The sequence below is a fragment of the Diospyros lotus genome, chromosome 4, assembly GCF_014633365.1.
Source record: "Diospyros lotus cultivar Yz01 chromosome 4, ASM1463336v1, whole genome shotgun sequence".
Classification (NCBI taxonomy): Eukaryota; Viridiplantae; Streptophyta; class Magnoliopsida; order Ericales; family Ebenaceae; genus Diospyros; species Diospyros lotus.
Genome location: NC_068341.1, coordinates 10038074 through 10159969, shown reverse-complemented (window position 1 = coordinate 10159969; position 121896 = coordinate 10038074). Strand labels below are relative to the sequence as shown.

Genomic DNA, 121896 nt, shown 5'->3' with positions numbered 1-121896 from the left:
ACAATGCTCTATGGTCATGTTTTGTAATTTTAAATGATAATTTTATTATATAAAATGTCCAAAATATCATTTCATTATGCCTTTTTTATATATTTTATTAAATTTAGTATATAAATATTTTAGATATTTGGGACTTAAGATATAAAAGTATAAAATGTGACTAAATAATGTTATTAATTAGTTATATGAAACAATTAAACACACGGTTTTATGAAACAAAAAGGAAAGCTCACGTCCCTCGCTCGTGGTTCTACGAAACAATACGACTCCGTTGAGCAACGCCCCGCCCGCCTTTCACCTGCTACAAATTTGCTTCACCGAATAATTTCGGGCACCGTGATTTGTCTCTCCATTCCTCTCCCTCTCCCTCTCTCCACAGAAACTCCATGGAACCCAATGCTTCAAGCCTCCTCCCTTCCCCGTCGTGTAATCCCACCCAAAACCCTAATCCAGTTGCCAAAGAGAGAGACTTCTTGAACCACCTCGAAGCCTACTTAGCAAAGCGAGACGGCGTTGACAAGCTTCTCAAGATCTCAAGGTACGCCACCAAGATCATCCTCGCTTCATCCCTCCTGCCCGAAGCCCTACCCCTCTCTCGCCGGTTCAAGGCCTTCGAATCGAGCGTCGGCGTCAGTCGCAAAGCCTTCAGGCTCGGTAAGTTCGTCCAGGACTTGAACGCTCTACGGTGCTCATCTTTCGACTCGACACATGAATTGGTACTCTCGATGATTGCCTACGGAGGCGAGGGTTTGTATTACTTTATCGAACAATTCGTGTGGTTGGCGAAATCGGGGTTGATTGACAGCAAACACGCGCGCAATTTGCAGAAGATCGGTGCCTGGGCTGAGTTCATCGGGTATGTGGGGAGTATTAGTTTGAAAATTAGGGATTTGAAGAGGATTGCTGCTGACGAAGAGCGATTGAGGTCGATCATTGAAATTGCGGCCACGAGAGGGGATAAATTTGGAGAGGAAGAGATGAAGATGCGGAAATTGAGGGAGAAGAAGTTGATGAAGAGACTGTCGGTTGTGCAAGATCTGGCCGATGGAGTGATGGTCTTCGCTGATATTCGGGATGGAGAAGGGCGGCTTTCAGGGCCTCTTTTGATATCATCAGCAGGACTTCTATCGGCATTAATTAGTGCTCACAAGAATTGGTTGTCTTGCTGATTTCGGTTACCACTCACTCCGAGATGGAAAGGTATGGATGTGATTGTTAGAGTCCTGGGAAAAGTATAGAAACTGGGCATTTACATTACTTCGTGATTTCCTATCGCATACTCTGAGATTCTTGTAGTTTCGTACTAGGTGAGACGACGTGCACCTGTGAAGTTTTTGTGTTCTCTTCTTGTTGCATTTGTCACTAATAATATGTCGAAACTGCATCTTTGGATCCCAATGATATAATTAAAACAATAGAATTCCTTTGTTAGTTTCGTGTGCTTTTTTGGTTGGAGATTATGCAACTCTTTGAATTTTTTTTTTTTAATCAAAGTAGGTTCTGTTCAAAGTAATTTGAACTAAACTATGTTCATCTGATGGTTTTCTCGAGCCAAACTGGGCTTGAATGAATCAGGTTTGGCGTTTGACACTAAAAGATTGATTAAATTCTCTGGATGATAAGTATTATGCATCCATGATTCATTTTGTTTATTTAGTATTTTGGCAAGGCAGAAAAATGAATGTTAGTGAAAAAGAATGGACACTTCACTAGTTACAGCTAAAGCCATTTTCAACCTGAAGTAATCAAGTTTGTTATTTATCTCAACTCATTGGTCCATTGGTCCTTTAGGATGAAAGAATAAGTTTGGTCCTTGTTGACTTTGGATGACTTCTAGTCTGCTACTTTTGATGATTTGGTTGGGTCATACAGTGGGTACCTGGCTTTGTGGTACAGCACACTCCTGTTGGTCGTTCTCTGGCTTTGAAGAATTAAATTGTGCAGGTAGTTCAGTTGGCTGTCCTCTTATCATCGATATCCCAATCAAACTAGACATGTTGGCATCGTAAGTGGGTTCCTTGTGTGATCATCATGGTGATATCACACAAATGAGTAGTTACACCATACTTGGAGCAATTTTGCTCAAAATTAAATCCGTTGAGAGTAATGTTAGCCCCCAAGTCACTTTTTGTTGGTAAACCAGATAACAATTATCACACACACCAGGTAAGTATATAGCAAATTGTGTGTGGGCTTTCTCCAAGGGAGGATTTGAAGCCCTAGTAAGAGAGGAGGTGATTGTAGCCGAGTCAGCCCCTGTGGGTTATATTTGAATCTGAAAGCACAAGTATAACCCCTGTGGCTTATATGATGATGCCTTTTCTTTATTCTTTAACTCTGAGACTGGCAGTTCTTCTCTGAACCAATAATTTTGAATGGAAATGCACCTCTATCCAAATTCTAAATGGCATGGTGCTGTCCATGCTGATCCACGTGATTATTTGCCCTTATGATTTTCAAGTTTGGCAAGCTAATACCCTTCTTTGAGCCTATTGATTATTGAAAGGACAAGGAACCTGTCTTCAAAACTTTGGCAGCGTTGGCAGATTGGGATGTTGATACTTGATGTGCCCTCTGCATGTGGACATCAAGCACCACACCTGACGTTTTACGCAACAGTTGGCAGAGACTTCATGGTAGGTGGATTCATATTCAATTCCCTCCTAGGCCATTATTTAATGACTCTTAGAGTTCCTATAATCTAGTTTTATGACTTCATGGTAGGTGGATTCATATTCAATTCCCTCCTAGGCCATTACTTAATGACTCTTAGAGTTCCTATAATCTAGTTTTAGCTTGAGATTTACCCACTCTCTTGTGTTATCTCTTCAGATTATTCACTCATATAAGTAGTAATGATGTGGCCATGCTTCCAGCCGGTGGCCTTTGAGTGCATGCTTTGAAAGATCTAATCTCTAGTTGCAGAATTATGCTTTCTTGACATGATTCCTGTGCATGGAGATGCAAATCTTACTTTCTACACTGACAAGAAAGAAAGTTTATTTACTTGCAGGTAGGGGTGTGCAAAAAAATCGTCAAACCGCGGAAACCACCCGCACCAAACCGTGCGATTTTTTGGGGGTGCAGTTCAGCACGGTTTGAGAAATTCTCAAACCGTGCGGTTTGCGGTTTGTGATTTTTTTGGTTCGGTCAAAACCAAACCGGCCAAGTAGTATATTAATAAAAAAATTAAAAATATCTAATAATTTAAAAATTAAAAAAATAAATTAAAAATATATACTTTCTTGACTATGAATTATATTGTGGATTTTTGTGTTATTTTTATATTATGAGCATGTGGTTATGTTGTAGATTTAAAATTTTTAAATTTGTATTTTTTATTAGATAGTAACTTATTTTAGTTTTAAATTTCAAGATACTATACAAATTTAAAAATTATGATTTTATGCATTGATTTTTATGTTTTAATTAAAAATTTATAAGTTAGTAAAGGAAACATCAAATGAAATAATAAAGAAGCACTAAACCGCAGAAACCGTACCAGACCGCACCACATTTTGCGGTGCAGTCTGGTGCGGTTTGTGCACACCAAACCAGACCGCGTGGTCTGGTTTAATGCCAAATCGCACATGTGGTTTGGCTTATTAAATCCTTTTCAAATTGTCCAAATCGCATCGTACACACCCCTAGTTGTAAGGAGCCGGAAGCAAAGCGGCCACAATCAAGGTCAATCTGATCTTAGCTCCTCCATGGTAATTAACTGGAATAAGTCTTCTAATTTGTATCTTCTTGCTATTTAAACTACTGTATTACGGCGTGGCAGATGCTATGGATGCTCTAAGCTAGTTTAGCATGAAGGATTGTACAAGCAGTCTACCAGTGGCACTGCCAGCTGGAAAATAGAAATGTCCCAAATGGGCCAGGCCAGAAACGTTAATAGGAGTGGCCGGCTATGGACCAAATGGGCAGAATTTCACGGGCTGAAGCCCAACCTCTTTTGAAGTATTTTGGGCCCCTTTCTTTGGTGACAATTGCAAATCCTTACATTTAGTAGATTTATTTATATTACCAGGAGTTATATTCAAGTTTTGAAGTGCTGAGGTAGGAAACGTTGTTTTCTGGATTAAAAGAAAGAAACAGTGTTTTCCATTTAAAGCATATAGGAGTAAAAGGTAATCATTATTATTTATTTATTTTTTGTTTTGCTGGGATACACTTTTGTTAATGTAACAGAATAATTCTTTATTATTTAAATGAGTATGCAAATATGGTGAATGCCTCCCATGCCAAGCAATGGATCAATTTTTCCAGAGGTGGGGTTCTTTGCGTGGGCCAACAGAATCGCTGTCTTTTTTTTTTATTTTATGATCTAGATGTCCGGACTTTGCTTGCCTAGTTCTGGAGAAGACCGGCATTTTTCTTGATTTGACATCTGAATAAATCATATGCAGTTGCAAATTCATATATTTTCAAGTAAACACGTGATCAATTCTCACTAAATAGGATATTTTTGTCTCTACTAAAAGTTAATTTCCATCACTCTTAAGAAAACTTAAAATTTTTTATCACTTGCGTCATGTTCTTAGGGCAATAAACTCGCTTTTGCTCCTTGGGGCATAGCCGAGTGGGAAAAGAGGGGGATGTAAAGATGCAATTATGTTGAAGGCTGCCGACGTCGGATCAATTTATGTGGGAAACAATTTTTTCTGGAGGTGGTTTTTGACAAGTGTCAGTAAACGCTGCCTCGAACCTTGGTTACTCGGGTATATTTCGCGATTTATTTTTCTTGTGATGACTCAGGGACGGGTTCAACGAGGTCGCGAATGATGGCGTATAATTCAAAAAAAAAAAAAATAAACTCCCTATTTTTCTTCTTGTCAGTAAGTGAATATAATACATTGAGTAGTGGGGCAATGAAAAAGAAAGGGAAATGTTGAGACCTCCTTGGTCTATTTGGCGTAATTTTTTTTTATGATTTAATAATAAAGAAGCTAGATTAAAATAGTTGCAATGGCACCTTTGGTAATTATCTAAAAGATTTTTTAATAAAATAATTTAAAAATATAATAATATATATATTTTTGCATAAGATGAATGTTATATCTTATAGAGCATTGCATCAAAAAGTAAATTTTGTGATTTATAAATAATCTGGGACTTCATTGATTTTAGTGGGTTATTCATATATTTTTACTTGTAAAAAAATTGTGAAATTTTCAAATACGTTGTAACTTAAAAATAAATAAATAAATAAATATATATACAAAATAACTTGTGCCAAAGCCAAAGTTGAAACGTGCGCTTAGCAGTCGCTATTGGTCTAAAAATCCCATACGAGGGACTCCTTATGGACAAAAGTCTCGCGGAGTGGATTACTCGGAAGCGTCTGCAGCCACCCTAACGGCGGCGGCGGCGGCGAGATTTCTTCGACAGGACAGCATTCAATAGAACAACAAACCCGGAAAGGTGTCCTAATACTAGTAATAGGCACTAGCCGAAAGCGATGGAACCCGAATCCGATGACCCAATTCCCATATCCGACTCCCAACAGCGACCTCCCCCTTCCGACCCGATCGACGATGGCTCCAGCTCCGCTAAACATGACCAACCCCTCCTCGGAACCCCAACCCCTCCGCTGCCAGTCGCCGCCGCGGTCATCAAGGAGCTCGAAAAGAAGTCCGCTGCTTATGTCCGCCACGACCTCTACGGCCCGATGGGCCGGGGCCCGCTGCCGTGGATCGAGAAGCTTTTCCTCGCGATCGCCTTCCTTACGATCGTTCCCGTCCGTGTAATTCTCGCCCTTACGTTACTGGTGCTCTATTACTTGATTTGTCGGGTTTGCACGCTGTTCTCGGCGCCGAACCGGGAGGATGGACAGGAGCACTATGGTTACATGGGCGGGTGGAGAAGGGGCGTGATTGTGCGCTCCGGCCGGTTCCTTTCCAGGGCCATGCTATTCGTTCTAGGGTTTTATTGGATTAAAGAGACCAAGCACAGTCCTGATCCTGGCAGGCAGTTGAATTCCGAGGTACACATCGACTTCTGAATTAAGCTCATAATTAGGACATTGGTTTTCGTCTTCTATTGTTGCAGAATGAATACTAGCTTACCTCTGACACCACGTAGTGGGATTAAGCCTTGATGTGGTGTTGTTTAGCTTGCTTGGCGGCCAGGGTGATGGATAGTGCATTGTGTTTGTATTTCCTGTGTCTTTTCCATCTAGAGCAACACCATAAACAAACACTTTTTCTATTTCATATTCTTGTACCTGCCAGGGGATTACTAAGGTGGATGACAATGAGACAGGAAGCATATAAAAAATGGCAGTATCACTGGCTGCTTTAAGGAACAATTTTAAAGAAATTACAGTATTTGCTACCATATTTTCTGCCTCCTATGACCCATGTGATATTAGATTGATCCTTGTGCTCTCAAATTCTATCTTCTTGTAACACAATGATCCGTCACCTACAAGTAGGAGCTAAAGTTGCGTTTTGATCATTTAGATGCAAATATTAAAACCAAGATTCCCTAATATTTTACCAATAATGGATTGGACCGTTCCTCTAACCACCCAAAATAAAATAAGCAGAAAAGGATAGAAAAACAGAAGAAAAATTGCCAAGTCTGTGATTAGGGTAGACTGAAGAAAAGGTAAGAGGATGATTTCATGGAAAATTTTAGATTCATAATTAAATGATAATTTTTCTTTATAGGATTTGGCTCTGTTGTCATTTTATTTCTTCCTCAAAATTCTTTGATTTTTGAATTGGTTCCCTGAGTGCAATTGAAATCTGCTTCAAAACCTGGAGCTTCATTGAACTGAAGAATTTTGGACTTTTAAGGCATATTATGAAGGTAGCTCAATATCAAGATAAAATAAGACAATGAGGGCATATCTCAAAGTATAAAGATAGGCTATATATTGGAAAAAGAAGTTGACTAGCAGGGTGGTTTATTCTATGCTTGCTACATGTCTAATGGATGTTCTCCAAGTTTATTCTGATGTTGCACATCCTGCTATCAAGATGACACCTATCTTCTCTCATAAATAAGCAATATGAATTTGTGTTGTTTGATCCAATAAATTTTATGCTATCGGCTGGCTATCTAATGCAACTCTTCTCTTTTATTCGAGTTTGGAATTGGCTGTTTATAGGAATTCATAGGCAGGGTTTATCTATTATAATAAGTAAATAAAAAAAAGGTCAGACATATAAGGTAAAGTAACTAACAGTTCCAAATTAATAACATGAGTCTTTGGATGTTAATTGGTAACACCTCAAATATTTGAAAGCCCCACAAGTAAATTGGTCCACAGTCATCCTAGTTTTAAACTCTTCTGTGGGCCTTAGTTTACAATTGACTCATTTTACCTTTACATGGCCCAAATAAATCAGATGGACCTACTAAAATAAGATGGACTTGATCAAACAACTAGTTTTCCTTTGGAATTGGTCCTTACTGGGCTGCACTCCCCCCCCCCCCCCCCCCCCCCCCCCAAAGTTTACAGTTGACTCATTTTACCTGTACATGGCCCAAATAAATCAGATGGATGTCACGACCCTAGGGGTATACTTCTCATTAGGCTGCCAATGAATAAGCTAGCTGTACTTTTCAGTTACTGCTATAACCACACCCTTTCGGTTAAACCACTACAACTTAATGTTAACCTTAGGACTCTTAGATTACACCCTTAGGCGAGAAAACCCTCACATAAACCCTCTCAAACACTCTCGGATGCAATGAAAATATAAGAACATACAACATGAATAACAGAAACAGAAAATAATCAAGACACAAACCAAACAATAGGCGCAAGATATATCTTGGTTCGGAATGCCTTTGGCAATCCTACATCCAGCAGTCCAAACACCCTTTCAAGCAGTCTTTATTTCCAGACAGAAGATCAATACATCACAGCCTTCATAGCCCACAAACCCCGAGTACAACACCACACTGTTTCTCCAAGAAGAACCCAAGACTCGCAGACAGTATTCCTTTCTTGAACAATGCTTGGCACTCATAATATAAAGGACTAGAGCACCCACAGAATGATCATCTCTTAGCAGGCGCCTTGCCCTCTTATTTATAGAGGAGGCGGACACACTTAGGCAACTAACTAACTTAGAGAAATTACATATTAACCCCAACAAAATGTACTAATTACACTTAACCCCTAGCTGCCTAATTTCTTCTACCGAGACTACTCCTTCATGCTCCTTCCGGTTATGCTATCTTCTAGGACAAAACTCAAGGCAAACTTCAACAATTCTCCACCATTTGCCTTGAGTTCTTCACCCGATAGCCAACTCCTGCTTTCTCCATGGATGATGGACAAACCTGATCATATCAAACACAAACACATCAAAGAAAACAAATCAATGCTGTAAAACATAACAATGGACCACCCTTTGGATAAAATTCCAGCTGCAATAATTAAACCTACAACTCTCATTAAATATTATCCTCCTCAAGGGATTTCCTAATGAATAACTTTTCCTAACATCAATATGATTGATAAACTCCATGGAGGGACTAAAGACTAAGCCAAATGGACTGCCCATTGGCTGTTTCAACTCCTCCTACCTAGACTATATTTTAGGGTTCCTACTGCATACAAAATGCAACATATACACCCTAAATGCATAATTTCCAACTAGGCACACTCTACCATAAACCAAATCCATATATGATGATACTCATTAATCCCAAAGGCTCCAAACTTTTACACAACATATCAACATCAGCGAACCTCTCCCGGAATTGAACTTAACATTGCTAGACTTCCTCCTAGCTTCCAAAACCGGCCTTTTAGGATTTACCACTGCCTTTTCCTTTATGTTTGCTTTAGAACAAGACTGCTCAACCTCTTTTCTTAACTCTCCTCTATTTCCAGCTTAACAAAGGTATGCTTAAGATTTGGGTACTCCTAGGCTGACATGAGCTGTCCTATTCCTATTCCAACCTCTATGCTTTATCTTTCCAGCTTCTCCTTCTTCCAACAATCTCAAACACTGAACTACAACCTCAGCTACACCTTGAGATTCCCATTGGATAACTATCAATGAAGCTGCCTAGCTCTTCCTAGGCATACCATCGAAATTGACACAGCTACCCCATGCACTCAATTTACCCCTTGGACTATCACAATCTTATAACTTACCTAGGGAATTATAATCACACCAAGAGAGACCTTTTAAGCAACCAATCTTTGCTTACCTTTCCCTCTAGCCTATTATCCCTTTACTACACTATAAGATTACTTTTCACTTAGTTTCCTCATGGATAATTAGCTGTTTGCGATACCTACACAACACTCTACCCATTTAATCTAAGGGGTCTTCCACCTAAGTCCAACATTCTCCCCAAATTTACATGGCTCCATGCCATTCATTTGGACATGAGTGCAGCCCTCTTTTTATACAAGGGGCTCTATATCCCACCCTATCTTTAGCACTCAAACCTTATAAACCCAAATTTCCATACCTCTCTGGAACCTAACTTAAGACCTATCACTACCCATCCTAGGCAACACTCTAAACCTTCTATTTTCTTGCTCATTTCCTACAAGATGATTCTCCTTCCCTTTCCTTGCTTATTCTGGACTTTTGATCAATAATGGCTACACCATACAAGGACACTTGCACACACCATTTCTCCTCGCTGTTCACAAGGACCCTCACTGCAAGAGCCAAAGCTATCTTAAACACTAGCTTTCTCCCTCTCACAATCTAGCCCAAGCTTACACAATGAACATGACCAAAACATTTTCCGGATTTCCCTATTGCTATACCCTGGTTCATAGGTTAGATTTGGACATTCCCAAAGGATTCTCCTTGCTGGCCAGCATTTCAAATTCCGTCCCTTGGTCTTGGAATCAACTAATTCCATGTCCTATTATTAGAGATTTCCCTCATAGGTAAGAACCCTAGCTTTTGAAAAAAACTAGGCATGCCTATTCCACAACTCTACTACACCTAACCTTTCACACCAGAAGCAATTTTCAGCGAGCTTCCTAAATTCCAGCAAGCTCATATACGCCTGGGAATTCCTTAGGGACACACCATCACCACTAGGTTCACCTCACCTAGCTCCATCATGAGACAAGGCCTAGATAGGATCCCAAAATATCCTAGAAACTGATTTCTAATGGCATTTACAGAATTTTTTTTTTTTTTGGAGACTTCTACATCTGGAGACCTAGTCAAAACTATATGGATTCTATTCCTATACACCTGCAAATTTTCCCCTCCCCCAATATCCCTAGCCTTAGATACCTTTCCTAGTTCTTGCTCACCATTGTGAGCCATCCTCAACAAATGATACAGCCTAACCTTATCATAGGCTATCCTTTAGTGGCTGCAGCTTATTCACATATAAATGCAAGCATGCACCACCTAACCTCCATTCTTGAGGGTTGCTACCATCTCTCTAAGAGATCCTTGCAACTTCTTAGGACTCCAATTCTCACTATCTAATTATTCCTAAGGACACTAGGCTTTCTATTAAAACAGTGACATATTTTACAGTTTCTAATATTCTGGAACAGCTCCACCAAGCTTCCTATTCTCACATCTCCAATTATCTTGGCCTTAGTTTGATGCCTAGACAAACCATTTCCCCCTCCTACCATGTCTCTATGGGTAAATACCCATTTCCTATGAGAAGTACACCCTAACCCTAGGACCTATGCTAATTTTACTACATACCTAGAAACAAACTATAGGACATCTGCACTCTCATAGCCAAAACCACACATGGTGCTAGAGCATTCGGGGCTGGTTTTCTCTTGGGATTCCTTTTTCTTGTTTGGGCAATTCTTCTTAATATGGCCCTCTTCATGACACAAGAAACACCTAACAGATCTCCTACTATTTTTAGACTTAGATCTTCCCCTACCCCTATTTCTTTGATCCCCCTTTTCCGGCCTAGACCCAGCTACTAGGGTATCTCCTGGAGAACTATTGACCTTTACCTTTTGTTGTAGTTCCTTGGAGTTTAAAGCTCCAATTACATCATCTAATGAAAGATTTTCCTTGCCATGCTTTAGAATGTCAACAAAAGTCTCATAGGTTTTAGGCAAAGAATGCAAGAGAACGAGGGCCTTGCCCTCATCATCATACTTAATATCTATGTTCTCTAGGTCCAAACACAGCTTTGTAAAATCGTCAATATGATCATGCAATTTCTGACCTTCCATTCTAAATGAGAAGAAGCGGGTTTTCAAGAACAACCGAGTAGAAAGGGTCTTGGTTAGGTATAGGGTCTCTAACCTATTCCATAGGGATAGGGCGGTGGTCATCTTGGATACTTCTCTTAAAACCTTATCACCAAGGCTAAGAATCAACCTATAGGCCTTCTCATCAATTTCCTCTTTCTATTTTAACCTTTCTTGTTTCTATTCTGTAGAGAGGGTTTTAGGTAATTTTTCTTCCTCTTCTAAGGCTGATTTCAGTCGTAAGTTCCCTAGTAAAGCTTTCATTTTAATCCTCCAAAGGCCAAAATCATTATGGCCAGTGAATTTCTCTACATCATATCTTGTTGCAACCATGGCCGAAGATAGTAGGTAGATTAAATCAATAAGAAATATAAAGAAACCTTGCAAGAAAGCAGTTCTTGATCCTAGGGGAGTCTCTGATACCAAATTGTTAACCTTAGGACTCTTAGATTACACCCTTAGGCGAGAAAACCCTCACATAAACCCTCTCAAACACTCTCGGATGCAATGAAAATATAGGAACATAAAACATGAATAACAGAAACAGAAAATAATCAAGATACAAACCAAACAATAGGCGCAAGATATATCATGGTTCAGAATGCCTTTGGCAATCCTACATCCAGCAGTCCAAACACCCCTTCAAACAGTCTTTATTTCCAAACAGAAGATCAATACATCACAGCCTTCATAGCCCACAACCCCGAGTACAACACCACACTGTTTTCCCGAGAAGAACCCAAGACTCGCAGACAGTCTTCCTTTCTTGAACAATGCCTTGCACTCATAATACAAAGGACTAGAGCACCCACAGAATGATAATTTCTCAGCAGGCGCCTTGCCCTCTTATTTATAGAGGAGGCGGACACACTTAGGCAACTAACTAACTTAAGGAAATTACATATTGACTCCAACAAAATGTACTAATTACACTTAACCCCTAGCTGCCTAATTTCTTCTACTGAGACTACTCCTTCATGCTCCTTCCGGTTCTGCTATCTTCTAGGACAAAACTCGAGGCAAACTTCAACACTTAAAGGAAGAGCCTATAAAAAGGCTAATTGTAGAGGATGGGAATTATGTTGCGATTAATACAAATTCTTTCTCTCTAAAGTTCTCTTTCCCTCTCTTTTCTCTCTCTAAATTTTCCCCCCTTTTTTCAAATTCTCCCTCCCTTTCTATTCTTTCTCTTGGACCTTTTATAATTCCAGAAATTGCCCAAGCCTTGGCCCAGAGGCTTGAAATTTTGTTATTAGAGCTGGCGATCCCTGACTATTGAATTGAGATCGAAGCGAGCAGGGAAGTGCAAAGTAGGTGCAGATCAAAGAGATCAGGATCACAGCGATTGCGACCAAGTCGGAAAAGGTCAGTGATCCACAGTAATCGGTTGTAGTAGCTCCATCAATTGGATTGGAGTGGGAATTGCGGAGCCACTTTTGGTGCAACTCTTGTCAATAGTTTGGAGAAGGAAATTCAGTAGCAGATTGAAGGTAAATTTAGTGTAGGTTATTGATGGTCAAAGGCACAAGGATGAAGCAGCTAGAATTGAGGATGGAGGCGTTGGAATTGGGAATGTTACATACGCTGGAGGCGGTGACCCACAATAAGGAGGACATTTTGGCCATAAGAGAGAGCATGCGAGAGGATCTAGCTACATCTCGAGAGAGAGTATGCAGAGAGAATTGGAAAGGCATCGGGAGAAGATGGATCAATATTGCCAAAGGATCAACAACATGTTCAATATGCTGTCATTATTACCTCAATTTTGGTTATCATCGGATTTTCCTCCCTTAGCAATCTTTGATCCGATTCTATCCAACCATGGCATCCTTCCTAGAATCTCTGGAGTGCAGGAAATAGAGGAACTGCCAGTCCTGGAATTGGAAAGCAAGAGGATCATCCTCTCACACCCCCAATGCTAAGGTTGGAATACCCTTGTTTGAAGGATCAAATCCTAAGTGGTGGATCCGTCGATGTGAAAGGTTTTTCTAGTTTTACAACGTGGTTGAGGGACATAAAATTAATTTGCCTGTAGCCTATCTAAAGGATATGGCTGACTCTTGGTACCAAGGGTGAACTAAGACTAGGAGAATTTGACTCTAGGTGGGCTGATTTTGCTAAAGATTTGTGTGACTGTTTTGGAGAGAAGAACATGACTAATGTGATTGAGGAGTTCAACAAATTAAGACAGGAGGGATCAATGACTAAGTATTAAGTTAGATTTGAGGAATTAAGGTCCCTAATGTGGAGCTCCCAGCTAGGCCTAACGGAGCATTACTTTGTGTCAAGTTTTATTAGCGGATTAAAGGATGAATTGAGGCTGGTGGTCAAGATGATGATGTATGTGTCCCAACCCTAGGGGTAACCTAGTCATTATGCTTGTAATACCTAAGCTGTGTTGTTCCTTTCAGTTAGTGCTGGAAACGATAGTACATTTTAGTTAGACATTATAACTGAAAAGAAGCCTATAAAGAGGCTAAGTGGAGAGGATGAATGGCATGTTGAAAGTAATACAAAGTTCCTTTTTCCCTCTAAATTTCTCTTTCCCTTTCTTTTCTCTCTCTCAATTCTTCCTCCTTTCAAATCCTCCCTCCATTTCTATTCTTCCTCTCGGTTCTTCTTTAATTCCGGAAACTATCCAAGTCTCAACCTTGAGGCTTGACATTTTTTGGTATTAGAGCCAACGCTTCTTGGCTGTGAGTCCTGCAATTTTGGTAGAAACTTAGGTGAGTTGGTAGCAACACAGGGCCAGGTGAATTCCGACAATCATCGACGGTGATTCCGACCATCCTTAGTAGTTAGGTACGGGACTTGAAGTAGCAATTCTGGCCATCCAGGCGAACTCAAGGAGTGACATCAGAGCCAGTGGTCCTACGACCATTGGACAGTGATTGGGTGAGAAGAAGGCATTGACTGGGAGGTTATCGTTGAATCACGGTGATTGAAACTAGATTTCGACGAAGTAAGGAAGGCGCAAAGGAGAAGCAGGTTAGGGTGCGACAGTTGAATTTGTAGCGATTGCGAGCAAATCTGGTGGTTATTGGTCTATCACGATTGTTGGCTCTGATTGGCAATTCAATTGCAGATCAAAGGTTCTGAATTTAGGAGAATTGAAGCAGAGCCAACCAATCCTCGACTGTCGCGATTCCAAAAGGTGGAACAAGCCAACGATTCTCGATTGAGAATTTTGGCAATTCCTGTTTGAAGTGTGAAGGCAAAGTAGAGCTAAGTGACTTTCGATTGTGATTGAAGGCGATACCCACATGTAGAATAGAATCGAAACTATGGCAAAAGGAACAAGGTTGAGGCAATTGGAATCGAGGATGGAGGCGTTGGAGTTCAGAATGACTTAGACGCATGAGGCGATTGTCACAGCCTAAGCCTGACAATGATCTTCTTCCTAATTCACAGGCACACTTAGAGAACAGAGAACGAAATGTAGAATGAAAAAGAGAGAAAGAGATAGAGAGAATACGAGAGAATGCCGAGAGGGAGAGAGAGAGAGTAAAATTCTCTTGAATATTCTCGATGCCCAATCCGTGAGGATCGTTGGAAAATTTATACAAGTTGCCAAGAGGGTGGAACCCTGCTAAGGCAGATTCTACACCTCTTCTATGGTAGTAACAACCCTTTGCCATTCTATCACCACTTGCACGTGGATACCCCCTCTGTGTAACAAACTTTATAGCAATAAAAGTTACAGTTGTAAAAATTTAAAAAATTCCATAAACCCCGGTTCTTCTTGTGACAATTCTCCCTACAAATTTCTTGTCCTCAAGAAATGCTGAGGAGGCCGGCAGACCTGGGGAATTGCTTGAGTAAGTTGGGCAGATACTCCCAAGTACTGCTATTTGCAAGGTTGTTTTTCCATTTTACCAGGAGCAAAATAAGTGGTGCCCCTTTCTTGTACACCACTCGCCTATCTATTCTGGCTTTAGGTTCCATCACCTTGTTGATCTTCTTAGGAAGTAAGGAGGGGGGGTAGTGCATGACTCACTTCTTGTGTGCCCACAGATTTCTTCAGAAGAGAAATGTGGAACACAGGGTGAATGTGTGATTCCTCTAGAAGCTATAAACGATAGGCTACTTTCCCAATCTTAGCAATTATGGGAAATGGTCTATAATACTTAGGGCTGAGTTTGGACACCAACCCTTTAGTGATAGACTTCAAATGAAGATATCTCAGCCTTAAATACACCTCTTCGCCTACTGCAAATTCTCTCTTACTTCTCCTCCGGTCAGCAAACTGTTTCATTTTATTTCGAGCTGATGCTAACTCCTTCTTCAGCTGTTGTAATACCTTCTTCCTTTGTTGTAGATATTCTTCAATTGTTGCTATTGTAGTGTATTCTCCTACAACTGGCAAAATGTGGGGCTTGTACCCAAATAAGACCTCAAATGGGGACATTTTGAGGGAGTATGGTGGTTAGAGTTATACCACCATTGGGCCAAGGATAACCACCTATGCCAACCTTTAGGATGCAGGAAACAAACACACCTTAAGTAAGTTTCCAGGCTTTGGTTTACCCTTTCTATTCCCATCAAATTGAGGATGATAGGCTGTGGATATGTTTAACTTAGTTCCCAAAGCCTTCATAATCTCTTGCCACAAAAGACTAGTAAAGATCTCATCACGATATGAAATTATAGACTTAGGAGTCCTATATAGTTTCACCACTTGATCTAGAAAAACCCTAACAACATCTTGGGTTGTATAAGGATGAGTAAGCCTTATAAAATGGGCACATTTTGTTAGCTTATCAACAACCACCAGTACGTTGTCGTTCCGTTTTGACTTAGGCAAACCTTTGATAAAATCCATAGATACACTAGCCCATGCTTGGTCAGGTATGGGTATAGGTTGTAGGAGGCTCGAGTAAGCCATAGTCTCATACTTGCATCTCTTGTAGGTGTCACAAGCTAGCACAAACTCCTTTACCTCTGTTTTAAGCTTGGGCCAATAGAACAATTGCCTCACTTGAAGGTACGTATTTTGAATCTTAGAATCCCCCCCCCCCCCCTCCCTCAATGGAGACTCTTGTAGGGCCTGCAATATTCTCTTCTTGAGATCTTCATTATTCCCCATCACCAACCTACCTTGATACCTCAGCCTGCCTTCCACCAATGTGTATCCATCTTCCTCATTATGATTAAGAACCAGTCTCTCCGACAATTCCCTTACTTTTTCATCTCCTTCATAGCTGGCTATTACTTCTTGGCATCACTCAGGTACTATAGTAGTTATGGCTGCTGAACTTCCTTCCTTGTGGCACCTTGAGAGTGCATTTGCTGCCACATATTCCCTGCCCTTTTTGTACTGTATAGCACAGTCCAATCCAATCAGTTTGGCCATTCCCTTTTTCTATAGTTGAGTATGCAATTTTTGTTGTAACAAAAATTTCAAACTCTTGTGATTTGTCTTGATTATAAACTTGCCCCCCCTCCAAATAATGTCTGCTAGAAACTCATTCTCATATATGTTGAGCCCCATATGCCCCAAGCTCTATACCTGGCTTAGGAATGCCAATGGCCTTCCTTTTTGCATCAATACTGCTCCAATTCCTATCCCACATGCATCTGTCTCCAAAACAAAGGTTTGTTGAAATTAGGCAACCCTAGGACAGATGCTCGCTCGTAGCCCCTTTTAATCTTTCAAAAGCTTCCTCTGCCTCCTGCCTCCAGTTGAAACTTCCATTCTTTAAGAGTTATGTTAAGGGTTTACTGATAACCCTATAATCCTTCACTAATCAGTGGGAGTATTTGGTTAGCCCAAGAAACCCCTTCAAAGCCTTTATCGTAGTGGGTTTGGGCCAAGCCACCATGGCTTCCTCCTTTCTTGAGTTTGTGCTGACCTCATCCCCTGAAATTAAGTGCCCCAAATACTCCACCTGACCTTAACCAAAAGCACACTTAGTCCTCTTGATAAAGAGCTGGTTAGACCTGAGGACCTCAAAGGTGGTTCTTAGGTGAGCTGAGTGTTGGTCAAAGGTGGGGCTATAGACAAGTATATCATCAAAGAATACAAATATAAATTTTCAAAGATAGGGCTCAAAAATTATGTTCATAAGGGATTGAAAAGTGGCCGGTGCATTGGTGAGCCCAAATGACATTACCAAAAATTCAAAGCGTGCATTGGGTATATTCTCGGTCTTCATTCTGATTTGGTGGTAGTCTGAGCGTAGGTTAAGCTTAGAAAATAATTTGTCATGGTGTAATTCATCCAAAAGGTCTTCCACTAGGGGTATATGAAATTTGTCCTTGATGGTCATGACATTAAGTTAACGATAATCCACACAAAAACGCCATGATCCATCTTTTTTCTTGACTAATAAGACTGGAGAAGTAAAAGGACTTTGGCTATGTCTAATGATATTGTTATAGCATCTCCCTAACCATTTTCTCAATCTCTGTCTTTTGGATTGGGCAATAATGGTAGGATCTAATGTTGATAGGTTCAACATTAGATTTGAGGTTAATAACATGGTCAAACATTCGAGTAGGAGGAAGGGTTGTAGGTTCGATAAAAAGATCCTCAAACTCTACCAGCAATTTATCAAGGTCTAAATGATGTACCTGGTTATGCATTCCCGAGGGGTGCTAACTGTTAAATAGAATAGAACTCCCCCTGCACTGCCTTGCTGTCAGGACCCCTCTCCGTTGCCACAATAGAGAATAATTGTGTCAATTGGTTCCATTTTCTCTTGAATACCCTTTGCAGCCTTCTTCCAATGATCATTTTACAAGTTCCAGCTTCTTTCCTTCCTATTAGGGTCATCTTCCTTCATTTTTTTCAAAAGAGATCTCCATCCGATTGAAATCAAAACTTAGGGGGCTCACCCCTTTCATCCAATCCACTCCAAGTACTACATCACAATCTCCCAGCTGTAGGAGTCTTAGATCAACTCCATATTCCTCCCCCTGCATTTCCCAACAGAAGACATTGCATGCTAATTTACTTACCACCCAGTTTCCATTAGCCACTGTCACACTCAAGGGTTGGGTTCTTGTGAGTTGACACGCCAACCTCCTAGTTGTGCCTTTATCTAGAAAACTGTAGATGCTCCCACTGTCTATTAAGATCATAAGGCTGTAGCCTTTTACCTTACCTTCTACCTTGATAATTTTGTTCTTGGCTATTCCGTTCAAGGCATGTATGGAAATCTCTCCATTGTCCTCTTCCCCTAATTCTTCACATTCACTTGCTTCCTCTGGTAAGTCTCCATCCTCTCCTTCCAACAGCAATAGTTGCCTTTTGCATTGGTGTCTGGGATAATATTTATCCCCACACTAGAAGCACAGGTCAACAAGTCTCCTCTGCTCAATTAATTTCCCTTCATGTGGTGTTGTGTTGTGGCTCGAGCTTGGTCCACCCAAACTCTTTACCCCATTGTTTCCCTTCACCAACTCTTGGTTATAGCCTCTTCCTCCTTGATTGGATGTCCCTATAGTCACCCCTTTCTATTGATGCCTTTGCTTCCTCATTAAAGCCTCCACCACCATCTCCTGCAACTTGGCACTCTCAACTGCTTGGTTCGAGGCCTTATCATTCATTTTAACCATTGGTCTAAGCTCATCGATAAGACCACTCATGAAACTGGACACAAAATAGGCCTCTAAAAGATGAGGATTGTGATTGATCATAAGAGATATCATTCCTCAAACCTTCGTTGATGGATCCTCACATCCCCCAATTGTCTCAGCTTGTTGAATTCCTTTTGACGTGCTTCATGCTCCTCTCACCAAAATGTTCACACAATTTTTCAGAGAATCCCTCCCAAGTATAGTTCCCTCTTACTCTAGTTCACCCTTGAAACTAGGCATCCACTACATCATTGAAGTATGCGGTGGCTAAGGATATTGAACAATTGTGAGAAAACTTGGTATATTATTTATCTTCCACTTGATTACAATATATATAGGAGAAAGAAATCAATCAAATCCCTAGACCTAAGGAAAAAAGGAATCCTAATTATATCAATTATTAATTTATATCAATCAATCAATCCCAACAATTAAGATTGATTATAATCAATCCCATAAATTGTGGGATAAGATTGATTATAATCAATTCCATAGATTGTGGGATAATTGATAATCAATCCCATAGATTGAGGGATTGGTTTGGATTGATAATCAATCCTATAGATTGTGGGATTGATTATCCAACAAACTTTATAACAAAGAATTCCAACACTCCCTCTCAAGCTGGATTGTAAATATTTATCATATACAACTTGCAACTCAGATCTTCAAAATGTGCCCTTGGAAATGTTTTAGTAAGGATATCGACAGTCTGTAAATTAGAAGGAATGTAAACTGGCTTGATTACATCCCTTTTTATTTTTTCTCTAATGAAATGCCGATCTATTTCCACATGCTTTGTCCGGTCGTGATGAACTGGATTTTTGACAATATTGATGGCAGATTGACTATCACACAATAGCTGGATTGATCCCTCAGAAGATATCTTCAACTCGGCTAATACTCTTTTCACCCAAATTTCTTCAGAAATATCGTGAGCCATAGCTCGAAATTCTGCTTTTGCACTACTCCTAGCTGCCACAACTTGCTTTTTACTTCTCTATGTTGTCAAATTTCTCCAAACATAGGTACAATATCCAAAAGTGGATTGTTTATATGAGATTGAGCCTACCCAGTCTGCATCAGAATACAATTCCACTTTCCTACTTGAGTTCTTTCTGAATAACAGTCCCTTTCTTGGAGTCATTTTTAAGTATTTCAAAATTTTGTACACCGTTGTCGTGTACTTCAGTGGGTTGTTCATAAACTGGCTAACAACACTTACTGAGAATGCAATGTCAAGCCTAGTATGTGAGAGATAGATCAACTTCCTTACAAGTTTTTGATCTCTTCTGTTAGAGTAGGAACACGACACCCTCTAGGACACTCACTCACTAAATCACGGATAGAGTCTCTCAAAACCTCACGGCAACAAGAATAGCTAAAACACAGCATTAAAGAACATAAAACAAAATCAAGAACACCACAAGACTTATCTTGGTTTAGTCTCAAATCGAGACCTACATCTAGATTGGCTTGGCCTTCACTTTCTAGTATCTTGTATAGGTTTATTATATGTGCCTTGACAGAACTCTCTCATAGCCCAAATAACCTGAAAACTATAGAGTTCCCAACCCAGAGAATACACAGCAAAAACCTGCCTCACTCTTGAGCACACAGCCAAAATAAACCCACTTGCTTACAAGATAGAATTCCCACAGGAAGCACAAAATGAAGTACCGCCTTAAAGCCCCCTTCTTGACCCCTATTTATAAGCCATAGGCGCGAGAGTTACAACAATAGAAAATGCCCCCCAACTGACCGTTTCATAACAACCAGCCAGCTGTCCTTTTAGAAATGTTCCTTCTAGAAGACTTTTCCTAACTAACTAAATAGTACATAAACAACACTAATTTTACATAGACTTTCCTGATATCTATTTTACTAATCTAGTACAAATGTTCTAACATCTCCCCTTCTCTACATGAGCACTATCTTTATTTGAACCGAGTTTGGTAGTGTAGTCCATAAGTGTCTCTGTAGGTTTACCCCCAAGCATACTTGTTTCTTTAAGAAGATCCAGTGCATACTTTCTTTGAGAAATTGTAATGCCCTACTTAGACCTAGCCACTTCCATTCCCAAGAAGTATGTGAATGTCCCTAGATCCTTGATCTCAAACTCTTTAGCTAGAAATTCTCTGACTCTTGGAAACTCCTCAGCATAATCCCCCGTTAGAACTATATCATCAACATAGACAATCAATACGGAAGTCAATCCCTCTGAAGAATGTTTTACAAACATTGTGTGATTAGACTGTCCCTGTATATACCCATTACTCTTCATAACACTAGTAAATCTCTCAAACCAAGCTCGGGGTGATTGTTTTAGTCTGTTGTTAGAAAATTTGGTGAAAGCTTGTTAATAATAGCCAAGCAATTGCAGTGAATGGAGAAGATTGAGGGGTAATTCAAGGATGCAATGAAAGCCTCAAGAGGAGTATGAACTGGGACTATTAGTTGGTAATGATTGTGGAGGCAACTGTGATGTGGGCTGGATGAAGTAAGGCTTCAATACCAAATTTGATGTGGGATAAAAAAGGACATGCAGAAAATTAGGATGAAGAAGAGAGGGGAAAGAAACCAAAGAAAGAACGGAGAGAAAAAGAAGCAGTTGAAGAAGACAAGTAGAAAAGACAAAGACAAACTAGATTAGGAGGAAAAAATAATCAATTTTGTTCAAACTCATCTTATCTTCTGGTTATTTCAACAATACCTATTTATAGACTAAAATTTCTATAACAAAATCTGTCAAATTCAAATTACAAAATTCAAGGCAAAATATACTAAAAATCCTATCACAAAGCTATCAAATCCAAATTACAAAATTTAAACAAAATCAAGATTCTAATATCAAATATGATAAATATTGTAATCCTAGATTCTGCCTCACTTATTCAAACACTCCCCTCAAAAGTAAATAGACAACAAATAGAACAAGAAATGAAAACAACATTGTAAACCATACACACAAAGACACAAAAGATTATCCTGGTTTAGTTCTCTTGACGGAAACCTACATCCAGATTGCCTAAGACCTTTTCTCCATTATCTTGAATCACAAGAATGATTACATGCACTGTAGAACACTCTCTCATAGCCCTATCCTCAGGCAATACAAAGTTAACACAAGATTACAAAGCACTCAATAACTTTTCTCTCACATAGCACATACTCACATAACTCTCTCAAGATAAGATAAAAAAAAAAATGATAAAAGAGACCTCACGACCCCCTATTTATAGAACATAAGGGGTGGACCAAATAAGACATGACTAGCCGTTACAATAGACTGTTGCAACTAATCAATCTTTCTAGAAGAATCAACTAGGTAAATACCGAATACACCCCTAACATAAAATGCATAAAAGAGACCTTTTCTAGCTAATCCAATACAAATGTTTCAACAAAATTCTCCACCCATTTGAGTTAGATTAGGCTTTCTCAGGACTTCACCCTCCCATACTGCCATGCTACTCCTTTTAATTTGCATCTGGAATAATCTGCAGTATCTTCATGCAATGCCTTAGCTTCGCGATAAGTACAACTTTAGTAAACATGTCAGCTGCATTCTCTTCACTTTAAACTTTAGTTAGAAATACATCTTATTTTTCAATTATTTCTCTAATGAAGTGGTGCCTAACATCTGTATGCTTAGTTCTTTCATTATGTGCCTGATTTTTAGACAAATGAATGACACTTTGACTATCACACATCAAAGTTGCCTTGACATCTATCCCTAGGAGCTCACTAACTAAACCCTTAAGCCACATAGCTTCCTTAATAGCTTCCGATACAACTATGTATTCAGCTTCGATGGTAGATAATGCCACCATATGTTGGAGACTAGACTTCCAACTGATTGTAGAGTTCCACAAGTTAAACACATACCCTGATATGGATCTTCTCTTATCGAAATCGACAACATAATTTGCATCCGAGAACCCTAGGATACTAGCTTGATCTCCTATATTAGCTCCACCATAAGACAGGACATTCTTAGATGATCCCTTTAGGTATCTAAATACCCACTTCACTGCATTCCAGTGGGATTTTCCTGGATTTGCCATAAACTGACTTACTACACTCATTGCATGAGCTAAGTCGGGTCAAGTGCATACCATACTATACATTAAACTTCTCACAATGCTCGAGAATGAAATATTTTCCATTTCTTTCCTACTTTCCTCATCCTTTGGGGATTGGTCCGAGGACAACTTAAAGTGAGAGGCTAATGGCATATTCACAACCTTAGCATTTGCCATTCCAAACCTAGATAACATCTTTGCTAGATAGTATTTCTAAGATAGGGAAATTCTCCTTTGCTATTTATCTCTAGAGATTTCTATCCCTAGAATTTTCTTTGCTTCACCTAGTTCCTTCATCTCAAATTTAGATTTAAGTCTTAGCTTTAATAGCTGGATCTGTTGCTCGGATTGACTTGCTATGAGTATGTCATCCACATAGAGAAGCAAATATATAGAGATGCTAGGTGAGACATGGTTAAAGTAAACATAGCAATCATAGGAACTTCTAAGATATTTTTCCTTCAACATAATAGTATCAGATTTCCTATACCATTGTCTTGGAGACTACTTAAGCCCATAAAGGGATTTCTTAAGCAAACACACCTTCTCCACCTTTCCTTTAGCCTCAAAGCCTTTAGGCTGATCCATTAAAATTCTCTCATCTAAGTCTCCATGAAGGGAGGTGTCAAGCCTTGAGAAAGAGGCTTGGGTTTAACTAGTTGAAAAGAGAAAGAGAGGGAGAGATCAGAGAGAGAATTTCGGAGGGAAAGTGAGAAAAGAGATTGGAGAGAAAATTAGAGGGAAAGAATTCAATTCTCATTCCAAGATTGATTCCCGTCCTCCCACTAAACAGCCTTATATAGGCGCTTCCTCGTGGTTTACATGAACCCGAGGATGTTATGATAGCGCTACTAACAGAATCAGTTATTTCCCTCCCATTCTACAACTAAAATTTAAAAAGCAAATGAAAATTACAATGCAGTCCCAGGGGTCGTGACATTCTCCCCCCCTTCTATTACATTCTTGTCCCCAAGAATCCTTCACAGTAGGCCGGACACTCGTGGAAATCTTGTTAGCAATTCGGGTAGGTATTCCCATATAGTATGGTCCAGTTGCAATTCTGACCATTGTCACCTAATGATGTAAGTTGTTGGTCTAAAAATAACTGTGTTCTCACAACTAAAATATATGTATGGAATTACTATTTTCTATTTATGAATTATCATCTACCTAGATGAAATCTCATCATAATTTCTGAATTTGTTTTCGCTACTTCATTACTGGGAGCTTTGATATGATATGCTTGTTCAGAATAAGGATACACCGATCTGTTTTGGTCGGAGCTTCTATAAGTTTTTATTCTGGAGCTAATACAACAGTATGCTGATTTTTGGTTTGTTTCTGTTCATTTTGGTTGCGTCTTCTTTGATCAGTGCAATGATCTATCTGAGGAATCTGGAAGACCCGGGGCTATCATATCTAACCATATATCTTATTTGGACATATTATATCACATGTCTTCCTCCTTTCCAAGCTTTGTGGCTAAGGTGTGCCAACTTGTTGCATAACATAATGTTTTGTCACCATGTGATTTGTGAAACCTTTTAGCATTGGTACTGACATGTTTGTGGCTTATTGTATTGGTTTTGCTCCCCTGGAAAATATTTGCCAAAGAGATCAGTGGGTAAACTTCCTCTGGTTGGTCTCATCAGGTTAGTTCGCATTACCTTGTGTATTTAATTGCATTTTGGCTTGCTATTATGGGATAAATGCATAATTTTACTGCTCCTGACTAGTCTTGCGTTGCTCACTATTAGTTCTTTGTTCCTGTTTGAAATGGAAAACTCTTTCAAGTCATAAATGTTCCACTAGCTCCATAAATTGAAGCTTTCCTTTTTCTTTTTGCATCCGCTTCCTTGCTTTACATGGTGTACTTTGTTGTAATTTTGGGGATGTTTGTCTGCTAATTGGATGAGAATGCATTCAAACTGTTTCTATGTTTAGTCTTAATATTACAGTTACTGAGATGTTGCAGTTATTAAATTCAAGTTTTTGTGGGATCAAAAAGGAAAATATGCTTTTTCTTGGTTTTGTATATGATGGCCATGTGACTGGAGTTGGTACCCTCATTCTCAATAGAACATTTTAAGCCATAATTTTCTGTCATTTTTTGTTTGTCTTGGTTATTATTTGTTTCATTTTGTCAATTGTACATTCTCTTTGTTGCAATTGATGGGCCTAGAGAGCCTTTTGTTGTTTTTTCTGGCATTCTGCAGCAAATGCCTTGGTTGTGTTTATGTTCAACGGGAGTCAAAATCACCTGACTTCAGGGGTGTTTCTGGTATGTAAATCTTTAATATTTAACTTGGATACTGAGCACAAGATTTAATGAGTACAATTATCTTATGGGCATCTTCCTTTATCTTTCCTTCTGCATTACCATTTGCAAGAATGCTTTCAAGCCTGAATGCCTCGGTGAGAGGACTTGGGCTTAATGTGGATTTTTACTCTATCCTCTCTTATGTCTACTTGGGCGTAGAAAGTCGAAAGTTTCAAGATAAAAAAATTCTAATTATTGGCCATGGATTTTTGTGAGCAGAACTTAATGCCCAATGTTTGGCATCTTGGAATTGGGAGAATTACGGCATATTGTAAACCAACCGAATAGTGGCATCTGATGGTGGTTTAGTTGATTCAAACTGAACCAACCAGAATTTCACAAAACTGAATAAGCAGGATTATCCATAGAATTTGATCTGAACCCAACTGAACTTATATAAATCTGAATAAACTCATGAACATAAATTGATAAATATTAAGAACTAAAACATAAAAATAATATAAAAAGTATAGGCAAGAATTACTGAATAGACTCGCACTGGAAATTTGCCTATACTGGTTGCTTCTCCAAACTTGTTGCTAGTGGTATTGTATCTTCAAACCATGGAGGTGCAGATCTGGATTAGAGGGCCTCTGGAAGGTGGACAATTGGAGATGCACGTGAATCTGTGAGCCACCAGCATGAAAAGTTTAGATCCAGTGAAAGAAGCCAACAGAGTGCTGTCAGCCAAGACCTTGACTAGGTGTCCCGGTTCCAAGAATGAAGGTGAGAAATGGTGATGGAGATGATTGGTTACATCTGCGAGTGAAGGTGAGAAAAGTTTAGATCAAGAGTGAAAATGATCTGGATTGGATTATGGAAGATTAGATCAACTAGAGAAGAGACGTCAATCTCAAAGACATGTCTGGATCAGTTGCCACAACTAACTAGGCAGAGAAGGGAGATGCTATATGGGCTCCAACACAATGAATTCGATGATGATCACTGGGATAATAGTGGCATCCGATGGTGATAATTTGGGGTTTAGGGCAATGAGTGGTGATTGTGGAGGAGCGGCTAAAGTTGAAGAGAGACAAGAGACTCTTAGAGTAACCTGATCATGAGACCCTTTATACCCATGGTATATTTGTAAATAAAACAAAAACTGGGGGGCATTTTGCAAAGTGATTTATTAGCGAATATAATTTGGTTTGTTCAGTTAAACTTGAACTGTTCATTTTAAAACCGAAGTGAAAACTGAAAACCAAAATTTGTGCATAGAAAAATCAAACCAAACTCAATTAAAAAAACGAATTGGATTAAGTGAAATATGTCAGTTCGCATTGGAAACAAAGCAGTGGGGGCCATCCAGCCTTGTCAAATTAGAAACAACGCAGCTGCTTTCATCATATATGGTTGAAATTCCATATAGTGCCGCCGCTTATTGTACAATGTTTATCTTTTACTGCTCATATTGGGCAATGTTCCTTCAAGTGTGCACATACTTTTTCATATTATAGTTCTCTTTCCTGCTCAACCTTGACCACCAAAGATAATTCTATGACTTTGTTCAAGTGCCATCAGAATGCAACTTTATTTTGAAGATGTTTTGATCCATCTTGGTACTTTCAGGTGTTGTCAATGAGCGGGTTCGAGAAGCTCATCGGAATAAGTTAGCTCCGATGATGATGCTTTTTCCAGGTAATTATTAATGATTTCTTTGAAGTGTGCTTGTTTTATATCAAATATATAATATTCTGATCTTTTTCACCAACCTGAGAGGGCTCTGATTATTTCCTCCTATTTATTCAGAGGACCTATAGAATATTTCCTGATTCTAGTTACATACATGTGCAGTAATTAGGGAAAAAATAGTTACATAAATTTGCAAGGAACATATTACAAAATTTTAGAATCTAAATTTGATTATGAAGCCTTCTTATTGGGGAAAGGGGTGGTGTTTACAAAATCTGGTTTCTGTGATACATATTGTTTCTCATCATTCAAGGAGCAAAATATCATTACTTTTCTGTATGAAGGAACTTATTGAAACTCCACAAAACATTTCGGAAACAGTGAGTTGTTTTGACTTTTGTGAGGAATATTAATATATAATAATATTTATTCTACTTTACTTTGTGACTGGAAAGCCACGGGTCCAGTTATGGGAACAGCCTCTTTGCATAGGAGTAAGGTTGTATAAAAAAACAACCCTCCCTCAACCTTCGAAAAGGAAGGAACCTCATGAGCCCCTTTTTTAAAATTTTTTTTTTGGAAGAACATAGTAGAGCAAAAATGAAATCATATGTTTATTTTGAAGGAGAGATAAAGAGTATGACATGATTAGGGTCCCTTATTTTCTTACCTTGTTATTACAGTTACTTCTCTTTATAAATACTATCATTGGTGCCTTTTTTCCTATTATTGATTGCATCTAGACTTTGTATAGACTCTTTTACTCAATTAACCATTTAAACCTTTCATTCATGAGAGTCTAATCATCATCTTGATCATCACTATTATACCCTTGATCCTACTGTGGGGTTGGCTGCATGAATTCTAGCTCTTTAATCATCTCTATCTAGGACTATCTAGGACTGTTTCTTTCTATAGACCATTATTTTTTATAGAAATTCTCATTATTTCTATAATAATAATGAGAATTTCTAAGAGTTTGTACAAAGTTCTCATTGGTCTTTCTATACCTTGTGAAACTCTATTATGCATTTATTTTTATTAAACCTTATTCTCATTATTATTATAGAAAGAAAGAGCATATTTGCTGAAAGGATTTCCAAAATTTTAAAAACTTGATCTTTCTTTACAACTAATATTGTAACAGTAATTATTTTTTATAATTTGGTAAATGTTATTTTATTGGAATCTTCATATACACATCTCCTTGATAAGATTGATTTGATTGGTATTTTTTTGTTCTTTGTGTTTTGTATTCATTTACTTTCAATTTGATTTGTGCCCATTAATAAATGGACATTTAGATATGAAGCACGTTCAATTATGTGATGAAGTTTTTGTAACAGCCTATGATGGTTGTAAAGGTGCTGTGACTGGCATTATTATTGTAATTTTCATTAGCATCACAAGAGTGCTGTTCAGCAGGGCAGTAACTGAGCATGACAGTGGCGGCATTATTTCTAGAACCTTGCTACATCTTTTGATTTGGCAGCAATATGAGGGAACCCATTAAATTGTTATTATCATCATCATGACACAGGCAAACCCCTTAGTAGGATTAAAGCTTGATTTGTTGTTGTTGTTGTATTATCCTTAGAGAATGACATTACTTCACTAACACTAAACAAATAGATTTGGCTCTATAAGTTGATTTTTTTTCCCCTTTCTATTTCTTTAGCTTCAAGATAATTCATGCATGGTGAACAGAATTGGGAAACTATCGGTGATCTGATGTCAATCTGGTGGCACTGCTCTGGAAACTTTTAGGGTCCATGGTCCACAAAATTAAACAAGGACTTCACCTATTCTCTGTGGCCATGTTTTTGGGATTTGTTTGTCAAAGCTCCTTCTGTTGGTTAATTGCTTTTCTATTGAATACAGAGGGCACAACTACAAATGGAGACTTCCTCCTTCCATTCAAAACTGGTGCATTCCTTGCAACAGCTCCAGTGCTCCCATTGATCTTAAGGTATCCATACCGGAGATTTAGTCCTGCATGGGACTCCATATCTGGGGTGAGCATTTCTTTACAATTCCAACATGCATGATCCGTACAATATCCATGTTACAATGATTGAGTTTATGTTTGTCAGGCATGGTTGTCAAATGTGCAGCTCAGGCTCAAGGCTTAGCTGAGAGTGCCTCACTCTATGAGGCATGCACCTAGGCTCCGAGGGGTGTGCCTCACCTGAGGAACAAGGCACACTCCTTTTGCGGCTGTGTTATAATTTTTTGATGGACTTGTTAAAATCTAACCATTAATAACTAGGAAAACAACAAAAAATAAAATAAAATTTAGAGAACAATGAAAACGCCCTTTTAGTTATCTCATAAATGTGTGCCTTGTATCCAAAAGGTTCACACCTAGGCCCCAAGCACTCTTGTGCCTCAGTGCACCTTGAACCCTTGACAACTATGTTGTCATGATCATGCTTTACTGGAGTTACATTTAATTACAAAGCATATTTCAAAATAAATCCGATTTTAGATGTCATATGAATTGACATCATATTTGAATGTGATTGAATCTTTATACACGCATGCCTAACTTTTAGTTACATACCTCAAAATTCTAAGGCTAGAAACTTAACTGTGTGTACAGGATCATATTGCACCTGGCAGTCATACCAAAGTCCATGTAACATAACTAGCAAAGACTTCATTATTTTGTTTTTGTTTGCTAGAGAAGAAAATATTTCTATGCTACAATGAAGAGTGCACTTATGATGTTAAAAACATTTCAGTCCCAAAGTGGAGGCTGTGACCAATGTTGTCCCTTAATAGGTTTGTGGGCCCCATTATGGGTTAGCAAGCTTCAAATGATATCAAGTTGTATATATCATGCATCTATGAACCAAATGGCAAAGCAATAAATAAATGAGCCCAAGTGATATAACTGAATACCTCAAAGAATATATGTCCCCTCAATTGCTGTTTTGGACCTTCCGTTTGTGAGTGTCTGATACCCTTTTTGATGGTTAAGCCACATTCTTAATCTTGTTACAGGCTCCTTATTGGCGTCTCCTATGCTTCAGGAAGAACTTGACCTCTCTGCACTATTAATCAGATCTATTAACTATTTTATTAGTTTCACAAATTAACACACATTCAAAAGGATACATGCATGTTTAATTTTTTCTTTTACTTGTGCCCTTATTTAAAGGATGTGCACACCTCAAACATGTTCAATTAATTATTGCTGAGTTTGGTAAACTTTATAGGTTTTAATTCTTGTTTCCTTGAATTTTCATAAATTCCTAATATTTTTCCTTGTTTACCTTTTGTTACCAAAAATTTCTTCAAGGTATTTCAATTTTCAAGCTATGGATTACACTGATTTAGTTGAGTCGGTGATTTTCAATTAATGACACTATCTACCCATTGACAGGTCCGCCATGTAATTTTTCTTCTCTGTCAATTTGTAAATTATCTTGAGGTTAGGCAGTTACCTGTTTACCACCCCTCACAGCAGGAAAAGGACAATCCCAAACTTTATGCAGATAATGTCAGAAGGTTGATGGCTCGGGAGGTACGCATTTATTCTTAGGCTCTATGGAAGTTGGAAATATGAATTGAATTACATGTAAGAGCACATTTTTTATCAATAATGCAAATTCTGCACGTTATAATCCATATTTCTCCCTCACTGCAATTGGTGAGTGGCAACTGTGCTGGACCATGTTTTAGAAAGGGGAGAAAGAAGTTTTCAATTATATGGCTTGAGGTTTTCTGGAAGTATGAGGCCTTGGCAGCAAGACGTTTCAGACCTCACCCCATGTACTTCTATTGCATGATTTGGAATTAGATTAATGTGAGAACCTGAATGTTGATGTGGTCAGATTGTCAGATCGTTATCAGCCTTGTTCACCATCAGCTGCTGCACATTATTTGAATAGAATATGCACATTTTGCAATGCAATGTGATATAGGCTACTCAGTGCAACTCAAATAAGCTTTGTCTAAACTACTTGGGCCTGGTTACCGGGATAATTTTCTGTATTCTGCTTTATGGGCATTGAATATGCTTTTTGCCCCTTGCTATAGATATTGTGATATCTTCTCCTAACTGTAGTCTGGAGCACCTACTGGTCTTCATTGTGCATGGTCACCTCATCTGAACTAATTTTCTAGCATTTTATCTGTAATTGCTACATCTATCATTTCATTGATTCGTTCATTCCTATCCCAATCTTAGCTTTTTCGTGCATACCACCTTGTCCCCATATCAACTATATTCATTTTGCTAGTATGTTACTTTGTAATTGCCCAGCACTTAATTTTGCACATCTTAGTCTAATAGTCGTCCTGTATAATTCTCTCTTTATTCTCGTACTATACTTTGATAACACAAAATTCCTTGAGCTTTCTCCACTAAGTCTTTCCTTAAAAGAGTCACATCATCAGTCCCTCCATTTTAGTGTAGAACTGAACCTGGGTGTTGAAATTGCTCACCACTAAGTATTACTTAGCCTACATTTCTGTTTTTGTTTTATTAAAACTGGATTCCATTTATTTACTTCATTTCAAACTTATCCTAAAACTGCTCAACTGTAAACTACTTCCAACTTGTTTCATTTGCCTTATTTCTTTTGCTTGCAGGGTAATCTGATATTGTCAGATATTGGTTTGGCAGAGAAACGAATATATCATGCTGCTCTCAATGGTAATAATAGCCTGCATAGTGTTTTGCATCAGAAAGACGAATGATAGTTTCTCATGGCCTCGCTCTCGAAAGATATCTAGTCCAAGTTGGGTTTCCAGGACCCCTGGGTACTTCCTTTGGAATACGAGTGAGGGGCTGTTATCTCCGCCTACTGAAACAAATCAAACATTGTTGTGCTGTTAGATTCATGATAATCTATAATCCTTAATCATCTCCAAAAAAACATGTTCCTCTTTAACCTCCTCTTTTGTTGAATGACAAAGAGCTCCCATGATTTTATATTTTATGCATGCTCGACATGCTTGACTTGTTAATGCCATAGAGCCCATCCAGAAGGTAATAGTATGCATCTGATAATCTGAAATCTGTTTCTTGTTCCTGCAGGTCTCTTTTGCCAACAGTAAATCAGTTTTGGCCATCTGTATAGTTGTATGAATCTGTAATTTACAAATAGTATTAGTATGAGTAACCCTGTTCAGACAAGCATTGTTATTAGATATTAATTCTATAAAAAGATGAAATGTTTATGTCCTGAACTTCTTCAAGAGATTGGCGGAATTTGCATATCTGATTCTGGCCTTTTCCAATTACCTGCTTTTACTTTTCAGTCGACTGATGCAGAAAGGTTAAAAAGTTATTCGGCACAGCGCTGTGAAGTTGCTTTCTGTGCATTTTAACGGTAGACATGATGTGATGTGAATGATGTTCCCTAGGATTCAATTCTTTCAGCTAGCTATTGCCACCTTGGATCTCATTCTCATGGTCCTAATCTTCTGTAAGGAGCTGTGAGCCTGTGAGTGTGTTCTGTGTCCACTACTCTTGTGATAAGATGAAGGGTTAGTACGTTATTTTTTGACAATGCTTTTGCCACCTATTAGGACTCGCTGCTACCAGAGCCTAGGGATGACATCTTGTTGAGCCACTCTCTCTCTCTCTCTCTCTCTCTCTCTCATGGTTGCTGCTTCAATAAATGATGAATTTGTGCTGTGAAATGTTGCATTCAAGTTACAACATTGATGGCTCCGAATGTGTAACCTTTTCTACTGAAAGTGAAGTTTGGAAAGTGGTGTTTTTTTAGTTATAAATTAATATGATATATGTTTCATTTTGATTATTAGTGTGCTACAGAGTTCCATAAATTTTCATTGTGTGTTATTTTCAATCAATTACCATTTCCGTCTTAGTATTTATGGTAATAATTGCTCCAATTTGATGATTATTGGTCTCGCAAGAAAATGATATTTATATTCAAAATAATGTGATATTGTATGACATTATGATATATGCAAATCTTTCATAACTCAAAAGAGCATAACATCAAATACAGTAGATTGTTTATACAAGATGGAGCAGTACTATTGTTTCAGCATATACGCTAACACAAAGAAACCAAAAACTATACAACAAAAGTTTATCGCAACCTAAACCTACTCTTTCTTCTCCTCCTCCTCTTGCTGTTTAAACAAAGGGAAAGCTAAGTGACCAGGACAGCAAGCGGCCTTCTATTCCAACGGAAGTCAGATATTGATCATCCAAGAAAGCCGGCCGTAACCTAATAAACCCTACTAGATCACGACTGTAACAAACTTTGCCAGTTTGGAGGATGGGAACCTCCAAACAGAGTTAACTTACAACTCTAGTGAAGAGGATGTGTGCACCATGTTGGGGCTGCAAGGTCAAATAATGAGATGGGGCATGAACATACAAGGGTGAAACAGAGAAGGAATACTGCTGGATTATCATAGCTAGAACAATTTTTGCTTCCACCATGGCTAAGTTTTGGCCAACACAAATTCTGGAACCTAAACCGAAGGGGAAGAACGAGGCCAGATGCCTCCTTCCAGTTTCGATGAATCTGAGAGGGTTGAACTCATCAGCATCAGCTCCCCATATCCCAGTATCGTGGTGAACTGCAGCCATGGCAAGGTAGAGCTGGACTCCAGCAGGAAGGTCGATTCCCCCTAGGTTCACGTTTTTCGTTGCTTGCCTCATCAACATCACTGCTGGAGGGTAAAGTCTCATTGTTTCGTTCAGAATTAAGTTCACCTGCCAAAATCATGTGCATTGGAATGACAAAAAAAAAAAAAAAAAAAAGTGTAAATAGAAGGAAAGCAACACATATGGAATGCATTTGGCATCTAAATCTCGAACCCTAAACCTTTCCCTTGATGGTGTGGCCTTGGCTTTTAAATTGAGTCAGGAGTTTAGAAACATGAAAAACTCCTGAGCAAATAAATGATCATGCATGGGAATGAATTTTTAACTTAAAAGCATAAGGCCTAGTATAGAGGGGCTGCAAATGCTGAACGCTATCCCTACAAATGCTCAACACTTCTTAATCAGACTATAGTTTAATTTAGAAATAGTTTTAATTAGACTTACAATCTTGAAGTCAGTCAAATTCTCTGCAGTTGGGAGCTTATTATCCCAACAAATGCTGAACACTTCTTCACGGGCCTTGCTTTGCCATTCTTGATGGAATGCTAGAAGGATAAGTGCCCAAGTCAAAAGATTAGCAGTAGTTTCCTTTCCAGCAAAGTAGAATGTCATGCATTCATCTATGATTTCATCCAATCCCAATATCTCTTCCTCTCCATCCTGATTCTTATGAGGAGTCAACAACAAAGCAAGTAGATTTTTTGAATTTTCTCTTGTTTTGCCATTTATCCCAATTAGCTTCCTTATTGATTCTCGAGTTTCCTTCTCCAACTCCCACCTGATTCTGTTCTTTTTAGTTGGCAAAAACCTGCATATAATGTGTCCATGAGTATTCAAAGACAAATGAAATCTTGGCCAAACCAAGTTATATGCGACCTCAAATACGGGACCGGGGGGGGGGGGGGGGGGGGGGGGGGGGATTTTTTTTGTTAAAAGTTTTAATTAGGTTCAATTTTTTGTATATTTTAGTCCCATCCAAAAATTTTATCAAACTGTAATAAAAACCACAGCATCTCCTCAAGCATGTCCAACAAAAAGATGCTTTTTGAAGCTACTTGTCCAACCTACGGATACATTTAGAATGTTGCATGTGCTAGATATGTCCAATAAAAAGGAACAAAAATGAAAAACAAAGAGGTCATTTCGCATGTCCAATGTGTACACTACCACTTGACGCAGCATGTAGCGTGTGTGTAAAGAAAACACACAAAGAAACTATTGAAACAATAAGTTTCAAGTACTCTTGAGAGAACAAACTTCAACGACCAAAGCTAGACTCTCAACTAGACGCAAGAACCGAAACTACTTGCTGGAAAAAATCGAACTGGCTTGCTGGAATTTATTGAATAATAAAACTGATTACAACCTCTAGTTTCTAAGTATATTTATAGAGTTTGGCTAATCCATTTAATATTTATAAATAAAATCCAACTAGAATCCTAATAGAAGTAAAACCCTAATAAACATGAAATATAATTAACATCCTAAAACATATGAAGTATTAAAATCCTAAAAACTTATGAAGTTTCGAACCTATGGAATTCCCCCCCCCCCCCCCCAAGACTGTTCTGCTACTGTTCCGCTATTGTTTGGGCTGTTCTGGACTGCCCAGTTTTGCTCGGGTCGGCCTTGGTCTGGATCTTCAAACAGGAACAGTAACTGCATCACATACTCAACGAGAATCTATATTGATATTTATTGAAACCATGCATGTCAGTGAAAATGCAAGTACTTTTACTCCCTAACTTGCAGATAAACTGCAGGATCCATTTGATCCACATGAAATCAGTTAAATGTTGAACTGATAGAGCTAGACCTACTAAAAGATTATCTACTATAAGATCATACACTTTTTATTAATTCTTGGCATCAGCTTTTAGGCTAAAATCTTATAAGTTGAAGCATCAAGAGAATGTTGGATCCAAAAAGTTGATAATAAGCAAAAGTTGACAACAAACAACTAAAGCTAATAGTTACCTGAATCCGGGAATGTAGACAGCCCTGATAGCTTCTAAGGCCAGACTTGCTTGGCGTTCTTGTAATTCAAAAATGCACTTCCCCTCTTCGAAACTGCTACCAAAAGCTGTCCGAGATATGATGTCTGCAGACAGGTTGTGAAATTCTTTGTGCACTTCCAACTCGAATTCATCCCTCCCTCCTCTTTCTTCCTCCCATTTTTGCAGCATCTTTATGGTACTAGCCACTATTTCTGGCACCCATCCCTGTCATATAGATGAAGTATATTAAGAACAGAGCTTTGAGAATTCTGTTGATTTGGATTTAAATAAAAAAAGGTATGGTGGATTTGCACATATCATTTAGCTAAGGTACATCAAAAAGAACACCATGAAGGGTTGGTTAAAGAGTTTTTTATCAATGAAATTAATCACCATCGTGTCATTTTAGTAGAGGAGTTTTCATGTGAGTTTATGATAAAAATGTTCTGCCAAGCTTGCCAATGGAGGGGGAGAGTTTCAATTTTCATCTTTCCTATATGCTCTTAGATCTGTGTTTTTTTTTTCCTTATTTTTTCAAGTAATACTATGCAAACAAAACAGTGATATGTTTGGATTGAAATTGGCTTCAAGATTGAAATTGAAGATCTCTATTCAATCAATCAATGAACTAGGATGTCAAAACAAATATGTATCCAAATAAACTTCTGTCATTAAAATTTATTTTTCAAAGCACATAAGAATATAGTCTTATTCACACTCATGAATATGGGGTTGGCACCATTTTATCTTTTTGGTTTTATTTCAAATAATGTGTCAGATTTTCATTGTATGCATTGAATGGAGATCCAGCATCATAAGCATGGAACAGAGAAGATCCTAATCAGATATTTCATTTACAATCAAAATACTCACTGTGTAAATTAGCCCCACACACAAAAAAAAAAAAAAACTCACTATGTAGACATGTAATTATAAAATGTCAATGTTACATTATTCTAATAATTATTTCCTTGTGGAAAAGTTATTTAAGAATAGGCCATTTCCTTGCTTCTTTTTCTTATCAAGTTCAACTCTAAAAGGCTAAGGGCCCTATGTCTTAGTTATTGCAATAGACACAAATAATCCCCAACTCAAAGAGCCCCTAAAAGCATATTCAGGCCCACCAGAAACTCATATATTACCAACTGCAAGACTGTCACAGTCTCACCTAGATAATCACAATTGAGAAAAGCCGATCCTAATTATCTCCATTAACACTTCATATATATTTGTCAGATCTCTCCTTTCAAGACTCAACCAAACCAAAAAAGAACAAAAACAAACACAGAAAAAGGAGACACTTTTGGGTCTTAAAATCACGACTTTCTGCCAATGAGAATTAGCAGAAAAAGGGTCCAAAATCAAGTAACACAATTCAAACATCAGCTCAGGTCAAGTACTATCTGGTAAGAAAATTACATATCATGAACCTCAAACCAGCTTCTCATATGTCATAAACCAATTTATAGTTGATACATACCCCTCAAACTGTCCATTTAGATGGCATACACGATAAGAACCAAGAACCGTCATCATCCATTACGCTTACCCCACAACCCACACCACAAGTTATCATTAGAAAGGAAAATTATATATAATTTTCACCAAAATAATTACCCCACACCACATTGACCACAATATATTACAAAATTATTATACAAAAATATCACAAACCAATGACATTAGGTTGCATTGGGATAGAGGGATTTCAAATTATATCGTTTGAAATGTGTAATTTTAAATACTTGTCTTTCAAATTTTGTTCATTAGAAATAACACCCCTTTTGCAACGTATTTCAAATTCTTCTATTGTTGGGGTCGAACAGGAAGTTAAGAGTAAAAAAATTGTGAGTTTTTTTTGGGTAAGTGTGTATGTGTAAGATTACCCATCAGAAATGGTATGGCTGTAGAAGCAGAAACTTTAGACATAGTTCCCGAGCAGTATGACTGTCTCGTTAATATTCTCATTGTGTGTGGATTTTTCATACAAGAATTTCATATGAACATAATATTTTCATTAGAAAAAACATTAAGTTAGATATATGTACAGAGAGAGAGAGAGAGGGGGGGGGGGCAACCTTGACTCGCTCCATGTTGAAGGCCTGGTGTATGATCCGTCGGTGGACAGCCCACTTCTCACCGGTCAACGAAACAAGTCCTCGTCCTAAGAGCAGCACGGTCAAAGGGTTGGATTCAATCCTCCCGAAGCAGCCACTCGTGTTCAGCAACACCTCCTTGATCATCTCTGGCTCGGCCACGGCTAGCCGAGGCTTGGGCCCGAACCAGTACAGAAACGTCTTCCCGTAGGCCTTTGACCAGTTGTCGTAGTGCGGAATCACCCGTGCGACTATGTCGTGGGTAAGAGACATGGGAGTTGATTCGGCCACGGCGATCATCCGCCGTCTGATCTCCGCCGAGTTCCCGAGGATCGGACGGTAGCCGGGTCCGTCCACGCCTTGCTTCCTGAAGTGCCGCTGGATCCTCAGGGGGACCCATATGATTGCGTGTATGAACTTTAAGAGGAGAGCAGTGACTGGTAAGAGAAGCAGGAAGATCGTCACAAGTAGAAGATTCATGGTTGAAGATAAGGTGTTGGTGTTTGTGTCTGAAAGAGATAAAGGGGGGGGGGGGCGGTTTGGCGATCAGAATCCACGGGGCGTTGAAAATTGCATCACATGCTGATGCTATGGTCTGCTTCACTAAATTATACACGTAAATGCTTCATAAACACACTAACACACACAAATTATGGGAGTTATTAATTTTTAGTTTTTATTCTTTAATAGACAAAATAAATATTAACATATTGTTCGATAATATTATTAATTTTTCAAATTTAAAAAAAGTAAAATCACCAAACATGGTCTCTGGTAAAATAAAAGATTTGTTTTCCTGGGTTGTTATTGAATTATTATACGTATAATTTATATTATATATTTTTTGAATAAAAAATTTAGACTTGTGTCAAGGGATTATTATGTATATAAAATGAGCCTCGTCTAATTTTTAACTTGTCCATAAAATTAGGTACTAGCTAGGTTTTATATCATTATTATTATTATTATTAATTTGATATTTTAATACTTATACCATAAATAAACAAACATCATTTAAATTATCATAAATAACTTATGACTCATAATTAGTAACATCGTAAGAACTTTGATTTCATGACGCACGTGCATAGCAAATGCACACTCAAGTCTTGTGTGAAGCACGACACACTTGTATTATTGGTGGTTAATTTGTTTTTATGGTTTGGAAACTTCAACCAAGTTACCATCTACTGTACTGAGCGTTGCATCACTATTGAAGTAATGATTTTTTTTATATATATATATATTATTTTTATTTCATAAATTCTAATATCAAAATCAAACTCAAGGCTGGTCATTTTAAGGAAGCACATAAAAGTTTCATAAGAGAAATTCCATCCTCAATGCCAACTCTTGCATTGAAACATTAAACGCGAGGCTTGTCATTTTAGATGAGTCACTAAATTTAATTAAGTATTGAACTTATATTTGTGTGACAGTTGCACTCACTATACTAACCAAAAAAAAATATAATTATATCAATTACTAAATTCACGCGGTCTCTTTGTTACAAGTATATATGTGTGTGTGTGTATATATGTATTAAAACTAAATAACGGAGCCTCAATATTTTCCGTAAGCATGAATTGGAAAGAAATGTTTATCTCTAAAAAAAGATGCGGCAATATATATGAATATGAATTGGTCCATAAAGCACGCACACGACTTTTCACACACACACACACACACACACGCATTTGGTTAATTATTACAGAATCCCACCCTCACGCCTTTTATCTTTTCACACAAACTCCCAATAGTACTAATAATAATAATAATGATGATAATAATCCTTCCGGCCCCTTCCCCTTAACCACCATTTTCAGTTTCAGCCTCAAAATTCATCAAAAACATAAGTTCCCCCACACTGTCGCTGACCTTCCCAATTAAACTAATTATGTCGTGCTAAAAAAGGTGGACGTCGGTCTGCTGCCTCCTCAGACCTGTCCACATCTACTTACTATTAATAATTGCCCAACAGCCCAAGTTTGAAACCTGTTCTCAACGAGAGCACGGGGTTGAACTTCAACCGGGTCCATCTATCATTATTACCATTTCTTACAAAACGACGCCCTCTACGAAATTACCCTCTGCCTATGCCAAAGAAAGGAAATATACATACCCAGGCTTTCCATATACAACTAAAATAGAGTGAGCAAGAATTAAAACTCTCCCCCTCTCTCTCTCTCTCTCTCTCTCTCTACACTTCTGACCTGAAAGAAGCAACATCAAAATCTCTAAAATTATTAAGTAGGATCATCACAGAAATGCTTTAATATCCTAATGATTTTGTACACGCCCCCGTTCTATTTAAGGCCACCACGCTCGGGGGTGTCACGGCGTTTATGCCTTTCCTTTTCTTTTCTTTGTAGTTCTTCCATAATTGGAGATGACATTGATCCGGACTCCCCATCTACTAGCTGGGTCCATGCCAGAAATACCCAATAGGTCTGAATCAGCTTTTACCCCCCCCCCCCCCCCCCCCCCCCCCCCCGGCGGGTGACGTGGAACAGAGATGGATGCCGGATGCCACGCCCCATCCATATATCCCTGCATTTAATCAACCTGACACGCTACCAATCCTTTTAAAAGTCTTCCAGAGGGGTTGAACTTGCATTGCAGCCCCCAGGTCCCACGTTCGAGCTGTGCCCCAATTACGTGAGAGATACTCACATAGCTGGTTCGCATCGCAGTGTGAAAAGGGGACAGGCACATTCATCATTGTTTCTTAAGGGAAAGCCGGGGGTTAGGTATACAATGACTCCTCACTTCTGTGGGAGCAACTGCGCTAACATGCACAATATTGCACTTTATGAAGGGTCATACACGGCCAAACGAAATCGGTATGGAATAGGGACAAATGGACAAGTGTTCCCTCAATTAAAACCACCTATTAGGATAAGAAATTTAAAAAGACATCCTAATTGACAAAAGGATAAACCAATTACCTACATTATGAATTTATATATAGTTATATATATATTTTATATATGAAGGCAAATATATATATATAGTAAATTAATAAAACAAAACAAATCTAATCTCTCCAACTCAAAAACCAAGGGAGAGATGAAGGGCAGTTTTTAATGGGTTTGCTAGAGCTGACAAGACTTCCTCTCAGGTTATCCTTTCCAAGGGTCTTCGGACGAATTTACTCCTCCAAATGAGGCCATGGATGTAAGCAATGCCGAGAAGCCAGCGGTGGAGGCTCCACCAGCAGCGCCTATCCCCAGCCCAAGCAGATCCAGTGTGGCTGGCTTGTTCCCATACAGCGAGGATGGTCCCATCATCATGTCAGGCAAACCAGAGGACCCATTCGGGGCAAGACCAAGTCCCAGATCAGCTGCCACCGAGTTGCTCTCCCGCTGGACATGGCCATGGTTGTTCCTCCATTGTGCAGCAGGAGCAGCCGGGTTGGTGGAGCCACCACCAGTTGGAGTGGTGTTTTGGTTGTCAGCCGAAGAGGGCAGTTCCAAGCCGAGGCATCGAAGGAACGACGAGCTGGATCTGGTTGCACCAATTTGGGCGGCTTTCTGGAGCAATGCGGTGGCAGAGAGAGCAGGCTGTTGAGACTGAGCATAGTGGGGGGAGTTGTCTAGCCTGGCGGCTGCAAACAGGGAGGGGGAGCTATTAGACAGATAGAGCGACGAGGATAGAGAGAGGGACACCGGCTCCGCCATGTGATGTTCTGGACCAGCCATGGTACAGAGCATGTCGGAGAACGAAGATGGCGATTGGGATGATTGCGAGTTCCCGACAGGCGCCGAAGAAGATGCAAATATACTCGCGAACACGCCGCTCTTGGCCTTGGCTCCACTGCCGCTGGAGGAGGAAGAGCCACTGGCAGCTGTAGTGGCCAACCCTGCCGCCGCCGCTGCCGCTGGATTATTGGGAGTTTCCGAGGCCGGTTGTAGCTGTACTAGCGCCGCCGGATTAACAGGTGCCTCTGTCACAAGAAACAAATATCAAGGGGAAATAATGTGATGAGATCTCAAGACAAGCAAAGCCCTTCTTTAAGACAAAGTTCGAACTTTTCTGTCTTCTTTTTAACTCCTTTTCAACTTTTGAGCTTTTCTTATCGTTAATATATTTTTAATAATAGAGTTGTACAAGAGACGACGATCCATCTCTCGGAATCAGTTCTTCCACATATTTAACCTCATCCCCACTTGAAATGAAGCAACAAGCCAAGATCACATGAAATTGATGCGAGCAAAAATTTCTCACAAAATGAAAGAAAGAAATGATCTGGTTTCGTTCCACGCGTTCCTCGTTTTGGTTTCTACAATGTGAACAGCACATTCCAAGATTAGTTTACCTGAGCTTTGAATAGACCGAACCGGAGAGAGAACGCCGGTGGATGGAGTAACCGGAGGCGGCGACGGGCTAGAAGTTGACGACGCAACATTCTGAACCTTCAGAGCCTCCTCTGGATCAGAGACGGGTAGCGTTTGAGATCTGGCACTCTCCTGCGCCAAGGCATCGCAGAAGGCCCTATGAGTGATGAAGCTATCCCTCCTTTAACATCATCAAACACAAGCGAACGTCAGCATAGAAAAATTTACAGGATAGAACTAGTTTATCTTTTCCTTAATTTTCTAAGCAACCAAGCAGCAGGAAAATAGAAGAGATAAATCCCGAACCTGGAAAACAAAGTCCCGCAATCGCATCTGTACTCTCGGGTGCCACAGATCTTCATATGCGCCTTCCAATCGGACTGGACGGCGTACTTCTTCGAGCATCGCTCGCACTTGAACTTCTTCTCGCCGTGTTTTCGGCAGAAATGCTTCTTTATGCCGGTGAGATCACCGAGGGCTCTCCGGGGATCGTTGTGGACGCAGGTTGGCTCAGGACAAACATAGACTCGCTTCCGGACCTCCTTGCTCGTCCGCTGCCGCAGCTTCCACGGCAAGTTATGTCCCCGGCGGTGAAGTTGCAGATTCTGGTCTCGCTGAAAGCCTTTGTTGCAGATCTCGCACACAAATCGATTCGTTGCCAGCAGAGTTTTCGGCGACAGAGCAATCACCTCCGCATCCGGATCTGGAACATCGCATTTGATCAAAAGCACGTAATTGATATATCTGAGTTGGGGAATTTTTACACTTACCAGGCATTCCAGGGAGATTTCGCTTCTTCTTCGGTGCAGGCTCTGGAGGCGGTGTCATTTGATTGCCGGACGAAGATGCACTAGGTTCACCAGAAGCTGTAGAACCCGCCACCGGCGATGATTTCTCGCACTCCTCCATGATGATATCCACTTCAAATCAAACCCTAGCTGTCCTTCAAACTCCAATCCACTCGCAGGGGTAAAAACTTCACCGGCTTTTTAATTCAGCTCCACACGTTTTCCAATCAGCTCTCGCGAAGAATCAAGAACCTCGCCCTTGCTTCCTACGCTGCTAAAAGGGGATGAATCTCACCAGAAACCCCCAAGCACAAACCAGAACTCTACTCCCCTAATCGACCGATACTGTTACGTTTTACACACAGCTGTCCAAATTTTGCAGCCGGAAAATAACAATTTCCTCGATAAAATGACAGAAACCTGGTCCGCAGTCCACACCGCGGCTTCTGTTGATTAAATAGGAATTACCAGAACGCCGTTCGATTCAGCGCGGAGCGAAGCTTCGCGACCGGATCACCGGGGTCTTATACGGCGGCGGTTTCATCTAGAGAGAGAGAGAGAGAGAGGGGGGGGGGGGGTGTTCCAATGCGGCGAAAAACGGTATTAAAAAAATGTTAACCGGCGGCACCTAAGCATCGTTTGACATTTAAGCCATGCAAGTAACCACGGTTAGAGAACCACAAAGGATCGCGATTGACAGACCGCCTAGTACGAGCAAGATCGGGCCGTCCACGTGTCGAGGAGGCTATAGGCGCCACTTGGCGTAGGAAGACGGACGAAGCGGTAGCCAGGAGGAAAGGACGGCGTTGCCCTTCGGCACGAGGGAAGTGAAGTGCAAGTGCGTACATATGTTGCTTTCACACACGCTGTCATAATGGGGCACGTTGTTCCGGAGGAATCACGGAAATGCCACTGAGGGGATAAGGACGATAAAAGGGTGAAATAGACAAAATAGTATTTTGTCGGCAGGCAGACTGTTAGAATGGGGCACGTAGTTCGGGGGAATCACGGAATTGCCACTGAGGGATCAAATGGACAAAATAGTATTTTGTCGGCAAGCAGAGGGGGATTTGTCAGGTCTGGATTGGAGGTGGGATTTTGGAACCAGCTGTTCTACAAATTTGTCAATTTCCGAGTCAAAGAACAGTAATACCTTGGTGTCAAAGAAAGGTTGGTGAACTCTAATTTTGGAAACCAACATTGAATGGCAATTTTATAATTTAGCCCATGGACGTCACTCAAAGTCTTATCTATTATTTTCCTCTCACTCTCAGTTGTCTTGTTAAATCTCCTAATCAGGCAGGCAGGCAGTGCACCATGTTTTCCATATACATCTTAATAAAAATTTGTACTGAAGATATATAATATATAGATTATTTCAAATAAAAGTGTCGTGTGTGCTCCTCAAAAGAGGAAAAAAAATGCAACTAATAATATGTTTGAAGTTTGATAAAACACAAGTATCATTGAGTTTTTATTATTATATTATAATAATATATCTATATCGTTAATTTTTTATAACTAAATATTTTAAAATAATCAAAATACACTTATTCTTTATAAATCTTTTCTTTCTCAATTTTATTCTTGACGAACAATTACCAACAAAAGCTCAAAAACAACGGCAACCATAATATCTCTCTTTCTCCCCCATCTCATTCATTTTCTCTCATTTTTTTTTGGCAAACCCACCTCTTAGAAACCTTGTATTCCAAAAGAGTTTTGACTCCCTAATCATTCACACCTCTATTTCTCTCTCTTTGCATCTTAATTTTATTATTATTATTATAATTTACTCTACTTTTTTTTAAGTACTAAAGGGGTGGGGGGGGGGGGGGGGGGGGACAATGCAAATGCAAGTCAGCAAATGAATTATATATTTAAATTTGAAGCGAAAAGTTATTATTTAAAATCATTTATGCTTTTAGTAAAAGATTATTTATTGAGATTAAGTGGAGGTGGTATGATGTGATGGTTTAATATCTTGAAAAAGACACCAATCTTTCAATCACTTTATAAAACAAAGCTTCATTTTTCCCCCAATCACTACTACCTAAACACAATTAAGATTTTAAAATTATCCAAAATACCTCCCTCTCCCCCACCCCACAGCAACAGTTCTTCTCTCTTTCGTTTGAACCTACCTAGCAATGGATCAGGCAAAAACCTATTTAATGTTTGTTTTAGTGGGGCCAATTGACCCCATGGAATTTGTTTTCTTTTGCTACGCAATACGCATACGTAAATTTTGAAATTAATATTTGTTGGCTGACAACAAATTTAAAACAATTAATTGACCCACCCATTGAAAAAAATAAATGTTTTTAATTAACCCTGCTAAATAAAAAATTATTAACTCCCCTCATTCAAATGTAATTAAAGGGGAAGAAAAATGTCACGATCGAGTTCATTGAATTAATACTTTTTTATGATATTACTAATTAACTAATAATATGCATAAAGAATACATTATACTTTTCGTTGTTACTCCCCCGCCACAAATTTTGATGATTATAAACTTTAAAAAAAAAAAAAATGCAATCTTGTAGATGAAGAGCGATTCAAAGAGCAATGCCACGTCAATGAGTGGGATAGCTAGGGTGCACTTCTATTATATAGAAAATGCTATTTGTATATAAGGTTGGTTACATAATATTTATAGGGATGATATATCGTGAAATATCACAATATTTTGAGTTCATCCCCTCTTCCCTATCTCTCATTCTTTCCCTCGCCGTTGCAACTTGACCTGCGACCATTCTTTGCCTCCTCCTGCTCTTGTCGTCGCCTCGCCTCACCAGCGCCTTGCCTTAGTCGCCTCACCTTGTCGTTGCAACTTCAGCTGTCTCGTCTCGCTGCTGCAATCTCCGTCGCCTCTGCTGCTTTGCCGCCTCGCCTCGCCTCGCCTTGTAGTTGGGGTCGACGGTGTGAGAGAGAGAGAAGGGGAGAGAGATGGTATTGGGCATTTGAATCATTTAATATAAGGGTAAAATAGGTATTTTATTGCTTGTGTAAGTATTTTTGTATAAAATTTTCGGTGCAAATAGTATGACCCTCTATTATATATGTGCAAGGCCAGGACAGCCCAGGTAGACTCCACTTTTTCTATCATTTTCCTATCTGATTCGGACATTGATCCCATAGATTCACCTTTTGGAGAACACAAAAGTTGCAGAGATCCAATTTAATGGCGCAAAAGCCAAAAGGCACCATCTTCTCTTTCGGTATTTATCCCTCTAAAATAGTTGGTTACGTATTATTATTATTATTATTAAGGTGATAGCTCAATTAGTTACAGAGATAGATCTGTCAAAATAGATAGAGCCTAACAAGTCTGACATCTTTTTCTTTTTAAAGACACGTGCTTTGCTTGAAGCCTTTTTAAAGATATATCTGTCTCTTTTGGATTACATTTGATGTGTAAAATAATTCCAAGTGTTTAAATATTACCATTTTTTTATCATTTCCTCTTCACAATTAAATAATTTGAAAAAATAATTTAAAAAAAAAAGATAATTGTGAGTACATTGAAGAATCCTGCTCCAAGCTTTTTGTCTCTTTCTCCAACTCTTGGTTTTTTTAATGTGGTTTGAAAGCTACTGATCACATCAATTACTCAATTAGTATCTCCTATATATATATATATATGTTGTGATCATCTATAGAGTAGACTGACTGGTGTAAAGTGCAACTATTTATTATATAGCTGATGGAATGAATGCATCATGCATGGCGATGGTGCATGTTCGAATCCAGCTCTTTCTAAAGTTGGCAATCATTTCCTGCATTTTTCAATAAAAGCACACAAAATTTTATTTGAATAATGATATTTAATCTCTCTCTCTCTCTCTCTCTCTCTCTCTCTCTCTCTCTCTTTTGTATTCTTAATTTGATGATTTAAAATTTAAGGTTTAATTATCGTTTATAACCCTATTTCGTAGTTTGAATTGGTGATTTAATTGCACAAAATATTCACTATGTTATTGCCTTAATAGAACTTGATAAAAGGGACCAACTGCCATTGATCGAATTTGTAAATTCTGTGTGAGCTTGAGAAAAGTTTGGACTCTTTGTCGCATATAAAACCCAATGCAATCTCTTATTGACAGAGGAATTATTGAGAATTAAATTTGAACCTTTTTAGCTATTACTATTTATGGTTATTTTTATATCATTTAAGAAGAATTTGGAGAGGAAAAGGAAATAAGGCTTAGAATTTTGCAAAGGGTATATATACATATGTGAGAGAGACATAGACACAGACAGAGACAGGGGGAGGGAGGAAAGGGATTATAGAGTAGAAATGTGCTAAAATGGAGGGCAGGGTGGCGCCCCCCCACCCCCACCCCCACCCCCCGGCCCAAAAAACACACACAGAATTAAAAGGCAAGAATTCTAAAAAGTTGGGATTATAAGTTGGAGCTTTAATCAATGGATCCGCCGACCAAAGTACTATTATGGTTAGAGATTGGATGGGATTTGCAGTTCGAGGAAAGAAAGGTTTTTCCATTCTACACTGCACTTGCCCGGGTTACCTCCAAGCCAAGCCCTTTCCTTTTTCCTTTCTAAGAGCTTAAAAGCTAATAACAAATTTGCTTTCAAAATACTAGATAGTGGAGCTTTCTCATCCACGAATCATGGCATGGACCGGTGCTAATGAATCATTTCCACTACTTTGTAGTTGTGCATACTCAAAACTAGAGTGAATTCATGGGGTATTAGGTTTGTTAGTTAGAACGTAAAGGTTGGATAATTAAGGGAGGTTACAACTTTTTTGAATTTATTAAAAAAAAAAAAAAGAGTTTGGCACAACTACTAAAAATATACTGAATATGTTTTTAGTTTAGTTAATGATTTATATTTTTTTACTAGTCGATATAAAATAATAGATTAGATGTTGACTTGACTATTTTATTAGACAATCACGATAAAATTAAAAATATTTTTTTTTTCTTTAATATATTTGGTTAAATCCATATTTTGAGAGGTTCACATTAACTACCTCACTAACAATTAGGAATCAAACCCACAAGCTGGAGAGCATAGTTGTTAAAAGATTATGTAATTTTTTAACAAGTTTTATGTAAAATTAAAATCTTACAAAATAAGGAGAAGATTAAAGATTTGGAGATCAAAGTGATCTACAAAGGCTAGAATCTAGGTCAAGAGAAACAAGAGTCAAAGTCTATTAGATATTTGTAGACTAGAAGACCCTCTCTATCACTCCTACCATGGGAATCTTTGCAACCAAATTATCACTAGGGCTCATGCCCCACAAAAATTTGAGGTGGGTCAAGTGAGATAAAAGAAAATATCTAGTAATAATTAATTATTATTATTATCAATTGGTTTAGTGTTAGGAAGGTATAACAACCTCCTATCTATCTATCTATCTATTAATTACATATCCTTATTTGCTCTTGTTTAGGTTGATGCTACCATCTTTAGTTCTTTATAAATAAATAATTAAATTCAACATATTAAACAGTTATGTTTATTAAGAAAAGTGGTTAATTTAATCAACTTCTTTTTTAATACTTTTAATTTTCTTTATATTTTTCCTAATTTGCAAAAGCCCTTTATCCCAAAGAGCCCAAGATCAGCTCAGCTGGTTGGAGGAAGGAAGGATACAGCTGTAAGGATGGTGAAAGGGGCACAGCAATGGGCAATATTTCAAAAGGAACAATGAGTAGTGATGGGGTAGTGAGTCATCATTACCCCTTTGATTATGAAAAAACCATACACAATCATGTACAAAAATATTATTTCATATAAAATAGCATTTATCTTGTCACTAGTTATACATAGCCCCCCCCCCAAAAAAAATAAAATAATTTATAAAACAAAATATTCTTACAAAATTAAAAATTTCTCCTAGGATAATATTTTTTTATAATTAAAAATCACTCGAATTAATTATTTTTTTTATAAGAATTGTTTTTTTTTTTTTTCACAACATTATCCTCTTACCATATATGTGATGTTTCTCTATCGTTCACTTTCATTTGTGATTCCCAGAGGCAGTAAAGTTGCAAAATAGTTGAATCTCCATCACCCACTCTTTTAGACTTCATTGCTAGGAAAAGGGGATGGGCTTTTGGAGGGCTTACAAAAGAGGCCACATTTGCAATAATTAAGCATTGGATGTCAATGGATTGGGGGCTAGCTGTGGGTCCTACAACCCCATAACAAAGATAAAAAAGAAGATAACTATGGCAAAACTATGGTCAACCAACACTCATTTTGCTGCCTCCTGGTGGAATGTATGGAATCTGACTTGATTTATAAGCAGCTCAATAAAAATCTTTGTTTCTTAATAAACACATAAGTTTAGACTTTATGATATATGAAAGATGGCTTTTAAACTAAAGATTAAGAATGATCATCTAGTTTTAATAAACGGCTAGAACAAGCTCTTCTCCCTAGTGACCTCACATCACGAGAGATAGAGGTAAATCAAGAGTCTTGACACTTTAGGATTTGAACTATAGACCTCTCACCCTTGAAGGTACTCATATTCAAAATCACCCGACCACGTATTGGGGTGAAGTGATCATCTAATTGATAACTCATAAGTTTAGAGTTAGGTTCTTCACATATAAAGTGATATAATTGATAATGTTATATATGATTAATAATATATTTTTTTAATTACTTAGATAATTATTGTGATGTTCCTAACTAACAAAGCTAGAACACATATGTTGTGTCTATAACAATATTGGGAGAGTCAAACGAGAGTAGAAAGTTCAACTAGAAAAAGCAAAGAATTGATTGGTAGAGTCAAGCAACTGTAATGATTTATAATTTAAATATTTGATCTTGAATTTTATTTTTCATTCATAAATTAACTTGTTATTCGTTGAAAATATTCAAGCGGCTAGAGCCTAAGTGAGGCCCAACGGAGAGGGCCTAATGAAAACATAAATTCAGCCCATTAGGAGAGGGACCAAGTCAAGACTAAGATCCATCTTATTTAAATAAGACTGAAATCAAAACCTATAAATCCCCGAACATTATAGTACTCTAAACCCTTATTTAACTTAATTTATTTAATCTTTATTTCCACGTATTCTCTCCACAACTCTGACTAATACATTTTCTTTTACAGCACCTTACACTTGTCTTAATTTTTTTATTTTTTTTACCTAAATCTCAAATTAATAGTACCAAAACCAATTAACTAACAATTTAATTTAAACATAAGAGTAGAAAATATTTTTTTTTAATTTTTAAAGCTTAACTTTTAAATTTAATATGTCATAATATTTTATTATTCAAAAAGTAATTATTTTTTAAAAAAATATAAAAAATATTTTTTAATTTATAGTATAAAGTTAAAAATAGAAAAATGAGTTTTCTGGGTTTTAATTAGAAATTATATAATTTAGTAAAAAATAAAATTACAAAACTAAAAAATATTCCTACAATTGAACGGGCCCTATGGAGATTTTTATTTCTAAAATAAAATGGCAATAAAATAAGTGAGGCCCCCTAATTGGACCAAGTTAGGCAGCCCAATTCAATCTACAATAAGCCCAAGCTAATTTTTGGTTATTTCAGCATCATGTTTTTAGGCCCAATCTTCAGAAACTGAACGACGATTTCATTGAAGTACCGAGCATGCTCCTCATTTTCAATACAAGAATTACAAAACCCTAGTTCCCGCCAAATCAATTGGCGCGAGTTCCATAATCTTATCCTATTTCTTGATCTACGGCAAACTCATCTAGATCCGATCTCGAGAGCTCTCATTTCACACCTCCACTGCTTTATCGTTTTCCCCGTCGGTGCTGGAGCACGGGCTTCAATCTCAGGTGAGTTCAAACCGAGCTTACTTTCAACTGTTTTTACATTCTCGTTGTTTTCTGCGTTTTCTATTGGAAAATCTTGGCAATTAGGGTTTTTGTTGTAATTTTTGATAATGAAAAATCTGGGTAATTCAGGTTTTGTTGTATTTTTTTCAGATAATGAAAAAAATATTGGTGTTTGCGGTTTTTGTTGTATTTGCTCTATGGATTTTGATATTGAAGGAGATTAGGGTTTATCAGCGACGATGAGTACTTTTCGCATTCCTTGCATCTGCGTTTTATGTAGTTCTTGGTTGAATTTGTTTCAAATTATTGACTAGGATTATGGATCTGGAAAACCAACGTTTGGTTAGTTTCTGCCTTCTGATTCCACTCCACTAGTAGTAGTAGCTCTCTTAATTTCATTTTTTTTCTTAATGCTTCTTAGTCGTTTCCCATCTAATACTCAAGCTATAGGGATAATGAAGTGAAAACTTTTATTGGACTATTCTTCTCATTTTCCAGTGAAGCCAACAAGGAAAATCAATTTAACGCCAATTTCCAATCTTTTTTTTTTTTTTTTCTTTTTTCTTGTCTTTGTCCTTTGCTTTGCTTTTCACTTCACATATCTTTCATAACATAAAATAGATAAAGAAAAGTAAGGGGAGACTGGCCCGATTGCTTTATATTTTAATAACATGACTTTCAATATATATTCTCAGATTATAGATGCAAACTTGATTATTATTTTAAGGGGTTTATTCTGTAACTGGTTTCATCCATATACTAACACTTCTAATTGGTGTAGGAATTATATAAACTAGGCTTGAGGAGTATTTTATTCACAATTTCTTCTAACTTGGTACCCTTACCAATCTTAGAAATTTTTTAAGTCCACATATTAATTCTGCTATTCCTCACTGGCTTTCTCAGTCTTCTCCAAACGATAGCATAAATATGTTTTGTATCTGCATGACAGTCATCAAGTTAAAGTTCTAGACATTTGACATGCTTAGGATAGTCCTTTTGCAGTATTGCTCTTGTCTAATTTTACTTTAGAGATCTCAAGTTCCAGTAAATCAGTTATACCCTCCTAAATTGCTGTAGCTCTCAGTTTCTCTCTCTCTCTCTCTCTCTCTACACACACACACATCTTATATATACATATGCAAACAGTAGTAGGGACTTTAAGTAATTTTTTATTCTATTCAGGCTCGTGCTTCTATTCAACATGCATTATCTTTAGAGCTGAAGTTGATTACCCCTTCTGATTGAACATTCTTTTCTTATGCTTTTTACCCAGAGTAGGCAGGGGAAGATAACTTCAAGTTTAGTTAATGCAGCTGAGGAGTAGCAGTCATTTAAACTTTATTCAAGCTATAAGGGCTGGTGTTGTTGAAAAAATATGTAACATGGATTCTGGTGGAAAGCCTGCTCTTGTCTTCAAGAACTTGAAGGATATATATGGAAGTGAAGATTCCAAAAACCTTACTGATCTTTCAAATCTTCAAGAAAAAGACAGGAATGAAGATTCTTTATTTGATTGTCACAGGGTCAAAACTGATAATCTCGTGGAGAGGAAAACTAAGGAAAGAGAGATCTACATGAATGAGTTTGATCACAACTCTGATGATACTGAAGACGCCAGTGATTCTGATGATTTTGTCTTAGAGAAAATGACACTGAAAGAGCTTAAGGAGCATTGCAAAATAAAGAAAAGGAAGGTTTCTCATTCTGTTTGTGTGATTCTGAAACAAGATTATACTGATTTGCAGCAAGAAGAAGATAAATGTGATCTCATGGAACCTATCTGTAACTGGAAATCAAAGCATTCAAAGAATTTGAAGAGGAAAAGTAATTGCAAGACAGAATGTGTTTCTCCACCTTCTAGAAGTACATGTCCAGTCAAATCGGAGCAAATTCTGGATGTTGAAGATTCTGTGTTATCTAGTGCCAAATCAGAGCAGATTCTGGATGTTGAAGACTCCGTGTTATCTATTGTCAAATCAGAGCAGATTCTGGGTGTCGAGGACTCCATGTTATCTAGTACGGTTATACCTGCACCTATTAACATTGAAGTTGAGGTTTCTGGAATGGAGAACTTAGAGTGCAGTAATATGGTTCCTGTTTCTGATGACTCTTCAATTGATTGCAGTGAGAGTGGTTTATGTGGAGATGTAACTAGTGAAACTACTGCAACTGTAAAGACTGAGCCAAAGAGTGGGGAACTAATCTCCTCAACAGAAGATTGCCAAAATTGCGTTCTTTCTGAAATTTCTTATGAATGTTTGGAGCATATTCTTCCTTTGATTGATGCTGAGAATGTGGGGGCAGGTACGCCAATGAACTTTCAACAGTTTCCACTTTTGTCCGCATCAGAAAATGGAGAAGGATATATTGACCATCCATTTTTTGAAGAAACCTCTCCACAAAAAACTTGTCACGGCGTGGGTCAAGAGTCAAATTCGTATATTTACTCCCAGAGCAATTCATCTATTTATGAAACTTCAGTCCAGGCTAGTGATATCTCTGGACTTCAAGTGCCTGATGCCCCCAAATATTACAGTGAGTGTTGCTCAGAACTAAGTTGTGGGGCTGATTCATGCAAGTTGGAGGATGGCATTGATAAAACTTTGCCTCCAAATCTTCGAACTGATTCTCCAACTAGCCCCTTTAGTAATTGTAACTCATCTTCAAATTCTAACACTTATTTTAATCCTGAAGTTGTTTTGGCTTCTGTCGAGGATGAACCACCTGCAACTGAGAAGCCACCTGTAACTTCTGTCAGTGCTGATACTGCCAGAAATAATTTGAGTTTTGATAACAATCCAGTTGCTTTTAGAGATACTTCAGTGAGTGAGGGGAAGCGGCCTCCAACATCTGCCTTCAGTGACACAGAAATCAACTCCCCTGAAAGCAGTCGCAATAGTGTATGCGAGTTCTCAGTGCCAGAGAACAAGAACCATCATCATCTGGAGCAGCACCATCCCCCTGAGAGGCTTCTTTCAACAAGAAAAGTAAGAAATTCTTCTAAGTTTTAACTGATGTTGATTTAGTAATTAATGTTTGTTCTGTGGACATTTTTGCCATTATATGTTTGTTTCTTTCAGGCCATTTCTCCAACTTCTCAGGAAAAGCTATGTCAGGCAATGAAAGGCGTGGAATTAACTGAAGACAAGTACCAGTATAGTAAGTCAGAATATTGAAGTTACTTCTACAGATTCCTCACATACTGCATGTAGTGTGCAAATATAAAATGATTTGGCTTATGACACTTTCTTGTAATTCACGTGCAAAAACCTGAAACCATATCAGATGACTACCGGAGCCAAATGACCAAGAGTTCTAATTTCTATGGTAAACCATGGCCTTTAAGGAGAAATCAACTATTAGGATTAAACCTGAACCATGCCATACGACTGCCAGAGCATGAAAAATCGAGTTCAATTTCTGTGGTAATCCTTTACCTCTGCTAAGGAGGAATCAGTTGTTAGGATTATTTGGAGATGGCTGCTATTTGTATTGACAGTTCTTAGATGCACTCTTGTTACAACAATTTAGAGTTGATATGAATACTGGTCATGTAGCTGTATCAATCAATTCCGATACATCCCCACAACAATCATTTATATATGAATGGAATTCTTTCTGCCTTTAACACAACTCAAAACCATGTTTTCCTTGTCATTCTGTTCAGTTTGTTCATTTATCTGGTCAAAAGCTAGATAAACACGTGTAACTATAGTATGGATACAAACTTTTCAGCTTACATTTCCTGTGTTCCTGGTAATTTTATGTAGTCTCCATCCTTTTTAACTTTTGGAACTCAAACTTTATTCCTTGAATGCCATAAATATTCCTTTTTCTAATTCTGAGTGCTCAAACAGTCTCTCTAATCTTTTTCTTTTGTGTCATAATTATATCAGAATGCCAGGAGGAACTCCAGTTCAGCAAAGAAACTGAAGATAAGGCTTCACCACTGGGACTAGATGCTGATGGTGCTGAAGTGAATGCAAGTCCAAGAGAGCCCGCACAGTTCAGTGGAATCAAAGTTGTTATAACCCCCAAGAAGATAACTAAAAAGCCAAAGAGTGAAAGAAAGGATTCTCCACCTAAAGGCATTGAAAAGGGTGTCCATCTTCTCACTCCCTACCTCATCTTAGCACTGGGGCAATATCAATCCAGAGTTGTTCTGAGAGTGCCATCACATTTTCACAGCGGCAGATGCATGACATTGAATGTCTTGCCAATAAGCTAATGGAGGAGTTGAAATCAATGAAGGACATAGTTGAAGGACAACTGTACTCTAAAGCAATTCCCTCTACATTCTTGAAATATGATGTGGATAAGGTACGCGAACAAACCAAAGCATGCATCTGACTGCATCAATCTTGTTTTAATAAGGTTGTGTTCGGTCCTTATGCAAGATAAACTGAAGGGAAAAGAAGAAATAGATAATTAACTGTAAAACTTGAGAAAAATTAATGTGAAAAAAATGAATATATCAATATTTCAAATAATTAAATTTCTCTTGAGTTTTCAGTGTTGTTTCTGTAAATGTGGTATAAATGTTTTCCCCAAGTATCTCAACTTTTTGGAATGTTTTGCTAAAACTTTTAGAAGATTTTCATACCTGTAACAGTAAAAATGTTTTTGGCTCTTTGAAAGAGTTTCTTGAAAATCTAGCTTTGAAGAGTCTTCACCAAAACAGTATTATTTTAAAATTAAATTACTGGAATAGTATTGGATTGAAACTATTTACTAAAATAGCTTTGAAGAGGTGCTTGCGTGGCAGTGAGCAAGGCAAAAACGCTCTTGGCAAGAGCATTTCTGGCTTCGGGTTAAAAAGGGTCTCGCCAAGAATGTTTCCAAGGTGAAGCCACACTTAGAAAATAATCTGTTCAGGATTATGGGCAATAAATACTCGAGGGAATAGCATTTCTAAGCTAATCACAGAAGCACTCTTGCCTTATAGACACTCTTGCCAAAAGTGTTTTTTGAACACAAAATTCATGGGTGTTGGTGGTTAGCCTCAAAAGGGCCCGACTTGCGATTGATGATCCATTTTGGTCGATCTTTATCTTGGTTTAATGTGTCTTTACAAGATCTAGGTGTGGCAAATGGCTGTAAGCAATTTGGGTTGGTTGTTTTACCAAAAAAATGCTTGTTTGTTCTCTAGATGGATTTTTTCCACCATCATATACATGAACATGGGAAGGCACAGAGTACAAGTGCTACATGGTATAGATGTTGATATGGTCAAGGCACATGAACAACCAAAATGGTTGATAAATGATATTAATATATAATGTTTTTTTCCCTCCCAGTATCCTATAATGTCTCTTGCCCATTCATGAAGACAAGAAAGCTTGACCCCCTTCCTGATTTTGGGTTTTCTTTGTTGGTTGTTTTGTTATGGTTGCTGCTTCTTTTTTCTTTCTTTTCCTGCTGCTTTCCTTCTTGATTTGTATCTTCCCAGCAAATATATATCTATATATATATATGCAATTTTTTTTAGGCGAGAAAATAGTTGTTTTGCAACACTTTTCACAATTGAGTGTTCTTTGTTTAGATGGCTTTCCTATTGGGCTTCGAATTGACAGGTCACTGGTGCCCAATACTAATCTAGTAAATGGTTTCAACCCATTGCTATTTTGGTGAAAAATTTGAGCTTTTTAAGCATTCTTTCATCTCTGAGATGCTCAGGTGGCAACACTTGAATTATTTATGTTACCCCAACTGTCCAAGCATCAGAAGTTCCTTAACACCTATCATGAATAAGATTTGGTTTTCTATGGGTTCGGTATAAACTTCATTGTAGCCATTTGTGTACAGTTGTGCATGATTACATGCATGCAAACATTTATGAAAAGCAGCTGAGTTAGTGTTCTACCTTGATAGGTGAGCAAAGCTGTCAAAAGTGCAACAAAAGTTGAAGAAACAACAAAGAAGTGGCTATCCATGATGGCTAGGGACTGCAACCGATTTTGTACACTCATGGTTTGTTTCTCATGTCCTCAATGAAAACAAGCTTTGATTTGCTTGGACTCATGTTTGTTGGATTGTCATGACATTTGATCACATTTTCATTTACTTCCTGCAGAAACTGACCAAGAAGGATGAGGGTGCAAGTGGGAATGAAATCCACAGGGAGAGGAAGAAAATCAAATTTGCTGATGAAGCTGGTGGTGTGCTTTGCCATGTCAAGTTTATAGAGGATAGCGTAACTTCTCCAGATTCTGAAAGTTCAAAATAGGGTATATACCCTAAATCCTGAGCAATAGTTGTTGTACATTGATATCGTAAGTTACTAAAAGCCTTTTGGTTGGCGAGTTGTTGTGTAACTTGCATAAATTAGTATCATGAGAAATTAAATTATTCAAATAACAAAAATTATCTTGCAAAATATTCAAGCTGCTCAATTTCGTTCCTCCTAATTATTTGGTTTGCCATGAAGTTGAAAGCTGCCATATAGTTTTGTTACCGTTAGATCTTTGCATGTTTTGGTGTGTATCTATATATATCTATATATATCTATAGATATATATAGATATATAATTATTGACTCTGTTTGATTGGGTGTCATCTTCGCAGTTGAGTTTAACTTGGCATCAGATATCTAAGCATGTTTTATTTTGCTAAGAGTATCAAAACATGTTTGTGTGGGACTTTCTTTATATCTATGAGGCAATGCTGAGCGCCTTATTTCTCTTCTAGAATTAGGAAAACTGTAAAGCAGGACAGGAAACAAGGTTCCAATTGCTCTGATGGGGCTCTGAATCTCATTCCCAGTTGATTAGGAAAACCCTATATTACCACGATTGTTTAAGTGTAACAGTTCGCAGTCTTTCACCTTGATGTTTGATCAAACAGGGTTGTACTAATTGTCGGCTTCCTAGCACAATTCTCCTCCTCTGTGTAGGCTTGGAACTGGAAGTTGATGTGTTGGTTCTAAGGGGAGGTCTATATCATCTAGAATGTTTTGAATTAAATTAATATTATTTCGTGATTTTTATTAAATTAACATTAGATGATTAGATGAAGTTTAGAGAGATTCACGCTCTCATAGGTCGGGTGACAAAAGGCCAAGCAATAGGCCGGTATAGTCTAATGGGGTATAGTCTAATGGGTCGTGAGTTCGATTCATTTTCTACAAAAAGGTCATGAGGGTACGAGGAATCGCAAAGAGATAGTCATCCCAAATTTAGAGAGATCCACCAACTCAATACTATACTATTATAGCACATTGAGGACTCCTAGTCCTATTCAGGCTTTTAGAGAGAGAGATGCATTGTTGGTTTGCTGTAAATTGAGTTTGATCTCTAGTTATCCATGGCATAGAGGTGACCAACATTAACGTGGTTTTGATGAGCATATATTATAGTAATAGTTAGCAGCATCGTATATGAGGATGGAAAACGGAGACAGAGGCGATAAGCCAGAGCCGGTTTGTGTAGTATTTTTGCAAAAATCTTCTTTTATAATCCTTAATTTTCTACAGAATACATCGGACAGAGTAAATAATTAATTAAGCAATATATGAAATCCAATATTGTATCTTTATTTTTATTTTTTATTTTTTCTGCACCATCTTCTTCAACCTCCTTGACAAGACCTCCATGGAAAAACTCTCTCGAGGCTAGGGACTAGGGAGTGTCACAGAACAAGGCCTCCCAAATCTCCGTAAAGGCATCGACGATGGCGGCGTGATGGTGCCGCGAGTTCAAGGAGAGAAAGCACAGCAAGAGCTGCTCCAAATCCTTGGTTTCAGACATCTGCTTCTCCAATATCATCTCCAACATTGACCTCTTGAAATCTTCATACGGATCCTCCGACCTCTTCACCACCGCAAAGCTCTCCTTCACCTTTCCTTCCACCGTGCACGGCCCCAGCCACCTCAAAACCGACGTTTTCGCCGGATAACCACTTGCTGCCGCCTTCCCTGTTTCCTCGGTATGGTTCAGTACTGTCCGAACCTTCTGGTTCTTCTTCGTCGTCTTCGTTCTAGCGTCGGTGACGGGACCCTCACTGATGGCCTCCAATGAATTACCGAAGACAAAGTCGTAACAGTAGGATGACTCAAAGCTTCGCGAAGAAGAAACAAGGCTTTCAGTCTCTTCGTTGTCATCGGTACTGAACCAATTATCATTCTCCACCGACGAGGTGCTTCTGAAAGCCCTAACCTTTGCTTTCTTCTTCTCCTTCTTTCTGTCTTTCATCTTCGTCTTTTCAGCTCTAGGAAACCTGACAGGCCACGTATCACTGGCGTCAGAAACATCCGAAACAGGAGAGTTGTATAACATGCGATGATGAAGTTTGCTTTCTTCTTCCAACTTCTCCGGCACTGGCACTGGCACCGTCGATGTCTTCTTGTTGCCGTACTCCGATGAAACATTATTGTTCTGGAAGCATGATGATCTTGATCGGCAGCCACAGTCGACGGATACAACATTATTAGAGAGATGGCGTTTGGACAGAAAAGGGTGGTCGGGCGTGGACGGCGGTGGCTCGAGGACGTTGGGATAAGCAATATCGAATGCTTTGGGGTTGACAGGAGAGAACCGATACGTCGCCGGAGAAGGAGTTTGTGGCAACAGAGAGGGTTGTTTGAGACGACATAACTGAAAGGAGGGAAAAGAAATCGAAGTTTGAAATGCTTAGACATAAGAAAGAAGAAGAAGAAGAAGAAGAAGAAGAGGAAGAAATGGGTCTCTTCTCCCAAATATGTTGAAAAAGAAAAAGAGATGAAGTGTGGGAACTGATGCTGGATTGAAGCTTGAATGGAGCTGGCTGGCTGGCTGGCTGGTTCGAGCGATGTTTATATGCATATATATATATATATATATATAGAGGGATGGCTGCCGGCTTGTAAAACTGTATGCTAATAATAAATAAACAAATCCACGTTCACATACAAATTCTTTGCCGCTTATTTTAGCGCCACGGAAAAATGACATTTTTTGTATTTTTTAAAAATTATGATAAGTAATTTACATTCCACACCTCTTATTATTTAAAAATTATATCCGGGCCTTTTGGTGGGAGAAGATTATGTGTGCTTGTGCGTATAGACCCGACCCGTCTCTCTGTCAATTCAATTCCCTGGAGGTGGGATTTGGTTTTAAGGAAATAGACAAACAATGCCATGCTAAACACATATTACATATATAGTAAGAAGATGAGAAAAAAAAAAAAAACGCGTATTTATAAGCAAATTAAGTCAGCAGTTTTGGGCATTCTTTCTTCTTGTTGTTGGGAAATTTTGAGGAATCATTCATGGTATGGTATGGTACGGTTGGATACACCTAACTCAGTCTCATTCGTCCTACCTACTTGGAAAAATTTGACCAAAAACATTTAAGATTGTTGCACAATTGTTTAATAATTGTTTTTATTTTTTTTTTAACAATTATTACTTTACTATTTGTTATTTTATATTGGGCTGATTTGGGAAACGATGACAATATGTGACAGCTAGTTATAAGTCATTATAAACAGATTAATATTATTTTTATTAGAATGTTGGTATAAATCTTATGGTGCAGTGCAATGCACAAATATATGTTACATTATTTACAACAATTATACGAGGACAAAAACCACAACCACCACCCTTTTTGTACAAAGTCAAACACCTCAAATCATAAGGAGTTTATTTATTTGTGTTACATTTTGCTTTTGATTTTTAATATTTAAAAAATTGTTGACCAAGCAATCAATCAGATGCAAAATTAAATGATGCGATCATACTATTTATTTGTTTATGATTATAAGATGATTGTAATTCATTTTGGTCTATGCCGTGCGTGCGTGCGTGCGTGTGCTATGTACAGATCCTCCAAGACCATGTAGCCTGCTGCCTGCTGGAGCGTCCAAATCTGAATGGAAATCAAATAAGATTCTAAAAAAATAATTAATTTATAAAAAAAATAATTGTAGAATTAATTTGGATGCAGTCAGTTCTGACAGTTAGTTGAAGGATAAATGAAAAAAAGGCAAATTACAGATATTATTATTATTATTATAGAAGATTGAAGCTTCCGAAGGAAGGACGCCTTTTCCTTCTTTCTTTCTGCAAACGCTGAAAAATGGCGGGAATATTTCGCGCCATTGCTTGGCGCAGTTTTTTCCCTTCCAAATCTTCTCTATATAATCAATCCATCCCTCCTTTTTCCCCATCCTTCAAACCCTTCTTCTGCAACTACCCACTCAAGCTTCATCATCCCTCAATGGCTCAGGCAGACCCACAAATCAACGGTTCCGAAGTCCAGGAGCCCTCCCCCAAGATTCCCAAGCTCGATCAGAACGGCGTCCATGGATTCTCCTACAAGGCCGCCGCCCCATTCTTCAAGGTGAAGAAGCTTTCCGAGAAAGCTATTCTGCCTTCGAGAGCCTCTCCTCTCTCCGCCGGTTATGATCTTTCTAGGTAACCATATTTATGAATCCTGCACGTGTCAGTGTATTCGTGTGTTTGGGTATTTTCAAATCTAATCGTGGTTTTCATTTTCGCGAGCAGTGCGGCAGAGGTCCGAGTTCCAGCCAGAGGAAAGGCCTTCGTTCCAACAGACCTAAGCATAGCAATCCCAGAAGGCACATATGCTCGTATTGGTAACCGTTAAAAACGCCATTTTCTATATCTATATTTCTCCTTTGATTTGCTGTGCGTGTTTTTTATTTGGGTTGGGGTTGAATCGCAGCGCCGCGATCTGGGCTGGCATGGAAGAACTCGATCGACGTTGGGGCGGGCGTGATCGACGCCGACTACAGGGGCCCAGTCGGAGTCATATTGTTCAATCACTCCGACTCCGAATTCGAAGTGAAGGAAGGCGATAGAATCGCGCAGCTGATCATTGAGGTTATCGTGACGCCTGACGTGGCGGAGGTCGCCGATTTGGATGAAACTACAAGGGGTGCTGGTGGGTTCGGTTCCACTGGCGTTTAGAGCTGCGCGATATTTTGGAAGGTTGGTAGGATATAATTAGTGGGATATTGGGTCACTATTTTTCTACATTTCTGTTATTGTTGATGTGTATTTAAAGGCTTAATTCATCTAAAAAAAGAATCTCAGTTCAGCAGTCATTATTTTTCTGCCTTCCAAGTGGTTGATGAAATTCCTGATTGAGTTCCTTCGCTATTTTTCTCTACAGCTCCATCAAACTTAACAGATCGATCGTAGCAGCAGTGCCATGTCTTTGGTTCTCACTTCTCAGTGGCTTTGTCGAACATATTTTGTGCGTGGACCAGCGCGAAAATCTTATGTAAAAGAATGCACTGCCAATGATGAACCTACTCTTTAGGCGTTTTTTTCCCTTTGTTGATATGAATGTGACGTGCATTAATGGCCTCTTTAATTGCCTTCGCTGTTGGTGAAAAAACTTTATGATTAAATGATTTTTTTTTATCTTTTCCTTTTTGGGGTTTTGGGATAATAATTATAAAAATGCTTAATAGGAACGTAAAATTTTGGTTTGAAGATAATTAAAAACAAAAATAAAAATAAATACTATAAGGTAATTTTTATGATAATGAAAAATTTTATTGTAGTGTCAGACATGCATTAAACCATTAATAGGGGCTAGTCGATAAGGTTAACCATGACTCATGCCAGATGGGCAAACTCTCCCAACCAACGAGACAGCATTCTTAATCTAACAACCAAACAAAGACAAACCCAAACCGTCCACATAAACTCAAAAGAAAGATTAGATGGCTAAGCAAGCACACAAAATCACTTAGTCATATCACGAAAACAAACACCAATCCTGTAAACTATAATAAATAGTTAGCCTTTCTAACAGAAGAATTAAGAAGGAAATGAGTTCGGGTAAACCGGGATCATGCACGCCGCCTCTTGAAGTTTCTAGTTGTAGCTTGGTAGGTCCGAACGAGCAAGCCCACTCCTATTCCGATTCCCAGGCAAATGCCGAGGCCTATCCCCACGCCAACCCTCACTCCGGCATTGAACCAGGAGAGCTCACCATCGTCGCCTTCCGCGTACTCTTGTCGCCCCCAGTACATGTCGTAGTCATCCTCGCTCTCTGGTTTGCTGTTCTTGTGCTCTGCTACCTACAAATGCGAAGAAGTTACAAATCGTGTTTAGGCTCGCTTGACAAAACTTAAGTGCCATTTTAGGAACCAAACAAGGAATATGGATATGCCATAGTATGAAGGAGGAGATGCCAATCTATAAGAGTTTAAAAAGAAACGATGTATAAAATTGTAAAAAGTATGCTTCTATCTATGTACTATCGACATAGATTTCTACAAAAGGTTTAGGAAAAATGGGGACCCAGCCCATAACCCCATGACTTCATCTTGAGATAAGGTTCTGTTTTCAGTCCAAGAATCAAGACCTCGTGGAGGTGTGCATTTCAGCAAACCATATGTTTCTAAAGATCACAAAAGTATTGTTGTCATTTTGCAACTCCATATGACATTTCCGTTGGAGTGGAAATTTTTTATTTCAAGTTGTCATTTCGACAGTTGCGGGGATGGCACCTCGGATGACAACTCCTGCTGGAGTTGCACTAAAGTGGAAGCAAATAGTGCACCCATACCCAGGGCCAGAGGGATAAGGAATGCACATCAGTGCAGCACCATGGCATCGCATGTCCCTTGCACCATGCATCAATAAATCCACATTTAAGATCTCTATATATCGATGTTATCCACAATATCTGGCACTATCGTGTTAATTTCAATAATTTACCTGTAACCATATCAACATTTTGCAATGTATCCTTTTCCGTTACTATTTCACTCCTTGGTTGGCATTGAAGTAGTAAATATATGCTATCTCGGACCATGAAAACAAAGAGAACAACAGAACTTTTAGGTTTGAAAAGAGAGCATCTGAAATATATTTACCTGCAGATCAGATACAGATGAAACTCTTATCGGGGATTCAGTTGATTCATTCTCTGGGATTGGATTTAATGTCCCCTTCCTATTGTGCTTCTTTCGGGAACTAAGTTGCAAAGTCTTGGTTAGGATAATCGGTGTTCCTGAGAAGCGACCTGTAACATAAACTTCAAGGGTAGGTGACGATGACAACGATCCCACAATGTGTTTCCCTTTCAAGAATCCACTGCCAACAGGTTCACAGTTCATGCTCCATTGTGGTGCAATGCTTTTAAATTCTCCAGTCGAACCATTGGCATTAGACATCTCCAGAACCCCATTTAGCAGCAGATCATTTTTATCAAAAACCTCAAATTTAACACTCCCTGTCAACCTTATGTTATCCGTGCTAACAAATGTAGCTTCCTCTGATTTCTTATCCACTCTGTCCCTCCGAAGAAGGGAAGAGATCCCTTCAGAGTTAATAGAACACCTCACACCATTCACTTCAAGGACGGTGTCAGGGCTCAGAGGGACATGTTTCACAGTGAGACACTCGGGGGTAGAATCATCAACCACAAAATTGCTGATTCTAACGTAGAAAACTCTCAAATCAAACCATGATAAGGATAAGCTAGTGCAAGGTTGGAAAGATGGGTGCCTAATAATCTGAAGTCCCGGATCGGCTGCCTTATCTCCATTCGATGTTTCATAAGAATTCTCCATTTTCTCAGAAGGTCAATCCTCTCTGACATCAGAAGAACCATGTCATTGCAAACCAGAAGAAGCAATACCTTGTTTGGGAACCAACATATCCGTTCGTATCAGAAAATCGTACAGATTCTTGTACTCTTAAAAGTTTCCAGACAGATATAATCAATGGAAGAAGTTAAATACGCTAGCCCAGAAATCATAGCTGATCAAAGGCCCTCGTTTTAGGAACTAAATCCTTGATACGAGGAAAAGAGTAGACCGAGTACAGATTCGTAACTAAAAGGGCATATAAAGCCAACCATGCCACCTGATCTACAGGGATTGGAAAGTAATTTTCAAGTATATTAGGAGAGATTCAACCTTAAAATTAGGAAAGTAATTTCTATGTACACAAGAATTTCTCGTGTATCAGGGGATATTCAGCCGTAAAAATAGTTCAAGGAGATAAACGACCAGCCAGCAAAAAAAGGAAACAGGAAACAAAGAACTCACCAGTACTCAACGGACCCAAAGCTAAGCAGAGGAATACTTCCTTTGTATTTCGTTTTCGCTCAGGAATTTCAGCAAACACACGTTGAGCTTAACACCCTGCAACTCTCTGCTCCTTAGTGAAAAACAGAAATTTGAGCTGACACCAAAAGAAAATTGCCGGCGATCAGAGACAATGCACCCCGTCACATAACTAGCCAAAACTCTTCCTCTCTGTTCTTCTTTCTCTCCCCCCCCCCCCCCCTCTCTGTAGAAGCTAGAAGAACGAGAGCAGTAGAAATGCATTAAATTGATTAAAAAAACCGTAATAATTAAACACTTACTCAAGAAACTAGTTTTGTCCGTTATTTCTTGCTGAATATCTCTATCAATCGAACCCGTCCAAACAATCGATTCCAAGCTCCAAGCCGTGATCTCTCGAAGCTCCACCTAAGGGATGTGGATCTTCTCCTCTGCTCCAGCTCAATCTTCGCGGCCCAAATCCGACACTAAAACCACAGCAACCCCAACATCTCTTTGCAAATAAACAAAACCGCTCTCTACTAGAAAATCCCAGGCACCAGTGAGGAGCCCAACATAGGAGTTCTCGAACAAATCTCTCAGATCCTCGTAATGGGTCTTCGATTGTCTGAACCAATATTTTTATATGAAATTTTAGATTGTGAACAATTGAGAGATGATATCTTATAAATTGTATGAATAAATGTATATGAACTATCGCTCGATCTTATCCGTCACGGGGTCCGGTAAATTTATTTGAAAGCGATGACCCAGTTATGGATGATGGGTGGAGATGAAGGATCGAACGGCTGGCTGTGAATGCAGTGGCCTTCTTGTACTTGATTGCTTTGTGATGATTAGGAAAGATAAAATTCAGTTGTATTTGCACGTGGCATGTTTAGGTTTGTACCTCAGCATATTGTGAAAATTTATAGGTCCATTATGACATACAACATATATATTGCCAATCATACGGATAATGTTTCAAATCAAATATTTTGAGGCAAGAGGGGGTGAAATCTCTATCATTTGTCGGATTGGAGACAAACATAAAGGGTCCTATTTATTTATATGTATTTTGTATGTATCGTGAGATTTGAATTTTAATTTTGTGATATTAAGAAAATGAATTAGAAGAATTAAATGTACAAGACTTGGAAATAAGATTTTATCATTGGGGGGGTAAGTCTTAAAAACCTCGAGGCATGATAAAAGGCATCGACTAGTAACGCTAGTTTCAATGAATTTTGTTAAGTAAAGTCAGAGCATAGAATAATTAAATAAATATAATGTAAAGGAAATATCTTTTTATATCTTTCTATAATATTCCTCCTAACTTTTGAAGGTGAATTAGGTAAATTCGTAAAATAAGAATAAACCAAAATATAATAATTACATGAAAATTATTAAATCATAATATTTTTTTTAAACAAATTTTATTTTATTTGTAAACTCATCTCCAAAATTATTTCACAGAACACAGAATCCCAAACTGGAGCAAATCTAATGAGGAAACTGCTGGTTCCGGGACTGGTCATCTGCTCCGTCTACCTAATCGTCATCAACCATTTCATTAATTGCCCAGGTTCGCCGCTCTCCGCACCCGCCAGTCCTCCCGCAGGCGAGTCTCCGACCAATCTCAGCCACCTTCTCTTCGGAGTAGTAAGCTCCGCAGAATCATGGAGGGCCCGGTGTCCCCTCGTCGAAGCCTGGTGGCTGCCGAACGTCACGCGGGGCTTTGTCTTTCTAGATACGCCGCCGGCGGGGAGGCTCCTCCCGTGGCGCCCGACTTCGCCGCCGTTCCGGGTCTCCGACAACACGTCTCGGCTGGAGCAGGAAACCAACCACGCGGCTCCGATCATGGTCCGGATGGTGCACGCCATTCAGGAGGCGTATAGAGAGGCCGGAAACGGAGTGAGATGGTTCGTGATGGGGTTCGACGATTCCGTCTTCTTCGTGGAGAATTGGGTCGACGTTCTGGGGAAGTACGATCATAGAAAGTATTATTACATTGGTGGGTATTCCGAGACGGTTATGTCGAATTACTTATTCTCGTTCGAGCAGGCGTTCGGCGGCGGCGGGTTTGCGCTGAGCTACCCGCTGGCGGCAGCGATGGCGAAGGATCTGGACGGGTGTATAAGGAGGAGCTCGCAGGTGCCTTCGCACGACACGATTGTGCAGTACTGCGTTAACGAGTTGGGAGTTTCTCTTACTGTGGAGAAAGGAATTCATCAGGTAATTGCATTGCCGCCTCCTTCAATTGAACTGAGGTGAAATTTCAGTTGAATTGCAGAAAATCAGTCTAATTTTTCTTCACCAAAACACATCAATTAAGCCGCTTCTAATACTGGAATAAGCTGGATGCAGATTGATCTACGAGGGGACATATCAGGACTTCTATCAGCCCATCCACAATCTCCGTTGCTGTCCCTCCACCACCTCCCTCACGTTCGCCCCATCTTCCCCTCCATGGACCGGTTCACGTCCGTAAGCCATCTCATCAACGCTGCTACAAACTCTGATCAGTCCCGTTTGCTCCAGCAAACCATCTGCTACCACAGGCCAAAGCACTGGTCTTTTTCAGTCTCGTGGGGCTACGCCGTCCACATTTACGAGCATCTCCACCCTCGCTTCGTCCTCAAGAGGCCGCTCGAGACGTTCGAGCCCTGGAAGGACTTGGCCAAGAATCCAAAGTTCATGTTCAACACAAGGTCGCCATGCGAGACCCCCTCTGTTTTCTTCTTGGAATCCATGGAAAACGCCACCTCCCCAGACCGTATTGTTGGCTCCTACGTCCGGTCGCCGCCCCCTCCTCGCCCCCAGTGTCACTTGAAAGGAGACGGATCGTCCCTTCGCATCGCTAAAGTTCGGGTTTTCTCGTCTGCCACGAAGCTGGCCGGGGTAAGATCCTAATTATCGTGAAAAACAAAAGACCAAATAGCGCAGATTTTATGTATTTCCACTATAAAATTTTTAGTATACCCAAATACTCACTTTCAATAACCAGTAATAATATATATATAAATTGGCATATAGGACAATATATTTTTCAAGAAAAATTATATTTAATTTTTTTAAAAATTATTTAAATCGGGTCAAATTCTAATACCGGACTTAAATCTAAAATGTAAGACATATTTTATTACTAATCACGTTTCAGCATATATGGTTTCTTTTTCAAAAAAAAAAAAAGTTAATTAATTGATAAACTCTAATACTTTATTTTTGTGTTTGTTCATTTTGCATTTTATGTCAAATGATACTGATTCAAATGATATTAGTTTGATACTAATAAATAATACGATAGCCAACTCTTTACGGTAGCACAAATGGTCTACTGCATGTATTTTAGAACTTGAATATCGAAAGATTATGCGTTTGAATTTGATTCCATATGACTCTCGATGATCTGCATATATTTATGGAATTAAGATCTGGGTTTCGACTCGCGATGTGACCCATTCTACTTTCTAATTGAAGTCAAATGGCCCGTGATTTATAAGGAGAGTGTGACATACCGACCAAAGACCATTATTGAGCGGACTTCTCAATTTCTGCATTATATATATATATATATATATATAAGTAATACAACAGCTGACTATATATCTAACAAAAAGATTGAGAAATTTTGTTATTTATGTAAGAGTTAACATTGGCATGCCACAGGTTGAAAGAAGTGAATGTTGTGACATTGTGCACGAGGATGGCTCCACTGTTGCAGAGGTCAAGCTAAGGGCTTGCAGGGATGATGAGATTATTGGATAATGAGCCATGATCAAATCAAGAGTTAGATGGAGAATTTACTCTAATTTTGTGCAACCGATCGATCGAAGCAGGTAAATTATATATTTTGATCCAGCCTAACATTTTTGGGATTTTCATCTATATTTTAACTGATTTACTACATCTTTTATTCGGAAAATGTATTATGGGAAAATGGCTCTAAAAGACTATGCTTCTCTTCAATGTATGGTCAGCAATATGGAAAGGTTACTCTTAACATTTCTTTTTTCTTTTTCTTTTTTTATTTTTCCTCTGGAAACTTTTATTCAAAAATATGTTGTAGCTAGTTTTGTGGTTAAGGCAACTCAAGGATTATGGTTGCCAAATGTGCTTCAATTTTTATGAAAGGGGGAGGAGATTATTGGATAATCAACGAATAATTAACATTTTAAATGTAAAAATTGCACTATAACTTTTAAATAAGTCGAGCAGGTAAATTGTATATTCGGACCCTCTTTAATAGTTATTTCAATTTTTATTTATTTTAATTAAAAAATATTATTTAAATACTTAATTTTAACATTAAAGGTGACATTTTGTATTGATATATTATATTATGTGTTGTATCAATACAAATATACATATAAAATATCACTTTAAATGTTAAACTAATATTTTTGGTTTAATTAATTTCAAAACTTTCATTTGAAAAATGTGTCCAAATTGCCAAATTAGTAAAAGGATGTGCTATATTGACAATCTAACGTCTTTAGGAAAATGTTTTGAGGGGTGGCTGTAGAGGGAAAAAATCCCTATTGAAAGGAATGTGATTTTGTTCACCCCCTTTAAGTGGGGTGAACGTGGTCCTTGGCTAATATAGGGGTAAAATGTTATTTTAGGGTGGATCTTTCTCAAATTTATCATGTTTCTTTATCCATTCTTTCTCCCATTTTCTCTTGTTCTCTAGTAATTGTCTCTTGCTGTCAACTTTCTCACCATCTCTCCGCAACAAGGGAAAATGTAGCGGCGGGCAATAAGGTGGTTGGCGATGGTAGCAAGGGTGGTGAGAGACTTGCTGGAGAAGAAGAAGGAATGGAGAGGAGAAATGAGAGAATGAGAAAAAAACATTCAAAATTGATAGGGACCCACAACATTAATCAATTGAGGGTCATGTTCACCGTAGTTAAAAGGAATAAACAAAATCGCATTCGATTAAAAAGGTTATCGGTCTATCCAACTTGTATGTTATTATTATTTTTATTTTATTTACTTATAATCTCATATTTATGTTTACATAGAATTTTTTGCCCAAAAGATATTTTTCTAATTATTATATTTGCTTGTTCTCTCGTTGCCAAATTTGAGGCTATATTGTTTTATGATTGATGCTCATGCCCTACTGTTAATTTTAATTTTTATTTTTGAATATTCAAATTTACTTTACTTATTAATGTGCAATTCTTATATGGCAAGGAAAAGAATATGCACAGTTTTTTTTAGATAAAATTTTGATTTTATTTAATTTTTTATATAAATCAATCAGATAACAAATATTAGTCGGTACCTGGATACATGAGATATTTAAGTATGCTATCTGATGGAATAAGGCTAGGGGGAAGAGAACGAGGAAATTAAGTTCATTGCCATTGGAGAAACAGATCCCGATCTAAATCTACTTCGTTGCCACTCTTAAAGGAGACTATGATTTGACATCTTAGTCTGCCTCAGTTTGTCACATATTTTTTTATTTTCAAGAAAAAAATAAACTGTATCAGAATTATTATATAATATTATAGACCATACTATTATTAAAATTATACCTTAAACTACATAATGCAATGCATGTAAAATGATAAAAATATCCCTTACACACATTTTTCTAATATTACATTCCCCAAACTATAAATTTAAGTAAATAAGCTTGAAGCAGTCTAATTCAATTCATGATTATGTATATCATTGATCTAAGTTAACTTACGTTCTTCTCCGCCAAAAATGTTTCAAAATTAAAAACAATAACATAAAAAATAAAAACATCTCTAAAAGATTTTGTGATTAAGAATTCAACATGATAATAGACCATCGATCCAATACTTATTTGGATCAGTTATACAATGATGTTTATATATGCAGGGGGAAAAGTTGACTAAAACCTCTCATTGGATAAACGGGAACATCTCTATATATGGATAGACTAGACCCAAACTGTCAAAATATGTCACCCAACAAATGTGGCTTTATATGTGCTTACATTTCCCAGAGCAATCTACAAGCACGTCTCCTATAATCTACAGGCGTATTAGTTCTGTATCTTCTTACTAGACAGCTTCCTAGCTTCTGTTGTCTTGTAATCAACCTAAATTTAGTTATCAACTAAAAGAAAAGAGTATCAGCAGTCTGTTAACTATGGCCTCCTTCAGAAACTTTACATTAAAGGTTGCAAAGGGGGGCGCTATCATTACTATGATGAAGTAGTGCTGGGAACCGAGTAATTGGGCAGCGGAGGAGTTGGAGCTGCCAGTTGAGAAGGAGCATCAGAAGGCTCTGGCCAGCTTCGACCAGGCAACTTTTCGTGGGATGCATTCATGTTGATCTTTATCCTGCATTACAAAGGAAACTCAAAGTCATCGTACTCCTTATATTTGTTTGACATTTATGTTTCTGTACTCTATGTTCGTAGGCTGAATCCAAGGTCTAATTATAACGCATCCCAAAAGGAGGATTTCATAATCTCATCGTCCTCGCTATTCAGAAAAATGTTAAGATAGGAGCAGGACCTCCTGAAATGTAACGTGGAATGAAGTAATGGCCCTTGGTCTTTCAATCTTACATGCACGAAAAATGCGGAAGACTATCCCACAATAGAGGCAGAGACTGGGCGGCCCGTATCAATCCATGATAGTATAGTAAGCAAGAGGTGAACTCAAATGAAGGTGATAATAAATGTTGGATAAATCTTACCTGTTGTGTATATTTACATATTCATCTGTCTCGTCCAATATCTCCTCCTGTCAGAAGAAATACTGAGAAATAGGACTAGCCGGTACACCCAAATAAATAAAGCAAGTCTGTCTTCAATTAATTAATTATTAAATCAAACAGCAGGATAAATAATTGTACGGATTGCTAGTTGCAAATAACATCCGCAATAACACTAGGACTAAAGCACTGGTACCAGAAGAAAGGGGCAGGGGAAAAGAGGTTTAGGATGCATCATACAACATATAACCATACAGGGTTGTACAGACATGATTTAGAAAGTTTTAGGAAAAAAAAAAAAAGTTAAAACCAATTTTGGGAGAGAACGGGTGAAATTTAGGACTGCCCAACCATCAAAATCACAAATAAAAGGATTAGTTCCTTAAATTCAGAAAGTGGTTTAAATTGTTGCTTCACACCCCAAGTTGACAAGTCTTGCACATGCACCATTCTGATGAGTGAATCTGAACAAATGTTGGTGCCGAGCAGCCTGCCCTATTCACAGAACAGGGCAAAAAAAAAAAAAAAAGAACAGGGCAGGCTTGAACCATGATGATTGTCCCCACTATTGCCATAACAATTGTAATTGTGATATCTACTATGCAAAGGTGAAGTAGATAGATCATATGACTGGCTGATATGCAGGTACCAAATAATCCAACTTTTCAGCATACCTGAAGAAGCTCCTCGATAACGTCCTCCATGCTTATCACACCCACAACTTCTTCACTGGGTGGGAATACAGGAACAGATGCATTTTCCACATCTAAAATGCAAAATGAACAACCTCTGTGCCGCTTCTTGAATGCAGGGGTACGTGGAGGACTTTTCTTTTTCTCTTGATTGTTCTCATTCTTAACTACAGCCATGTCAGCATCATGTGAATCAAATTTCATCCCCCGATTCTGAATACCAGGAGGGTCCGTATCATGATGTTCTGGCACCCACAAGGTAATGGCATCATATAGGATACAGGTAAGGCAAAGAAAACCAGGTAGCCAGCTGGCAGTTATGATCATGATAGCTTGACATGATGGCAAGTACAAAATTTTTAATATTTGAAACAATGAGAGAGAGAGAGAGAGAGATTAACTTAAAAGTATAGTTCAAGTTCTCAAGTAATCCAAAAATATAATAAAATAAAACAATTGACATGATTAAAATTAGAAGCAAGTGGAAGCTTTAGAAGTCAGAATTAAACATGGAAACAGCAGTATATTATATTAGAGGTGTGCACCTTCTGTTGTTTTCTTTGGATTCCCTTTCATATCATTGAGGTCCTTGTATACAACGGCTATGTGGCTGTGACCCTTCTGAAATTCATTCAGAATATCATAAAGAGGCATGTTCTCTGAGACCCTGAAATATTTCAGAAAAATATAAACAAGGATATTAAACTAGTAATGTGCAGCAAGCATAATATATAATTTCATCTCGTAAACATTGTTATATTAATTAGAGAAGATTCTCGTACAATTATGGAGCAAATATCTTTAAACTTGTAATAATTTTTTTCTTCAAAAAGTTATGTAACAACTATTAAGGTGGCTCTATGCCAACTAAGAGGTGTTGGAAAAGAAAAGGTAATCATGGAAAAGAATGGTTCACATTAATTGTGACTTCTAACCATCAGGAGAAAGTACATTGACTGCCACCACATAATCGTGGAGAAATACCATTTAAGAAACTCGCTATCTCTTAATCTACGTAATATTAGCTCAGAATGTCATGTTTACTATCTAGCTGCTACTGACCTTGAGCTCAAGTAAGATAACCAGTATCAAACCCTCCTCACCTAGTAGAAGAGTTTTGATCTGCATACTTCTTTAAGAATTTGAATTTGGTATTAGTCTCACATTTATACTTATTCAACTAGGTTACATAATCCAACTCCAACAGTCACTGCTTTAAATTGCAAGGAACTCATGAGGCACCTCATGGTAAAGGACCAAAACTTAGAATATGACACAATGGCAATTGACTCATTTGCAGTTTGATAGTGCAAAGTATAAATGAACAAGGAGGACATAAGTAATAATATCTAAGATTCTAAATACATTCATCTCAACCAATAAATAATGCCATCTCATCTAGTATTCCAGTCATGATAACTTTGTTTGCACCTCTCGAGTTGTCAGACATGATAAACAGGTGCATTTGAAGCAGGGTGCAACCTTACCTAGGAATTTTTCTTAATATCATTTTTCTGAGAGGAACTGCACCTCTTGGGTCAACTGCCAAGACGTTTTTAACCTGTGGATGTTAGAAATGATAAATTAGTAACATGAAAAGCAGGAAAATAAAAGACATAAAAAGAAGTGGGTTAAGGAAATAATAACTACACTTGAGGCAATATTACAATGATTAACCATGTTATTTCATACAAAAGAAAGACCAGGCAGTACCATATAAACTGGAAGTGAAGCCAGAGGTTCGATCTACCACTTGCAAGGTATCAATCATCAGAATTCATCATATGAGAATTCAATCAATGTGACCATAAAACATACCACAACAGGTATTGAACAGAAATGGTGGGATTTGTAGTATTGGGCAATCCAAGAAAATAGCAATTTTGCATTACAAGATGTCAGTGTCAAAGGACATTTTTGAAACTCAGCAGTACAAAGGTACAATCAGTTGAAGCTACTGCTGATCACAAGTTTGAATGTACAAAATCAGTTAAGATGAATCTTTTTTGTATGGCAGACAGCATTGAATGGAGCAAGAAAGTGCACCCATTTGATAAGCATTCAAACACAAGTTAATGCAGCATCTGTTGTGGTCTGCTCGAAGAGTGTGTGTAGGCCATCTGAACACACAATCAATTTTCTGTTCAATTTTAAATTCTACTTTACATTGGATTTACACTCTTATGGAAGTTGAGGGCCTCTTAGCTCTTGTAATCACATGTATTGAACCATGGAGAAGATGTGTATTGAATACAAAAAGCATCATAACAGTGTTGCACCGTTAGACAGAGCACATAGAGATTTTCTGGTCAGATTTCATATTTAGGGTTTGTTAAGTCATGGTTGATTTTGAGATGATGTCTCCAAGAAAGAACATGAAATAAGTGAATCAAGAATTTGGGTAAGGTACTTCTTCTGATAGTAATAGAGTCACAGGTTTACAATAGGTTTATATCTTTATTGATTATATTGCTTGGATTCATTGGATAGCCATATGGTTATATGATTTTCACCCTATTCTAGGGTTTTCACATCAGATGCAGTGTGTTTATTGTCTGTTTCATTGGATGTGGCATTAATTTATTAAGATCACTAGAACCTGCACTTGGAGCTGGAACTGCATCCCCAAATTCTATCAACATCCTTGGAACTAGTCCATTACTTATTTAAATATACCCTTCGGAAGATTATGAACTCTTCTAAGCACTATACCTTTGCCAGAGTGCTTTCAACCAGGATAAAACTGAAACAAGCCCATTCTGTGTGAAAAATAAATTAAAGACTCTCCATGCCCTTAACCCTCTGTATCAAAATCTTTGCTGGTCAATGTATTTTTTTTTTCCCCTGGTAAGATAGTCAAGGATACTCACCTCTAAAGGAAACTCCACGGTTTAGCCAGAGTAAAATTAAAACAGTATGTTGCTTTAAATACGCTGAAATATGATCAAATATCTAAGAAGAAAATTATTACCAGGACAAGTCCAATGATATTTGTTGGATTTCCAGCATAAACAGGAACTCTACTATGGCCCTTCGTTATAATTGCATTCAATGTCTCCCTAAGCACAGCCAGAAAGAGGTTAGAAAATGGAAAAAATGTGCTCACTGTAATAGGAGATTGAACAAGCAGCCATAAACCCACAAATTAAGAGTTGCATCCAGATCAAGGGAAAATGCCTTCGATATGGGGGTCATAGCATCTTTTGCTGTCTTTTCAGTCAATTCAAGTGCCCCAGCAATGATAGTGGTTTCATCATGGGTTAGGTCACCACCTTTCCCAGCCTGAAGAATGAAAAATATGCACCAAAAGTTACATATGAGAAAGGGATGGAGGGTTAACAAGGAGGTCAAACTATAAGCCATAAGACTGGCAATCTCCCTAAAATAAGTAAAAATAAAATAAAATGAAAAAATATAAGAGAATTAGTGTCTGGACTCTGGAGCATTCTATCAAGTACCTCATTGCCATGGAAATTTACAAATGTCTTAAGCTCTGCTCTTCGTAGAAGGACAGCATGTCCCTTTCCCAACATCCAATCAAGAACCTAGATATGTTTACGGAATCCCAACAAGCAGAGGAGGAATGGCAAGGTGAAAGGATATTAGCTCAACCAAAAGACAGGGGCAATGAACGTGAAAAGATTAAACTCATATATCATGTCATTCTAGAACCAAAAGGTTTCAAAACAGACCACAAAAAGGTCATCAGAACTCAGACCAATAATGCACTAGCTCCAACTATAGGGTATCATGAATGAAGATTTCAACTCAATTCCCGTTTTCTACCTTTCTTAGCAACCAAGAACCAAAAAAAAAAAAAGCCATTCATTTTCCTATAAAACTTATAGAAAACCATGTATAAGAAATAGAGATAGTTAGGTAGTTAGGCAAGGTATAGGGACATTTTTTAAGTGGCAGTTTTTTCTGTGTGTTACTGCCACCATATGAGTAGTTACCATTTGTGTATAAATTTGTCCAATCCAAATAATACAGTGAGGAGTTTTTCTGTCTAAAATCAACATGGTATCAGAACATTTCTGATTAGAAAATTCCTCCATCGTCCCAACAGCATCCTTTACCATAACAGTCTCTTCTTCTTCCTCTCAAGTACCTGTTGTTCCTAGTTCTAATGAACATTCAGTTATGATGTTCATAAGCGGCAAAGGAAAAGATGATTATCTTAATGGTGAAGCCCCTAAATCGGATTCAACATATTCGAAGTACAAGACATGGAAGGCAAAAAATAATATGGTAATGTCATAGCTTGTCAATTCCATGACTAATGAAGTCGGAGTAAGTTTCATCCTTCACAAGATGGCACAAGAGAATGCCGCAACGGAGAAGTATTCCGACCCCAAAGACACATCAAATTGAAGTAAATTTCATCTTCTACGAGACGACACAAGAAATCTGGGATGCCACAAAGGATAAATATTCCGATACTAAAGACACAACAGAGGCGTTATCAAAGAGACCTCTCAAACACTCAATATTTTAGTTGTCTACCTAAATATTGGCAATAACTCGACATGTTCAAAGTGATCTAAATAGACAGACACTTCATAAAAAGAAAAATTGAAGGTGGATTACATACTAAGGATCCATAGAAGACTATCTACCAAAGACTCAGTTTGAAGATGTAAAGATTCAAACTACGCTTCCTTAATTTTTACACCTAGCTTGAGGGGGCGTGTAAAAAACTGTGTACAAGAATAGAGACAGTTAGGTAGTTAGGCAAACTATAGGGATGATTTGTCATTCATTATACATTTATTTATTTTTTAAGTGGCAATTTTTTCTGTGTAACTGCCACCATATAAGTTGTAACCATTTGTGCATAAATTTGTCCAATCCAAATAATAAAATGAAGAGTTTTTCTGTCTAAAATCAACAAGACCCTAACCACTTCGCATAAAACTCTAGGTACATGTATCTAGAATTATATACATATGTAAGCATATTGATTAAACCTTAATGATGTAATCATCTATACCTTACTAATTGGATAAGCAACAGGAAAGAACAGCCAGAGTAGAACACGGACTAGAGGAGCCATAGTTGCCCCGACTGTCAATCCAAATCGAGTACAAATTGCTTGAGGCAAGATCTGCAATTTAAAACAAATTTCCAGGATCATGTGACACCATCAGAAACAAAAACAAGCCAATTTTCTTTTGTGATAGATCACCTCTCCAAACATGAGAATAAGAGTCACTGACACCAGGATTGCCAGCCACGGAGGCACAAGCTTGTCCAAGAATATAGGCAGAGACTACAAGTGAAAGAAAGACAAGAGTCAAGACAACAAAGCTAGTAAGCAGGAATAAATTAGACAATCAGTCTGTAAACAGACTTTTCAGACCTCCATGGCCAAAGAGTTGCCAATCAACAAGGTACAGAGCAAGAGGTGTTGATTCTTCACCACTGGAAATATCTTAGCTGCCGAAAATAAAGCAGATCACTTAAAAAAACTGACAAAAAGAAGACATTCAAACATATTCGCTTAAGTTCACTCTCTTTCGAGTAAGCACAAGGTGTCCACGTCACTCAATTACTCCAACCAAGCAGTGGTCGAACGTAAACGAATGAAGCGAGCTCCAACCTTGATTCAGACCTCAGCAATCAATTAAGTCCAGAAATCAGGACGCAAAATTGTGTACAATCATAAGAAATTTCGAACCAATACGCAAATAAATCAAACAGGCATACATGAATGATGAATATACATATATATATATATATAGAGAGAGAGAGAGAGTACAGGCATGGATGCGATCTTGAGGACGGCCGGACTTCATGAGGACTTCGAGGTCGACGAGGCCGAGGGACATGAGTCCAAGCGTGAGACCGGCCATCATGCCAGCGAACGCCACCAGTCCGATGATTATCACCACGTACAGCCAGAACTGCGGTCCACAGCACGCCACATCCGACGACATCTCTCTCTCTAAAGCTCAGTGCTCTGCGGAATTGAATTGAAGTTTGGCGAGGAAGGTGTTTCTCCCGTGCTGCTTGTCAGTCCCTGCTCTGGAATAGCGCTGTCACGGTTTCTCGCCTCGATTTGATCAGAATCCCCAATAAGACAACACGCCCAGCGGCCCGCGTCGCGTGTACGTGCTCCCGCAACCAGAACCAGAACCAGAACCAGGACCAGCTAGTGACGCACCAAGTCGTAATTCGTACGACTCCAATTTATTGCATTACAAGACCACATCCACCGTATCTCTTCTACATACGATTCTATCTGACATCATACGATTCTATCTGACATCTTCACAGTTCATTTTGCATTTATGTTTTTTAATTAAAATTTTATCATCTTTTTGTTATATTTCATCTATTTTCGTCATGATTTTTTTTTATTAATTTCTTATTTTCCAGAATTAAATTACCTTAATTGTGTTTGTGTAATGTAATGATGAATTTGTATGGCGTTTTATTACTTAAAATTAACTGTGAGATTGTCAAGAGGTCCATATTTGATAAGTATTTTCTGTATAATATTAACGGCAGCCGGCAGGGTATAATGGTCAGCTGCTGTGGACCACCATGGTAAAATGGGACGGGGGCGGCTTTTAGAAGAGAAAGTCTTCAGACAGGAGAGCTTACCGAGCGGCATGGGATAAAATGACGAATTTGACTCGTCTATTTTGTAAATTTGCAAAGCGAGCCATTGTTTCTCTGACTCACTCCTCTCCCTTCCTATGGCTGAATCTCCGTTGCCTTCGTCTCGCCGCGTCGACTCGTTGCCATTGCTGCCTCGTCGACCATAGCTGCATCTTTCAGTGACGGTCGACGAGACGAAGCAAGGCTGCGATGGTAGCAAGGTGCTACAGCAAGGTGAAGGCGACAAAAAGCAGTAAAGGCGTGGCCATGAAAGGGGAAAGGAGAGAGCAAGGACAGTGACCTACTTTGCAAATTTATAAAATGGACGAGGGCAAATTTATCATTTTGCCCTCATTCGATAAGGCGCTTAGTAGAGTTGTCTAGCCCTGTAGAACGACTCCTTTTAAAAACGCCAAGTGAAGAGAATTTTAATGCAACTACCAAACCCCGAAAAATGGTGCGGATAAGGTTTGGCAGCCAAGAAAGATGAAGAAAAAGCCCAGAAACTACCAAAGGTACCCAAAACTGATTCGTGTCGTGAAAGCTGAATCAGCAGCATTTTTTTGGTAATATTTGATAATCGTCGCTGCATTTCTTGTCAGGGGATCTGATATTTGCTGCTTCAAGTCATTCAAGCGATTGATTCCCTAGTCACCAATTTTGGGGAATCAGCCAGTCCCCAACCTTTTCAGTCTCATGAAAACCTGAAACTGCAATATTTGCAGTGATCCTGTCACTTGTGACACTACCCATTCTCAATTAAAAATACCAGTTAAAAAGGCGACTATTGATTTCATGGAATCAACATAATAAAGAGATATCTAGTGGACTACTGCGATAAAAGGTTGGGTCATAACATAAACTGTGATAACAAAAAAAGATAATTGGTCATTAATTATTTTCCAGAAACCAAATGGCTGTGAATTAAAATGAAAAAGGTCATGTACGTATACAAAGAGGATTCAATATAACAGCAGGTACAGATATTTATGGAATAAAATTACATGTTATAATTTTAGAGAGCCTCCACAATCAGCCTCTCCGTAAGAGCTTTGGGGAGTCCCATCACGCTGTCCATTGTTCCTACCTGTACACAGACAGCACCAATTGATTTCAGAAACCAAGTGGCCAGACGGGCCCATTCCTTAAGGTAAAATTTGCTCAGTCAAAATATGTATTTCAGGGTGAACTTTTGGCAAGTTAGTTCACTCATTTGACAGCGGAGGCATCAAAATGCTTGTAGATGAACATGCTAAAGCAATTCATGCAGCAGGTTACTCAGGATCCTGAACTCAGATTAAAAAGTATCAAGCTGCTAAGATTTGACCTAGAGTCCTTTTCAATTAGCATTTTTTTATTTCTAAATGGGGCAGCTTTCATTTTATGATGATTCCCTGTCTTCTGACAGGTTTTCTCTTTTAAACACCGCAAAAGGACACGGAAAGCATGGCATCCAACACTGCTACTATATTTGTGTTTGCGTTTGCCAAGGTTCTGATTTCTTGATTTGCAGCCCAAGTTAGGGGTATCAAAATTAACAATTGAACTCTGATTCAGTGAAAGAATCATAAAGACTTTGTTGACAGCATAATGTCAGAGGAGGTGGATGAGGCTAAATTCCACATCAATGCCATGCAGGTATGACTAGAGTGACTGTACGGCATACTGCGAGGCATCTACTATCTAGATTTCTTTTGTAATGTGAAGAGTCATGCAATATAAAAGGTCAAGAGTCAAGATGATGGAAGGTCACTTGATGTAAGCCGTTAGATTTGATTCGACCTCGGCTGTTGGTTGAGGAGGTGGATGGCTAAATATACCTCCACCCCTTTCATTTTTTACTCACTCCATCTTCTAATCAATAAAGAATTCTCCAAGTATATATGTGTCTGTGTGTGTGTATCTAAAACGTTAGCCAGCTTTTCCTTTCACATGTTAATGAAATGTTGATATGTATATGCATATCCATTCTCTGTTGCGATCTTTAGTTGAAGTGTTGGTTACAAGGAAGGAATAATACAAAAAAAAAAAAAAATTCAAAGAAAGAAAGAAAGAAAAGCTATTCAGAAAAGTGCATCTTATTCTTTCAAGTACAAAAAATCTAGAAAGGTTAATGATTTCAAGATTAAAACAACTTTGTAGTCCTTTTAAAACCGACACACATTCACACACTCGCTGCAATCTAGCCCTCAAGATCTCACTGCCATACCTCTTATTTAGAACACACAATCACCCGATAGAAATATAGAGACTAGGAATAGAAAAATAGCAGTAAACACACCAAATTTATCCTGGTTCAGTCTCATAAATGAGACCTACATCCAGACTGCCTTAGGCCTATGAAATCTCCACTATCTTGACAATCTTTACAGCAATTACATGAACTAGAAAAGTCTTCTCTTCTTCCCGAATCTAAAACCCTAGACTGCCAAGAGAAGAACACCCCAAGAGAAGTACAAAACTCTCAGCCTAGCTCACCCGCACACCCTTACAAGATATCCCGAGATTTCACCCTTACAATACCGAGTTTTCCCAGCCTCTATTTATAAAGGATAGAGGCGGGCAAGGCAGTTACAACTGACTGCCCTAACTGACCGGAAACCCATTTATTTAATGGACGGCTATAAAAAACCAGAAAAGAAAAAACATTACAATAGAAGAACTTTTGCTAACAGATTTATACAAGAAATTGAACCTAAGTACATAAACTAATCTAACACAAATGTCTTCACAAACTTTATAATCAAAAGTTTAATGACAAGTGATTTGGATGAACTGACCCAGCAGAAACCTAGTCACCCGCACGATGGGCTCAGCAGTATCTGCTTGTCCGCACTTCATGCCTTTTATTTTTTTCTTTTTTTCTTTTTTTTTTTGGTTTATCAGAAAACAGTGTTTCTGCTGTACGGATATAGTTACCATTAGGAATGAGCAGAAATCATGAAACTAACCACTTGTTTAATGTAAGGTAGCATCAAAGGATGTTCTGTTATCAAACCCCCAGCAACATTGAGAATCATCTCCTCCTCAATCTGGAACCGCATTAAGGTAGAAATACATATTAACTTGTCAGTTTATCAAATAATGCAAGAAAAATTACCAATTACAATGAAAATACCAGGTTATCAATGACTTGATCTGGTATGGCATGGAAATAGATCTGCAAGTCATCACAAATATCATTTTAACACATGATCCATAAATGCTCAAATGATTCACAGTGCAAATGAAACACGAAGCAAACATCAGTATGAGTAAATAACAACCCTTTTTTCATGCAACAACAACAATACCAAAGGCATAATCCCACTAGAGGGGTTGACTATCTTTGTCCATGGCCAGATCTTCTATAAGTCCGTGTCATCATACCTAAGAGATGACTGGGGCACTAGAATATAGTGATTTTATCACAAACTTCTTCCATTCCATGCCTAAATTGGTGGGGAATTGTTCCATTACATCTGCTCTCCTCACAGGTGCATCTAGTGATTTTTGCTGCAGGAGTCCAAACTATTTATAACTACAATAATCAAAAGCCTTGGATACTGGAACCATGGTTCTTAAAAACTTTTATTTAAGGCCTCCAAGTTCTGACTGCGGATGCTGAAATACCCATATAATAAATTGGACAAACATCTTGTGTATAAGGATATTTTACTTTTACCCATAAAACAAAATATAGAGGACACCAGAATAAGTCACTGCATAATGAATACAAGTAGAACGTACCTCCACTTTGTCCAAGTCTCCTTTCCTAAAGCCAGTTCTGAGATTAGTAACAAGAACAGAACTCACTGTTGCCGCACTCCCACCAGAATAATCTGTAATATGAATCAGAAAACCAATGAAAACCATGAATTAGAATAACAAGAAAATCAAGGTAGAATCATGAAAAAAAAAAAAACCTTTGATGAATTGGCGTGCTTCTTCCTTGCTTGATGGCTTTTCCCTTATTGTACCCTCAAATACAACCACCTTAAACCATTATCAAGTTAACAGATACAAGATGATCAAATTTTAGTTCTTGACAAATAGGGAAAGGTACATTCCTATGTTTCAGGCATGTTCATCACCGTACGACCATTTATGCACAAGGATATTGTTATGTCCAATCCAAGAAAGTGAGCCCAAGCCCAAGATAGGCCCAAGAGGAAGAAGTCCAAGGAGAGAAGCCTGGGAGACCTTTTCAACAGAATAGTCCCCTTGAGACTCTCTCAAAGGCCACTCTCAAGCACCCTCCATGAGGGTCTCCCAAGATAGGCCCAAGAGGAAGAAGCCCAAGAGACCTTTCTGACAGAATAATCGTTGGAAGACTCTCCTGGAGGCCACTCCCGGGTACCCCAAGGAGGGTCTCCCAAGATAGACCTAAGAGGAAGAAGCCCAAGGAGGAAAGCCTGGGAGACCTTCCCGACATAATAGTCTCTTAGAGACTCTCCTAGAAACCACCCTTAGGAGACCCTCTAGGGGGCCTCTCCTAGATCTAAGAATATGTCAACTCACCTATGATATCTATGCCTAGAAATTTGAAACAAATGATCTCGAAAGATGTGGACACTCTTCCACAGTTCCAACTATCAACTTTAGCATCTATAAATAAGGAGTGATTCCTTCAATCGTGGTAGGACTAAAACACTACTTAAACTATATTTCTCTTGATCTTATATACTATTCTGCAGAGACTGACTTAAGTATCGAAGGGCCTACACGGGAAACAACCCGTGCCCCTGATCGTCTTCTGTTTTATAGGTCTCCCAGAGACTAGAGACCGAAGACGAACACTCTTCCACAGTTACAAATTTATATTATTGTATCTTGATAACAACAAATATAAAATACACACATGCAACTCATATCCAATAGATGGTATGATAAAAATAACTTGTGTCACATTGACTTGGGTACCATGATCTAGTGAGGATGAGGGTGTTTCTGCATTTTTGTTAGATTTTTTTTAAATCCTTTAACCTCAAGATTTTGATACAAATATGTATATGTAAAAGCTGGTACCAATAGTAGAACACATTGTGAACAGTGAAACATTATGTATATTGTACAATTTTATAAAAGAAGTTAACATTCAGAAATGTACTCTAAATTAATGGAACTTAAAGAAAATATTTTATATATATATATTATCAATTTACGTGTTTAAACTTCTCTTTAGTATCAAAAGGAGTTTCTCTTTCTTCAAATATTGCTAACGGTTAGAAGATCCAATAGTCTATTTTGGATAAGGGTATCCAGAAAATCCTATACCTTTACCCTATTAATTCCTAGTGGACATGGGTTTGCAAAAGGGAATGCAAGAGCCCATGGCACACAAGAAATAACCACCATTTTTTAAGCCATTCACAAAATTGGAAAATATCAAATAATTGATTTATACCTGATCACAAGTAACTAAAACTGATGCTTCGGCATCCTTCTGGAAATGACCAATGGGAAGCTTTGGTATGATGGCTTCTGCCTGATAAAAATCCCATACTGTAGGGTGAGAGCCAACTTTATATCCAAATTGACAGACAGTGGAGAAGTTCTAGAAAGAAACACAAAAACGTGCATTTTTATCGGATAATAAAATTATGTACGTAATAGTCTAGAGAGTGATATAACAGCATGCATCATATTATGATTAGAAGTATCATCTACTTTAACTGCTTGAAAGATTCAAAATGAAATAAAATCATGCTTTGATTTCAGGTTACCTGCTGAAACAACTTGGATGGAATAAAAATACACTTCGCGTATCATGTAGAATACTATATTATCAGTGAACAAGCTCTGTATAATGGACTAATGGAGTAATTGAATTGAGAAGACAAGTGCCAGCAACAAAGTGTATTTAACCCATGAGATCACAAGGCTACAGAATTCACTCTGTGTGCATAAAATCCAATATAAGATGACATATGAACATAGAGAGCTCTCATACTTTAATTCAGATCTAATTAAAAGAAACAATCATCTATATTTCTGGAGGAATTGGATTGAAAAGACAACTGCTGGGAACAAATTTTATTTATCCGAGAAAAGGTACCAGGCTAGATAATTTTCTCCAACATTTATGGCATTCTTGATGAAAACTAAAAATTTAACCCTAGATGGATGCTAGCAACATCAGTCCTGGCTGCATGTTTTCTCTTTTTGGGAAGTAACATATCAGAAATATGGCATTTGAGCCATGGTCAACTAAGCATTAAACATGGATTGTTGTTCCACTTTGTAGGTACACAAATGACAAAGAACCTATGTTTGAACTGCCAAGGTAAAAGCAAAATTTCTTTAAGAAAAAGCTCCTTCAAGGTGCAATGCTTCATCAATAATATCCTTTCTTGGTTATCAATTGTTTGAACCCTTAATGTGATGCTATCAGCCTGAGATGCAATGCAATTTACACTTGATCAACAGAAAAGACTGGAATAGAAACCAATTTACATCTCAAGGACAATCCACATAGAAAAGATTGGCAAACAGAAGGCAATTAACTAAGTGCCCCAATGCCTATAAAGGATAGCTCAGAACTACATGGCTTAGAAGAGCAGACATGAATACATGATCATGATTCAATAAGCTAAATAGAAAACATATAAACAGAAATGATAAAGAAGCTAATCACACACATAAATGTACAGACAAGATAAGATACAATATAGAGCCCATTTTGCAAACAAGGACAGATAACAACACATAACACTATGTTCAAAAAAATTCCTTCACGTGTTTTGATAGCATAGGATCTTTCACCTGCTTTATCAAAGGATAAATGTAAACTGCTTCCTGTTGTCAGCAGCAAAAGGCAAAAAAAAAAAAACAAAATCCTGCTTATTTTCTTTTGCAACATTCGGTTCTATGGTTATTATTCAAAAAGAAAATAATGTACCTTCGCCTCTGCAAGGGCCACTACCAACTCTTCTGGCTTTTCTTTTCTAATACTTCTCTCATCTATGTCTGCAGTCTAAATTATAAGCAGAGTTAATTAACTGAATCTCGAATATATACCAGCAACTGGAATCAAATATACCATGACTGTGAAGTTATATCCCATCTCAGATAATACTTTCTGTCGGTGAACTGAAGATGATCCCAAGATTATCTGCAGAATGAAAAAATGCTTATAGGAACAAGCCATGTAGCAAGTTTTAGTATTTAAATCTGAACAGAGAACTTACACAGAATTCATGTGTATTATTATTTATATGCATCAAGTGGTTAAAAACTAACTTTATTTTCTTCTGGAAAAAAAAAATGAGAACTAGACAAAATTCATATTCAAAACAAATATAATAGAAGGAAAAATCAACCTAACTATACTGACTTCAGCACCTTTGGCAAAAGAATTCACCTGGCATGCTCTATACACTTTTGTTAGATAGTATATCCATAAAATTTCCTGAAATATTAAAGACTGCAGTAATTTCTCCAAAGGAATCATTATTACATTCTCTACCAGAGAACTTATGGATGCACTGGAGGCCCAAAACATACTCATTCTGAAACCAGTAAACCCATAATCATTCTTAAGGCACCAAAGCAATGACAGAAACAGCATTAGAACTTTATAAGCTGCTGCTGCTGCAATTACATTGCCATCATGAGGGTGTTGGTTTCTTTTTTCTATGCTTCCTTCTTTTTTTACTGGATTGTCTCACTTTATTATTTTCTGTTCTGCTTCTGAGTCTTATTATCTGAGAACCCAAAAAGATAAAATAAGATCAAATAAAGAGGTACTCGGCAATGACAATGACCCAGATAATTATTAATTACACATGGCACATTATCCTCACAAAAGAACATGGCCGAAGATTAGGCTACTAAAGACACTCGATGTTGAGTCCCATAAGGTTAAAAACTCACTACGTCAAGAACCAATTAAAGATTTGGGCAATCAAGCATCAAGTCAGCTTCCACCCATGTCTTCCCAGCAATAAAAACAACAATAATTCTATGATGAATCAAATTGAAGAGCCTAATAGTGCAAAAATAAAATGACAATGCAACAACCTAGAAAAAGAATTTTGAGATCAATGTACGATTAATTCTTCACATAGACCCCTTGACAGAAAAACGAAAACAATCTTTCTTGCCCTCTGCTTAGTTCTTGGAGAGAACGTGATGAATGGAAAAAGATAGTTAAGAACTATCCAATATTTTGCTTGCTTCTCTCTGTGCTTTCTCGGGAAACAAACGGGGTTCGGCTATCGAAAGGGAAGAGCAGGAAAATGCTTGCAGGGCAAGGTAAGTACCTTGAATTGTGAAGTGTTGGCAGCGGTCTCCATCTTTTGCTGAAGCGCTTCTGCTTCTGCAGCAGTGATTAGTGCACACTACGAGCCCTCGTTCAAACCCTAATTACCGATATTCTTCTTCAAAGGAGTTAAAATGAGCAAAGGTCACCAGGCCACACAGTTGCAGCACTGAAGGGAAATATGATGAAATAATAAATAATCAATTTCTGGGCCTTCAAATTAGGGTTTGAATGCAAATAAATTTGGGCAAGAGATCCATCCAATCACGTGAGGCGTGTGGCTCTAAATTTATTAATATCTTTAAATCTATATTATTACAAAAAAAATTGAAAATATTGTTACAAGTTTTAAATTTAAAAATTATCATTTATCAAGATTGATTTTTGTCCTTTTAAGACGTGTGAATTTTCTATTTCATCACTTATTTTTCTTGCCAATTCGGTTCATAAATAAATAAGATTAAATAATAACAAAAAATAAATAGACTTATTTTTCATCCTCTTTTATGTGATTATTATATATCTTTTTGGGCCTTTCTTTTTATTATAATTAAAAATTAAAAGCATGATTTTCTCCACAAATCCAATGCGAATTACCTTAAGAGGGTCTTTTTCATGAAGAAGTTAGAATTTAATTGAATTAGATAGATGTGGACAGTACTGCAACTAAATAAACATTTTTATTTTTATTTCTTTTATTCTTGTAATATAAACTAGTTAGAAGCAATTTTGCTTCGAAATTTTTGGGTAATTATTAAGAAAATTTGATACCTATTAGTGGATAAACTCAGTAACTAATCAATAATTATATAAATATCAATAAATGTTTGCCCAATTTTGTACGGGCAATTTTAGATAATTATTACAAAAAAATTTATGTGTGTGTTGACAAATAAACTGAAGGAGATTGAAGATTTATTTTATTATGTGATAATAGATTAAAATAGATATTACAAACATGGCTAGCTAAGATTTGAATCTTATTAATCCCGTCAACTAAAATTATCAAATTGAGTAGATTTTTATTGTTTAAATATTAAATTAATATAAAAAATTAAAAATATTATTTAAACACTTAATTATGATACTTTTATTCGTATTTATGTATTGATTGATGTGTTGTATATTTATAATTATATAATATAAAATACGATATTTGATCTGTTGTCTGTTTCAAACAATAATTATATTGTTTGACAATTATGTGACATTGTCCTTCCCCTCATTTCGCCTATCCACCTCTTGATTGTTGCCTTGACATAATAACGTCAAATAATAGATCAAATTCTTACAAAATACAACTCTCCTTATTATCAAAAATCACAATTGAATGTTTAAATATCATTTACTAAAAAAATATCATAAAAATAAGAAAATACTCCAAATTGAATATTTCTTCCATATGTAGTTAACAGGCATCCATTACAAAGAAAAACGAAAAAGAAAAAAAAAAAAAAAAAACTTACATAGAAAACAGTAATAAGTCACAATATGCAGACGTAGTTAGTGACTTATATCTTAGTTTGGTTACATGTACCAAACGAGCAAATACATTGCATTCAAAACGGAACTAAACAAGAAAAAAGAAAAGCTTAATATCACAGGATATATCCCATATTCTTGTTCTTTTGGCCTCTCGATTTGCTGTTTCAAGTCGAATTGTAATGGACCCTTGTGCCCATATCCTCGTCTTAATTAATTTCCTTGTAGCTTCAGATACCTCAGCCTGCATGGCAACAACAGATCAGAGAGAAGAAGAAGAAGAAGAAGATATATATATATTATGGAAATTAATGCAATATGTATATATGTACCTCTGTTCTTCCTCCATGAAGTTATTAAAGGGCTTGTTGGTGGTGGTGGCTGGTGGGTTGTAATTGGGCAAGGGAATTTGTCCAGACTCAATCTGCTTGATGTCCTCCACAAGCATCTGATAGTGCCTCTTCACCTCCTCCACCGTCTTCCCCCCGACGGCCCTCGCCACCTTCTGCCACCGCTCCGGCTTCCCCTCGTCGTACATCGCCAGCGCATTCTCAAACAGCTTGTTCTGCCTCGCCGTCCAGCTCGAACTTGAACCCGCCATTTCACTATAAAAGCCACACTCTACCCTACGTTCCCTTTAATTCTATTCTAATCTATACGTACTGCGCACAGCGATTATATGTGGTTCCTACATATACGTATACATATATATACACACAGAGCTCAGAGAGAGAGAGAGAGAGAGAGAGAGAGAATTACGGGGCGGTGTGGGGCGTACTTTTTGTAGCTTTTCCTGGAAAATCCGGGGGGAGAAAAGCAGGTGGGGGGTTTTCTTTTGAGGTTAATATTGCCAGCGAATTGCCGTTGCCGATGAATTTTAAGCACGTTAAAGAAGAAACGTAAAATGTGGGGTTGGGGAAGAGACAACTTCTGCTATAAGTTTTTACGTCCAAGGAAAGCGGTTTCGGCGGCTTCGATTTTCGCTTTGTTGCAAGTATAACGTAAAAAACGTCTCTTCAAAGGCGGGTCCAGAGGGGTAGCAACTAACTATTAATAAGATTGATTGATAATCCGATTGGGGCGAACTAAAAGCTGATCCCAGTCGCCCATGTATGTAAAAGATATTTGTTTTTTTCACGTTGTATTTGTGTGTGTGTGTGTGTGTGTGTGTGTCTGCGCGGTGATGTCAACCTGTCTTTGTGGGCAACGCCTTTCCCCTTTCTTCTGTAGTCCTTTCTGTAACCCCAACAGCACCTCTTTGCTTTTGTCCAAATTTTAATATTAATACGATCATTATCCTAATTTTAATTTTAATATTCATTCTAACATGATGTTTATTTTTCTGTAGTTAATTTTATTTTTATCTGGTGCAATTACCTAGCTTTTGCTACTAATTAATTAATTATTCAAGTCTCTAATTGTTTCACTACACTACCAAAATGAGAGACAGTACCGAGGGATACTCCATCGTTGATTACCATGAATTCTGTAAAAGAAATGTCAATAATTCTCATTAATTTTAGGTTTCCTTTATTTCCCCAGCTTGATGATGATTTTACCTTATGAGGTATATATATAATTAAGAAAATGCTCCCTTTGAGGAGAGAAATTCTAAAAGTTTCAAAATGCAAAGATATTTATCAACCTTGTAACTTTTTTATTCTCGAGCCTGACCTGACAGCCTTCAAAATGCAGCGATATTTATCGACCTTTTGCAGATGATAGCATCTGAGTAAAGTAGTTTTTATACAAAAATCTCGGGACAACTTTCTGGGGAATGTGAAAGCCCACTGGTGAGTGAGTGAGTGACTGATGGATTGGAGAGGGCCGGGAAGCCCATCTTAATAACTTCCAAAAGCGCAATGAGTGTTACGGACTTTTTGGGTTTGAAAATTGTTACTTTGTTTTCATCATCGCATGTTATTTTGATAACTTTTCGTAACAATTTGACAGAGATGTCATTTCAATCTCTCTTCAAAGAAAGAGAAGCGTGAAAGCAAAACATTAATTCATGGGGGGTTAAAAATATAAAAAGATTGTAAGTAAAAATGATAGATTAAAGTAAAAAAAAACTTAATATTTTCATAAATTAAATCTTTAACTAGGAGAATGATTGAATGAATCTCACAATGGACAACTTATATAGATATAATTTGGGTTGGGTAACTTTAAATAGGAGGTGACGCATCCTTTAGAATATAAAGGTTAGATGAAATTCTTATCATCCACGTTGGTGACTCTAATGAAAATTCAATTTTGTGGATACCTCTCCTTTCACTCTCACAACCTTTAGCACCATTTTTCCCACTCTTTGGATCTTCATTGCAAGTTGGAGATAGGCCAATCCTCTTGCTCTTGAAATAGATATATATCTCTGTTCATGTGGATTCCTCTGCCCAACAAGACAATAATAATAATAATAATAATAATAATAATAATAATAATAATAATAATAATAATAATAATAATAATAATAATAATAAGCTATCAAACTCAATTCTATTTAACTTCTACAAACAAATATTACTTTGCCGAAGAAATTAATATTTTGTAATATTCATGCATTTTAAAGATTAAAATTATATATAAAATAATGCTGCTCACTGGTGATTATATATTGAAAACAAAAATGTTTATCAAAATGAAGAAAGAGGTAGAGAAATATGGATAAAAAAGAAAAGAAAAGAAAAGAGATTTGATCGGATCCATTGCCAGTTGCCACGTCATTCTAAAACATTTTCCGTATAAGATTCTTTCTATAAGAATACCATTTTCTCGGATGAATAAAGTGTGGAATAATTTCCAGGCTGTGTTGGACAAGAATTATAGTGCATGAGCTGAGTGTGGACAGAGGAGGTCACTTGCATTGCACCTATCCAACGTATGGTAGCACATATTCTTCTTTCTGCCTTCAATCAACTCATCAATTAATGAAAAGGATATTCCAAAACAAATTTTATATATGAAAAATGTTATTGATAAATCATTGTGTATATTTTAAATTATATAATGATGTATCAATGTCTAAAATGTCTTCATCCAAGATGCAATGAGGCGCAATAAAGCGAAAGATATGTATGTCATTTATATATCTTGTGTTACTCAAAAAGTACATAAATGATATATAAATAACATCACTCTTTTATAAAAATTTCAATTCAGAGTACTATGAGTCAATGTATAGCAAATCCAATAAAAAGATAATATTTATAATGATTTATTGCACATCATCATATTTCGTTAATAAATATTTCTTCTAACTCATCGCATCCCCTCTTAGGAATCTCCTTTTATTAATTCTATTTTCATATGACTATATCACATGAAATTTTCATAACAAATCTTGATTATATAAATGCTCCTGATCCCTTCATTTTTATTAGTAATTTAATTAATATTATTAGTAAATTTGTACATCACATACACGTTTGCTAGTTTATTTGGATTTGGCTAGAACAATTAGGCATACACGATGAAATACCATATCTATATTTATCGGTGACAATTATTATCGTCATCCTAATCCTTTTATAAAAAAAATATGAGAAGTTGAAAAGAAAAAAAAAACATTCGTTAATAAATTTGTCCTTAGAAAACTATATGAAACTATAATTTCCAAATAAGTAATTGCACACGTGGAATTATATCACAAAAACTATTACATTCAAATAGCAAACTTCAAGCAGCCTCTACAATTTTTAGTAGTATTAGATAAGATAACAAAAATTTGATAATTCAAAATTTCCTTATCCTAAAGGCATCAATTTTTGTACTACATGTCTTGAAAAAAAAAAAAAAACTAAATACCCGTTTAATTGCCAGTTAAGCAATTGTAGGCATGGGCAAGGGATGGAAGGTTATAATATTCAAATAAAACCTATTAAAAATCTTATATTAAAAACCTATTAAATTTGTGATAAAAAAAACTATTAAATTCAATATATTAGAATTCAAATAATATATAAGATTTTAGTATGAAAATAAGATAATTAAAAATTTAATAATTTAAATTTAAATTTTACATTAATTTTAAAATTAATAAATTCCTAAAACTGAATATAGATAATTAATTTTAAATTTTAATTTTAAATTTAGAAAATAGATTTCAGGATTCTCAATTAATTCTTGAAACCGAGGAACCAAGATTAGGAGAACTGTAGGCAAGCTCAATTTAAGGTTCAATTGTGGTTGGTTCTGTTTTTTATTGTCTCAAAAGGATCAAATTCACAGTGAGAAGATCACTGCTGACAGTTTTTACGAGTAACCAAGAAGAGAAGTATCAAAAAAAGGTTGAGTTTCAATAAAAGTTACATCTATAAACACGTATAGAATTTCTGAAAATGAGGATAATTTTCAGAGTTTTTGGATGTGTCCCTTGTTCATATTCCTAAATAGCACACCTAAAAACATGAGAAGAAAGACACTACATTGGACTTTGATTTTAGAGAAGTTTAAAAAGAACTCGATTAATGAAGTAGGCAATAGTTAAAATTACTTCCTTCTAAAAAAAATTTGGAAACATGATGATGACGTAAGAGGGTTCAGATAATATTGAGTAAATGTCTAATTTTTCTTTTAGCAACTCCATTTTTAATTATGACAAGTGTAATTTGTGATGAGCAGACAAGAATAGACTAATCCCCTTTAGAGATATCACAATCTCTCCTTAAATAGTATAGTCCATTTCATTCTTTAGCAACCCCAATCATCATCCCCAAGCCCAGTTCTTCAAAAACACAATCATGGAGAGAGAAAACAACATGATAATTAGGGTTTTTGGTCAACTAGTAAACAAAAATAAGGTTGGTAGAAAAGTTAGGGATATGAAAAACATTTTGAATAGGGAGTCATGCATTGATAGTGCGTATGAACGAAAATAAAGACCAACCTAGAAGGGTAACCAAAATTAAAGACCAGCTTTCTGACAGTCCCTTCATATGCTAGAGATTCAAAAGTTTCAGGTTTGTATTGTGCCTAGGTATAATCCATTTCAAACCCAACCGCGACTATGTTTTTCATATTTAAAATCTGGTGCAGTATATTTGTTTCCCAATATCAATTTTATGACCCCCTGCACTAGATGACCAAATACATGGATCTTGACCACCACCAATGATAGTTGCATTCTGATATCTGTCATATACACCAGTCCCGTCCATTGAATAGATGGCTTGTAAGAATTAGCTCCTGAAAGCATTAATCAAACAAAAAAGGCAAGGAAAGATCACTAACACAGTCAATTGCATTTGACAACAAAATAAGAGTAAAAACTGCAAACAAAAAGCATAAATTAACCAGAAGAAATACATCATTTAGAAAAACCCACAAACAAAAATACTAAGCCGCGGATACACTCTTAGATCAAGTGGAAGAAGCCACAATAAAATGTTAAAACTAGTCAACATGAAGTGCTAATACAACCAATGCCCAAATATAAAATGGTTGTATAGAGATAAACTTGTTCAATCCTGAAAGTGAAAGTGGCAATCATTTGATTAGTTTTCTATATCAACATTGACAACCCCAGATCTGTATCAGACCAAGTAATGGAAGAATTCTTTATTCGTACTTGTCATGCATGGAAAAAAAATAGAAATGCTTCACATGATAATCACATAATATTTGGGGCATTCACCAGTCCATGAAGCCATCATGGAAAAATAAGTGCCGGAGTCAGGTGGTAATTTACTAATTTTCAGATTTCTTGGCACCAACATGTCACAATTAATTCCTTTTCATTCTTTTTCTTCTTTTTATTTTTACTCAACAAGGATCTATTGCAATTAAGAGATTCATCTTCTATTTTTTTTTTTTTAAAGAATCAAAATCTCTGAAAACTGAGTGACTAGGATAAAATTGATTCCCAACGAGTCAACAGCGTATGTTAACTTTCTAATAGCTTTCTCCTATTTCCAATCAAAATACTGACCATGCACAAATAACAATCAAGCCATCAAGCGAGGATTTCAAGCAATTGGGTTGTTCTGGACTAACCTAAAATACATCACAGAAGAAGAAATACCAAATCACGCAAAAAGCCAAAGAGAAGCAGAATAAGCCAATTCACGTTTAATCAACACACAAGAACCAACTATCCATTCAAAAAACCTGTGTAGCAGTAAACAGTCCGGTCAAGAACACGAACCTCCGCTATTACTTCCTCTGCTTTTGCCTGAATCTCTCGATAAGTGAAATGAAAGAACCCAAGAGAAGCAGAATAAACCAATTCACGATTAAACAACGGAAGAACCAACAATACATTCAAAGAGCCTGTGTAGCAGTAAACTGGCCGGTGAAGAACGCGAACCTCCGGGTATCAGTTGCTCTGCTTTTGACTGAGACTCTCGATAAGAAAAATGAAAGAGATATACATACACATAATAGAGTGGATGATGGAAAAAGGAAACAAGTAGTGAATGAGAGAGAGGGCCCGCGGGGGGGTGTTTGATGAACGGGAAATTGGTGTTTTGGGGATAATAGAGTAGCTTTGGGTTGGAATTGGTGACGGATGATGAGCGGAATGCGGGTAGAAATTCGCGTAGTCTTGCTGGGGCTGCTAATTGGGATCGCAAAATGAAACTGAAAGAGTTCAATTGCTGAGGTTTGGAATTGGAATTCCATTTGGCGACGGATTCATGGGAATTGCTTCGTCTTCTGCGAGGTTGCCTGTCGGTCAAGCTCAAGACATGGGGAGTGAACTGAAAAGGGAGCGGAGCGGTGACGGACGGTGAGGGTGAGCTTCTCCTGCTCCTGTCCGCTTTCGTAACAGAAGAATTACCCGCCTTCTGGAGTGAAATCTTTTTTAAAAGGGTAAATGAAAAAAAAAAATTATGTTCAAATTTATTTTTTCATTTCAATTTTAATTTAGATTTGGAGCTGGATCTAGGTGTTTGTGATTTTGTAAGGTTTTTGAATCTTGATTTAGGGTTCAATTTAAGTAATTTGTCATTGTTCTTTTTAAGTCTTGATTGTAATTGAGGTGAATTTGCTAGCAACTAAGATTAATGAAATTAAAATATTACTAATAGCAATAAAACGACATCTATTATTATTATTATTATTATTATTATTATTATTATTATTATTATTATTATTATTATTATTATTATTATTAATATTGACATCATATTTAAGATTATAATAGGTTATTTATTTTTTTTAAAATACAATAATCAATTTAAAATAGAATCTAAAAATACAATAACTTATTTAATCAATTTAATCCCAAGACCGCCTTAGAGTGATTTATTTAAAACTTCACTCTTTTTATTAGCATATTAAAATAGAAAATACATCAACAAGAGAAAGATGGGAAAAATTTTCTTTAAAATAATATATTTATATTTATATATTAAGAGAAGTATTAAGAAAGTCAAGTACTCGCATCCATTATGGCGCTCAAAAGTTTTGTATGCATGTTACTAATTAAATTGAAATGTATAGATGTGTGTGTGCATTTTTACATTTAAACTTGCATTAATAATATATTGAAATCTGTCTTAGATTTGTGTTACTACCTTACTATTTAAGCAAAAGCTTAATTTGCACCTTTGCTCTCCAAGTCTATTTGTCATGCAAAATGTGCATTTTATGGATTTTTCTTCCTCATATTTTTATCAAATAATACAGGCTTTTTTATGTCATTCATTTTTGACTAATCAACTATATAAATCTTAATTTGTTAATTAGTGTTATTTTCTGTAAAACTCTTAAAACTGATACCATTACCACTAGGCCTAAGCCCACGTAAACTTATTGAACAATTGTACCGTAATAGTTACATTTAATGAATTTGATTGAAACAACAAAAACAGCTTGAAAATACAACACTACATAACACAGTTGCACCTCTGCAGTGTGTGCTGCTCAAACATAAAATAAACCCGACAGCTCCTCCAAAACTCAAAGGGGAAGAGGAAAAACACAACAAAAAAAATAGAGGCGGCAAGCAAGAAACGATGGATCATCTGAAGGACCTCTGGATTTCTTCCAGAGTCCTTCCCTTGGTCTCAGGCACCCAGATAGCCACAAATGCCAATGTAAAACCGCACAAAACCATGTAAATGGTAAACGTTCCTGTCAAAGATGAAGGCCAATTATACAAATCAAGGCCACAACATCAAAATGACACTGAAAATTTGAAATTATGTACCACTGCATCTGCATATCACTATAGCCCGTGCGGTGAGGAGTCAGAATTCATTTTCTTGTAGATAAAAAGCGCTTCTATAAGCTTCTTTTTTTTTGTGGTATTTAGCCAAAATTGAAAAGCATTTTCATTGAAAGCAAAAGTTGCTTTCAGGTTGTGATCCTGGAGATCATTGTAATAGATATCCATCGAATGTTATGAGGTAGAAAGCCTGTACAAGGGGGAGGCCTCATTCGACCAAATGACACTAGAGAACATCGAGTATCCTAGAGGTCCTAGAGAGCTTCTCTAATAGAAGTCGAACTCTTTCTCTTTCTAGTAAGATGAGCCTCCCATTTACTAAAAACTCAAGCTCCTCTGGTGTCGTGTGTCTAGTGAGTTGTGAGACTATTCTACTGGTTTATGCAAGTGCATTTTATTTATCAATCATTGCATCTTGATCAAAATTAATGAAAATTGGACAACAGGCATCTCCATATATGTGTGTGCAAGCATAATCACATGATTTGTCGTATGAAAGATAGAAAGCAAACCTCCTGAACTCCAATCCAAAAGCAGGTTTGCAGTCAAGGTAACCACCCAAGCAAACAACCAGTTGGACAATGTTGCTATGCTACCAGCAAGGCCCTTAATATTAACTGGAAGAATCTGCAACAGGAAAAACAGGTAAGACAAGCAAGTAGGCCATAACAAATTGCAGTAAGCCACAGAGCATAAACACAAATTTTGGTCATGAAATGGTCTTTCACATTCACTTTGGTCTAAATTTATATAATGAGTTAATGGCATGTTAAAGGGTGGAAGTTAAATTGCAATATGATGTATGAAAATTGTATACATGATTCTACAACAATGAATGTATAAACACAGGCCCAAAGATATCAACAGTTTCAAACATGTTATTGAAACCAGACCAAACCAGCCAATTAGACCAACCAGACCGCATCACCAAGTCAGTCTGGTTTGAGAAAAAGAAAAAAAAAAAAATCAGAGATGTGTATAAACTGGTCAAAACTTGCAGCTTTTACCCATCCACACAAAACTGGCTAATACTAATTTTTATTTGAAGTATTGAATACCCATAATTTTCAGAGATCTTTTTTCTTTAACAGATGGAAAAATTAGTCTATCTGGAAAAAAAACACAAAAAATTAAGATTTAAACAATCTGACTCCATTTTGTTAAAATCCCCAATCTCTTGGCTAAGTGCAACTCTTTACTTCAAACCTCTAGCCTCTTTCTTTATAAAAGACACCTCCATAAGGTCATAGTTTTGCCTCCATCACCAATTACTTGTATCAAACTCTATTTGCATGTATTATGATGATGCAATATGGACATCTTAGTTAATTTTTCTATTTTTAATTAGCTTGTAGCAAGAAAAAAGAGGTTGTAATCATGAAATTTGCACATTCCATTAGTAGTTCATGCATTTTTACATTGTTTTAATATATTTATATAACCAGAATCATGACATTATTATATTATATATATAAGTTTTTGAACCAGCGGTTCGACTACTAAACCACCAGTTGAACCAGTGAACTAGTTACCTGGTCAGTTCAATGACAGGCCCAGTTTTAATACCTATGGTTTCAAATGCTTTCTCCTTCTTCTTAAGGGATTCTCTGAACACTGGAGGCTGAAGTGTTTAATGTTATGTTCCTTTGACGTTAAAAAAGTAAAGAAAAAGGACAAAACAAATATTTAACACCAACAAGCTGTTGTTTCAGTTATATATTTCAGCAGCTTTGACAGAGCAAAAAATGTAATTACAAGATAGGTCATATATTGGGTACCTCAGACATTATGACCCATGGAATTGGCCCCATTCCAAGAGAAAATGCAATTGTCATTCCCTGAAAAAGTGAAAAAAAAAAAAAGAAGAGAAGTTAACAACGTTAAGACTAACCAAAGAACTCAAATGACATGTTCAGCCAGGATCAATTTTGATGGCATGACAGTCAGAAATACATACCAAGACACCAACTACTGCTAAGATGCCCAATATGGTATAAAGCGTAGAATCATTTGATACAAAATCCTGACATTAAAATGGAAGAAAAAAAGAAAAATAAAACAAAATAAAATAAAAAAGTTATGATATAAGAAGAAACAGAATATTTGCACACAATTTACAATTACGAGAAACTAGAAATTGACAAAATCCACGGCTATCCTACCTTTATAAAGAATGAAACTGCAACAACTAGGAGGCTAATGACCAGCCCAGAGGAGGAGATCTGCAACAAGAAGTCAAACATTCCACTTCATTTAGGTCAAATGACAATATTTTAACTTGCAGACTAGGAAAATTTGATTTTTTTCTCAAACTCACAATGAGTAAAATTCTGCGGCCTGTTTTATCAACCAACCATGTAGCGACACCAGTTGCAACAACCTAGATATTGCATAAAATCTTGTTGATGACTTTAGGGGGCAAAAAAAATAGTATTTGAATTGTATGGAAGAAAATCTGTTACAAGTGATTCTTCAAGCCATACCTGAACAGCCCCAAGTCCAAATGTTGCAACATTACTTGATGAAATCCCTGATCAAAAAATTAAAGGAAACTAAACCATCTATCTTTTAACTCAATTATCAGTATTACTATTTTTACCTTGTCAAAATCAATGTATTAATGATGAAAAACAATTAACTTACACATAAAACCAAACCAAAATGGTAGTTCTTGTTCAGAGAATATCAACATGCAACTAGCAGTTCCTTCAAGTTTGCTACAAACCTTTTTTTAGGCTTACTTTGCCTCAAACTTTTCAAGGTCCAACTAAATATTTCTAAGGGCCCACTTGATAACACTGCTTAATTTATGGGTTTGCTTCTAGTTTTATGTTCAACTTTCATTTTAGGAAAATGAAAACTGAACATGAATGTGTAATGCTAACAAGTGCCCCAGGGGTACAGGTAGTCAATTAAAATGCATTTAATGATGAAGTCTTGTCTAAATTAATGTGTATTCACATGATTTAATTACCCTTATCATGGTGAGAAGAAGTATAACAAATACACATTATTGATGTAATTTTTACATTAAATATATTTTTAAAACAATTGTGTGAAAAAAGTTCATTTTAACTGTATCAAATACTTCTTAATGGGTGCCCCAAGGCATGCCTTAGCATTACCCTATTTGATAACGTTATTTGTTTTCAAAATTTTGAAAACAGAACATAGAGCCATATTAGATAAAAGAGTAAATTCCACTGCCACCATAGTTGTTGCTAGAGAAGATGATCGGCTATGGATAAGGTGCAAACCTACCTACCTCTCTCTATTTCCTCAACTGCTGGATTCCAATGGAACCCAACCTCCCTGGACTAGTGTCACGACAACACTCCTTAGTAGCATCAATTTTAATTTTTTCATCATGCTGTAATTCGTAGCCTTATTTTACTGCTTGGATTTCCTAGTTACTACTGTAATTTCTAGAATAGTTGATAGCAGTTTGTTCGCCAAGGATTGCCCATGTGTAAAGGGGCTAGAATAGGACAAAATATATTGTTACAGCCGTTGGAAAGGAACGGATTGCCTGTGGCAGTGACCATCCCACTGAATATATCACCTCCAAGCCCCTCTTGGAATGGTAACAAAGATCAATAGCAATTCTGAATTCTCTCTCTACTGTCTTTCTCTCTCTCTCTTTCTCTCTTCATTCTCTCTGTTTTCCTCTGCATAACAGATTGCATCTTCCTAATTCCATCTAAATTAGGAGTGCAATCCTATTGTTACTTCACTACCGTAACAACTAGGTTAGAAGGTAAAAGGCACAGGGGTACTTTCTGCCTTTTTGCCAAACCTTAGGGGTATCAAGAGAATTTACCCTAGATAAAAATTTTGTTTATATATTTTATAAGAAATACAAGTGTAACAAATCAGTTTCCAAAATTGGAAATGAAATATCTAATTTCAAAATTGGGTATGCATTATGAAGGAAAGCCTTGGTAGCAACAGTAAAGTTATTCCTTTGTAATTGCAAGATCATGGATTCAAGTTATGGAAACATTCTCTTCGCCAAAAAAGCAAGGGGAAAGCTTTATATAAATAAAACCCTCCCTTGACTCATAGTGAGAAGCCTCGTGCACAGGATACATTCTTATATTATTAGTTATACTTAGTTTTTCTATAAAAAAAAAAAAAAAAGAGGCAAAGAAGGCTCAAGCAACAAAGACTTCTACAGACTTGGCTATCTTCAGCAGTTAGAGCAAAAAGAGGAGCAAAAGAAGAAGATAAAGATGTTTTTGCTGGAGCCTCCAGCAATTACACCTTATATGGCAGTGATTGGAGACACCAACAAAGCCTTATTTTGCTTTGGCCAAGATTCAAGCTGGTGACCACAAGCTGGGCACATATGTTCAGCCAGGAAACAACTGGCATTTTCAATATAAACAAACAAAATGATTTAGTGTGTTCTTTTTTTCCTGGAAAAAAATGGAAATACGTTTTGGTTATTCAAAAATAAAACTCCTAATCAAACAGTGTTCCTGTTTCTTTTTCCAATATTTTGAATGGAAATAGAAAAATGAAATCCACGGAAATTTCAAACAAGGCCTAGGATTGCAGTCTCAGTGGCCTGGCTGCCTCTATGAGGAACAACTAATCATGTGACAGTTCCAACTTCCAAGTGCTGAAAAGCAAGCATGAAACCAGACTCAGATGAATGATACTTCAGTGACTTTGGAAGACAATCCCAGAGAACAAATGGTAACATGGCAATCCAGTTAGTACTCACCCGCAGATTCAAAAATGGTACTGGAATAGAAGAGAACACCATTAATTCCAGTCAACTGTTGCAGGATCAGTAATCCAATTCCTATCTGCAGTGTATCAGGTAATAGGAAAAATAAAGGTCAGAAGCAGTAATTTGTCACATTCAAGAAGAAACAAGTGCAGAAGAAAAAATAAGAAAACTGAACTTTCTAGTGACAGACAATACCATAAGAGGAAGCCAGTATCTTCTTTGTTTGAGATCTGAGAAACGTATTGTAGTTCTTCTGCTAGCTGATGCTACTGATCTCTACACAAGGAAAATGCTTTCCACCATCATCATCATCAAAAACCTTAATCTCACTAGGTGAAAATATAAAATTAAGCACAACACAAGTGTGTTCAAATAAGAAATAAGTAAAGTGCAAACTAGGAATACATAATTGCAAAATATAGGCATACAAAGACATAAAGATAATGAATGATTAATCATGAACTTGTAACAGGCTATTGTTTATCAATAACTTAGAAGCAGCATGGATACTTTAGCAGTTAGAAGTAATTTGAGTCAGTAATACTTCAATCCTTTGTTTTTAGTCATTTGGCAAGATGGGCACCATTTTGATGTAAACTAGACATTGGACCTCAAACTCTCCCTTCAATGGTGGGAAATACCTCAAGCCCACAGCTTAACAAAAATATAAAAAGTGATGCTTTTACCTTGATTTCATTTACTTCAACAGAAATGTCGGCTTCAAACCCCCGGAGCACTTGCAAAGAAGCTTCAAAATCTTCTGTCTTTCCCATTTTTGCCTGGATTCAGCAAAGAAATTTGTTTCAGTGACTAACTAAATATCCAACCAGGAAGAAAAACCCTGTTGCTCCTTGAAGCTTACCAGCCACCTAGGGGATTCAGGAATGAAAAAAAGGCCGGGCATCAATACAAGGCATGGCAATATTCCTGAAATAAATAATGGAAATCCTGGTAACCTTGAGATGCACATTTAAGATAGTCAACAATAATTCTTTCCATTAAAGGGAAAATGTGCATCATGCTTTGGCAATTACATGAAAGCTAACTGTGTGAAGCTGGGCATAGGAAAATTAATGTTGCAGGTGTTTAACTGAAGTTGAAACATCCATTCATTTTCAATGAACTTGATGTGGATAACCCCTATGCTTTTTCTTTGCAAGCATTTCAATGATATGGGTCACTAGATCATCTCTTGACTAGATTTACCAGAGTTTAAACTAGTTTCAGGTGTAATGGCATGCAATGTAATTAGACAAACCCTATTTAGTAATTGAACCATTTATAACTTTAACAGTTCTCCTTCCATAAAATATTAGAATTATGATAAGGAAATCCATAAGCCCCCAAAAAAGTACTTTTTGAAACAACCATCTTGCAAATGGATAACAATGTTCATGGTATGCATTTAGAGTGGCACGTACAAAGTCCTCTAGGAAGTAATGATAAGCATTGTGATGAAAAATCATCTGAGACAAAAAGGGGGAGAGAGAGAGAGAGAGAGAGAGAGAGAGGAGTCCTTTTTGTTTAATTTATTTATTTGGGGGTTGGGGGAGGGGGGTTTAAGGCCTAAATTCCTTATGATGACATGTAAGGCCTCTTTAATAGTTTATTGGGGCCCAGCTGACAGAGTTGCATTGTCCCAATACGGAAGTGACTTGAGTGCAGGTGGCTCCTAGTCATCGGGCTGCGGTGCAGGTGGATGGTTGACTTACAGACCTACAACCAATGAAGCCACCTTACCCACAATCATATGGTGCAAAATATTGTAGAAGCCGTTCGTGATTGGTCAGGACATGGACTCCTCTTCTCCCAGAAGGGAAAGGGGGCAAGATCACTAATGAAACCGTTGACTTTAGCCTCCAATCCAGGGCTAGCAAAGTGTCATGATTGATGAAGTGAACTTGGGCAAGGGGATCCAATTCAGAGGGAAACATCTCCTACTCAGGTCTGGGAATATAAGAAAGCATCTTTTAGCAAGGCAGGTTGTTCTCAGGTAGTTCCTCAGCTTTGCTGCTAGAAGAGTACAAAGGGTATATTACGAGTGAGCGGAGGAAATTACCTTATGGCTCTACTTTGAGTTAAGGAATCATGTTCATTCCTCTCGTGAGGCCGAGTTAGTTCCTTCCAAAGAGAGGCCCTGCTAGCCCAACAAACTAGCTCACGTTGTTGTCTTAGCCATAACTCTGACAACCCAAAGTTCCACATGGCAGTCCACAGTATTGAGTTTTAAAGAGCTTAGCCATGCCAGGTGAGGGTTGTATATAAGCTAAATGGTAAGTGGCAATACATGCACCCAAAGTGGGGAAAGCAAGATTGCTTGACATGAGCATCTTTAAGTGAACCACTGTTCATTAACATCAATGAAGTAAATTAAGATAAGCAAAAGTCCTATTTTGTTAAATACAATGTTTCAGGTTATTCAGAGAGATTTTAGTCACCAAACAAACACATTGGAAACAAATTAGAAGGAATTAATAAAACAGCATGAATATACTGGATAGTTGCCAAGACACGAAAGCGAGTGCTTTACCCAGAACTGCCAGCACTCTCCAATTTACAAAAAGACCCAGCAAGTAAGCCAGCATTATTCCAATTGTGACTGAGAGCTAAACACCAAAAATAGAAAGGGAAAAAATGGGTAAAATCAGTGGTTTTGGTAAGTGCATAGAGTATGAGAATAACAACTCAGAGAGTAACCCAACCTGATTAACTGAACCTAACGCCCCTCTCATGTTGTGAGGTGATATTTCAGCAATATATACAGGAACCTATGGTTAAGGAAATAAAAGTATCAATTTTCTATGATATGTAATTCTCACAGACAAATTCATTTAGGAAGGAGCAAATAAGCACCAAATGCTCACCGTGTAAGAGATTATTCCTACACCAAATCCTTCCAACAATCTTCCCATATACAGAAAAGAAGAATCCTACTCAAACACGAAGCTTTATCAGTTAGTCGAGGTTCATAATAACATCTTGTAAAAAACTCTGGCTGTTCTAGTTACAAGATCATTAGAAGAACTCACTTTAGCAAATGAAATGCAAAGCCAACCAATAACATTTGGGATGGATGCTATCATCAGAGACTGCAATTTAACAGAAAAAGAGAAAAGAGGACTTAATCATCAGAACGAGTTCATTAACAAGACTTAATTACTGCGAGAATCAGTTGAACAGTATACCCCTTTTCGCCCAATGTACTCTGCAATCTGACCACTGGCTGTTGCCCCAACCATTGCACCCACGTTTGATAAAGAACCGAACAGAGAGAACTAACCAATAACTAGAATTAGCAATCACTAGTCACAGTGAAACAAATACGAAAGAAATAAAATGGCAACATTAAAAGACCAAGTTTTTATCCCATTACATAGAGTCGACTACATCCACTTCATGAATTCCAACTTTTCATTCTTTTCTATGTATAGTGCCTACATAATTAATATCAAATCTACGTATTTTTTCTCCATCTTCCACTACCTCTTTTTGCTAAATATTTGTTTCATTATTTTAATAAAAAAATAAAAGCAGTAGAAATGTATCCTTACCGCGGATACTGAAAGTCCTAAATCCTCGGTGATGGCCGATTGCGTAGGCGAAGAATACCCATTCTGAAAGAAGACAGAAATCATCACTAAGCCATGGAATTACGAAGCTCTGTTTGACTGCTAAGAAAACTGTGAAAAACAAATTGAAAGAAAAGTTGGGCTTACAGTGAAACCAAACTGGATAGGGCCCAAGGCGACGATGAGAACGCAGGCGACAACGGAGATGGAGCGGTCGCGAATCCCCTGAGACGAGCTCATCATACTGGACTGCCTCGATCCCAGTTTGTACCAACTTCCGGTGTGAAGAAATGGCTTCTTCAGATCCCTGGCTTCTTCAGTCTCCTCCCTGAAACTCATCGTGCCCAACTCTCGGTCCCTCTCCCCTTCGAATTTGTGCAGGTTAGAGAGAAGAAATGAAAGAGGGGAAACACTTGGTTTTCGCTGTATAGTGAGGCTCGTACAGTGAGTACCTTTCAGAATTGGGTCCAGAAGAAAACGAGCAAGAAGATTAGAGAAGAGGGAGTCTATCTGGTTGAGGCCTTGACGGTTCGGTAGAGCAGATGCACCTGAGAGGGAGAGCGAGAGAGGTGTTTAATAATGCACGTTGATGATTTACAAACGTGGAGATCGCATCCTCATGGTGGATGAAGTACAGCATGACTAGTCGAACCGATGTTGCACGGAAACATAAAAATAGGTATTTTTTTAAAAATATATATATAAATAAGATTCGAAACGAGAATAAAAAATATTTTGAAAATATTTCTAAAATGAGAAAACAGTTTCTATGAGGCGTTTTCGTGTAATATAGCATCAAACTTCCTCAAATGAGGCCCAATCGAGCTTCATTTGGGATGAAGTCCATCCCAGATGAAGCCTAATGTAGTCATCTCGAATAAAGTCATTGGGCTTTATCATGAGTCGACTTAAGCGATCGTAAGAAGGTTGTGAGACGATGTAGCGACACTTGACAAGAAGCAAAGAGGACAAGGCGATCATGGGAAGGGTGTGAGAGGAGACGATTATAGAAGAGAAGCAAAAATATTTTTCGAGGGTAATTTTATTATTTTAGCACTTTCGACTATTTTATATTTTGATAAAATAATATTTTCTAAAGAAAAAAATCTATTAGAAAACATGTTTATTATAAAATATAAACATGATGTCACTTTGTTCTTCATGCAAAAATTTTAGTAAAATGTACACTCGACAGCCATTTGTGGTGTCCTTCTAAATAATATCCTTGTGCAATTATTTGTGCATAGACTATTATTATGTGAAATTTTGGGGGGGACGAAAATAGATTATTTTCTTAATACACGAAGACATTGATTGAGGAGTACTCTGTTAATTAAAAAATAATCCAAAATTAGAACTTTGGAGACGAATCCTGGCCGTTATTTTACGCCCAAATGCCCAATGAAGTTTTTCTTCTTTTTTTTTTTTCTAACCATGCTCAATGAAGTGATGCTATAAATATTTTATCTTCTAAAAAGAAATTAAGTACTCAATCTCTTGCTCAATGAAAGAGAAAATTATAGAGAAAAAGTTTGTTATATAATTTACATGGTAAATTGCAAGTAATGACAAAGAAAAGAAATACAAATACTCCTTTATTATTAAAAAAATAAGTAAGAAAACTATTTTACCCTGGATATATTTCTCTTGTTTCTCCTTTTCTCCGTGCTCTTATCTATCTGTTTATAACTTTCCTCTCTATTCTTCCTCCCTCTATTTTTAGATGACAAACAACAATAGGGTTGAAATCAATCAAATGTGGTATAAAATGGGCTAAAAATGAAAGAAATCAAGGAGGTCAAAAGTGAGAGACATCGCTAATGGGGCAAAGAGAAACAAAAATAGGACAACAAATAGGAACTCCAAGGGGTACTGCGACAGTGGGCGTAATGATTGTCAATAGAGCAACAAGATAGCAATGACAACATTCAATTGCCATTTGCAAAGAAGAAAAATTGACGAAAGGGTTGGATCAAGAAGTTGATGAGTGGTTGAGGACCCAAATTTGAGGGAAAAGGAAATAGTTGGTGGCGGTTGTATGCTGATAGAGGTTGCTAGCTTTGGAAAGCCTAAAATAAGGAAAATAGAGTTCCACAGTGGCTCATAGCAACATTAATGGCAAACGACTATGGCTAGCCAAAAACAAAGTGGCTCATGGCAAAGCAACAAAAAAAAAAAAAAAAAAAGGAAGGAAAAAACAGATAAAGGGTGTTGAGAATGATGATGATAGCAATGATAAAGGTGGTGGTGTTGCTGGATTATAATAATTAACATTTGTTTATTTTAGGAAAACTCAACAAGCAGTTGAAGGAATAAGGAATGTCCCTCAGCTTTCCCACCTTGTTCTCAAGATTCAGAGAGAAAAGAAGTTGTCCAAGGAAGAGATGGTTCACTAGTCTAGAAAGGGCTTAATTTGCTAGTTGAGAGAGTTGTAGAGGAACCAAAAGGGTGAGGAATGTAGTGGTGTGTTGGGAGATCTTTTGTCTCAGGAGCAAATTTGCAGGACACAAAGCAGTCAAAGGCACGTGGGGATTTCTCTCATGCAGACCCTCCTATACTTAAGTTAGATGAGGTTTTCATGAAATGCAAGATGCAGTAGTAGTAAAGATATCTTGTGGGAAGATGTATAATGAATGGAGGAAGCATATGCTATTGCTAGCGATATTGGCTTAGTTGCGTATATTTGTGTTTGTCTTGACTTATTTTACTTGTTTTTTTTTGTCTTATCCCTAAAATTGAAGAGTTATGGGCTATTTATAGACATTAAAGAGACAAGGACACATGACATGCACATGCAAGGGTGTGGTGCTCTTTCCCAAAAAAGAGTGGTATGTCTCCCTCGTCTACAGTGTTGTCCCGGGGTTAAGCTCAAAAAGGGCATTCAGGAGAAATCCTTCCTTCCTCTCCCCCCGGGTAAGGAAGGTCCTCCTGAAGGAAAGGGGCTTGGAAAAGGCGAACTGCATTGTCGCGGAGCAATGCAAGGGTAGTGCAACAAGAGGACGTGCTTCCTTGGGTTCCTCCCGAGAACATAGCTCGATTAGGGGAAACTATGATATGTAGGTTTGGGAAGTTGATCCTAGACGAATAATGGATGGATGATGATCTCTCAAAGGGGATATGTTCCAGCCTTGAGAAGGTTCTCTAAAAGGGTGGCTTCTTCTAGGATTGCTAGTATATTGGTTGCTTCAAGAAGACTCTTCCTTAGAGGCCATGCCATAACAATGGTTCTTCATTCTTTGCTTTGATTGAAAGTTGAAAGGATGAGTAAATAGGACAAATGAGTCATTCCAAATGAGCCAAGATTCACTCTAGGTGCATGCCTAGTCCAAGAGGAAAAAGGATAAGGGCTTTATTGATTTAAGGGAATGCAAGACAGTTATTTAGGGAAAGGGAACATAAAGACCTTTTTGAAAAACGAAAAAAAATAACCGAAAAGGGCGCACATGCAATGATAACATGTCAATTCAGCTACCAGATGCGAGGGTCTATAAGTAGTCAGTGGTCCTTGAAGGTCCCCATTATTCCTCTACTTTGACAAAGATTCTGCACGTTGAACTCTTCCTAAAGAACCTTGCTTCTTGAAAAAGGCTTGGACTTTTCCCCAAAGCAATAGTCATCTAGCACAACTCTTCCTAGAATAGTTGTTTTTTCGCTTTGATAGAGATTTTGCGCGCTAAAATTTTCTCGAAGAACCTTACTTTCTGAAAAAGACTTGGACTTTTCCCTAAATCAATAGTCATCCAGCGCAACTCTTCCCAGAAGAGTCGTTTCTCCACTCTGATAGAGATTCTGCACGAGTGCACTAAACTTGTCTTGAAAAACCTTGTTTCTTGAAAAAGATTTGAACTTTTTCTCGAAGTAGTAATCCAACGTAACTCTTCTAGGAAGAGTTATTTTTTGCTTCCAGGCAACTAATGGTCATAATTTTGGGGAAGATGAATCGACTGAAGTGAGTATCAAATATGCAAATCGTAGAAATACGTGATCTCACTGCCCGAGAACACAAGTAGTGAACAAAAAGTTGTTGATAATGAAGGTTTCGAGAACTTTTTACAAAGACAGAGGAAGAAAGCAGGCTAGGAAACTAGTTCTTCACACCAATTAGCTTCATTATAGAAAAAAATAACTTTTCGCACCAAAAAATTTATCATCTGTTGCTATTAATTTCCATTGCTAATAACAGGTGTAACAATATCAATAGAGGGTGTCTGGTGCCCAATGGCTAAGGCGAGTATGGAACAAGCGCTCGCATTGCCCAACCACAAAGCCCACATGCAACACGGTGTGAGGCTCACGCCCGTGCACAAGCGCACAAGGCTTCCTATTTTTTCTGAAAAATGGTGCTTTCTTTGCGACTCGAACCCAGAACCTAATGTGACTGAAGACCCTAACATAGCTCGCTTAGCCACAGGGCTATGAACCCAATCAATTTCTTATTCGCCCCAAATTATATTTAAACTATTCTTTTCTACTCTCTATAATAAAATTTCAACTTTCTATCTGACTCTTGGTCTTACCAACAACCACTCAAATTATCATATGTGAAAATTTTTAATTATTTTATTATAAAATAAAAAAACCCTTAATATAGAGTTAAGAGACGAAAATTTTTCCGTCTCTGAACTCGAATGCTTCCACATATACTAAAATATAAATATTAACAAATTCTAAAATATAAATACCAATTATTTTATATTCTAAAATATGAATTATTTATATTCTAAAATATCAACTACTTTATTATTGCGCGCATGCTTTCACTTTTGATTATTTTGATTTCACGTCTTTTAATTTTGTACAAATAGAGATGGAATTAATTCCATCTTTAAGCTGAGGGCAGAGACGAAATTTTGTCTCTGGCTAGGGAAAAACATACAGTGATGAAAAACCAGAGACGAAAAAAATCCGTCTTTGATTCCGTCTCTAAAGCGGAGACGGTTAGACTACGTTCTCTTTGTTATTTTCAACTCATTTTTAATTTTTTAAAATAATGAAAATGCATTTTTAAAAACAAAAAAAAAATTGTAAAGAAAACTCAAAATAACCAAAAGTTATTTTAAGTGTTTTCATTCAAAACAAACTCTATACTCAAAACACATTTATTTATTTATTTATTCATATTTTATTATTGTAATGGAAAAAAATATTACAAAATTCATTAACTTTAAAATGCATATTTTTTTAATAATATATTAACATTAAATATTTTTAATTTACTGAATAATCAAATTTATTGAATAAAATATCATTAAAAATTATTTTCAAAATTTTAAAGAGAACACGTTTTTCTAATTTTCTGTTTTGAGAAATAGTTTTTCAAAATGACAAAGAGAATGCATTTTTAATTTTCTAAAAACAGACTATCAAAACAAAAAACTGAAAATGAATTCAAAACTCAAAATTGAAAAGTAAAAAGAACCCAAGCTTAATTTTTGTCTCTAAATCTGTCTCTTTTTTTCAAATCCGTCTATAAATTTGTCTTTATTAAACGAAAAAAATTCTTTCTCTAAAATTTGTTTCTAAAATTATTTTTTTTTTGAAGTGTTTTAATCCCTTTATGGGTGCCTTCGCAACCATTGGAAGAGGCTTGCAATCTACTAGGGGGAGCCTTCATAGGGCATTGCAGCCTTCGTAAAGCAACTAAAGACAGATATAGCCAAAGCGTTGGTGTAACTTGATGCCAAAACCTCGGACAAGCATTAACAATTCAAGCTGTGAAATGTCCTCCTCGATCACCAATTGGAATGCAACGAGAGGAAAATATTGGGGTTAGAAGATCCTCACCTACTTCCAATCTTGCCAGGGTTACCTTCTGTGTAGGGGGGAAATGACTCTATCTGACGGTCACCACCTTCACATCAAGAATTTTCACGCTAACCCTAAGATACTAGATATAGACTCGGCAACTAACCCAGGGGTTAGAGAAAGGTTGATCTAGTCAACCATTCTGCCCTAGGATGAAGCAAAAATTTTCAAGTAGGCTCTTGAGGACATGGATCAAGCCGAACACCTATTGATTAAGGTAAAAGCTTTGCGCCCTTTAATTTTAAGGCTTATTATTTTTTGGGAACTTTTTCTTGACATGATTACTTGAGCTCTACAAGGTGTTTAGGCCATGGTGGTGACGAATGTAGTTAATCGTGCTAGCCTTAAAAAGGGAGCTTTTGTAGTTAAGATGTTGGAATGCTAAGAAAAGTATTGGCAGCAAAAGCGTTGATAGTTTAGAGCCCTAGGGCATTGCGTAGGTGCCTTTTGTTAATGTGATTTGGTGTGACCTACATTTGTGGTTGGAGATTTTGTTTAGGCAATTCAACTCTACGCCTACATCTACAATTGGAAATCCTAAGATGTTTTGCTAAAGGAATAACCATGCATTGGCACAATGACTTGGCCTAGGGGGTAGTACAGGGCAATATCTCCATGAAAAAAAAATGTGTTCGCCAAGGGGAAACAATCCCTCTTGAAGATGTTTCTTGGCAATATGCTGATGTTTTTCATTATAACACGGTTCAATGTGACCTACATCCACGATTGAGACTGAAGGATAATTGTGCCCATGAGCATTTGGGCAATGGCCTTAGACGAAAATGGATGCCTTTATGCAGACAACTTGTCCATGTTAGGAGAATTGTGACTTCGGAATCTTGTTGGCAATTTCCTTTCTGATGGTTATCAATAGTTGATGCTGGTGCTGGGAGATGGCTACACCTAGGAGGATAATTACTATTTGTCTCGGGGAAATGGTCTATCCCTTGAAGTCTTACATCTAGGAAATGATAATTATATATGCTACGTGCCTGGGGTTGCTTCAGGAGGTTGATGCCTATAGAAACAATTACATGTGGACACCCTAAGTGTTGTGAGGGATACTTTCAAAGGTACTTTTTGAACGTTCCCTCATTTATTTCCATAATTGTTTGTTTGCTACTTAGTCTACAATTACATAAGCTATACAAGGGAAAGAAAACATTTTTTTAGGTGCATCTGTCTTCTTTCAATAGTGACAACTAAGAGTAGGCCACTTGGATATCTGGAGAGAGGTGCTCACTCATGGAGCTACATCTATAAGGTGATTTATGCTTTTCCTTTACTAGTTGGATAAGGTTGATTGAATGTTGGATGGATCTCTATCGTGGTACATATCTTTCCTCCATGGGAGGTGTAGAGACTTGCAAGATGCTTCCCTACTATCTCCATCGCAACCAAGGATATGAAGAAGAAATAACTATGGGAGACCACAGTCTAGGGAAAAGAAAAAGCTTTCACGAGCTGGCTTGGAATAGGTAACCCCCTCCCTGGCAATCTGAGTGTCGAGAGGGTCTTGTTAGCCTTCTTGATCACCATCGTCTCTCTCCTTCTGCATGTAGTTTGCAAGGGTAGTCAAGAGAGGAGATGTGTGTAGAATGTAGAGCTCGATAAATATGGGTAAATGCCTTTGTGATGGGAAAGGATAACCATGGGAAAATGGGCTTGTCGCAAGTCAGAAACATCATTGAGGACTATAAGGCCACCTTCGAGCTTTGTCTTTAACTTTGGGAGCTCCTGATATTCCATGATACATCTTCTAGTAGTCCACTTATTGGATGTTGAAACAATAGGAGTGGATTGTCTGGGAGGAGCTGTGAGGCATCATCTTTATTTGAAAGCTAGGGAATCTTTCACAAAGAGTATGTATAGTTGCCTTCTGCTTCCCGAGTGCTAGTCTGAGAGGCTTGAGTCCGTAGCCCCACATTTGGAGTGGCTTCGAAGACCTTGCATGATAATGACCTTCAAAGGCTGAGCTTTCTTGAAGAAACTAGTTTGGTTGTTGGGACTTCCTTGCATAAATCTAACAGAGGGTAGGAAAGCTTATGAAGAGCTTTGAAACAACCTTTCCTTTGAATTTTTGTACATTTACCACAAATGAAGTTAAATTGTTGTTATCAGATTATAACAATTAACATTTGTTTGTTTTAGAAAAACTCAGCAAGCAGTCAGAAGAACAAGGAGCGTCAATCTACCTTCTTGCCTTGTTTACCAAATCGGGGGGGGGGGAGAGGAAGTCATCTAGGGTAAAGACAGTCCACTGGTTTGGAAAAAGCTTTATTCGTAGGCTATGAAAGTTGTGGAGAAACCAGAAAGATGATGAATGTAATGGTATGTTGGGAGATCTTTTGCCTCAAAAGTAAATCTAAAAGACAACAAATAATTAGAGACACGAAAGGATTTCTCCTGCAGCCCTCTGATGCTTAAGTCATATAAGGTCTTCATGAAGAGCAAGATACAACAATAGTAAAAATGTTGTGCGAGAAGATGTATAATGAATTGGGGAGCGTTCACTATTGCTAGCAAATTGGCTTAGTTATGCATATTTGTGTTTGTCTTGGCTTATATCGTTTGTCTCTTCCTGTCTTGTCTTGTCTTGTCCCGAAACTAAAGAGTTGGGAGGGTTATTTATAGGCATCAAAGGGACAGTGACACGTGTGTGCAAGGGTACGGTGCGTCAATTTTCTTTCTTGAGAAATAACAATGCGTCTCCTCTTTCCTTGGTGTTGTCCTGAGGTTAATCTTGGAAATGATCTTCTGGAGAATCCCCCATCCCCCGTAGGGAAAGTCCCCTAAAAGGAAAAAAGCATGGAACAAGCAAGTCATATTGTCATGGAGCAATGTAAAGTAATGTAAAGGGGGGATGTGTCTCCTTAGGTTCCTCCCATGAGCATAGTTCGACTAAGGGAAACAATGATATACAAGTCCGAGAAGTTGGTCGCAGACGAATAATGGATGGATGATGATCTCTTAAGGGAATATGCTCCGACCTTGAGAAGGTTATTCTAAAATACGACTTTTTTTCAGGATTGCTAGCATATATATTGGTTGCTTTGGAAAGACTTTCCCTTAGAGCCTATGCCACAACAAGTAGGCAATGATCTTGATAAAAGTCTCACACACAAACACTATCTCTCTCTCTTTCTCTCTCTCTCTAAACTAGCGATTCTAGGGTTTTAGAGATTGAAACCTAGAATCACTTGGTTCCAAGTATTGGAACTTTAACAATCATCAAAGTTCTGGTCATTGGAATTCCGACTAGTGCAAGTTTTATGATCATTGGAAAGTTCTAGTGATTGGAATTTTGTTGGAGTTCCAAAGATTAGTGAGAAATAAAGAGAAATAAATAGATAGATTTGGTGCCGCTATCGTAATTTCGAAAATAGGTTTTGTAGAAGGGGAAAATGAGGACGAGACATGAGCAAGAAAATGAAGAGTATCTTGTCATTTTATCAAATTTAACAACTATATAATTATGGTAGGGGAAAATGATATTACATGGGATTTGAGGGAGATGTTTGTTATTTCTCAAATGCTAGGAGTGTTTGTGTTTTTTTTTTTTTTAAACTTTAGGCGTCTTATATGTAATTTACACTAAGTTATATTATTAAATAATAAAGAAAATTAAATTATTAAATTATGTTAAATTGCCAAAACAATCCCAACTTTCAACTGGTTTTCAATTTTATTCCCAACTTTTAATTTTTATAATTAAAACATCCAACTTTTACCTTACCTTCAATTGTATACCACCATCTATAATCGTTATTTTCTCTTTTTCTTTTTTTTTTTGCTAAGAAAGACATATGATGTGGCTTTTTAAAAAATTACGTGACAACCAAATTAAAATAAGTGAAAATTACAAAATGGCGTAGATGTCACTTTAACATGATCTGGTAACAATTGGAGAAAATCTCCAATTAAGGTTTTGCTCTATTCTAAGCAAATTGATGATCCTCGAAGGATGAGAGAGCTCCGGCAATTGTATGAAATAATCAGAAAATAGCATGGGGCGACCTAAGAATATTTCATTAAGAAGGAAAAAATATTGAATCTTTTTATATTTATTTTGCATAATGTACCAATTTTTAGTAGGCATCATCTAAACATCTAATTTGGTCCATCCTATTTAGTCATAGGAGGCATTTCAATTCATTTTATTCGGTCAATTTAATTTTTTAAAACAATAATATATATGTCAATAATTAATAATATTTGTAATAATAAACGAGAAATAGTACATACAAATTAAAGTGGATTCTAGAGACCTAATATTAAAAAAAATAAAACTTTAAATATAATTAACCACAATATTTATAAATTTATAATATATAATAAAATAAAATTAAACGGATTAACTCCAATGTAGAAATAGCATTTGAATTCAAACTAACTAGAGATATCTCAACACTCTTTTGCAAGAGACATTATGGCAAAGACGTTGTATTGAAGCCTATAAATAAAAATACATTGATACGCAGACCCATGGAAATTAATTTCCCAATTTGCCCTATATCATTATTCTTAATTAAACAAGAACTAAAAGTGTAATTAAAAAAGAATTACTGGCAGAGGAGAAGGATCTGAATCCCAAATTCCCAACAAAAGTAAAGCAGGGTTAAACGACAAGTCCAAAAACTAAAAATGTTTTCTTAAGCTGCTGCTGATCTTCAAATTTGCTCAACAACTCGCTGGATTTTGATATATAAATTCATCTGTCTCAAACAATGGGTTCCATCTCCACCTCTCCTCGCTTCTGATCAGTCGCAGCATGCATGGCCTTCTCCCCGGCGATCTTCTTGTCCTTCTTCGCGTCCTTGTAGATGAAGTACAGTATGATTTGTGCGATCCCAAGCAGGAAACCCACCACGTTCGGAATCTGCAGGTAATTAACTCAATCGATCACATCATCAACATATATATATATATATGGCGGATGGGCGGTAGACAAGAAAGAGAAGAAGAAACCGAAGAGACAATTAACGTTGGGATTGATTGATCACTTACAGCGATGTAGAAATCTTTGACGAAGAAGCCGTAGAAGAACCAGGATGTGGCGCAGAGCGTGAGGAAAAATGAAAGAGTGACCGGCAGGAACTCTACGCTCTTGGTTCTTATCACTTGCCCCTGCATACACAGCAGTTACTACATTTAGATGAGCTGTACACGTAATTAATTTGATTCCATAATTCCACATATATTTATTTCTCCTTTTAAAGAAAAAAAAAATCATTTTCAACTTATAAATTAAGCAACACCGTGTCATTATTACCCATATATATTCGGAATCGTAAATGGGTAACTTAGCTTTTATAAAATGTAAATATCATCGATCTTTGGTGAAGAATTACGTACCATGACGCAAAGAGGGGAAGCAAAAACAGCAAGGTTGACAGCGGCACAAATCGATCCCACCACGGTAACTTTGTTTGGGCCCTTAACGAATAGCAAAGTGAATAGCACCACGAAGCTCATGCACCCCACGTTAAACAGCAGAACCAACCTCATCGTGAAAAGCTACCACCATTCACCAAAAACAGTAATTAATACATTCTTCAGTCTTCATCATCATCATGATTATTACGTAAAATTAATTGTAAATTTTAGTCTTAATTTCTGTCATTTTATATATACCTTCTCCTTCTTGGGTGCGTATACGAAGTAGATTACAAGGTAGATTGTCTCTATGACGGTTCCGATGCCGTTGATGCTAACGATAAAAAATGCATTGGTCTTGACGATGGCGTAGTACAAGAGCAACACTGCACTGAAGAGTGCCACCGAATAGGGTATTGACTGGTACCCTTCTGATGTTTTTTTCTTGTAGATTTTATAAAATGTAGGCCTGTATCAGCAAACACCAAATAATCATCATCATCATCTAAAATTAATGTCTATGTTTGTAATTAATTATAATAATATTAATCGAACGTGCATTGAAGTAGAATATATAATTCAGGAGAGCTTACACGGGGGCCAAGAACACCAGGAAGGACACAACGTTACCTACGGAAGCAAGAAACCATTAAAGAGAAGATTGGAGATATATATATGTGTGTGTGTGTGTGTGTGTGTGTATTTAAATATGCCATTTGGTTGAAAGTAGTGAAAACAATTATGCATGCACCTAAGAGGCCGGAAATGAAAGCCAATTGATGGACGGTCAAGAGTGCCATTCTGCTGTTATGCGAATGCGAAGCTCTTCGCTGTGTTCGATCTGGGTAAATTAGGATTAAACTCCACTGCAGCTGTGAAGCCTCCACAGCGGCCTGCTGCTATATATACATGCAGCGAGCGAAGTGAATGCCAGCTGCTGATATATCTCTTCTCTTTTCAGGATTTTTATGGATGGATATTTGGTAGTTCTGGCAAGGACGAAGAGTTGGTTAATCTGGTTCTCAGGTTCCGTAATTAAGTTTGGTCATCACGCGTGTGTGAGATAGATAGAAATTAATTAGGCAATTCGGAGCTCGCTCTCGCCTGCCGAGATATCGATGCCCACCTCTCTTGTCACCTCCCCCTTCCAAATAACCCCCCCGGCCCTGCGTTTTTGGCTGGCCATGCATCCAAACAAATATAATTGCTGAAACCATTATCAACAACTGACGTCGGATTTTAACGGAGTTTAGATATTTCTAGTGTCTTGTAGCTGCTGGGTCTTGCTTTAATTTTATTATTTATCAAAGAAATAAATAACATTCTTTTATCGTGTTTTTAAATTTGTAATATATACAATTGCCAAAAATGAATTTTTTTTTTTATTGTTTATGAAAATCTCACTCGCCTTGAAGGAAATAAAAGATAACGGTATATTTTCTAAAAATATTGTGCAACTAAATAAATCACCAATCTACCACTTATTGAGATTATCGTCTTTGCGTAGTTTTACGTCGCTTGTGTCCTCAATTTTGATAGATAAAGTATTTGAAAATTTTGTCTCATTGTGCAAGATAAAAAATCGAACCCACGACTTAATAGTGCGAATCTCAATTTATCGTAAGTTAAAACACCACTTGACTTGTGCCCTGAAAATTAGTTTACCACTAGTTTAACTTTGATTAATAATTGTATTAGGCTAAAAAAGGTATCAAATTTAAATGTTACCCTTAACTCAGTATCAAAATAGATGTGCGCATTTAGTTTTAATTATATAATGAGGTTTAAACACATTTATGACCCCTCACTCAGGAGAGTTTTTCTAGTCTGTAAAGGGAAAAAAGAAAAATATATTAGTAAATTAATTATTGTTTAATAATAAATTGTTATTGCGGTAGTATATTTTTTGTTCAAACTACAGAGAAGGGCAATTATGCTAATACATCTCACAGCGGAAAAAGTTTGGGGGTTAGTCTATTAGACTTTAGTAAATTTTTAATACTCCTAACAAATTTTAATATTTAATATTTAATATTTATTTAAATCAATCCAGCCCCCATAAATTCCCAATCAAATCCCTCTCACAACCCATAGCCATTCATGTAACGAAAGCGAGAAGACAAAGTCGAGTGGCCATAACACCCCTGAAATTATGAACAATTTCGATGCATCAGATAGTGGGCTCCGGTTTGGCAATAAAGAGTCAAATCGTACGATGGAACCCATTGAGACTCAATTGGTACGAGGTTTTGGAAGCTTTGGGCAGGCAGATTTCTTGTCAACTGAAAGGCTGATTGATTGATGTTTCTGCTGTGTTTTATTGCCATTTTTGTACGACACTACAAGATCTCGATCTATTTCCAACCTGCTTGCCTAATGTGGGATGTAACATTTCAAAACGTGCCCTAATCACATGATGAACAGAGCCTTCCAAGGTCATCTTTAGTAGAAATTATCCGTCAAACTAAAATTTAAAGAGCCAACTCTTAATGATACTTTCTATCTGTCTTGTCTCTCATAAAAAAATTGTTAAGCTTTAAATTATTCGTTATAATTATGGGGCGAGAAATTACTTCATATACGTCTTATCATAACAACCAACAACCACAAATTTAGATTTGAGAGAAGACGGCCAACAACAAACAGCAGCAACAACAGTGGCGAAGAAAAATGAGTGTTGCAGGCGCATAGATAACTTGCAAACACCAGATCCAATAGTTGCGACGACGACGACAATAACAACGAACACCTCCAGTAGCGACGGTGACGACGTCTTTTTCTTGTGCAAAATCAACCTGGTTTGTGATTTAATATATATTTTGTATTTATTTTTGAATTAATTTATTGATGTTTTTTGTATTTGGTTATTGATTTGTATATATGATTATTAATTTTATATATACCTGTATTTGATTATTGATTATGTATATGTGTATCTGATTTTTGTGTGTATTTGATTATTCATTTTGTGTATGTATGTATTTGATTATTTATTTGTGTATTTAAAATAGTAGTAGTGAAAATTATAAAAAGTAAAGTTAATAAAATTGAAGTTTATTAATAAATAAATAAAATAGAGAGTGAAATAAAGAGTAGAATGAGTATGAATTGGAGCACGCATAATTTTTGAGACAGGCTAAAAATAAAAAACGAATTATTTATAATATAATAGTAAGTGAGATAGGAAGGTGGGTTGAAGATCTCCAATGGTAGCCTTTTCTCCTCGCCAAGCTAATTTATAAGCAAGTCGAGTTGGAGAAATCAGCTCCAACGGTGCTCCCTACACTTATTTTCACTCACCAAAAATTTGATGAGGTTCAAAAGGCTCGCAGTGTTGGCGACTTAGCCCTTCTCGCCATCTCTTTCCCTCTATCCCCCAACAACCAGCAACGCAAAGCCAGAGCAAGAAAGAAGACAGATGAAGAAGAACCAGGGTTGTAGATGCACAGCTTCTTGTTACGGACCCCAAATCTAAAACGGCGGCAACGAGCAGCAGCGGTGACAGAGACAACAACAATGATGAGTAGTAGCAGCAGTAGCAACAACTTCTTCTTCCTTTGGCGTCTTCAGCGACATCTTTTTCGGTTTTTTGATTTTTATATATTTTGTATTTATTTTAGTATTTGATTATTGATTTTGTATATGTGTGTATCTAATTATTTTGTATATTTAATTATTGATTTGTATATTTTATTATTTACATTATGCATTTGATTATTTTGTATATTAAGTTTTCAAAGATAATCTCATGTTTAGATTAAATGAATTTCTAAACAAAATATGACCACTTATCTAAATTAGAGATAATTGTGTTAAATATATTTATAGTTTTTTATACAAAATTATACATTAGTGAATTATCTCACTAAAGATCCAAATCATATAAAATTTGTAGCATATTTTTTCTAAATTATGTAATGTTTTGAACCTGATCCTAAAAATAGGTATCAAAGTTATTTAATTAGATTATTTATTGTGTATTTAATTAGATTATTCAATTTCTCTATAGTTTTTTTTTTTTGTGATTTTTGACGCAGGTTGATCAATTACCTTTTGTTTGTTATAGAAGGGGATAATGAACAATATTACATAAATTTGCTTAATGATAACTAGAATATTTCAAACAATTTGAATAAATAATAAATTTTTATAATATTGAACAAGACCCATTTTCATAATATTTTGAATTGTGAAAATATTTTAAACAATTTTGTTAAATAATTGTATTTAAAAAATATTAGTAAATTTATTTAAAAATATATTAAATATTATAAAAATATAATATTGTCATATTTATTATTAAATGATAAAATAAATAATAAATTTTTATAATAGTGAAAATTATAAGTAAGGTAAAATAAATAGAATTGAAGTTTATTAATAAATAAATAAAACATGGAGTGAGATAGAGAAGATGATAGGAAGTATAGTTGGAGCACACACAATTTTCGATACAAAATTAAAATTGAGAATAAATTGTTTATAATATAATAAGAAGTGAAATAGGAAGAACCCCATTGGAGATAGATTAATGCCTTTATCTAGTATGCCGAGTCTCGCTTATCTTATCTTAAAAAAGGTATGGCTAGTCTCTCGATAGTGTGATTGTTTAGGGATGGGTAATTGTGTTTAGTGAGGGCGTGATATCGTGTTTTGAGTTTTTTTTTTTTTTTATGACCCAAGTGTTTGAGATTTACCCAACTAATCATAAGAAAAGTGACATTCCCCTCTAGTTTTCTTTTTGGGTAAATGCGGATATGATCATAACTTATATACACTCAAAGTGAATTTTCATGAAATGACTACTCTTCCTGTAGACCTCACATTTAAGTCATGCAGATGGGACTCCCGAATGGGCGATAGGCATATTATAACCCTACCTCCACTTAGATGACTTGTCTTTCGGCCTTACTGTTACTTTTCAGTTAATGCTGCATTCCAGCAATAATTATGTCTTCCAAGACACCATAAGTATTCAATCCTCAGATTATCTTTTTTGTGCTTTACCGTTGCACCATGTCAGTGAAAACATGTTTTGAGTTTTCTTAATTATTCATGTGATTATTTATCCTTATTAATTAGGTTTAAGTGTAAAGAACTTTAAATATTATCATCAAAACTTAATAATATAGTATCTTCCAAATTTTATTAATAACTAAAAACTAACGAGTCTAATCTCATAATAGACACATGAGTTGTGTAACGCCCCATTTTCCCACAACGTGCATTACCTCGAGATTTTAGGAATATATATATTTTTTTTTCAACATCAAACACACAACATAAGTCTCTCGATACATATACCTTCATCATAATCGCTTCCCGTCAATCCTGATCGTACCTTCTTAGCATATCAAAATTTAATAATAAATAAACTAAGACAGGTATTAACAATCACATCAGTGGAAGCAAGATCAAAACATCAATGATATATAACCGACAATTCCTTTACAATAACCAAATCGATGTTTCACATGAAAATATCAAATATTTACATAACCTCTGTACATCGTAATCATAGACAAAACCTACGAAAACTAAACATAGCAGCTACATCTCGATGACATTCTTTCCGTTGGCGCCACTGCATTCACCTGGAACGTTTGAATATTCCAGGGATATAGTCCAAATTAGATGCTGAATCATCTAAGTGAGAGTTCAAAAATGTTTTCATGCAGGTATGGAAAATCATATACAAAATCGATAAATCCCGTCATGCACCAGCCTAAGAGAATCTCACATAGCACTTAACCCTAACCGAGGAAAATGCAATCTCTCTAAAGACGACACGACCACTTCGGCCCATTGGCAAAACAATCCTACTTAAGAGGGACAACCTCGACATATGAACCCGGGAACATTGTTGTTAAAATCCCGATTCTATGCGTACGATTTTATGATTTTACGATTCGAAGACCCCTAATCGATTCAAATCCCATGTAAAATCCAATTTGAGATAAAATCCTATAAAATCTCGATTTTACATATACGATTTTACGATTTTACGCTTCAGATATCCCTAAACGATTTTACGATTCAAAGACTTTCATTGATTT

General features: G+C 37.2%; 14 protein-coding genes across 32 annotated transcripts; 5 read left to right on the top strand and 9 right to left on the bottom strand.

Annotated features, from left to right (window-relative positions):
• The first annotated feature begins 247 nt into the window (after positions 1-247).
• LOC127798938 (peroxisomal membrane protein 11A) lies at positions 248-24335 on the top strand. Its single transcript, XM_052332596.1, has 2 exons — positions 248-1200; positions 24222-24335. Exon 1 carries the CDS (start codon positions 387-389, stop codon positions 1167-1169), a length of 783 nt encoding a protein of 260 aa, XP_052188556.1. The 5' UTR covers positions 248-386; the 3' UTR covers positions 1170-1200; positions 24222-24335.
• Positions 5271-32317, top strand: LOC127798937 (lysophospholipid acyltransferase LPEAT1-like). Of its 5 annotated transcripts, none has more exons than XR_008022508.1 (9): positions 5271-5989; positions 24222-24335; positions 24463-24500; positions 25065-25129; positions 26741-26809; positions 28685-28818; positions 30108-30191; positions 30276-30332; positions 31403-31501. XR_008022508.1 is itself a non-coding variant. In XM_052332594.1 (9 exons), exons 1-9 carry the CDS (start codon positions 5465-5467, stop codon positions 32080-32082), a joined length of 1158 nt encoding a protein of 385 aa, XP_052188554.1. In that variant the 5' UTR covers positions 5273-5464; the 3' UTR covers positions 32083-32317. The 5 variants fall into 5 exon arrangements, 4 of the variants coding, with proteins under 4 accessions (XP_052188554.1, XP_052188553.1, XP_052188555.1 ...); XM_052332594.1 differs by lacking the exon at positions 30108-30191 and adding an exon at positions 32075-32317 and having other exon boundaries at positions 5273-5989; positions 30192-30332; positions 31403-31466; XM_052332593.1 differs by lacking the exon at positions 30108-30191 and adding an exon at positions 31851-31998 and having other exon boundaries at positions 5273-5989; positions 30192-30332; positions 31403-31466.
• A 461-nt stretch (positions 32318-32778) lies between these two features.
• On the bottom strand, positions 32779-38048 carry LOC127798936 (cytochrome P450 734A1). Its single transcript, XM_052332590.1, has 4 exons — positions 37480-38048; positions 35382-35626; positions 33849-34212; positions 32779-33512 (listed from the first exon to the last, which is right to left on the bottom strand). The coding sequence occupies exons 1-4, from the start codon at positions 37975-37977 to the stop codon at positions 33090-33092; spliced, it is 1530 nt and encodes a 509-aa protein (XP_052188550.1). The 5' UTR covers positions 37978-38048; the 3' UTR covers positions 32779-33089.
• A 2385-nt stretch (positions 38049-40433) lies between these two features.
• On the bottom strand, positions 40434-43216 carry LOC127800458 (zinc finger protein GAI-ASSOCIATED FACTOR 1-like). Its single transcript, XM_052335076.1, has 4 exons — positions 42605-43216; positions 42141-42537; positions 41816-42015; positions 40434-41443 (listed from the first exon to the last, which is right to left on the bottom strand). Exons 1-4 carry the CDS (start codon positions 42741-42743, stop codon positions 40620-40622), a joined length of 1560 nt encoding a protein of 519 aa, XP_052191036.1. The 5' UTR covers positions 42744-43216; the 3' UTR covers positions 40434-40619.
• Positions 43217-50241: 7025 nt separating this feature from the next.
• Positions 50242-56859, top strand: LOC127798658 (uncharacterized). Its single transcript, XM_052332188.1, is given in 7 exon segments — positions 50242-50439; positions 51721-53429; positions 53523-53601; positions 54339-54575; positions 54578-54762; positions 56314-56412; positions 56516-56859. Coding segments are annotated over 6 exon segments (2433 nt in total). The 5' UTR covers positions 50242-50439; positions 51721-51749; the 3' UTR covers positions 56669-56859.
• A 1006-nt stretch (positions 56860-57865) lies between these two features.
• On the bottom strand, positions 57866-59732 carry LOC127799660 (transcription repressor OFP7-like). The gene is made up of 2 exons (XM_052333881.1): positions 59723-59732; positions 57866-59068 (listed from the first exon to the last, which is right to left on the bottom strand). The coding sequence occupies exons 1-2, from the start codon at positions 59730-59732 to the stop codon at positions 58059-58061; spliced, it is 1020 nt and encodes a 339-aa protein (XP_052189841.1). The 3' UTR covers positions 57866-58058.
• A 739-nt stretch (positions 59733-60471) lies between these two features.
• Positions 60472-61756, top strand: LOC127800509 (deoxyuridine 5'-triphosphate nucleotidohydrolase). Its single transcript, XM_052335160.1, has 4 exons — positions 60472-60838; positions 60929-61020; positions 61110-61375; positions 61560-61756. Exons 1-3 carry the CDS (start codon positions 60501-60503, stop codon positions 61352-61354), a joined length of 675 nt encoding a protein of 224 aa, XP_052191120.1. The 5' UTR covers positions 60472-60500; the 3' UTR covers positions 61355-61375; positions 61560-61756.
• A 318-nt stretch (positions 61757-62074) lies between these two features.
• On the bottom strand, positions 62075-65195 carry LOC127800508 (uncharacterized protein At1g01500-like). Of its 9 annotated transcripts, none has more exons than XM_052335151.1 (4): positions 64779-65195; positions 64459-64594; positions 63280-64278; positions 62075-62478 (listed from the first exon to the last, which is right to left on the bottom strand). In XM_052335151.1, the coding sequence occupies exons 3-4, from the start codon at positions 63976-63978 to the stop codon at positions 62248-62250; spliced, it is 930 nt and encodes a 309-aa protein (XP_052191111.1). In that variant the 5' UTR covers positions 63979-64278; positions 64459-64594; positions 64779-65195; the 3' UTR covers positions 62075-62247. The 9 variants fall into 9 exon arrangements, with proteins under 9 accessions (XP_052191111.1, XP_052191113.1, XP_052191114.1 ...); XM_052335153.1 differs by having other exon boundaries at positions 63280-64273; XM_052335154.1 differs by having other exon boundaries at positions 63280-64046.
• Positions 65196-65959: 764 nt separating this feature from the next.
• LOC127799263 (uncharacterized) lies at positions 65960-68521 on the top strand. Its single transcript, XM_052333124.1, has 3 exons — positions 65960-66690; positions 66823-67356; positions 68125-68521. The coding sequence occupies exons 1-3, from the start codon at positions 65962-65964 to the stop codon at positions 68221-68223; spliced, it is 1362 nt and encodes a 453-aa protein (XP_052189084.1). The 5' UTR covers positions 65960-65961; the 3' UTR covers positions 68224-68521.
• Positions 68522-70217: 1696 nt separating this feature from the next.
• On the bottom strand, positions 70218-78040 carry LOC127799262 (DUF21 domain-containing protein At1g47330). 3 transcript variants are annotated; one of them, XM_052333121.1, is made up of 13 exons: positions 77614-78037; positions 77215-77291; positions 77041-77124; positions 76846-76959; positions 75311-75397; positions 74995-75134; positions 74824-74911; positions 73340-73413; positions 72398-72519; positions 71835-72097; positions 71143-71189; positions 70644-70781; positions 70218-70554 (listed from the first exon to the last, which is right to left on the bottom strand). In XM_052333121.1, the coding sequence occupies exons 1-13, from the start codon at positions 77789-77791 to the stop codon at positions 70551-70553; spliced, it is 1416 nt and encodes a 471-aa protein (XP_052189081.1). In that variant the 5' UTR covers positions 77792-78037; the 3' UTR covers positions 70218-70550. The 3 variants fall into 3 exon arrangements, with proteins under 3 accessions (XP_052189081.1, XP_052189082.1, XP_052189083.1); XM_052333122.1 differs by lacking the exon at positions 75311-75397 and having other exon boundaries at positions 77614-78040; XM_052333123.1 differs by lacking the exon at positions 77215-77291 and having other exon boundaries at positions 77614-77758.
• Positions 78041-79326: 1286 nt separating this feature from the next.
• LOC127799264 (uncharacterized) lies at positions 79327-86895 on the bottom strand. 5 transcript variants are annotated; one of them, XM_052333126.1, is made up of 9 exons: positions 86702-86895; positions 85480-85551; positions 85339-85413; positions 83845-83994; positions 82364-82418; positions 82188-82279; positions 81577-81618; positions 81410-81490; positions 79327-79545 (listed from the first exon to the last, which is right to left on the bottom strand). In XM_052333126.1, the coding sequence occupies exons 1-9, from the start codon at positions 86732-86734 to the stop codon at positions 79474-79476; spliced, it is 672 nt and encodes a 223-aa protein (XP_052189086.1). In that variant the 5' UTR covers positions 86735-86895; the 3' UTR covers positions 79327-79473. The 5 variants fall into 5 exon arrangements, with proteins under 5 accessions (XP_052189086.1, XP_052189085.1, XP_052189089.1 ...); XM_052333125.1 differs by having other exon boundaries at positions 82364-82433; positions 86702-86894; XM_052333129.1 differs by having other exon boundaries at positions 83845-83925; positions 86702-86891.
• Positions 86896-88143: 1248 nt separating this feature from the next.
• Positions 88144-89022, bottom strand: LOC127799266 (protein RADIALIS-like 4). The gene is made up of 2 exons (XM_052333130.1): positions 88515-89022; positions 88144-88426 (listed from the first exon to the last, which is right to left on the bottom strand). Exons 1-2 carry the CDS (start codon positions 88781-88783, stop codon positions 88396-88398), a joined length of 300 nt encoding a protein of 99 aa, XP_052189090.1. The 5' UTR covers positions 88784-89022; the 3' UTR covers positions 88144-88395.
• Positions 89023-95898: 6876 nt separating this feature from the next.
• LOC127800225 (sugar transporter ERD6-like 6) lies at positions 95899-105259 on the bottom strand. The gene is made up of 18 exons (XM_052334715.1): positions 104807-105259; positions 104642-104704; positions 104276-104365; positions 104120-104179; positions 103955-104020; positions 103793-103858; positions 103621-103696; positions 101953-102017; positions 101777-101869; positions 101286-101366; positions 101082-101166; positions 98836-98882; positions 98670-98732; positions 98515-98574; positions 98310-98375; positions 98131-98190; positions 96865-96979; positions 95899-96258 (listed from the first exon to the last, which is right to left on the bottom strand). Exons 1-18 carry the CDS (start codon positions 104996-104998, stop codon positions 96146-96148), a joined length of 1461 nt encoding a protein of 486 aa, XP_052190675.1. The 5' UTR covers positions 104999-105259; the 3' UTR covers positions 95899-96145.
• Positions 105260-115184: 9925 nt separating this feature from the next.
• LOC127799659 (bidirectional sugar transporter NEC1-like) lies at positions 115185-116640 on the bottom strand. The gene is made up of 6 exons (XM_052333880.1): positions 116592-116640; positions 116434-116470; positions 116099-116309; positions 115820-115981; positions 115472-115591; positions 115185-115343 (listed from the first exon to the last, which is right to left on the bottom strand). The coding sequence occupies exons 1-6, from the start codon at positions 116638-116640 to the stop codon at positions 115185-115187; spliced, it is 738 nt and encodes a 245-aa protein (XP_052189840.1).
• Positions 116641-121896: the final 5256 nt, after the last annotated feature.

Excerpts from the sequence above, each read along its gene's own strand:
- LOC127800509 (XM_052335160.1), top strand. The coding sequence starts at position 60,501 with ATGGCGGGAATATTTCGCGCCATTGCTTGGCGCAGTTTTTTCCCTTCC. Across the intron at positions 60,839-60,928 it reads GCCGGTTATGATCTTTCTAG|TGCGGCAGAGGTCCGAGTTC; the intron begins GTAACCATATTT and ends TTTCGCGAGCAG. Across the intron at positions 61,021-61,109 it reads AGGCACATATGCTCGTATTG|CGCCGCGATCTGGGCTGGCA; the intron begins GTAACCGTTAAA and ends GTTGAATCGCAG.
- LOC127798937 (XM_052332592.1), top strand. The coding sequence starts at position 5,465 with ATGGAACCCGAATCCGATGACCCAATTCCCATATCCGACTCCCAACAG. Across the intron at positions 24,501-25,064 it reads CCTCTGGTTGGTCTCATCAG|CAAATGCCTTGGTTGTGTTT; the intron begins GTTAGTTCGCAT and ends GGCATTCTGCAG. Across the intron at positions 26,810-28,684 it reads GATGATGATGCTTTTTCCAG|AGGGCACAACTACAAATGGA; the intron begins GTAATTATTAAT and ends TATTGAATACAG.
- LOC127800458 (XM_052335076.1), bottom strand. The coding sequence starts at position 42,743 with ATGGAGGAGTGCGAGAAATCATCGCCGGTGGCGGGTTCTACAGCTTCT. Across the intron at positions 42,016-42,140 it reads TGCGGGACTTTGTTTTCCAG|GAGGGATAGCTTCATCACTC; the intron begins GTTCGGGATTTA and ends ATGATGTTAAAG. Across the intron at positions 41,444-41,815 it reads TCGGTCTATTCAAAGCTCAG|AGGCACCTGTTAATCCGGCG; the intron begins GTAAACTAATCT and ends TTCTTGTGACAG.
- LOC127799262 (XM_052333121.1), bottom strand. The coding sequence starts at position 77,791 with ATGTCGTCGGATGTGGCGTGCTGTGGACCGCAGTTCTGGCTGTACGTG. Across the intron at positions 77,125-77,214 it reads GCAACTCTTTGGCCATGGAG|TCTCTGCCTATATTCTTGGA; the intron begins GTCTGAAAAGTC and ends TTTCACTTGTAG. Across the intron at positions 71,190-71,834 it reads TTATCGAGGAGCTTCTTCAG|GAGGAGATATTGGACGAGAC; the intron begins GTATGCTGAAAA and ends TTCTTCTGACAG.
- LOC127800225 (XM_052334715.1), bottom strand. The coding sequence starts at position 104,998 with ATGAGTTTCAGGGAGGAGACTGAAGAAGCCAGGGATCTGAAGAAGCCA. Across the intron at positions 104,705-104,806 it reads CTATCCAGTTTGGTTTCACT|AATGGGTATTCTTCGCCTAC; the intron begins GTAAGCCCAACT and ends GTCTTCTTTCAG. Across the intron at positions 98,883-101,081 it reads TACCATTTTTGAATCTGCGG|GGATTTCATCAAGTAATGTT; the intron begins GTGAGTACTAAC and ends TTTTTTGATCAG.
- LOC127798936 (XM_052332590.1), bottom strand. The coding sequence starts at position 37,977 with ATGAATCTTCTACTTGTGACGATCTTCCTGCTTCTCTTACCAGTCACT. Across the intron at positions 35,627-37,479 it reads TCAACATGGAGCGAGTCAAG|GGATGGGTGCCAGAAATAGT; the intron begins GTTGCCCCCCCC and ends TCTATATGACAG. Across the intron at positions 34,213-35,381 it reads GTCTACATTCCCGGATTCAG|GTTTTTGCCAACTAAAAAGA; the intron begins GTAACTATTAGC and ends CATTATATGCAG.
- LOC127799266 (XM_052333130.1), bottom strand. The coding sequence starts at position 88,783 with ATGGCGGGTTCAAGTTCGAGCTGGACGGCGAGGCAGAACAAGCTGTTT. Across the intron at positions 88,427-88,514 it reads TTCATGGAGGAAGAACAGAG|GCTGAGGTATCTGAAGCTAC; the intron begins GTACATATATAC and ends GTTGCCATGCAG.
- LOC127799263 (XM_052333124.1), top strand. The coding sequence starts at position 65,962 with ATGAGGAAACTGCTGGTTCCGGGACTGGTCATCTGCTCCGTCTACCTA. Across the intron at positions 66,691-66,822 it reads TGGAGAAAGGAATTCATCAG|ATTGATCTACGAGGGGACAT; the intron begins GTAATTGCATTG and ends AGCTGGATGCAG. Across the intron at positions 67,357-68,124 it reads CTGCCACGAAGCTGGCCGGG|GTTGAAAGAAGTGAATGTTG; the intron begins GTAAGATCCTAA and ends GGCATGCCACAG.
- LOC127799659 (XM_052333880.1), bottom strand. The coding sequence starts at position 116,640 with ATGGCACTCTTGACCGTCCATCAATTGGCTTTCATTTCCGGCCTCTTA. Across the intron at positions 116,471-116,591 it reads TTTCATTTCCGGCCTCTTAG|GTAACGTTGTGTCCTTCCTG; the intron begins GTGCATGCATAA and ends TTGCTTCCGTAG. Across the intron at positions 116,310-116,433 it reads CTGGTGTTCTTGGCCCCCGT|GCCTACATTTTATAAAATCT; the intron begins GTAAGCTCTCCT and ends TTGCTGATACAG.
- LOC127800508 (XM_052335150.1), bottom strand. The coding sequence starts at position 63,978 with ATGGAGAATTCTTATGAAACATCGAATGGAGATAAGGCAGCCGATCCG. Across the intron at positions 62,479-63,279 it reads CATCTGTATCTGATCTGCAG|GTAGCAGAGCACAAGAACAG; the intron begins GTAAATATATTT and ends TCGCATTTGTAG.
- LOC127798938 (XM_052332596.1), top strand. The coding sequence starts at position 387 with ATGGAACCCAATGCTTCAAGCCTCCTCCCTTCCCCGTCGTGTAATCCC.
- LOC127799264 (XM_052333125.1), bottom strand. The coding sequence starts at position 86,734 with ATGGAGACCGCTGCCAACACTTCACAATTCAAG. Across the intron at positions 85,552-86,701 it reads CCAACACTTCACAATTCAAG|ATAATCTTGGGATCATCTTC; the intron begins GTACTTACCTTG and ends TTCATTCTGCAG. Across the intron at positions 83,995-85,338 it reads TGGCCCTTGCAGAGGCGAAG|AACTTCTCCACTGTCTGTCA; the intron begins GTACATTATTTT and ends GTTTCTTTCTAG.